At 42.9% G+C, this 144,179-nt stretch overlaps 6 protein-coding genes across 11 annotated transcripts in view; 5 read left to right on the top strand and 1 right to left on the bottom strand.

The window, feature by feature from the left end:
* The window catches only part of LOC135556022 (AP-2 complex subunit alpha-2-like), a 55,789-nt gene extending 34,682 nt beyond the window's left edge, over positions 1 to 21,107 (top strand). The window contains exons 9-22 of one of the 3 annotated variants that reach the window (XM_064988876.1): positions 3,171 to 3,353; positions 5,807 to 5,904; positions 6,210 to 6,441; positions 8,374 to 8,553; positions 10,449 to 10,603; positions 11,057 to 11,116; positions 11,675 to 11,746; positions 13,334 to 13,416; positions 14,076 to 14,166; positions 15,781 to 15,903; positions 16,059 to 16,175; positions 16,256 to 16,325; positions 16,426 to 16,560; positions 18,661 to 21,107. In XM_064988876.1, coding sequence (XP_064844948.1) covers positions 3,171 to 3,353; positions 5,807 to 5,904; positions 6,210 to 6,441; positions 8,374 to 8,553; positions 10,449 to 10,603; positions 11,057 to 11,116; positions 11,675 to 11,746; positions 13,334 to 13,416; positions 14,076 to 14,166; positions 15,781 to 15,903; positions 16,059 to 16,175; positions 16,256 to 16,325; positions 16,426 to 16,560; positions 18,661 to 18,738 — 1,677 coding nt within the window. In that variant the 3' untranslated portion in view covers positions 18,739 to 21,107. The remainder of the gene's footprint in view (positions 1 to 3,170; positions 3,354 to 5,806; positions 5,905 to 6,209; positions 6,442 to 8,373; positions 8,554 to 10,448; positions 10,604 to 11,056; positions 11,117 to 11,674; positions 11,747 to 13,333; positions 13,417 to 14,075; positions 14,167 to 15,780; positions 15,904 to 16,058; positions 16,176 to 16,255; positions 16,326 to 16,425; positions 16,561 to 18,660) is intronic. The other 2 variants (XM_064988877.1, XM_064988879.1) reach the window with 2 other exon arrangements.
* A 23,457-nt stretch (positions 21,108 to 44,564) lies between these two features.
* si:ch211-195b15.8 (uncharacterized) lies at positions 44,565 to 48,177 on the top strand. Its single transcript, XM_064988875.1, has 5 exons — positions 44,565 to 44,945; positions 45,268 to 45,384; positions 45,554 to 45,713; positions 46,269 to 46,392; positions 46,494 to 48,177. Exons 2-5 carry the CDS (start codon positions 45,283 to 45,285, stop codon positions 47,749 to 47,751), a joined length of 1,644 nt encoding a protein of 547 aa, XP_064844947.1. The 5' UTR covers positions 44,565 to 44,945; positions 45,268 to 45,282; the 3' UTR covers positions 47,752 to 48,177.
* Positions 48,178 to 49,010: 833 nt separating this feature from the next.
* LOC135556019 (ras-related protein R-Ras-like) lies at positions 49,011 to 66,541 on the top strand. Of its 4 annotated transcripts, none has more exons than XM_064988873.1 (7): positions 49,011 to 49,494; positions 49,785 to 49,903; positions 50,170 to 50,257; positions 61,392 to 61,494; positions 63,858 to 63,966; positions 64,245 to 64,363; positions 64,550 to 66,541. In XM_064988873.1, the coding sequence occupies exons 2-7, from the start codon at positions 49,817 to 49,819 to the stop codon at positions 64,635 to 64,637; spliced, it is 594 nt and encodes a 197-aa protein (XP_064844945.1). In that variant the 5' UTR covers positions 49,011 to 49,494; positions 49,785 to 49,816; the 3' UTR covers positions 64,638 to 66,541. The 4 variants fall into 4 exon arrangements, with proteins under 4 accessions (XP_064844945.1, XP_064844944.1, XP_064844946.1 ...); XM_064988872.1 differs by having other exon boundaries at positions 49,781 to 49,903; XM_064988874.1 differs by having other exon boundaries at positions 49,020 to 49,117; positions 49,781 to 49,903.
* Positions 66,542 to 68,619: 2,078 nt separating this feature from the next.
* prrg2 (proline rich Gla (G-carboxyglutamic acid) 2) lies at positions 68,620 to 75,945 on the top strand. Its single transcript, XM_064988870.1, has 7 exons — positions 68,620 to 68,861; positions 69,368 to 69,472; positions 71,770 to 71,933; positions 72,066 to 72,099; positions 72,283 to 72,409; positions 72,775 to 72,918; positions 75,002 to 75,945. The coding sequence occupies exons 2-7, from the start codon at positions 69,388 to 69,390 to the stop codon at positions 75,072 to 75,074; spliced, it is 627 nt and encodes a 208-aa protein (XP_064844942.1). The 5' UTR covers positions 68,620 to 68,861; positions 69,368 to 69,387; the 3' UTR covers positions 75,075 to 75,945.
* Positions 75,946 to 79,353: 3,408 nt separating this feature from the next.
* On the top strand, positions 79,354 to 111,832 carry LOC135556017 (proline-rich protein 12-like). The gene is given in 20 exon segments (XM_064988869.1): positions 79,354 to 79,593; positions 85,547 to 85,701; positions 87,223 to 87,384; positions 87,524 to 88,159; positions 88,162 to 89,178; positions 89,181 to 91,906; positions 93,108 to 93,308; positions 97,921 to 97,995; positions 102,198 to 102,993; positions 103,090 to 103,148; positions 103,150 to 103,447; positions 103,450 to 103,622; positions 103,886 to 104,002; positions 104,218 to 104,351; positions 104,519 to 105,471; positions 107,429 to 107,548; positions 107,846 to 107,943; positions 108,129 to 108,263; positions 108,971 to 109,066; positions 110,492 to 111,832. Coding segments are annotated over 20 exon segments (8,169 nt in total). The 5' UTR covers positions 79,354 to 79,510; the 3' UTR covers positions 110,627 to 111,832.
* A 3,032-nt stretch (positions 111,833 to 114,864) lies between these two features.
* On the bottom strand, positions 114,865 to 120,456 carry si:ch211-195b15.7 (synembryn-A). The gene is made up of 14 exons (XM_064990268.1): positions 120,361 to 120,456; positions 120,113 to 120,160; positions 118,733 to 118,831; positions 118,347 to 118,642; positions 117,900 to 118,145; positions 117,651 to 117,786; positions 117,302 to 117,490; positions 116,943 to 117,037; positions 116,545 to 116,695; positions 116,231 to 116,326; positions 115,846 to 115,990; positions 115,487 to 115,619; positions 115,134 to 115,268; positions 114,865 to 114,994 (listed from the first exon to the last, which is right to left on the bottom strand). Exons 1-14 carry the CDS (start codon positions 120,454 to 120,456, stop codon positions 114,865 to 114,867), a joined length of 1,995 nt encoding a protein of 664 aa, XP_064846340.1.
* Between the last annotated feature and the right edge of the window lie 23,723 nt (positions 120,457 to 144,179).

The following is a 144,179-nucleotide window of genomic DNA, read 5'->3' as shown; positions in this document are numbered from 1 at the left end:
ATGGTGTTTATACTTGAGTACTATTGTTTGTACAGAAGATCGTGGTACCTTCAGGCATTTGGAAATTGCTCCCAAGGATGAACCAGACTTGTGGAGGTCTACAATTTTCTTTCTGAAGTCTTGGCTGATTTATTTTGATTTTCCCATGATGTCAAGCAAAGAGGCACTGAGATTGAAGGTAGGCCTTGAAATACATTTTCAGGAATCTTCCAAGCTGTTTAAAGGCACAGTCAACTTAGCGTATGTAAACTTCTGACCCACTGGAATTGTGATACAGTGAATGATAAGTGAAATAATCTGTCTCTTAACAATTGTTTGAAAAATTCCTTGTGTCATGCACAAAGTAGATGTCCTAACTGAATTGCCAAAGTTATAGTTTGTTAACAAGAAATTGGTAGTGTTGTTGAAAAATGAGTTTTAGTGACTCCAACCTAAGTGTATGTAAACTTCTGACTTCAACTGTACCGTCGGCAATTGATATAATAAAAACAGTATATGGGCAGGCACAGAAACTCACATCAATTCCTTTGTCAGATAACACTGTTAAATTAAGAATTTATGCTATTGCTAGTAATCAAGAGGAAACTCTGACTGAACGACTCAAACTCCCAAGCTTATGCTTTCCAAATGGACTTTAGCTGTGAGGGCTGAGATGCCCATGCATTGACTTTTGTTCGCTATACATGTTGTGGGATGCTATTTACAAGGACTTATTTTTCTGTCGCAATTCCCAAGCATGAAACAGCATAGGGGATGTTCAGTGTGCTGCGTGGGTGGCTATTTTTACCAAAAACAAATTCCCTATGGGTTCGAGTGGTGGGCTTTTGCACAGATGGGGCTCTGTCTATCAGGGAACAGGGGGCAGGCCTCTGCACTCTAGTTAGTAATGCGTCTCCCTCTGCCTTTTTCTTTTTTTTTAAATTTTACCTTTATTTAACCAGGCAAGTCAGTTAAGAACAAATTCTTATTTTCAATGATGGCCTGGGAACAGTGGGTTAACTGCCTGTTCAGGGGCAGAACGACAGATTTGTACCTTGTCAGCTCGGGGGTTTGAACTCGCAACCTTCCGGTTACTAGTCCAACGCTCTAACCACTAGGCTACCCTGCCGCCCCTTATGGACACATTGTATGATACACTGAGCGCAAATGGCGGCAGAAGAGCTAAGCACAGATCTCTGAGATATTTTTTCATTTTTATTTTATTTCACCTTTATTTAACCAGGTAGGTAAGTTGAGAACGAGTTCTCATTTTCAATTGCGACCTGGCCAAGATAAAGCAAAGCAGTTCGACACGAACAACAGCACAGAGTTACACATTGAGTAAAACAAACATAGAGTCAATAATAGAAGAAAAATGAGTCTATATACAATGTGAGCAAATGAGGTGAGATAAAGGGAGGTAAAGGCAAAAAAAAGGCCATGGTGGCAAAGTAAATACAATATAGCAAGTTAAAAAAAGTTTTTTTTTTAAATACACTGGAATGGTAGATTTGCAGTGGAAGAATGTGCAAAGTAGAGAGAAATAATGGGGGTGCAACGGAGCAAAATAAATAAATAAATACAGTAGAGGGAGAGGTAGTTGTTTGGGCTAAATTATAGATGGACTATGTACAGGTGCAGTAATCTGTGAGCTGCTCTGACAGCCGGTGCTTAAAGCTAGTGAGGGGATAAGTGTTTCCAGTTTCAGATATTTTTGCAGTTCGTTCCAGTCATTGGCAGCAGAGAACTGGAAGGCGAGGAGGCCAAAGTAAGAATTGGTTTTGGGGGTGACCAGAGAGATATACCTGCTGGAGCGCGTGCTACAGGTGGGTGCTGCTATGGTGACCAGCGAGGTGAGATAAGGGGGGACTTTACCTAGCAAGGTCTTGTAGATGACCTGGAGCCAGTGGGTTTGGAGATGAGTATGAAGCGAGGGCCAGCCAACGAGAGCATTCAGGTCGCAGTGGTGGGTCGTATATGGGGCTTTGGTGACAAAACGGATGGCACTGTGATAGACTGCATCTAATTTATTGAGTAGGGTATTGGAGTCTTTTTTGTAAATGACGTCGCCGAAGTCTAGGATCTGTAGGATGGTCAGTTTTACAAGGGTATGTTTGGCAGCATGAGTGAAGGCTTTGTTGCGAAATAGGAAGCCAATTCTAGATTTAACTTTGGATTGGAGATGTTTGATGTGAGTCTGGAAGGAGAGTTTACAGTCTAACCAGACACCTAGGTATTTGTAGTTGTCCACATATTCTAAGACAGAACCATCCAGAGTAGTGATGTTGGACGGGCGGGCAGGTGCAGGCAGTGATCGGTTGAAGAGCATGCATTTAGTTTTACTTGTATTTAAGAGCCATTGGAGGCCACGGAAGGAGAGTTGTGTATGGCATTGAAGCTCGTCTGGAGGGTTGTTAACACAGAGTCCAAAGAAGGGCCAGAAGTATACAGAATGGTGTCGTCTGCGTAGAGGTGGATCAGAGACTCACCAGCAGCAAGAGTGACATCATTGATGTATACAGAGAAGAGAGTCGGTCCAAGAATTGAACCCTGTGGCACCCCCATAGAGATTGCCAGAGGCCCGGACAACAGGCCCTCCGATTTGACACTCTGAACTCACTGACATCATGATCCGAGTTCCCAGTTGTCTTGAAAGCACCATAAAACTCATGGTAGACAACCCTTCACCAGCTCATATCTGTGTGAAGCTGGATTGAGTTCTCTCGTCTGCATTAAAATCAAATATCGATCCAGGTTGGATGTGAAAGCAGAGATGAGGTGCGCACTGTCGACCACGCCCCTTGACTTTGAGAAGTTCCGACGCGACATGCAACACAGAGGGTGTTCTTTAATGGAAGCCAGCTAATGGGGATCCATGATAAATACAAGTAAGAACAAGCACACCCATCTCATTAGTGGTGGTGATACGAGATGCATTTTGTCAGACTAATTTGCAATTGACTGCTCTACATTGAAAGTATGTGATGGTGAGTTGAGAAGACCATCAAATACTGTTAGAATGTTTTTCAATTGATTGCCATAGTTCCAAATAAAAAGTAAACTTGGCTGTTAATAAAACATTTTAGAAATCACATGGGTGGGGCTGCGAGAATTTTCAGATATCAATATGGGGTCATGGGCCAAAAAAGTTTGAGAACCCCTGGTGTAACCTCTGCTCCCTTCTCTCCCAGGTGTTGAAGGTGGCCATCCTGGCAGAGAAGTATGCGGTGGACTACTCATGGTATGTTGACACCATCCTTAACCTCATCCGCATTGCCGGGGACTACGTCAGTGAGGAGGTGTGGTACCGCGTCATCCAGATTGTCATCAACCGCGACGATGTGCAGGGCTACGCCGCCAAGACCGTCTTCGAGGTAGGGGCTGCCCAAGCCGGATACGTCTGGATCCAATGTGCTCTATTTGTCTCAACTTGGAAATTCCTCAATCATATTCCCTGGTTGAGTACATTAGGGTGAAAACGTTTTTAAAACTATTGCAAAGGAAATCAAAACTTTTTTTAAATACACTGCTCAAAAAAATTAAGTGAACACTAAAATAACACATCCTAGATCTGAATGAATGAAATATTCTTATTAAATAATTTTTTCTTTATATAGTTGAATGTGCTGACAACAAAAGTCACACTCAAAATTAAAGTGCAAAACATCAGCCAGGAAGCATAGGAACTTAGAAGTGGTCTGTGGTCACCACCTGCAGAACCACTACTTTATTGGGGGTGTCTTGCTAATTGACTATAATTTCCACCTGTTGTCTATTCCATTTGCACAACAGCATGTGACATTTATTGTCAATCAGTGTTGCTTCCTAAGTGGACAGTTTGATTTCACAGAAGTGTGATTGACTTGGAGTTACATTGTGTTGTTTAAGTGTTCCCTTTATTTTTTTGAGCAGTGTGTATATGTATGTATGTGTATATGTCTGTGTATATCTATGTATATACAGTGCATTGCGAAAGTATTCGGCCCCCTTGAACTTTGCGACCTTTTGCCACATTTCAGGCTTCAAACATGAAGATATAAAACTGTATTTTTTTGTGAAGAATCAACAACAAGTGGGACACAATCATGAAGTGGAACGACATTTATTGGATATTTCAAAAAAAATTAACAAATCAAAAACTGAAAAATTGGGCGTGCTAAATTATTCAGCCCCCTTAAGTTAATACTTTGTAGCGCCACCTTTTGCTGCGATTACAGCTGTAAGTCGCTTGGGGTATGTCTCTATCAGTTTTGCACATCGAGAGACTGACATTTTTTCCCATTCCTCCTTGCAAAACAGCTCGAGCTCAGTGAGGTTGGATGGAGAGCATTTGTGAACAGCAGTTTTCAGTTCTTTCCACAGATTCTCGATTGGATTCAGGTCTGGACTTTGACTTGGCCATTCTAACACCTGGATATGTTTATTTTTGAACCATTCCATTGTAGATTTTGCTTTATGTTTTGGATCATTGTCTTGTTGGAAGACAAATCTCCGTCCCAGTCTCAGGTCTTTTGCAGACTCCATCATGTTTTCTTCCAGAATGGTCCTGTATTTGGCTCCATCCATCTTCCCATCAATTTTAACCATCTTCCCTGTCCCTGCTGAAGAAAAGTAGGCCCAAACCATGATGCTGCCACCACCATGTTTGACAGTGGGGATGGTGTGGTCAGGGTGATGCGCTGTGTTGCTTTTACGGCAAACATAACGTTTTGCATTGTTGCCAAAAAGTTCAATTTTGGTTTCATCTGACCAGAGCACCTTCTTCCACATGTTTGGTGTGTCTCCCAGGTGGCTTGTGGCAAACTTTAAACGGCACTTTTTATGGATATCTTTAAGAAATGGCTTTCTTCTTGCCACTCTTCCATAAAGGCCAGATTTGTGCAATATACAACTGATTGTTGTCCTATGGACAGAGTCTCCCACCTCAGCTGTAGATCTCTGCAGTTCATCCAGTGTGATCATGGGCCTCTTGGCTGCATCTCTGATCAGTCTTCTCCTTGTATGAGCTGAAAGTTTAGAGGGACGGCCAGGTCTTGGTAGATTTGCAGTGGTCTGATACTCCTTGCATTTCAATATTATCGCTTGCACAGTGCTCCTTGGGATGTTTAAAGCTTGGGAAATCTTTTTGTATCCAAATCCGGCTTTAAACTTCTTCACAACAGTATCTCGGACCTGCCTGGTGTGTTCCTTGTCCTTCATGATGCTCTCTGCGCTTTTAACGGACCTCTGAGACTATCACAGTGCAGGTGCATTTATACGGAGACTTGATTACACACAGATGGATTGTATTTAGTCATTTAGGTCAACATTGGATCATTCAGAGATCCTCACTGAACTTCTGGAGAGAGTTTGCTGCACTGAAAGTAAAGGGGCTGAATAATTTTGCACGCCCAATTTTTCAGTTTTTGATTTGTTAAAAAAAGTTTGAAATATCCAATAAATGTCGTTCCACTTCATGATTGTGTCCCACTTGTTGTTGATTCATCACAAAAAAATACAGTTTTATATCTTTATGTTTGAAGTCTGAAATGTGGCAAAAGGTCACAAAGTTCAAGGGGGCCTAATACTTTCGCAAGGCACTGTATGTGTGTGTGTGTATGTATATATGTGTATATGTATGTATAGATGTATATATACACGTTTGTGTGTGCGTGTATGTATAGATGTACATGTATGTATAGATGTACATGTATGTATACTGTGTGTGTGTGTGAAGTTCTCCCTGTTTGAGTAATTTGTTTTTGTTTGGTGCCTAATGAACACATTGCATTTGGCTATCATAAAATCTGTTCAATATACTTACGTCTTTAACTATCCCCCTCTCCAGGCTCTACAGGCCCCAGCCTGTCATGAGAACATGGTGAAGGTGGGGGGGTACATTCTGGGAGAGTTTGGAAACCTCATTGCTGGGGACCCCCGCTCCAGGTGAGTAGTGGCCTCTCCCACCAGTGACATCAACCTGAGACGCGCACAAATATACGGCTGCTATTATTTTCTGATGTATTAATTAGGTTTTTCCCTTTTCTTTTTATGGTTCTACCTTTTTGTCATCATTCTCTCTCCCTCCTCTACTCCATTCTCATCCTCTCTTCCCACTATCATTTTAACTCTTTACCACTCCTCTCACTTTCACTCTACCTCTCTCACTCTCACTCCTCCCTCTTTCTTATCCCTCTCTCCTCCCTCTTTCTTATCCCTCTCTCCTCCCTCTTTCTTATCCCTCTCTCCAGCCCTCTGGTCCAGTTCAACCTGCTCCACTCTAAGTTCCACCTGTGTTCGGTGCCCACGCGTGCCCTGCTGCTCTCCGCCTACATCAAGTTCATCAACCTGTTCCCCGAGACCAAGGCCACGATCCAGGAGGTGCTTCGCTCCGACAGCCAGATCAGGAACTCTGATGTGGAGCTGCAGCAGAGGGCCGTGGAGTACCTAAAGCTCTCCTCCATCGCCAGCACCGACGTCCTGGTGAGGACTGGGGATTTTGAGACAGGTTTATTGAGACAGTTTGGAAGGGGAGGCACAGGGATTGAACCCTGGCCTCCAGTGGAGAGAAGTATATGTGACTGTGCCAGGGAGTGTTACCACTGCACACGCAGCTCTTGCCTGGCTACCCCTCCATATCGCTCTGACCAACTGACGTTTATTTTCCAAAATGATCTGGATTTGCCACTCTCCCCGATTTCTAGAATGTGAACACGTTCTGATTGGTCCCAGAAACTGATCTGTTGGGTCAGAGCCGGTCTACAAGATGTTGTTATCAACTTAGATACTCTGATTGATTAGATTTGTTACACTATCCAATCGCTGAGAAATTAGTTTTGTACAACGGCCTTCATTTTAAAGTCATACAATCGACTTCTACAGTAGCAGTTTCAGACTCTCTGTAGCAAACAGAGCAGAGGAAGAATTTAGTGTGAGGCGTCAGGCTACCACAGCTCTGCATGTGTTTTTGTTATTTTACTGATCTCGTTCACTTTTTATTGTTTACTGCAAATTATGTTGGCATTTTAAAATGCACTTACTGTGCCTTCGGAAGGTATTCATATCCCTTCACTTATTCCGCATTTTGTTGTTACAGCCTGAATTCAAAATTGATTTTCTCACCCATTTACACACAATACCCCATAAGGACAATGTGGCATGTTTTTATATATATTTTCAAATTCACACCCCTGGGTCAATACATTTTAGAATCACCTTTGGCAGCGATTACAGCTGTGAGCCTTTCTGCGTATGTCTGTAAGATATTTGCACTCCTGGATTGTACAATATTTGCCCTTTAATTCTTTTCAAAATTCTTCAAGCTCTGTCAAATTGGTTGTTGATTATTGCTAGACAGCCATTTTCAAGTCTTGTCATAGATTTTCTAGCAGATTTAAGTCAAACTGTAACTCGGCCACTGTCTTCTTGGTAAGCAACTCTAGAGTAGATTTGGCCTTGTGTTTTAGGTTATTGTCCTGTCTGGTGGAACTGGAAAGCAGACTTAAACAGCTTTTCCTCTTGGATTTTGCCTGTGCTTAGCTCATTCCGTTTTTTTTTATCCTGAAAAACTCTGCAGTTCTTAATGATTACAAGCATACCCATGACATGATGCAGCCACTACTATCACTGAAAATATGGAGAGTGGTACTGCGTAATGTGTTGTATTGGATTTGCCCCACCCAAAAAAACACTTTGTGTTCTGTATAAAAAGTTTGTGGGTTTGCCACATTTTTTGCAGTATTATTTTAGTGCGTTGTTGCCAACAGAATGCAATTATTTAATGTCTGCATTTTAAAGATCTACCAATAGGTGCCCTTCTTTCTGAGGTATTGGAAATCCTCCCTGGTCTTTGTGGTTGAATCTGGGTTTGAAATCCACTGCTCGACTGAGGTACCTTGGAGATAATTGCATGAGTGGGTTACAGAGATGAGGTAGTCATTCAGAAAAATCATGTTAAACACAATTATTGCACACAGAGTGAGTCCTTGCAATTCATTATGTGACTTGTTAAGCACATTTTTACTCCTGAACTTAATTAGGCTTGCCATAACAAAAGGTATGAATACTTATTGGCTCAAGTTATTTCAGCTTTTCACTTTTAATTAATTTTGTAAGAATGTTGCTGTAACACAACAAAATGTGGAGAAAGTCAAAGGTTATGAATAATTTCTGAAGGCACTATAGAATACATTTCAGGCCACAGAGCAGCAACAATATAACCTTGCAGTGTTCAGCTGTGGTTGTGTTCCAAATGTAAACCATAACTGTGACTGGTTTAGTCACATTGTCATAACTGTAACCACATAACAACAGCTACCATTAGCCTTGTTTATTTACTTGTCTCGTCAAATAATCTTGTCTCTCCTTCCCCCTCTCTCCTTCCCCCTCTTCCTCTCCCTCCTTCCCCCTCTTCAGGCTACTGTGCTGGAGGAGATGCCTCCCTTCCCAGAGAGGGAGTCATCCATCTTGGCCAAGCTGAAGAAGAAGAAGGGTCCTGGTGCCGTGTCTGTAGAGCTGGAGGACGGCAAGGAGAGAGGAGAGCTCAACGGTGGAGGGGACAGGGGGGGTGACGCTGTCATCGCAGCCTCTAACGCTGTGAGCATCCAATTCAATATACTGTATCTACATCTACATCCCAAATGGCACATATTCTCTACAAAAAAAGTGCATTAACCCCCTAGAGTCGATGTCCAGGCACCCTTGGGAAATCTAATTAGCTTTTTATTTTAAACCCCCATCAAAATCCGTCTAAGTTCTTGCATGGGCTGCGTCTCAATCCACTGCAACCGCCAATGGCGGCCTTCTGCAGTGGAAGGTGGCCAAGCTACAGCGGTGTTTGTCAGACCATGAGACACCCCGAAAACGTCTGCAGAGTCCGAACCACTCTACGGAAAGATGAGACTTAAATATGGGTCAAAATAAATAAATACTAAATCCTGATCTTTCTTATACACTATCTATACAAAGGTATGTGGACACCCCTTCAAATTATTGGATTCGGCTATTTCAGCCACACCCATTGCTGACAGGTGTATAAAATCCAACACACTGCCATGCAATCGCCAAAGACACACATTGGCAGTAGAATGGCCTTACTGAAGAGCTCAGTGACTTTCAATGTGGCACTGGCATAGGATGCCATCTTTCCAAGTCAGTTCGTCCCCCAAAAATTCTAACAAATCGTCGGCACTCGGTTGCAACACTCAGTTACGGATTCCAAACTGCCTCTGGAAGCAACGTCAGCACAATAACTGTTTGTCAGGAGCTTCATGAAATGGGTTTCCATGGCCGAGCAACCTCACACAAACCTAAGATCATCATGTGCAATGCCATGCGTCTGCTGGAGTTGTGTAAAAATCTACGCCATTGGACTCTGGAGCGGTGGAAACACATTCTCTGGAGAGATGAACTATCTGGCATTCTGAAGGACTAATCTGGGTTTGGCGGATGCCAGTAGAATGCAACCTGCCGGACTGTATAGTGCCAACTGTAAAGTTTGTTGGAGGTGGAATATGGTCTGGGCTGTTTTTCATGGTTCAGACTCGGCCCCTTAGTTCCAATGAAGGGAAATCTTAATGCGATAGCATACATTAACATTTTAGATGATTCTGTGCTTCTAACTTTGTGGCAACAGTTTGGGCAAGTCCCTTTCCCGTTTCAGCATGACAGTACCCCCGTGCACAAAGCCAAGGTCCATACAGAAATGGTTTGTTGGGATTGGTGTGGAAGAACTTGACAGGCCTGCAGAGAGCCCTGACCTCAACCCCATCAAACACCTTTGGGATGAATTGGAACGCCAACTGCGAGCCAGGCCGAATCGCCCAACATCTGTGCCCGACCTCACTAATGCTTTTAGTGACTGAATGGAAGCAAGTCCTCGCAGCAATATTCCAACATCTTGTGGAAAGCCTTCCCAGAAGACTGGAGGCTGTAGCAAAGGGGGGACCAACTCCATATTAATGCTCATGATTTTGGAATGAGATGTTCGACAAGCAGGTGTCCACCTATCTCTCAGATACAAGACAGACACTTTTAAACAAATTTCCTTTTTGATTTTTTTTCCCCCATGCATTAATCTGTTATTCAATGTGTTTCTATGGGCTAATAGCAGTAAGGCCAAATTCAATGTTTCATAAAAAATAATTTTAAATAATAATTATACCTGCAGGGGTCCTAAAATTCAAAATCAAATAGCTCAATGATCTTTGGTTTGACAATCTTAATAGATAGCTTAGTAGACCCCTTCACCCTTGTCTTCTTTGTTGTTCTACGAAAGGAAAATTAGTTTGTAGCAATTGCAAAACGCAGCACAATGACATAAATCACTTGCGTTCAAAAAACTGGCACCAGTTGAAAGAGATGGTGATCGCTTTAGAAAAAAACAATCACTGTCATGGATTTAGTTTAATATTGAGCAATATTCTCAAAGCATTGCTATTATACAATTGTTTCTCTCGCTCTCTCTCTCCATCTTTCTCTTTGTCTTCCAGTCCACCCCATCCCCTTCAGCGGATTTGCTTGGCCTTCGTTCGGCCGCTCCCGTTAGTGGGGCCGCTCCCAGTGCAGGCAGCCTATTGGTTGATGTGTTTTCAGAGGCTGGGCCTGCTGCCGCCTCTGCCGGCGTGAACGACGACGGCTTCCTGAGGTGAATGTTCACCCTGTGACTAGAAGACTCCCATAGACTCCCCTCCATGGGGGAGAAATTCAAAACGGACCTTAGATTAGTGGCAACTTGATGTTTGTGGTGTGGTTATGTTTCTTAGTTATCCAGATGCACTGTGGTAGAATATGAAGCTACCTCTTGAAAATGAGCGTTGTTGTTTTATTCTTGTGGTGCTTGCAGTCTGTGATATGTGCGGGTCCTCTGTCTTGGTCTTTCTATCAGTCATTCTTCTTGTTTCTTCTGTGTCTTATATGTGTAATCTTGTCTGTTCTCTTTTTATCTTGCTGTGTATGTGACTGTCTTTCTCTTTTCTTACTTTCTCTCCTTCCCTTTTTCTATTTCCCACTCTGTGTTTTTGCGTGCGTGTGCGTGCGTGTGTGCGCGCTTGGTCCGGCAATGTGCGTGCTTGTGTGTCTCTTGATTGGACATTGGCAGCGCTCTTCACGCTCCCGAGGCCTCTGACTCCCCATTGGTGGAGGGTCCTGGTGACTCGGAGTAAGGGGCCAGTAATAAGATGGCTGAATGTCATGTTGCACCCAAACACACATGAACACTGTCGTTCTTATCTAAACTAAAGCTATTTAGGGAGGCTGCATGGACATCTCAACCTTAGACTAGTCACATGGACACACACACACACACCCTCTATTGCATGTGGGTTGTTGGATGATGTTATTGTAGCCTACCTATGCTGTGTGTTTATTCAAACATACATGTACCACACTTTTTTTACCAGCAAAATTCTTCTCATTGTTTATGTTAATGCTGTCAGTTTTGGTGAATTGGATCTAAGTTCTCATACTAACCCACATCTGCTTTTTCTCTTCTCCTTCTTCCTCCATTTTGTTTGTCATGCCTCACTGCTTTGGGTCTCCCTCGACACACTCCCCATCTCTCTCTTCCACCCTCTCTCTTTATTCCTTTTTCAATCTGTAATTCATTTTGTCCCCTTCAAACACATTTTACATTCTATCACACCCCCGTCTTTTCTGTTGGTGCTCTCATCCACCTTTCCTTATTCATCCTTTCTCCATCCCTCCTTACTCCTCTCAGCTCTGCTCCCTCTTCTGCGGCCTCTGAGGATCCTGCCCCTCCTCTGCCCGAGTCAGACGAGCTTCTCAACAAGTAAGAGCTTTCGCTCGCTCGCTCCTCCTCTCTCCCTATCTCTCTCTTTCCGGCGGGGCTACCTTGTTTTTGGTTCTATCACTCTTGAGCAAAGGTATCTTAACAACCTACTGGATTGACAAAAACATAAACTGTGTAGATGTCAATTACATTTATGTTAAGTCATTCACGTGTGGTAAGATACATCTACAGTTGAAGTCGGAAGTTTACATACACTTAGGTTGGAGTCAATTAAAACTCGTTTTTCAACCACTCCACAAATTTTTTGTTAACAAACTATAGTTTTGGCAAGTCGGTTAGGACATCTTCTTTGTGCATGACACAAGTCATTTTTCCCAAAATTGTTTACAGACAGATTATTTAACTTATAATTCACTGTATCACAATTCCAGTGGGTCAGAATTTTACATACACTAAGTTGACTGTGCCTTTAAACAGCTTGGAAAATTCCAGAAAATTATGTCATGGCTTTTGAAGCTTCTGATAAGCAGTGCCTCTTTGCTTGACATCATGGGAAAATCAAAAGAAATCAGCCAAGACCTCAGAAAGACAATTGTAGACCTCCATAAGTCTGGTTCATCCTTGGGAGCAATTTCCAAATGCCTGAAGGTACCACGTTCATCTGTACAAACAATAGTGCGCAAGTATAAACATACAAACAATAGTGCTCAGGAAGGAGACGCGTTCTGTCTCCTGGAGATGAACGTACTTTGGTGCGAGAAGTGCAAATCAATCCCAGAACAACAGCAAAGGAAGTTGTGAAAATGCTGGAGGAAACGGGTACAAAAGTATCTTTAGTATTGCAACTGCACATGGAGACAAAGAACGTACTTTTTGGAGAAATGTCCTCTGGTCTGATGAAACAAAAATAGAACTGTTTGGCTATAATGACCATCGTTGTGTTTGGAGGAAAAAGGGGGAGGCTTGCAAGCTGAAGAACACCATCCCAACCGTGAAGCACGGGGGTGGCAGCATCTGTGGGCAGAACTGAAAAAGCGTGTGCGAGCAAGGAGGCCTACAAACCTGACTCAGTTACACCAGCTCTGTCAGGAGGAATGGGCCAAAATTCACCCAACTTATTGTGGGAAGCTTGTGGAAGGCTACCCGAAATGTTTGACCCAAGTTAAACAATTTTACAGGCAATGCTACCAAATACTAATTGAGTCTATGTAAACTTCTGATCCGCTGGGAATGTGATGAAAGAAATAAAAGCTGAAATAAATAACTCTCTCCACTATTATTCTAACATTTCACATTCTTAAAATAGAGCGGTGATCCTAACTGACCTACAACAGGGAATTTTTACTAGGATTAAATGTCTGGAATTGTGAAAAACTGAGTTTATATGTATTTGGCAAAGGTGTATGTAAACTTCCGACTTCAACTGTATGTTTGTCTGCAAAGTGAATTGATATTGCGATAGCGTGGCATGACTGAAGAGTTACCGTAACTTATACATAGTGTATGTACATGATTGACATTTTATAAACAGCTAATGACACATGATGATAAATCCTAACACTTTCATTCTCCCTCCCTCACGCACGCACGCACACACTCACTTTCTCCCTCTCTCTCTCCTGTCAGATTTGTGTGTAAGAACAACGGTGTGTTGTTTGAGAACCAGCTGCTTCAGATCGGCATCAAGTCTGAGTACCGCCAGAACCTGGGTGAGTTTGGGCTACTAGACAATGCGGGGAGATGCTTGAAACCTAAGTCACATTTATGTGAGTTCTGGGAGATTGCATTATGTGTGGGTTTCAAGTTAGGATTCTTCCCCTGAAGTATTAACCCTTTTCATGCAGATCAGTCCCATGTGAAATACGTTAGCCTAAATGCTGTAACCTTATTGATCTGATGTCTGTTCTATTCTATAGCTTTGGTAGGTACGTCTGAGCGTGCACAGAATGTAATAGATGGCGTCATTTAGTATTTGTGTTCAGATCCTAGCTTTGTCATGTCCATTTTAGTATACAGAATGTTTTATTCAGTGGTAAGGTATGCTTCAGTTTCTATAATGCATTCAATGCTGGGTGAGTGAGCATAATGCATAACTTGGCTACTGTGTGTGTACAGTGCTTTTACTGATGGGATGGGTGAGTTACCGACCGTATCCATACATGTTGTACTGTAGGTATGAAGAATTTTGAATTATAATGCATTATAAACTGAATGAGTTGCTGTGTAAATGCTGCATTATAACCTGAATGAGGGAGTATACATAACGATACTTAATGTATTTTAACATGTATGTGTTATTTTGGAAATGTCACCTAAATGTGTCCACTTGACATAATATCTTCTAACGTGTGTGTTTTGCTTTTTCTAGGGAGGATGTATCTGTTCTATGGCAATAAGACCTCGGTGCAGTTTGTCAGCTTTAGCACCACAGTCAGCTGCCCAGGGGAGCTGCAGTCTCATATCCTTCAATGCATTCACTTACTGTTCTCACACACACACATATCTTGCACACTATGTGTTAATGTTGTCACGATAGCAGAATTTTGACTTAGATACTGATACCAGGTTTAGTATCACAATACGCGATACCATCACAATACTTGATACCAAAATGATACCACAGCTAAAAAAAGTAGTCTTATTAGCCAAAGTCACAAAATTTCAGTTGATCCAGACAGATTGAACAAAGCAGTAGCAGAGTTAGTACTTGGACACATTTTTAAGATCAATTTCATTACATTTGTATTTTTTTACTTTAACATTTTTCAGAGACAGACATGTATGCATTAAAGGGGAATGGAAACAATAGGCTTTAGAACACCAGCTAATTGTAACTGTAAATCGCCATATTGGCATCACACCATAACAGGTGTGCCTTGTAAAAAGTTAATTTGAGGAATTTCTTTCCTTAATGTGTTTGAGCCAATCAGTTGTGTTGTGACAAGGTAAGGGTGGGATACAGAAGATGGCCCTATTTGGTAAAATACCAAGTTCATATTATGGCAAGCTCAAATAAGCAAAGACAAATGACAGTCCATCATTACTTTAAGACATGAAGGTCAGTCAATCTGGAAAATGTAGAGGAATAAGTTCATTAGAATGAACAGCCTCTCTGAAATTACAGCCCAAATAAATGCTTCACAGAGTTCAAGTAACAGACACATCTCAACATCAACTGTTCAGAGGAGACTGCGTGAATCAGGCCTTCATGGTTGAATTGCTGCAAAAAAAACACTACTAAAGGACACAAACAAAATAAGAAGAGACCTGCTTGGGCCAAGAAACACGAGCAATGGACATTAGACCGGTGGAAATGTGTCCATTGGTCTGAGTCCAAATTTCTGATTTTTGGTGCTAAAGGTGTCAATTACCATGAGACCGGCAGTTCTTTGCTTGACAATCACCGTCTGACAAAATGTCATGACTGCCACAGCCCTAGGCCTACCCATACCTCTAATAAATATTGTTCAAGATCAAAATCCTAACAATAGAGATGTTTCCATGTTAAATGCAGATGTTTAGTGTTTTCATTCCCCTTTAATGAATCAATTAAACAATCATACATGAATGTGACATTGGTAAAAACAATCTAACTACATATCGGAGAAATGGCATTTATTTGAATGGTAAATCTCGATTGATAAACTGTGTAAATCATGATGTAGCCTATTCACAATACAGGGGACTGCGTATTCAAAATGAGTGTGTGCGTGCTTTGAGTTGTCGAGTTTGTTTTGGCTGATTTCACGAGGCTACAGATGATAAACAATCTGTTTCCCTTACATTTGGGACTTATTGTACTGATCAACAAAACTTGCATAGAAGTAGCGCATCTTTTTTTTAAATAGTCCCATGTCTCTTTAACCAGTAAAGTAACATATTCTAGTACTGAACCGTTTTTTCATGTTCTAGTATCAAAGTTTCCGTATACTGTGCAACACTACTATGTGTGTCCCTTGGGTTGCAGGCTATACTTGCATGTATTTAACACGCATAGCTATATTCAATATGCAGTCCCCCCTGTGTGGTCTCTAGTCCCAGCTCTGTTCCTCTCCTTGACTGTCTTTCCCACAGCTCAACGTGCAGACCAAAACAGTGGAACCCCTAGTGGAGGGAGGAGCACAGGTGCAGCAGGTCATCAACATCGAGTGTCTGACTGACTTTATTGATGCTCCGCTGCTCAACATCAAGTTCAGGTACACGCGCGCACCCAGATTATTATACAGGACATACAATACAAACACCTTGCAATCACGCACTCAAGATCAGTAGTATCCCAAACATACACACACACACACACACATTTTGTTTTGTCGTCTTCAGTTTATAAAGGTGTGTGTGTTCCACTCAGGTATGGGGGAGCCCTGCAGAACATTTCTCTCAAGCTGCCTGTCACCATCAACAAGTTCTTCCAACCCACAGAGATGGCCGCCGCAGACTTCTTCCAGCGCTGGAAACAACTCAGCCAGTGAGTGAGATTGTGTGTGAAGGGTGCGAGCATTTAAGGGGGTACTGTGTGTGTGTTTCTGACTTTTCTTCTCTTTTCAGGCCCCAGCAAGAAGCACAAAAAATCTTCAAGGCCAGCCATGGCATGGACACAGAAGTGCTCAAGGCCAAGGTAGACACACACTTGAGGCATATTCATTTAATTCCCTTTCTTGCTGAATGTCTACCACATCCTACTCCCTCCCATTCCCCCTCCCCTCTCTTGTCTCTAGTTGCTGGGCCTGGGGACAGCCCTGTTGGAGAATGTGGATCCTAACCCAGAAAACTATGTGTGTGCCGGAGTCATCCAGACCAAGGCCCAACAAGTCGGCTGCCTGCTGAGACTGGAACCCAATGCGCAGGCCCAGGTATGCACGCGCGCACGCGCACACACACAATACACACACACACACACACAAATGTACATGCATACACACACACACAAATGTACATGCATATACACACACAGAGTCCCTCTGTCCTTCTCTGTGCTGCTCTCATTGCATCACTCACTGCTGTCTGTGTCTTTCTGTGTGCTGCTGCAAATCAAGCCTGGCGAGCAGGTAACACACAACTGTCCCTGTTCTTTTTCGCTCTCTTTCTTTCTCCTCTTTCACACCCTTTACACTTTCTCATTCACTTTTCCCTCCACATTGATTCTTCTGCACTTTCTCACTGACACCCCAAAATTGAACATTTGAATCTCCACATTCTCTCTCTCTCTCTCTCTCTCTCTCTCTCTCTGTGTGTGTGCAGTGTTAGACTCCAGGTTTATAATGTGTCATCAGTGTAACTTCATTCTACCCTCGTCTCGTGTTAAACTTTTAGATGATCCAAAATATACAGTGCCTTCAGAAAGTATTCATACCCCTTGACTTATCCTACACGTTATTGTTACAGCTTGAATTCAAAATGGATTAAATATTATTATTTTTTACCCATATACACACACAATGCCCCATAAAATCATAAAGTGATTTTTTTATTTTTTTATACAGAAATATCTAATTTACATAAGTATTCACACCCCTGAGTCTATACTTTATAGGAGCACTTTTGGCAGTGATTACAGCTTTGAGTCGTCTTGGATATGTCATCAGCTTTGCACATCAGTATTTGGGGATTTTCTCCCATTCTTCCTTGTAGATTTTCCCAAGCTCTTAAATTAAATGGGAGCTGCGGTGAACAGCAATCTTCAAGTCTTTCCACAGCTTTTTAATGGGACTCAAGTCAAGGCTTTGGTTGGGGCACTCAAGGACTTTCACATTCTTGTTCTGAAGCCATTCCAGTGTTGCTTTCTCTGAATGCTTAGGGTCATTGTCCTGTTGGAACGTAAATCTTCGCCCCGATCTAAAATACTTTGCACTCTTGGAGCAGGTTCTCATCAAGGATTTTCCTGTATTTGGCGCCATTCATTGTTCCATCTATCCTTACCAGTCTGCCAGTCCATGCCGCTGAAATACATTCGCATAGCATGATGCTGCCTGGTTTTCTCCAGACATAACGCTTTCCATTCAGGCCAAAGAGATACATTTTTGTCTCATCAGAATCGTCTTTTGCCTCATGCTCTGAGTATTTCAAGTGCCTTTTTGCGGACTGCAGGTGTGCTGTCATGTGCCTTTTTCTTAGGAGTGGCTTCCTTCTGGCCACTCCTATAAAGCCCAGATTGGTGTAGTTTTGTAGAGACCGTTGTCCTTCTGTCAGGTTCTCCCATCTCAGTCAAGGAACTCTGTAGTTCTTTCAGATTGGTCATTGGGTTCTTGGTCACCTCCCTTGCCCAGTTGCTCAGTTTGGTCGGACAGCCAGCTCCAGGCAGAGCAGAGTCTGGGTAGTTCAATATTTATTTTTTTACATTTCCCAATGTTGGAGACCACTGCTCTTGCAAACTTTCAACACCCTAGAAATAGTTGCATACCCTTCCCCAGATATATACCTCATCACAGTCTCGGAGATCTACAGACAGTTCCTTGGACTTCATGGTATAGTTTCTGCTCTGACATGAGCTGTCAACTGTGGGACCTTGTATAGAGTGTTTCTTTCTAAATCATGTCCAAACTGAGTTGGCCACAGGTGGACTCCAACCAAGTTGTAGTGACATCAAGGATGATCAAAGGAAATTTAATACACCTGAGCTCAATTTGGAGTGTCCTAGCAAAGGGGTGTGAGAGCTTTCATTTTCTATCAATTTGCAAACATTTAAAACATTTATTTATTTATATATATTTATATATTTAAAAATTCATTATGGGGTATTGTGTTTGAAAAAACAATATTTAATACATTTTGAATTCAGGCTGTAACACAACAAAATGTGGAGTAAGTCAAGGGGTATGAATGCTTTCTGAAGGCACTATATATTTATTATGTGGTTTGAACTTTACTGACCCCCCTGTATGTTAATTCATGTTTAAGGGTGTATGTGTGTTTACATTTACCCATGTTAAATCTGTGTCTGCTCTCTCTGTCAGATGTACCGGCTGACTCTGCGCAGCAGTAAGGACACTGTCTCCCAGCGTGTCTGTGACCTCCTGGCAGAACAGTTCTAAAACCCTGAGTCTAGAATCCACCCAACGCGACCCAGGCCATCATCATCATCACGCTCAAGTAGACACCCAACACACCGAGACTAGCGTTTCAACTCCCCCCACCCACTTCACCCCCCCACTCCCCGATCCTGAGGTTGCCAAGAACAAAGAATCAACGGGAAGGAAAAATACCTACATAAGGGGGGGAAGCAGTCGTTGCCACTTACACGACTGCCCAATCATTGACGTTTATTATGATTGTCACGATTATAATTCCGATTCTTATTATTATTACTGTTTATTATCATCGGCGCTACAATACTTTTTTTCTTCTTCTGTGTTTACCTGTGAACGTAAGTGTATGACTGTGTGTGTTTCAGAATCGTGCTGGTGTGTGTGTCCTGTTTTTCTCCGTCCTGTCTATTTAAGCCCCGACTGCTCATGGACTTGTGATGACAGCTGGTGTGTGTCCGTGCGTGTGTGATGCATGGGGAAGGGTGGGAAATTCTGTGCATCGATTCCGCGACATTTCAACCTTAGACTATTCCTAGGAGTTGCATGGGAGGACCAGTTCTACATACACATACACACACACACGCATTCATGTGTAATACACACCCAGATACTCTCACATGTAGGCACATACATGCGTATATTTGTACATGCTTAAGTGTCTGTGTAAAGTATCTGAATAGGGTCCTCCTTTAGTGGGAGGGAGGGGTAAAACGAAATCACTAAAGAAATGGGACTCTTCTAAACCCCCACCTTCACCTTAACCCCATCTCTTCTCCACCTTCTGCTGTACCAGACCCCCACCGGTTATACATCCCAAGGGCCTCTCAGTATAATCCCTGAGATATAATATTCCATAAAATAATTCCGGCACATTCCCAAGTCTACAGTTCCCGCTTTATTCCAGTGGAAATGGCCAGTGCACTTTAGGTGGTTCCAAGAGACCTCAGTCCATCAATACCCCTCACACTTACCCCATCTTTCTGGCTTGTAACCATACTTTATATATAAACTCAAATGATTCTGTACCTGTTCGTGGAATATATATATATACTTTATATATATATATATATAGCTATATATCTATATATCTATATATATATATATAAGTGTAATGAATTACCCCTTTTTATCTTTCTTTTTTTGTCTCATCTTTCCTTTTATTAGTAGTAGAGTTATTGAAGTTTTTGTATGTTTCTTTAATGGTGTAATGTTGTGTTGCTTCTGTTTGTGTGTGTGTGTGTGTATGTATGTGAAAGGTAGTGTGAGAAAGTAGGGCCAGCAGTGTGTACCCTGAGAATAGGGTAGAGGGATCAGCTAAAAGGAGAGCGAGATGGAAGGAGAGTAGCAGAGTAGCTGGTCTTGTTTACAATGTTAATCAGACAGCGATGAGGTTGATACTTGACTTAAACTTGTCAAATCCTACTTACCACCACCGTCAGTATGACAAAAGATAAGGAATTATAAGATGACGTTAAAACTGTATTTCAGATTAGCAATGTTTTTTGACACTTGAGGCAGGGAACATTGGTTGAGAGCTGACATGGGGTGTTTTACGATGGCTTATGAAATGTTTATGTCGTGCATAAGTAAGCATTGAGCAAGCCCCATTGATGGGTAGTTAGAGGGCAGTGGGCCAGTCCGTGTTCACATGAAGAGTGAAGCGGCAGAGCAGAGGCCTAGTATTCGTTATTTTTTATTTTTCCGTGTTGAAAAGAGGGATGGGATTGGAGAGTAGAGTGCTGCTTGATACTGGGATTGACTGAAAAAAGAGGAGTACCTCAGAACTTGATCTCTAAACACGCACAGGCTTGTGCACACACACATCACAAATGCTTACCTTGTGGTATTACTTGGGAGAAGATTGCAATCTGCAGATAGATTGATTCTAATCTTTGAAAACACAACCAACAACAAAGACACTAGACAGCACTTATCTGTAAACTCACATTTCAGACACACGCACCCACATGTCCATTCTTAGAGATGAGAGGGAGGAGGAGAGAACTCAAAAGACCAACTGTCAATCACAACTACCGGGATCGAGTCATCAGGGGTGGGCATTGCGGGTGTGTGTGTTTGTTTGAGTGTGTCGGTGTGCCACGTTGTAAAAATATCCTAAATTATCTTTGAGACATGGTCATATTAGTTTCAGCAGGAGTCACTTATACGTCTAACCCATGCACCATTGGTGGAACAGTCTGATCATTGTAGTGGAAACTGTAGAATCATTGTGTGTGTGTGTGTGCACGTCTATGCAGTATCCGCTAGCTAATGCAGCCCCGTGTATCGGTGTTAAACCTGTGAGATACCTGTGTTAGATTTAAGATTTACTCTGTACTGAATAATGTGAAAGTAAAACTATGCCATATACTCTACCACTGGCTCTCTTTTTCTTGATGGGAAAGTGTGTGTCTGTGTGTGATGGTGATTATGATGTCCGTCAAGAGGAAATTCTTTCCAAAGCTCACCACAGTTCCACGTCCGCAACAAGAAACTGATATGTGTAAGTGCTGGGCTTGAACAAAAGCCTGTACACACAGCAGCTCTCCAGAACCGTAGCTGGATGTATCGCATAGTCCTATCAATAAGAACTCATCACATTGACCAAGTAGTAGATGTAATGTGAATAATTGAATAAACATTGAACATTTAAATAAAGATCCTGTTGTAGTTCAACTAGTACTTTAATTATATTTTCCAGTAGCTTGGTGGTAGTTGAATTAAATTCAAATCGAAGTAGTATTTTATCTTGTTTGCCATGCAGCGGTGTAGCTAACTACTGGAACTAGACACTTCTGATTTTGCAAAAATAAAATGTGGGTGAAGTAGGCAATAAGTTCCTTTTTCGGCATCAGACTAGCCTAACTTGAAACTGTTTGTTTAATTGGCTAAATAACACATTGTTAACATATGACCCCAAAGTGAACTGTTCTTGCGATTTGTAATTTGACATATTGGATTTACATTTGATGCTTTTTCATGATTTAGTTGGAATATAGTGAACTACTTATTCAAAGTAACTTTGGTCAAGCAAACTATATTTTTATTGAGGGTAGCATTAGTGTAGCTTAACTTCCAGTGTGAAGTAATTGGTAGCTTGGTAAACTAGATTTTCAGAGTAGCTTCCCAAAACACTGCATGTTACCAACCTGTAACAACTGTACTGCAGCGCCAGCTGTGCCACCAGAGACCCTGGGTTCGCGCCCAGGCTCTGTCGTAACCGACCGTGACTGGGAGGTCCGTGGGTTGACGCACAATTGGCCCAGCGTCGTCCGGGTTAGGGAGGGCTTAGCCAGTAGGGATATCCTTGTCTCATCGCGCACCAGCGAATCCTGTGGCGGGCCGGGCGCAGTGCACGCTAACCAAGGTTGCCAGGTGCACGGTGTTTCCTCCGACACATTGGTGCGGCTGGCTTCCGGGTTGGCTGCTCACTGTGTTAAGAAGCAGTGCGGCTTGTATTGGTTGTGTATCGGAGGACGCATGACTTTCAACCTTCGTCTCTCCCGAGTCCGTACGGGAGTTGTAACAATGAGACAAGATAGTAGCTACTAAAACAATTGGATACCATGAAATTGGGGAGAAAAAGGGGTAAAATTCACAAAAAATAAATATAAAGCCAAACCTTGACCCAGAAAATATTTTTAAAAACTATCGGCCTATATCGAATCTTCCATTCCTGTCAACTTTTAGAAAAGGCTGTTGCGTAGCAACTCACTGCCTTCCTGAAGACAAACAATGTATATGAAATGCTTCAGTCTGGTTTTAGACCCCATCATAGCACCAAGACTGCACTTGTGAAGGTGGTAAGTACCTTTTAATGGCATCAGACCGAGGCTCTGCATCTGTCCTCGTGCTCCTAGACCTTAGTGCTGCTTTTGATACCATCGATCACCACATTCTTTTGGAGAGATTGGAAACCCAAATTGGTCTACATGGACAAGTTCTAGCCTGGTTTAGATCTTATCTGTCGGAAAGATATCAGTTTGTCTCTGTGAATGGTTTGTCCTCTGACAAATCAACTGCATATTTCGGTGTTCCTCAAGGTTCCATTTTAGGACCACTATTATTTTCACTATATTTTACCTCTTGGGGATGTCATTCGAAAACAAAATGTTAACTTTCACTGCTATGTGGATGACACACAGCTGTACATTGCAATGAAACATGGTGAAGCCCAAAAATTGCCCTCGCTAGAAGCATGTGTTTCAGACATGAGGAAGTGGATGGCTGCAAACGTTGTACTTTTAAACTCGGACAAAACAGATGCTTTGTTCTAGGTCCCAAGAAACAAAGAGATCTTCTGTTGAATCGGACAATTAATCTTAGTGGTTGTACAGTCGTCTCAAATAAAACTGTGAAGGACCTCGGCGTTACTCTGGACCCTGATCTCTCTTTTGACGAACATATCAAGACTGTTTCAAGGGCAGCTTTTTTCCATCTACATAACATTGCAAAAATCAGAAACTTTCTGGCCAAAAATGATGCAGAAAAATGAATCCATGCTTTTGTTACTTCTAGGTTAGACTACTGCAATGCTCTACTTTCCGGCTACCTGGATAAAGCACTAAATGAACTATAGTTAGTGCTAAATACGGCTGCTAGAATCCTGACTAGAACCCCCAAAAATGATCATATTACTCCAGTGCTAGCCTCCCTACAGTGGCTTCCTGTCAAGGCAAGGGCTGATTTCAAGGTTTTACTGCTAACCTACAAAGCATTACATGGGCTTGCTCGTACCTATCTCTCTGATTTGGTCCTGCCGTACATACCTACACTTACATTACGGTCACAAGACGCAGGCCTCCTAATTGTCCCAAGAATTTCTAAGCAAACAGCTGGAGGCAGGGCTTTCTCCCTTAGAGCTCCATTTTTATGGAATGGAGCTCTATAGGAGCCAGTCTGTTATATCTGGAGTATTTCTCCTGTCTTATCCGGTGTCCTGTGTGAATTTAAGTATGCTCTCTCTGTCTCTTTCTTTCTCTCTCTCGGAGGACCTGAGCCCTAGGACCATGCCTCAGGACTACCTGGCCTGATTAATCCATGCTGCTGCTCCAGTTTCAACTGTTCTGCCTGCGGCTATGGAATCCTGACCTGTTCACCGGACGTGCTACCTGTCCCAGACCTGCTGTTTTCAACTCTCTAGAGACAGCAGGAGCGGTAGAGATGCTATGAAAACCCAACTGACATTTACTCCTGACGTGCTGACCTGTTGCACCCTCGACATCCACTGTGATTATTATTATTTGACCCTGCTGGTCACCTATGAACATTTGAACATCTTGGCCATGTTCTGTTATAATCTCCACCTGGCACAGCCAGAAGAGGACTGGCCACCCCTCATAGCTTGGTTCCTCTCTAGGTTTCTTCCTAGGTTCTGGCCTTTCTAGGGAATTTTTCCTAGCCACCGTGCTTCTACACCTGCATTGCTTGCTGTTTGGGGTTTTAGGCTGGGTTTCTGTACAGCACTTGGAAATATCAGCTGATGTAAGAAGGGCTTTATAAATTGATTTGATATTACGAGCTTCCGTCAAAGAAAGCGGCATTTTATCCCTCAATAATCAAAACAACAACAACAGACAAGTTCTAGAGTCATATTTCTATTTTCCTAATTCAACACCATGTTAAAATGGCCTTCAAGCACAGGTTTAGGATCAGCAAATCTTCCCCCAGTCATAAACCTGAACTTTTAACAGGGTTAATGCAGAACTGGATTGAGATTAGATTAATTATTTCTTATTCTTAATTTGACCCAAATGGGAATATAGGGCTTCAGGGAGAAGAGTAACTCATCCATTGCGCCAATGGAACGAACGAGGCCATCTCCTAGGCTACAGTGAACATTGCAAAGCAAAGATCAGCATTGATGCAGAAATAAAACATTAACTAAATATAAAATGTCCATGTACTTCCCATGTTAACCCATTTATCTTGAGTTGTGCAATATTATGTGAGTTTTCTCCCCTCTTTCAACTGTGGGTCACTAAATATAGGCTATGATTGAATGATTACATTATTTGTAATTGTATTTATTATGATCCCTATTAGCAGCTACCAAGGCAGTTATACACATTATTACATGACATTACATTTCATAACACTTTTCACAATACATTAAGTGTGTACCCTCAGGCAACTACTCTACCACATATCTACAATACAAAATCTATGTGTGTGTACAGTTGTGGTCAAAAGTTTTGAGAATGACCAAAAATTAATTTTCACAAAGTCTGCTGCCTCAGTTTGTATGATGGCAATTTGCATATACTTCAGAATGTTATGAAGAGTGATCAGATGAAGTCCCTCTTGGCATGCAAATTAACTGAATCCAAAAAACATTTCCACTGCATTTCAGCCCTGCCACAAAAGTACCTGACATCATGTCAATGATTCTTTTGTTAACACAGGTGTGTGTGTGACGAGGACAAGGCTGGAGATCACACTGTCATGCTGATTGAGTTTGAATAACAGACTGGAAGCTTCAAAAGGAGGGTGGTGCTTGGAATCATTGTTCTTCCCCTGTCAACCATGGTTACCTGCAAGGAAACCTGTGCCGTCATCATTGCTTTGCACAAAAAGGGCTTCACAGACAAGGATATTGCTGTTTGCACCTAAATCATCCATTTATCATCAAGAACTTCAAGGAGAGTGGTTCAATTGTTGTGAAGAAAGATTCAGGGCGCCCAAGAAAGTCCAGCAAGCCCCAGGACCGTCTCCTAAAGTTGATTCAGCTGCGGGATCAGGGCACCACCAGTACAGTGCTTGCTCAGGAATGGCAGCAGGCAGGTGTGAGTGCATCTGCACGCACAGTGAGGTGAAGATTTTTGGAGGATGGACTGGTGTCAAGAAGGGCAGCAAAGAACCAACTTCTCTCCAGGAAAAACATCAGGGACAGGCTGATATTCTGCAAAAGATACAGGGATTGGACTGGGGTAAAGTCATTTTCTCTGATGAATCCCTGTTTGGGGCATCCGGAAAAAATATTATCCGGAGAAGACAAGGTGAGCACTACCATCAGTCCTGTGTCATGCCAACAGTAAAGTATCCCGAAACCATTCATGTGTGGGGTTGCTTCTCAGCCAAGGGAGTTGGCTCACTCAGAATTTTTCCTGAGAACACGGCCATGAATAAAGAATGATATCAACACATCCTCCGAGAGCAACTAATCCCAAACATCCAGGAACAGTTTGGTGACAAACAATGCCTTTTCCAGCATGATGGAGCACCTTGTCATAAGGCAAAAGTAATAACTAAGTGGCTCGGGGACCAAAACATCGATATTTTGGGTCCACGGCCAGGAAATTCCCCAGACCTTAATCCCATTGAGAACTTGTGGTCAATCCTCAAGAGGCGGGTGGACAAACAAAAACCCACAAATTCTGACAAACTCCATTGAGTTTGTCAAGAATGGGCTGCCATCAGTCAGGATGTGGCCCAGAAGTTAATTGACAGCATGCTAGGGCATATTGCAGAGGTCTTGAAAAAGAAGAGTCAACACTGCAAATATTGACTCTTTACATCAACTTCATGTAATTGTCAATAAAAGCCTTTGACACTTATGAAATGCTTGTAATCTCCAATCTAAAATTAAATCTATTTCGCAACAAAGCATCCTTCACTCATGCTGCTATACATACCCTCGTAAAACTGATTATCCTACCGATCCTTGACTTTGGCGATGCCATTTACAAAATAGCCTCCAACACTCTACTCAGAAAATTGGATGCAATCTATCACAGTGCAATCCATTTTGGCACCAAAGCCCTATTTACAGCCCACCCCTGCGACCTGTATGCTCTCGTTGGCTGACCCTCGCTTCATAGTCGTCGCCAAACTCACTGGCTCCAGGTCATCTATAAGTCTTTGCTAGGTAAAGCCCCGCCTTATCTCAGCTCACTGGTCACCATAGCCCTCGCTCCAGAAGGTATATTTCAATATTAAGCCCCCAAAGCCAATTCCTCGTTTGGCCATCTTTCCTTACAGCTCTCTGCTGCCAATGACTGGAGCGAATGGCAAAAATCACTGTAGCTGGAGACTCATATCTCCCTCACTAACTTTAAGCATCAGCTATCAGAGCAGCTTACAGATCATTGCACCTGTACATAGCCCGTCTGTAAATAGCCCATCCAACTACCTCATCCCCGTATTGTTATTGATTTTATTTATATATATTTTTTTCTCCTCTGCACCCCAGTATCTCTACTTGCACATTCATCTTCTGCACATCTATCATTCCAGTGTTTATTTGCTAAATTGTAATTATTTCGCCACTATGGCCTACTTATTACCTTACCTGCCTAATCTTACTTAATTTGCACACACTGCATGTAGATTTTTCTATTGTGTTATTGACTATGTTTGTTTATTCCATGTGTAACAACTCTGTTGTTGTTTGTGGTGTTTGTGTCACACTGTGTTGCTTTATCTTATCAGGTTGCAGTTGTAAATGAGAACTTGTTCTCAACTGACTTACCTGAAATAATTTTTGTTAAAAAAAAGGTTCAATTTCGGACTCTGGCTGGGCTACTCAAGGACATCCAGAGACTTGTTCCGAAGCCACTCCTGCATTGTCTTGGCTGTGTGCTTAGGGTCGTTGTCCTGTTGGAAGGTGAACCTTCGCCCCAGTCTGAGGTCGTTGGCGCTCTGGATCAAATTTTCATCAAGGATCTCTCTGTACTTTGCTCTGTTCATCTTTCCCTCGAACCTGACAAGTCTCTCAGTCCCTGCCGCTGAAAGACATCCCCACAGTATGATGCTGCCACCACCATGCTTCACCATATGGATGGTGCCAGGTTTCCTCCATTTGTGACGTTCTTCTTTTTATTCAGTTTAGTCACATGATTTCTCAATTTGCAGTACATTTGCCAAACAGCCGAGCAGTCAGACTTATTTTCCATTCCTTTTGCCTCATCCATCTCCACCATATCATTTTTAAATTCCTCATTAATCCACAGGGATTTAGCAGTTATTTGTCATTTTCTGAATGGGTGCATGCTTATTAGTAACTGGAATAAGCAATTTCATATACAGTGCCTTCTGAAAATATTCAGAACCCTTGACTTTTTCGACATGTTGTTACGTTATAGCCTTGTTCTAAAATGGATTAAATAAATAAAAACCGTCAGCAATATACACACAATACCCCATAATGACAAAGTGAAAACAGGTTTTTAGAAATGTTTGCAAATGTATTAAAAAAAATACAGAACAACCTTATTTACATAAGTATTCAGACCCTTTGCTATGAGTCTCAAAAAGGAGTTCAGGTGCATCCTGTTTCCATTGATCATCCTTGAGATGTGCCTACAACTTGTTTGGAGTCCACCTGGGGTAAATTCAATTGATTGGACATGATTTGGAATGACACACACCTGTCTATATAAGGTCCCACAGTTGACAATGCATGTCAGAGCAAAAACCAGGCCATGAGGCCAAAGGAATTCTCAGTAGAGCTAAGATCTGGGGAAGGGTACCAAAACATTTCTGCAGCATTGAAGGTCCCCAAGAACACACTGGCCTCCATCATTCTTAAATGGAAGAAGTTTGGAACCACCAAGACTCTTCCTTGAGCTGGTCGCCCGGCCAAACTGAGCAATCGGGGGAGAAGGGCCTTTTCAGGAAGGTGACCGATGGTCACTCTGACTGCGCTCCAGAGTTCCTCTGTGGAGATGAGAGAAACTTCCAGAAGGACAACAGAGAGATTAAAGTAGACGGCACGCGTCAAAGTAATTGATTTATGACCCTACGTCATGATGACGCGTGCATGTCCAAATATGGGCCTCCGGCCCCGTCCAGCCTGTTCCTGTGGTCACGTGTTAGAGGGTGTGTGTTATTTTATATCTATATGGCATCCTTTGAAGTAGTCATGGTGATTGATGTCTAGGGGCCTGGTTGAACTGGGGGGGTTGAGTGTTTGAACTTTGGGAACGTGTATGTCCCCCACCCCCAGTTTTATTGCCCTTATGGTTGTTATCTGATGAAGCAGGAATGTCCTTGGGTATTGGTTGTGGCATATGCATTCTAAATATCCAGAACAAGGCCTGCGATTTTTTGAAATAAAGGCCAGAATATTAAACATAGAAAATATGTCTCCTAGGCCAATTCTCGGGGTGCTCTGCAGCTCATGTCATGAATCCAATGACAAAAGCCTGGAGGATGTTTTGCGTGAGGCTCCAGAATGTTTTAAAGGATTTTCGTGTATGAGTGAGGGGCATATTTCTTACCTATTCCGACCTGAGGAATCTACGGTTAAGATATTCACAGACAGCTTGTCCAAACCCTTTTATAGGGCAGAACCTGATAGTTTTTCTCCAGCGCTAAGGATGAGAGAATGGCTTAAAATAAGACTTGCGCTGTGTCAAATTGAACAGGCGCTGAGTGCTTCAAGTCTACCCGGATATGCGTTGGAAGAACAGGTCTGCGGACGAAATGATCTGATGGCCCTAAGAGTCGCTTCAATGGCGTATACCCCGAATCCCGAGTGACAATTTTAGCATGTGAACAATATGATAGTGCAAATGCGGCGAAAACTGTCAGTTCATATGTATCTTCCAAAGCATGCAAGGATGTAAACTTCTTTATACCAATGTTTAGTTTTAAATGGCGCGATTACCATATTTTCCTAACACTGATGAATAAGCTGGACAGTCTTTTCGAAAATCGTGAACAATTACGGCGATGGCCGGAGGTTATCGTTGAGACATACCCAGGACCCACAAGGCCGAAGGCGGATCTTTCCCTGGAGTGAAAACATCCAGAGCTTCGATGGAGCGGGCAAAAGACTTTGCGATGGGGAATTGGAAACGGATAATAGTCAGGGCTAACCGGACCCTTTATCTGTAAGAAATAGTAAAAAAATTCTGAATTATAACGTGTGTTAAAATGTATGTATTAAATATTCAGAATTAAATCATTGTTTTTGAAAAGGGCTCTCACCATTTAACGAAAGGGGAAGCGGTCTTTTCTCTCACGCTAGTGTCTGTCGCAGACAACTGTAATATCTGAAAAAACATGTATTATTTTATAGTCTTTTCCTACAATGGTATGTTATGAACATTACGGGTTATTAAAGTTTGTAATAATGTACAACTGCAGGCCTCCAAGGTTTTTTACATAAAACACTTGTGATGCATGTTTAAATATTATTCAAATATGTCAATTAATTCAAACGTTTCTTAAAGGTTGTACGAAATATTTTGGAATTCAATAAAAGGAATTTAAAAACTGTATCTCACCCCTTAACGATGGTAAAATGTATTTCACATCATCACCAAGCTCTGTCGCGAAGGAAAAAGACATGTAAAATCAGGGGGCGTGCATGAGTGTGCGTGTGACGGAGCAGCAGGAGTTTGTGTGTGTGTGCGTTACAGAAACAAAAGTGTGTGTGTTCAACAGGGGGCCCAAGCATGGAGCCCCATTCTATCTGTAGAGAATCGTTTGAAACCAAGGTTTGCACTATCAGGCATATGGCATGTCCAGATATCTGCCGACCGCCCGGGGTAAAACACTGATATCTAATCAACGCCCGGTACCCCACAAACCCTGTTGTAGACAGAATGGCTCTTTGAATTCACCGCCATGGTTCTCTAAACCAAACATACAGGGGGGTTGCATACAGGATATCTCCCGAAACTCATTCCGTACTTTCGCAAGTTAGGTACAGAACGTGGAGCATCTATTTTTAACACTGTTAGCACATCTTTAGTGCAAACCCACAGGCCCGAATATTTAACTGCCCGGACAGATTAAAAAATATATTCTGAATAAGAGAATCGCTCCTCATGGTTATTTCTGGAGGTGAGTAAGTGAAAAATATATTTTAAGATTTGTTTGAATATTATCGGGATATTATTGTAATATTAAACCATAGTTATTTGTGTATTTCAGGCCCAATGCCAATATATGTTAAAAAAAGTGTATATATAGCGTATAACGGTTAATATTGTCTAACGTTTGTTAGGATCCCAAACATTTACTCAGCTTTTACGCGGTTTAACGGATCTGGAACAATATGAGGGGGATTCTCAGTCTCAAAAACCCGGCAGTCAATCACCATCATCATTTTTTAGCTGTAAGTCCTTATAATTAAACACATACACAACAATATTTATATATTTAAATAAAAATAGTGTGTACTATTTTAAAAGCTATTTTATGTATTTACAGCCGACATACAGCCAAGAGTGATAAAGGATTCGTTATGGACATCGGACACATCGGGTGACTTGGACGCAATTCTCCCATTCTGTACGAACGTTTTTTCAAACTCCCCGCGAATCCCGGGAACCTCCACCCCCTCACGACATATTCCAGACCCCAACAGGCAACGAACAACTGTGGCCCAAGTACATTGCTCAGATTCAACGCCACCCGAAAAATACTGTCGGGCAGGGAACTTGCGGCTTCACGAGCAGGCGCTCCAGGGACACGGTATGAGACCATTATACATTTTGTTATTAGTTATACGTCTTTTTATTAGTTATACCTGCTTTGAATCGGGGGGAGAAGGTATTTGGCTCTTACCATGTAGATGGCTACACCCAGATTGACGGGGTTGAGACTGTGTATGAGTACAACGGTTGTTTCTTCCATGGTTGCAAATCTTGCTTTGTGCCCCAGACCATGTGTGTCCTAACCCAAAAGACTTTTGGGGAAATGTACCAAGAGTTTCAAGACAAATTGTATTCTTTACAGGCTACTTACGGTCTAAAAGTGGTGGTTTTGTGGGAGCACGAATGGACCGCCCTCAAAAAGTCTGATCCTCATGTTCAAGCCTTCCTTTCCAGCTATGACACCCCAGAACCCCTGGAACCCCGACAGGCCTTGTATGGCGGCCGTACGTATGCTTTGATATTGCGGTATGTAGCGCAACCCGACGAGACAATAGGCTATGTAGATTTTACATCCCTTTATCCTCATGTAATGAGTTCCTCATGCTATCCTATAGGGCATCCGGAAATTATTCATCGTGATTTTGACTTACCTCAAAACTATTTTGGTCTGATCAAAGCAACAGTCTACCCTCCTAGGGGTTTGTTTATACCAGTGTTGCCTTACAGGGGCCCTCAAGGAAAACTCTTCTTTCCCCTTTGTCGCACCTGCAGTGAAAACAAACAACAAACCCCATGTGATCACTCCGATCAAGAAAGGGCCCTGACCGGGGTGTGGGTCACAGTTGAATTCTCTAAGGCTTTAGAGATGGGGTATCGTGTGGCCAAAATCTTTGAAGTATGGAACTTTTCCAAGAAATCAGACACTCTTTTTAAAGAGTACATCAAGACCTTCTTGAGATGCAAGCAAATGGCTTCAGGCTATCCTGCATCGGTCACAGATCAAGAGAGCAAAGACAGGTACATTCAAGACTATCATGACAGAGAAGGCATCCTTCTTGACCCTGACAGAATAGAGGTCAACAAAACCAAACGAAATGTGTCGAAATTGTACTTAAATTCACTTTGGGGCAAATTAGCGCAGAGGTGTAATATGCTAACAACGTCAATTATTAAAGACCCTGAAGAATTTTTGGAATTTGTTTTTGGGTTTCTAAATGACATGAATAGTGACTTGGAGATTTTGGGCTCCTACAAAAAAGATTGTTAGGGATAAAAAAAGGGCTTCCATCTGAGGAAGGCCCCACTTACTAAAAGATTCAGGGGTGTCTATGACAAGAGACGGCTTTTGCCTGACTGGACCACATTGTCCCTTTGGCTACTGACTTATGCTACAAGCTACAGGGTGTCTTAAAGCTTAAGATATAATGACTGCTGTAGAAGGTTTTGACCCCCGGTTGCAACTACCATTTTCGGCCTTAATCGCAGGGCCGTCGAATAGTGGTAAAACTTGTTTAGTAAAAAGTATTTTAGAGAATTCTGAACATGTGCTATCTCAAAAGCCTGATAATGTTGTGTGGTGTTATTCTTGTTATCAACCTCTGTATGATGAATTGTTGAAGACAATAAAAATCAAGTTTGTTGAAGGAATACCTGATTCCCTGTCTGATGATGAACTTTTACCTCCTCATAAAAACAATCTGCTGGTTTTGGACGATATGCTATTTGCAGGTAGCGAACATCCCGAAATTGCCCGAGCGTTTACCCAATATACTCATCATAGAAACCTGTCCGTGCTTTACTTGGTGCAGAATGTGTTTCACCAAGGTAAAAATAGTCGCACCATCAGTTTGAACGCCAATTATATGGTTTTGTTCAAAAATCCTAGAGACAAACTACAAATTAACACTAGCTCAGCAGATGTACCCGGGAAGGAAATCCTACTTTATGGAAAGCTACGAGGACGCTACCAAAGCACCATTTTCTTATTTAATCGTGGATTTAAAAGCAAATACTCCAGAACACCTAAGGCTACGAACAGGTCTGTTCCCGTGGGAGTGGCCGGCTGCGCACATTCCTAAAAAGTAACCGCTATGTCTCTGCGTTTAAAAAGAAACATGCCCCTCTTGAGAAGCCTAGTTGGGGCTACATCTAATGAACGGAAGGCCATCTTGGGTCACTGTTCTTCAGATCTCATATTATCCCTATGTGAGATTGCTTTGAATCTTCTCAACATTTACATTTACATTTAAGTCATTTAGCAGACGCTCTTATCCAGAGCGACTTACAAATTGGTGAATTCACCTTCTGACATCCAGTGGAACAGCCACTTTACAATAGTGCATCTAAATCATTTAAGGGGGGTGAGAAGGATTACTTATCCTATCCTAGGTATTCCTTGAAGAGGTGGGGTTTCAGGTGTCTCCGGAAGGTGGTGATTGACTCCGCTGTCCTGGCGTCGTGAGGGAGTTTGTTCCACCATTGGGGGGCCAGAGCAGCGAACAGTTTTGACTGGGCTGAGCGGGAACTGTACTTCCTCAGTGGTAGGGAGGCGAGCAGGCCAGAGGTGGATGAACGCAGTGCCCTTGTTTGGGTGTAGGGCCTGATCAGAGCCTGGAGGTACTGCGGTGCCGTTCCCCTCACAGCTCCGTAGGCAAGCACCATGGTCTTGTAGCGGATGCGAGCTTCAACTGGAAGCCAGTGGAGAGAGCGGAGGAGCGGGGTGACGTGAGAGAACTTGGGAAGGTTGAACACCAGACGGGCTGCGGCGTTCTGGATGAGTTGTAGGGGTTTAATGGCACAGGCAGGGAGCCCAGCCAACAGCGAGTTGCAGTAATCCAGACGGGAGATGACAAGTGCCTGGATTAGGACCTGCGCCGCTTCCTGTGTGAGGCAGGGTCGTACTCTGCGGATGTTGTAGAGCATGAACCTACAGGAACGGGCGTCAAAGGACGCATTCCACTCACCCTGACACAATTGAAAAAATTAAAGAGACAAAAGACCACGATCAAACTCTTTGCCAATAAACGGGCCAGTCTTCAAAAGAAACGACATAGCATACAACAGTCTGGCGGTTTTATTCTACCTTTACTAAGTATAGCCGTGCCCTTCATCACCAGCCTTATTGCTGCCAGACGTGGGGGTTGAACACATAGGGTGATGGCCAATAAAATGTATCTGGTGCCATAACAAGAGTTGGATAGACTTAAAAAACAAGTGCAGGGTCCTGAAAATATCAGACAAACAGTGGAAAATGATTTGGATACGGCCATGAAGGATATTTTGAATCAAAAAGGATTGAACCCCTATGATAAGGTCCAAAAATACACAAACCTCTTGCAAAGGTATTTGTCCTTGGTGGAACAAGGGGAGAGAGCGACAGGCCATTTAACTATTTCCCTACAGGACCCTTTAAAAGATGACGAGCCGAGCGAGAGCCAAGCCCCTGTAATGCCTGTACCTGTGAGCTTACCGTCTGAAGATCAAATGCCTGTTGAAGATAAAGTTATGCATGACTTGTTAACCCATGTTCCGGCACGTAACAGGAAAAATGTTAGCTACATTATGAACAAGATAAAAGACTCAAATGGGGCAGCTACTTGGAACGACAAAGGAGAGTTTATCCTTCAGGGCTCTATTGTCAAGGGTTCACATATGCTTGACTTGCTTAAAAGTACCACATCTGCCCACAAGGTTGCTGATGACAGAAGACCTCCAGGGTGGCTTCAGTTTCTTAAGGCCCTGGCCATCCTCAACATTCCCCTCTCGGGTGTACCCAACTATAAGCTTCGTCAACAGATTCACTCTTTAAAACACAAACCTTCAACGAGATACAGCACCCCTAAAGATGCCCCAAAACCCCCGCATCCTTATGAAATGAATGACGATAACCCATCTACATCCCTGAACGCCTCCGGACCTTTCCCTAATCCCGATCTCTCTGGGTGGTTAGACTTTTGAATGACTTTTGATTGACTATGATTAAATTCAATACATTTTATTTGAAAAAATAAGCAATTTAACATTTGTGGCATTCTTGAAACATTTGGCGTGAGCATACGCCTTGATTACACGTTCTTAAAGGATACACATTTGAACACTTTTGATTTTTTCTAACAAAACAAGCTTCAGCATTATCATTACTTCTTAAATCATCCTTATAAAGAGACATAACATCTTCAAAAGGAACTCCCCGGGCTCTTTGGCTTAGGTAGAATACACAGTGTTGACCGCATGTAGTGGAAAGGTTATCTTGCACTTGTTTGATGTTGTAGTATATCTTTGAGCAGTTTTTGGTCAGAAATTCTTTAATAGATTTGGGGAAATGTGAAAAACCGGGGGGAAAACCACAGGAATCAAAAAAAGTTGAGATTTTTCTTCCTCCTTCCTCTTCTAATGTCACAGCTAGCCAATGTTCACCCGGGATGTGTTTAGGATGGGTATTGACAATAAACATGGCCGGCCGCCCCATCCATTTCTCCATAGGTAATTCATCACAAGCCAACACTCCACAAAATTGTTTTCCAATCAGTCGGCTCATGAGCCCTTCCAACTCTTGGGTATTCATGTCTTTGCTCAACGATCCTTAATAATAATCTACTAAAACCTGTCTTCGGCTATTCACCTCCAAGATTGAATCAGAGCATGCATAAACAATCATGCTAACGGTACAGGCTAAAGGTGTGCGGAAGCGCATTTCCAGCCTGAGGTTACCTTGGGACACCACCGAAAGATTTCCTGAGGTGTCATCATCAGGGGATAAATTGAAAGCATACATTGTGTAACCCTCTGCAAAATGATTTCTGTCAACAGGTAAAGAGAAATCTTTTAGATGCCTCCCGGTAGCCAGGAATAGATTGTAAAATTCTCGCACAGATATGTTGTTATTAAATTGCGGTTGGAAAGCCTTAGCAGGGACCTGACGTCCGTCCTGACACAGAGCTACATACTTTGCATTGAAGTGTTGAAAATTAAATGGGTTTTTATTTAAGCTGCCCGTATTGGAGGCGTGATCAACCAAACCTATAACCACGTATCTCGGTAAAGGGCCTAGAAATAGGTTTTCTTGACTGCAGATTCTGCTGCCCACAGGTATGCTAAAGGTTTTCATGGTAATTCTTTGGAGAGGGTAAAGGGCATTTCCTTTCATCAAAGCCTGTGAGTGACCCAGACGAACTGCCGGAGATGCAGACACTTTTTTAATAAAAAGCGTGTCACCCAACACTTTTAAACTAAAGTCTCCGTCCTGGGCAGACATTAGGCAAAACTCATCCTTGGCCCTGGTTAATTTTAGTCTTAAATCAACCGCATTTAAGAGTAAACGTTCTTGAAAGAAAATGTCAGAGTGTATAGGGCCTAGCAGATGAAACTCTCGAGATTCTGCACAGTAGCGAGCGCGTGCCTCCAGTCCTTTGTTTGCACCGGTGGATGGGTCTGTCAATTCCATAGAGCCTCCTGCAGTATCCTTGCTAAACAGCCCTGTGCTGAATTGGGTCTTGAGAGTGTCTTCAGAGTAGTTGAGTAAACACTCCATGATGGCCCGGTATGGGTATGTGGCACTGCTTTGACTGATTAGACGTTCCCCCAAAGTCACATCCACTTGGGAGAAGATGGTGGCCACTGGGTAATTAATGAGACACACTTTGGCATCGTTTGCAATATCAGTACCATCTCTTTTGGTCACTTTTAGACGCAAATGCACCAAGGTGTTGTTGAGGTCCAGATAGTTGTCACCGTGGCCTGGTATGAAAAACTCTATGGGATCGTTGTCTGTAATGGCAGAGAGGGGGGCTATCTCCACATAACTGGACCTCTCGACTGAATGTTGTGTTAAGGGGGCCGTGAAAAGATCGAGCTCTGTCTTTATAGCTTCAGAGGACATGCGGTGTAAAAGAGCCATGGTGCTTGTTCTTTTTAGAAAATACTCCCGAGTCTTCTTTTTACCGTTTTTGGTCCAGACCTCCTCATTTTACCCCGTCTTTGACTAACTGAGTTTCTTTTAACCGTTAACCTCCGTTTTTTAGGCGCAAGCCTGCGTCTTATACCCGGAGGTCTCTTTTTTGGTCTTCGAGACAACATCATCAACCCTGAGCCTTCTTGACGCTCGACATCTGGTGACGCCCTTCTGGTCATAGCATTGGCTACAACCACACTTACTATATTTTTTGCTGCTGATTTTAAATGCGGTTTTGGCTATGCTGAGGCCTCTCTTCATAAACGGTAAAACCATCCTAAAGAGGTTACGAAATATACCTCCTATCCCCGAACCATACATGGTGGGGGAACCATAATAGCCGGGTAACCCATTACCCACTTGATCAACATAGTATGAGACATACCGGTTAGGGTCGAGATGTCGGTGTTCCATAACCCTTTGTAATTTAGTATATAGTATGTATTATGTATATAAAATATATAATACTAATATTATATATGTAGAGAGGTTTTGGTGGGTCTAAAGTGGATTTTTACAATCGTTTTACCATAAGTAAATTTGATGTTTTCGTTCTGATCCGTTTTAAGCTCAACAAGAATGTTTTCAGTATATTTCTTGCTTACAGGTACGTAGTGTGGCTTGTCGTAGGTGACAGTGACTATGTCCCCATCCTTTCCGTCTATATGTACCGTTCTCAGGAGTGGCACACAGCTGTCTCCGACCCTTTGATAGGATATGATGTCGGTATACACAAATATGTTGTTAAATCCTGCATGTATATCCGCGGGGAATGAGAATAATTTATCTTTCACATACGTTCATTTATTGGGACCCATCCCCAACATGTATGCTAAATTACCGCCGGTCTTTATCCCCCCGGAAGCATCTCCTGAGATTTGTACACGTTTATGTATAGGGTTGTACATCAGGAATATTTCCATACTGTTCTGCGATAGGCGTTCATTCAGCTCGGAGACGATCCTGTCGACGGTTCTATAGAACCCTTTTTTAACCTTAATAAGTTTCGCAGGTTCCGATAACTTTTTGCAATAAAAATCACGGTCCTTATCTTTGATATTATACCAGCTATGGTGGTATGTAATCTCGCTGAGACCTACTTCCCAGGCCTCTGATAACTCTATAGGCTTTGGAAAATTGGTTGTATAATTTGAACTCTGATTATTACGATATATATGTGCGGACGCATTACTGGGGAGAGTCAGGTAGAAGCCGCTGTGTTCCATTATGCACTCTGGTGTACACACGAATGATGATGTATTTTATCATGCATGGGGGTTTAAATTAACCCCCGATGCCTCCACCACGTCCTGCTCTAATACCCAACTGTTGAACTTTTGTGGCCAGTTTTTCCATCGGACCAGCACCCATTTTTGACCCTTTTCTCTCTTTTGAGCTAGAATCTCCTCCACGTGGAAGACTTTGTCTTTACCCAACTGTACCTTCTGTAATTCCTTCTCATAAAAAGATCCCTCTAGAAGTTCCCCGTCATAATCTTTTAATGTGTAGACTGGGGGTATGTGCGGCAGACATTCTGTAACCGTGAATAGCTCATCACTGTATCCTTGCTGATATTTTTTGTCGAAAACACCCCTCAACTTGGATATACGAACCAAGTCCCCCACAATGAATTTAAAATGTATTTTTTTCTTACGGCGAAGGGGGAGCAAACCATACAGATTTTTAAAGACTTGAAAAGAGTTTTCAGAAGAGACCTCTGAGGGTTTCATCCTTATACACTTATGATAACTATTGTTATACCCAACTACTAAATCTTGAACAATATCGACATATCTATGCGTGTTGTGAGCTGTAAAATAGCACCTCATCCGCTCCTTCAGAGTTCTATTTAAAGCCTTCAACAACTGAAGCTTTCAAATCCGAGCCTGTAGCAAAATGTACTATATTGTGCTTCTTCATGAGTTTCTGAAAAGTATTATTAAAAAATTATTTTCCGCCATCATTCTGCACTTTCTTGGGGGCGCCTCCTTCCTTCAAGATAGAGTCAAAGGCCCGGGTCACCTCTGCCCCACTCTTATTTTTTAAGACCCTGACAAAAGCTATTTTAGAGAAAATATCTATAACCGTTAGCATGTAGCGATTTCCATCATTTTTATCTGCAAGGGCCTGCATGTCACATAGATCCGCCTGAAATTGGGACATTTGCTGGGTAGAAAAAACTCTGTTTCGGGGAAATTGGCTTATGTAGAGTGTGCGCATCCTGCTCTGATAGCCACTCATTCACTTTAGCATCGCTTAACTGGCTACCTGTTTCTTCGGCTATGCCTCTCTGTAAACGTTCCTTGCCCCCCATAAGACCCCGGATTAGAGGGATTATAATAAATGTTTTTCAACATCTGCTTTGCCATCCTTCTTGCCTCTCTGAGGTACAATAACGTTAATGAGCCACTTTCAAATAACGACAACATTTCATTTTCATTTTTGGGATTTTTATTTTCAAGAAAACATTATGTATTACGTATACAGACAATTCAGAATTCGTTGCAGGATACATGTCCCCGTTTTCTAAATGATCGCATCATGCAAAACCCTGTATATTTGGTTTAGATTAACAGGTTTGTTTCGCTGAATATTTACAACACACACATCTGCTATAAAAGTATATAAACAACACATATGATACATGTTACAATTAAATGGTGTTTCAAACAAATAAAGTAAAACAACAAGGTTGTTTCTAGTTCTTCAGAATCAACACCAAGCCGGGTTACCATTTGTGTCCATTGTAGACACTCGCCCGCATGTCGTACATGATTAATGATTTGATCCATTTTCAACACACGCTCTACATTAGTCCCGGAATTGTGGGTTGTGTAGAACGATACATTGTTCACTTTATTTTCAATAATTTGATGCATAACATTTGAAAGTTCTCTCAAAAGAAAAAATGTATTTATTCTCTCCAACATCGTATACACATAGTTACCCATTGCTTTACATCTAAATAACAAAAATGTCACTCGGTCTCTTGGGGTTTATTAAGCCAGAAAGTCATCACATCAGCCACCACAGCCTCCCTGTATTTGTCATCGTCCACCAGGGTGTGTCGGATTTCTTTGAGTTTCTCGTGGATGTAGATTGCCTCCTTCAGTTCATGTAGGAATGCCTCGGTTACCCCGTAAACTCTGGGGATAGACGGCACAAGGCCCATAGACTCCAGGGCTCTGACCAGCGATGGTATAAACCTGCCGGACCAAAGTCTTTTCATCAGCGCCTCAAAATTGTTGAAGAAGTAGTATCTTGGGGGGTCGTATAGGCATGGATGCCTGCGCTGGCTGGGGTGATTAATCTCACTACCGATGCATTTTTCTCGTATATATTCTCCAATCACCACGTCTACCTTCTTGGGGTTCCTTTGAATCATAATCCTCAGGATTCGTATATATTATACACTTCTTTAGCCAAACAATGCTCTGGCGCTGTTGGCTCTGTACAAACAGAGCGTCCAACAACTCCAACATTTTCAATTCCATTAATTCCCAACTTTTAAATGGGATAAGCATGCGCAGCCTAAAATCACCGACCAAACCGCCCTCCCGGATGTTTTGGTTGCGGATTTCCTCCGTGCTGATATAGAACTCCATGCAGCCGCAGGGAAGTCCATTTCTCTGTATTTTAACCCGGTGAAATACTCTTCCTGAGGAGTCAGGGGTACCTTCCCAACGGGTCTCGTAGCCTGTGAACAAGCTGTACCCCTTGGTGATACGTCCCAGTTCGGGACACAAAACCTGGCGAAAAACCGTCCAGTCTTCAACCCCATAGTCCACTCCTAATGTCTGGTCGGTATATTCTTCTCCTTCGGCTACCGTATAGAGTTTCACTCTACAGGCCAAGTAATCAAACAGATACCCCCAGTGCTGTCCATTAGACATCAGCACTTCATCTTTCAGCACCGTTGCGGGTGGTATCTGGGTTCTATACACACTTAGAAACCGCTTTTTGGGAGCATCGTATATTGCGGCAGTATACTTTGCCCTTTCTCTATGTTGCAGCCGCGGTCCTGCTTCCGTTGTTACAGTCATCACAGCTTTGCCACTGATCGCAAAATCCATGTTTAAAAAATTGTGTTTACTGTTCTGGATTCGCACGCTTTGTTCTGGACATTTATAGTGCGCATGCCCCAGCCAATACCCCCCGGACATTCCTGCTTCATCAGATAACAACCTTAAGGGCAGTAAAACTGGGGGGTGGGTGGGCCATACACGTTCCGGGCTATAAAACTGGGTGGGGCCATACACGTTCCTGGGTATACGCATTTGAAGCGACTCTTAGGGCCATCAGATCATTTCGTCCGCAGACCTGTTCTTCCAACGCATATCCGGGTAGACTTGAATCACTCAGCGCCTGTTGAAATTGACACAGCGCAAGTCTTATTTTAAGCCATTCTCTCATCCTTAGCGCTGGAGAAAAACTCTCGGGTTCTGCCCTAAAAAAGGGTTTGGACAAGCTACTTCAAAGGATGCCATATAGATATAAAATAACACACACCCTCTAACACGTGACCACAGGAACAGACTGGACGGGGCCGGAGGCCCATATTTGGACATGCACACGTCATCATGACGTAGGGTCATAAATCAATTACTTTGACGCGTGCAGTCTACTTTAATCTCTCTCTGACAACCATCTCTGCAGCACTCAACCAATCAGGCCTTTATGATAGAGTGTCCAGACGGAATCCACTCCTCAGTATAAGGCACATGAAGAGCCCGCATGGAGTTTGCCAAAAGGCACCTAAAGACTCTCAGACCATGAGAAACAAGATTCTCAAAGTACAGAGAGATCCTTGATGAAAACCTGCTCCAGAGTGCTCAGAACCTCAGACTGGGGCGAAGGCACACAGCCAAGACAATGCAGGACTGGCTTCAGGACAAGTCTCTGAATGTCCTTGAGTGGTCCAGCTAGAGCCCGGATTTGAACCCGATCAAACATCTCCTGAGAGACCTGAAAATAGCTGTACAGCAACGCTCCCCATCCAACCTGACAGAGCTTGAGAGGATCTACAGAGAAGAATTGGAGAAACTACCCAAATACAGCTGTGCCAAGCTTGTATCATCATACCCAAAAAGACTTGAGGCTGTAATCGCTGAAAAAGGTGCTTCAACAAAGTACTGGGTAAAGCATCTGAAACTTATGTAAATGTGATATTTTTTTTTTTACAAATTAGCAAAAATGTATAAAACCTGTTTTTTCTTTGTCTTTGTGGAGTATTGTGTGTAGATTGATGAGGGGGAAAAATAAATGAATACATTTTAGAATAAGGCTGTAACTTAACAAAATGTGGAAAAAGTCAAGGGATCTGAATACTTTCCAAATGCACTGTATGTGTCAAGTGCAGTGTCTGCTTGCTCCTCATTACACACCACAGACCATAAATATTCTTTATATCAACATAGCAATCACTACAAAACATATTGTAGGACCTCATATAAACTATATTAGGCCCAGCCTTTGGAACTTTGGTTATCCAACATATGGCTACTATATTGTGATCACTACATACAATGGATATGGATACAGCTTGAAAGCAGATTTCTGCAGTATTAGTAAATATATGATCAATACATTTTGACGATTTAATTCCTGTGCTGTTTGTAAATACCCTGGTAGGTTGACTGATAACCTGAACCAGATTACAGGCACTGGTTACAGTTTGAAGCTTTTTCTCGAGTGGGAAGCTTGATGGAAGCCAGTCAATATTAAGGTCACCCAGAAAATATACCTTTCTGTTGATATCACATACATTATCATGCATTTCGCACATACACTACATGACCAAAAGTATGTGGACACCTGCTCGTTGAACATCTCATTCCAAAATCATTGGCATTAATATGGAGTTGCTCCCCCCTATTTAACACACCTGATTCTACTAATTAGCTGCTCAACAAGACCTTAACTAGCTGAATCAGATATGTTAAATTAGGGTTGGACTGTAAACCTACAGGACAGTAGATCTCCAGGAAGAGGGTTGGGCAGCCCTGCACTAGATGTCGCAACATTTCTGCGGGACTTGCTTCTATTCAGCCATAAGAGCATTAGTGAGGTCGGCACTGATGTTGGGCGATTAGGCCTGACTCGCAGTCTGCATTCCAATTCATCCCAAAGATTTGATGGGGTTGAGGTCAGGGCTCTCTGCAGGCCAGTCAAGTTCTTCCACACTGATCTCGACAAATGATTTCTGTTTGGACTTTGCTTTTTGCACTGGGGGCATTGTCATGCTGACACAGGAAAGTACCTTCCCCAAACTGTTGCCACAAAGTTGGAAGCAGAGAATCGTCTAATGTCATTGCATGTTGTAGCATTAAGATTTTCCTTCACTGGAACTAAGGGGCCTAGCCCGAGCCATGAAAAACAGCCCAGACCATTATTCTTCCTCAAACTAGCTTTACAGTTGACACTATGCATTCAGGCAGGTAGCATTGTCCTGGCATCCGCCAGTTCTGTGAGCTTGAGCTTGTGTGGCCTACCACTTCGCGGCTGAGCCGTTGTTGCTCCTAGGCGTTTCCATTTCCCAATAACAGCACTTACAATTGACTGGGGCAGTTCTAAAAGCAGTGGCAATTTTAGCATGTAAGTCTTGGTGGGGCAAAAAAAAAGTGGGATACATGCCAACAAAGCCACAACACAACACAGCACAACACTAAACAATACATTAATTGCACTATAACGGTGACCACAAAGAAAGTAATACTAAGCGTATGTTGTGTCGTAAGCTGTTATTAGCTCATGTGCCTCACCCTAATAATTTGGTATATTTTCACCTCTTAATTTCACCTACTGTTCTGACTTGGTGGTGCACATGTAGCCTATAACCTGTTTTTGAGAAATGGAATCATTGAATATTGTAAGACCTTTCATTGTCTGCTTATGTGACCCCTTTATTTATCTCACGGTTCTGACTTGGTATACAGGGAGCACATTGTAAGATCGCCCATGTTCCGAATTATGTTGCTGTACATTTAGAAGTGCTGAACAAATAGTTATATTGACTGCCTCCATCCAAGCTCGTTCATTAAGGTCTTAGTCGAAATTACGGATTGCCTCTTATCTTCTTGTCGTCCCCTTATGCCATAGTTTGTACATCTCAATTGTCATTAGAAACTGCATTTATTTAAGCAAGTCAGCCATATCAGCTGTTTTTTTAAAGGAAGTAAATAAGGCTGAATTAACTGTTTCGCTACCAGACAAGGACGGCTCCGCTGGTGTAGCAGTGGACAGGTGTAGCAGTGAACATGTGTTGGGATTGCTGTTGGGACAGCTTTATGTAGGACCTAACAGTTTGTGTCACCGTAATGGTGCAATTAATGTATTGTTTAGTGTTGTGTAGTGGCTTTCCTGGCATGCATCCCACTTTTTTTTGCCACACCAAGATGTACATGCTAAAATCGCCACCGGATGAGATTATAGGATTTTGGACAAATAAATGCTTTTCGCACACGGGGTATTGGCAGCTGCGTGTTGTTTTTAAACGGCTCTGCAACAATAGCGTCAGAAAAGGTACGATTCATCACAATAAAAAGCCAAGGTCTTCAGGCGAATTGATGATGATGAACAAATGGAGCGCGTGCGCGCGCACACGTCAGAATCCGGCATGGGCGCTGATTGGTTGAAAATGACATCACATACAATTGTACTATTCTTAGCTTGTAGAAAACGCATTACCTCATCCTTTTCCCCTCGCGCAGGTATAGACATACAACAACAAATAATGTTACAGTCGCAGACAGGACGAGGACGAGATTAGAAGTCGAGAGAGAGCTGTACTCTACTGATTATTAGTTAAGCATAACATATCCTTTTGGATTCTTCATCTATTTGCTTTGAGGCCATTCGTTTGATTATATTATTTGGTGTGTAAGTTGATTTGTGCGACATTTCCAGTATCTTCGTTTGGATTGAAAATCGTCACTGTAAGTACAATGTAATATTTTTTTGCATTTTGCTTGCATCATTTATGTCTGATCTTATATTCTCTTATGATCATCTAATGTATGTGAACTTGCAAAATCCATGACGTAATGCAAAGACAACATCATTCTGCAGCGGCAATTGACCAAAGTAATGTTTTCTTAATTAACATTCATGGAAATAATAATGCTAATATATTTCATGCAACTGTTAAAATTATTTTCATGCATTCTTTTTTCGATTCCTATGTATTGTACCCTAATACATAATTGTAGTCCCTTGATATTGAAATGAGCAAAGTTTTCTCTCATGTTTCGGTTCCAGACACAAAGAACAGAGATGGTGTTCTACAGGGAGAGAGAGAACGGGACACGCGAACGTCCACCGCTGTCTCTCATCCTACCGCATCTTTACCTAGGTGCAGAGACGGACGTCACGCAGGTAATACTGTTTTCATTCAGTAGGTCAGTCTATAGAATTGATATCCGAGCTCTCGTCATTGGCCAAAGCTTTGTATTTTCACAATGCACCGAAAATGCAACTCTTCCAGAAGACTAGAATGTATTAAAATTGCCTGTCTTTTCCCTGTGCTATCCCTGCTCTGCTGCAGGATTGCCTCGGCGCTCGCGGGATCTCCTACGTGGTAAGCGTGAGCCGCTGCAGCCCGCAGCCTACTTTCCTTCCCCGTTCCCAGTACCTTCGCATCCCCATCGACGACTCTCTCCGAGATGACCTGCTGCCCCATATCCCGGAGGCACTGCGTTTTATCGGTGAGAATAGTGATGAGATTGGGTCAGTTATGTGTCAAATGGATGTCAACCTATTCCCCATATAGTACAACTGCACTATTTTCGACAAGACAGAGAGCTATTGCACTATAGAGCTAGTGCACTATAAGGGGAACATATAGGCGTCATTGGAGATTTTACCAGGGCAAATCCTACAGGTTAGGTGATGGGACATTCCTGCATGTCATCATTATGCCACAGTCTGCATCATCATGGATGCATTAGACACTGGCGACTGTCTGTCTGGAAGAAACGCAGATGACTCAGTTGAAGTGAAGAGCAGTTATTGATCAGGGTTTCATGCAGGCCAGTTATGCTCCTATGGTTTCAGAAATATTGAATGCTGTTACAGCCCATTCAGTATCACGGACAATTGATACAAGCCTACTGTTGCAGGAAGCCCATTCATGACAGTTGATATAAGCTGTGTGTCCTTTGCACAGTTTGCAGTCTGGCTTAATGATGTCATGCAATACAGTATGGATGATTTCAACAAAAACAAAAAAACGCCTTATCTATCTTTTCTCGCTCTCTCAGATGGGGCTATGTCATCAGGTGGATCTGTGATAGTTCATTGTGCTGCAGGAATCTCTCGCTCCCCTGCCCTGGCTGTAGCCTACATTATGTACAACCTGGGGATGGACCTTGACCATGCCTACAGGTGTGTTTGTCTGTGCTATATGTATTCATGCATTTTAATGATTGTGTGTGTATGCGTATATAAAGCATCCATATCTAATCTTGTATGTTCCTCACTTTCAGGTTTGTGAAAGAGCGCAGGCCTTCAATCTCCCCTAACTTCAATTTTCTGGGTCAGCTACAACACTTCCAGGGAACCCTCGCCCAGAAGGCCTCTAATGGCAACCCCACTATCCAGCCAATCAGATCACTGGACACATGCCTGCAGTCAGGCAATGAAAACATTAGCTGCGGTTCCTCTGTCCCCCTGTCAGCCAATCAGATCATGAGTATTCAGGACAATGGCTATGTTGCTAAGGACTTTTTAGGGGTTGCTAAAGTGCATAATATGTACAATGAGATTTCCACTTGTAACACAGAGAACATAGAGCAAAGGTGCTCATATTCATGTGAAACTCAGAGTCTATCAGAGAAGCCACAGCAAGACCAGAGGAGTGTGCCTTCACAACTGACGCTGTCTCTCTCCAGCAAACTCAGAACGCTCACTCTCAACCTGAACCATAACCACAACCAGAACCAGAGGGAGGCCCAGAACTCATGTGGAGCAATGACTCCAAGCCCCAACGAACCAGCGACACCAACACCAAAGCCCAACACACTACAAATCCCAACAGGCATTGCGTCTCTCTCTGAGAAGCGCAAGAGCCTCACCCTCACCCTGTCTCCCGTTGGTGCAATTCTCCCAGCCCCCCACCAGAATGAGCCACAAAGCAACAACAGGCACAGCATGAGCCACAAGCCAACACGCTCCAGCGCTTCCAACACCATCCACAAGAGGGAGTCAGAAGGCACCAGTGGTTCAAAAAGGCATGGTCGAAAGCCTTCGGCGCTGGCCCTTTCCTCCTCACAGACAGACGTACAACAGAGAGAGAGGAGCACATCCTGTGGCAAAGCAGCAGGTCGGCCCAATCACTGCTCCTCCCGAACCCAGGTGAAGGTAGAGAGAGCTGGAAGAGACCAGGGTAAAAGAGAGCCCAGCCGCTGTCAGAGCGTGGAGAAGGGGAGGCCTAACTCAACTCCAAAGACAGGGAAGGACCACCGCAAGGGAAGAGCAGAGAGGGAGACACTAACTGGGAGCCTGAGCAGCAGTTCTGTTTTGAATCAGCTCAGTATCATAGTTGACCAGCAGGTGTCGCCAGCAGCTAAACTGTCTGCATCTGCAGTGGAGGCTAAGGAAGGAGTGGATGCTGAACAGGGCCTCCTGTCTCCTCTCAACCTGACTGTCAACAAGCTGCTGGGCTGGGGGGAGAAGATGCTGTTGGGGGTTCTGCTTGGCCCCCGAATCAAAGTGGGACAGGCTGTTCTGCCCTATAGGTGCTGATGCGGTAAGAGACCACTGGTGAGGACAGAGAGAGGGCTGATAAATACCAGGAGATTGATTTGTGTGTGTGTGTGCGCGCGCGTGCGCATGCATGTGGGGAACTGAAGAACATAACTGCATGTAAAATATTTGTCTGCCCATACCATGTTCACAGAGCTCTGAGTGAATGCTTTGTCCTATAAATGCCAATTTATTGTTGACTTCCTTCAAAAGCACTATATATATTACATATAAGGAGCAGTTTATGCCTCCAACACAATGCTCATGGATTTAGGCTTGATTATGTTGATTTTTATTTATTGATTGACGTGAATAAAGTGATCAGTTTATTGTTGTTATTTATACAATGAATATTTTGAGGATGGTATTTTGGCACTGTTGTTTGTAATGTGATCATAGTGTTCATTAAAGTACATATTTTACTCATGTTCTCTCCTGGCTTTTCTATTCTGACTAATCTCCAATGAATTTCACCAGACATTTACAATAATTTAGGCCTATGAGGAAAACATCTGATTCACAATTCAGACTGATATGGTTATTCACTTATTTTATAAAATATTACAAGAATGCAGTCTTGAGTTAATAAGGAGGGGTTGTGGGTGAATGTGGGTGTGGTAAAAATGAGCAACATGCCCATGTAAATGAGTCACATCCGGTTGAGGGGATGGGCAAATCAGGAAGACAAGAATGCTTTACCTGTCATAAACTATTAGTATAAAATACTGTACGCTAGGAGTTTTCCCTCCAATATCTCCTCATATTCTCAACAGGTAGGCTAAAGTCGTTTGAGGGTAATCATACAATACACTCAAATGCATAAGCTAAAGTACTAAACGTGAAAAATAAATAAATAAAGGGGTTATAAAACATTCCATGTGCCAAGGATCAATACACCCCACAATACATTGCAAAATAATCTTTATAGGTCTACTCCCCTGCTCTAGCTATATGTACACCCCGCTGTAAAATTCCCCACTAAGCAAATGACTGACTAGACCTACATACAACTGGTTTCAATGGCCAAATAAGGTAGTACACAATGTGTGAATACTATGGTTCACTCATTTAAAATCTGGTTAAACCATATTGTTTCAGTTAAATGAATAAACGTGCAGTGTTGATTAAATACACATTTTAGAATGTATCTCATTCTAATAGAGCCTTTGTTAATTAATGAAAATAGGGAGAAGCGTGAAAATTGATACAATGAGGAAACAGTGTCGTTAAGACACGCCTGGTTTTACATACGCATGAGATTTTGAGAAACCCTTCTTGGTTGAGGAAAAAAACTTGCCTTGGAGCGATGAAAAAATAAGTCAGTGAAGACGAGGAAAAAAATGAAGACGTCGCCAAGAATAACCCAGTAACTTAGATATCAAAAAAGTTCTATAATGCTCCTGCAGAGATATGTAGATTAATCAATCTAGATATAATGAAAGATAGACAAGCGTGTTAAAGTTTGACGGGGTAGTTGATAATCAAGCTCATATTTTTTTTCTTCTGGAGTCAAAGTTGGCATCGATAGCCTAATTTACTTGAGGCGGGTGCGGAAGGCTTTTCACCCGACAAAAATTATGAGAGATAGTCCGATAAACCATTAGATTTTTTAACAATAATACTTTATTTCTATTTTACCGGGTTATGTAGCGACCATTAACATTTTAGGAGCAGTGGTACGAAACTCTATTGGGGTTAGACTACTTTTGAGGATAGTTTACAACACTGGGCCAGACTACAACCGTAAGCTTTTCAATGTTATGAAATAGTATCAGAAAACTAACTATACGTTTTTACATTTGAGATATTGTAAACTTATCGTAGGTAATTCAAGTTAAATATATTGCCGTAACACCGAGGTAAAACCAAACTCTGCTTCCTTCTCGGACTTTTCTTTGAGCTACTTTGATAAAAGTAGTTTGCTCAATCGTTGAAGTGGACTTTCATTTCCCCCCCTGTGCATTACAAAATTTCATGTCATAAATAGATCCTATCAGCTACTCAGTTTTATCATTTCATTTTTCAAAAGATAGACAACCGTTGAAAGTATTTTACGAAAATAATCATGTCTGCTGAGGAGGAGAGATTCAAACTGGTCGTCGTGGGCGGGGGCGGTGTGGGGAAAAGCGCCTTGACCATACAATTCATTCAGGTGAGAGAGAATCCCCCAACTGTTTGGACATTGTCAACTGTGTGTTGTTTGTCTTGAATTTGTCATATCTTCTGACATGACGAGTATGTTGTAGTGGTAATTGAATATGTGCATATTAACCCATATAGGCCAAATAGTGTAAACTATTCTGGCTGTGTAGGCTATTTTGTTAAAAACAGTTCTTTCCTCATAACCACCAAATTGCAAATTTTACCAGAAAACAAATACACACAGTATTCACCCATGCTCTCCTATCTCTTTCGCAGTCATACTTCGTATCGGATTATGACCCCACCATCGAGGACTCCTACACCAAAATATGCACAGTGGATGGGAAAGAGACACGATTAGACAGTAAGTCATACTGTATGTAGGTTTACTGACGTTCTTTGCTCCAAGAATAGAGGGAAAGCGTAAACTACTTGAGTCGGTGAGTGAGCAAGGCCAAATCTGTCTGTACGATTCACCAACATCTGCTCTGTTATAACTTGCAGTTGGCAGATGTTGATGCTCTAAGCCAAGGTGTAGTCTTTTCACTATGCCATAGAAAAAGTGTTTGTGTTCATATTCAAGGGATATAACAATATGTAAGTGTACTATGGCCTCTGTCGAGTCAGTTAACCCTGGGCATTTACATCTTTTTTTCTAAATGAAGACATATACACATTTAACTATTTTCCATCCTAAAAATAAGGAATAATCAAGGCTTTGATTTCTGGTCGAACAGATGGAAAAGGGGTCTTAAACAACATCTACCAGAATTTTTTTTTAATGTATTATTGATATATCAAAACCCAATAATGTTGACGTAAAGACCCCTGCTAACTAATATCAACACTTGTATTTAGTTCACAATAAATTATCTGCCTTGTCTTGTAATTCCGTTACCAGAAACCCACATATCTTTAAGATATTTTCTAAGGAGGATAATGAAAGTTCACATAAGTAACAAGCAAAGGTAGACCTAATAATTAGTTATAGGGGTTTTACTGCTATCAAGTTGGTTTATGAATTATTAAGTGATTCAAACTAGTAATTCTGTTACCAAATCCGAACAATCAGTAACGGAATTACTGCAATTGAATTGGCTAAAATGGGAAGTAATAGAAGTCACAAACCTTTTACATTTGAATCATTTAGCAGACATTCTTTATCCTTTCCCATACTGATCCCCCGTGAGAATCAAACCCACAATCCTGGAGTTGCAAGCACCATGCTCTACCAACTGAGCCACACGGGACATTTGGGTCCACATTTGGGTCACCTGCTATACTGTCCTCCCTTCCACTGGCATACTGTTATCTTCAGCTCATGTTTTAGTTCTCAACTGTTTTATTTCTCTTTCTGTTGTCTGGTGGTCAAAGCAAGACTGTGTAAACAGTCTGGACAACCCCTTTCTATCTTTCTGGCACACTCTTCTTTCTCTCTACAGTTAATGTCACCTCTCACAACTCTTACATGCTGACCAAACTGGGCTTGCGTGTACGTCCGCCATCGCACACATGTTGATTTTGTTCACCCACACCAGAAGCGATCTGGACACGCAGGTTGAAATATCAAAACAAGCTCTGAACTAAATTATATTAATTTGGGGACAGGTTGAAAAGCATTAATCATTTATGGCAATTTAGCTAGCTAGTTTGCTGTTGCTAGCTAATTTGTCCTGGGTTGGGTTATTCTTTTACCTGAAATGCACAAAGTCCCCTACTCCGACAATTAGTCCACAGATAAAACAGTAAACCAAATTCATTTCTCGTCATCTCTCTTCCTTCCTCAGGCATCTTCTTATTTTGGACTTATTATCGTGTTTGGCAACCAACTTTACAGCATTACTACAACCTACTGGAGTGTGGACCTAAGTTCATCTTTCAATCACCCACATGGGTATATGCTCTTAAAAACCTATGAGAAGATGGCATGTGGGTATATGCTTCTAAAACCCAATGAGGAGATGGGAGTGGCCGGACTTGCAGCACGTTGAGTGTCACAAATGGAACCAATTTCTATTTTGGAGCCTGGCCACCCAGCCGCTCTCTGACACCCGCGAGCAGTGTGGGTGCAATGATTGGATAACATGTATGTGTACATTTATTTTGCAATTGTCACACACGCGATGTGTCCGGTCTGGTCAGCATGTTACTGACACCTACCATGACACCTAACCACCTACCCTCTTTCCATATACTGTAACAAGCATCCTCAACCACTGAACACCAACTGATATCGGACCTTTGTGGATGTTGAAAAGTAATTGAAATTTGGTCAGTCCACCCTGGCCAGACCAAATCTGAACGAATTATAGACGTCTATGTTTCACAAGTTTTGACAGTACAGTATAGAAAAGTTAGTACAGCAGAGCACACTAGAGTACTGTATACTGTACTGAACATATCTACTGTGCTGTACCATAATGTCCAAACTTGAGAAAAATAGACGTCAATGATTGGTTCAGATTTGGTCTGGTCCGGACCAACCAAATCTGGTCTTGTTGAGGGGGTAGAGCTCATTAGAATAATACCCAGTGTGTAGGATAATACCCAACAATGCAAAATAAGGATATTGAATATTTCCACTTTTTGTGTACTGTGATCGGTTCAGTCGAGTTCCGATCTATGTGGTAGCGAGGGGTGGTGTAAATGGAGAAAGAGTTGGCTTTGTAAGTTGCAAAAATATAAATTATATATTTAATGTTCCCTGAATTACACTCGGCCGGTTCAAAATCCACTGTGTTGCGGCAGGATAGCGCGCATGCATTTCCGTGATGGACCCCGGGTCTGTGGATGATGGAGGGGTTGCAAGCTCAAGAACCATCTAGATACCCTACTGTTATTCTCTTTGTTTCTTGCCATCCAGGTGAGTGCACATGATCAGTCACGAGAGTGAATATTCTTCCCCACAGATAATATCTGAGGTAGGTGAGTGCCCATTTTATAGCCAGCCCTTCTCGGTCAACTGTGGCATATTTATTTTCCCTCTCTGGAAGCTTTAAGCTGATGTAGTCTGATGTGGGTGTTTGACCTTTCCCACTCCCTTGGAGAGCACCGCTCCGATGCCGACATCATAGGCATCCGTCTGGACAATGAAGTCCAAAGTCTGGTGCTCTTAGTCCTTGTTTTGCCAACAGGGCTTCTTTTAGCTTTTGGAAAGCTAGCTCTGCTGCTTGAGTCATCTCACCTGTGCGGGTAGGTCTTTCTTGGTCAGGTTGGACAATGGAGTGGCAATAAAGACGTAGTTGGGTATAAAGCGCCGATAGTAACTTGTGAGCCCTAAGAAGGAGCGCACCTACTTTTTACGCACCGGCTTTCGCCACTCCCGGATAACCGCCACTTTCTTTGTCTGGGGGTGAAAGACACCACTCCCAATAGTGTACCCAAGATATTCTTCCTCACTTAACCCGAATTTGCATTTCTTAGGGTTAGCTGTCAAGCCTGCTCTCCTTAGGCTCCCCAGCACGGCCCGTACCTGTTGTAGGTGCATCTCCCTTTCTTCACTATGGATCACAATGTCGTCGATGTAAGTGGCCACGTGGGCTCGGTGGGTCTGAGTAGCTGTTCCATTAACCTCTGTGACATGGCGGCCTCACCATGAAATCCGACGAGTAATTTAGTGTAATGGAAAAGTCCGTCTGGCGTAGAGCGCCTTTTTCTCCCTGTCTTCTGTGGCCAGGGCACCTGCTAATAGCCTTTCGTGAGATCTAGTATAGTTGTGTAGCTCGCCTTTCTCAATCGTTCAGCTCATCTATCCTGGGCATTGTGTTTGAATTTGGAGATGTCGTTCAGGCTTCGGAAGTCGTTACAGATTACAGAATTTCTGGCTTCAGAACGAGAACTAACAGACTTGACCAGGCACTGTGAGACGCCTCTAACTCCCCAACCCAGCATCTCTCTCACCACCTCTGACTATTGTTTGTCCCGCAGCATGGATTCTGTAAGGCCTTAAGTTCCCTCTTGCCTGGCTCTGTGTATATAGATGCTGGAGGAGATTTGTATTCCCTGTGAGGGAAGAGAATACTTCCCGGTGTCAGACCACAAGGGCCCGTAGGTCTTGCTGGTGCGTCAGCGACTTCACTACCTGCACCTCTAGCGGGGGTTGATCTTGTTGGGCTGCGGGTAGGGAGCAGACATCACATCTTAACTTGTCTCATGGTACTCTAGGTTGATGTGGTATGGCTGTTCAGGTTTTCTCCTACCTGGCTGCCTAACTGTAGTTTACAGGGAATACTCTTGCCATTACTTCGTATGGACCCCTCAAGTGCGCTAAGAGCCGATGTTCCGCTGTCGGAATTAAAAGGAGTACCTTATCTCCTGCATTAACTTTGGGTCTGGGCAGTCCTGTTGCAGGCTCTTTGTTGCGCTTGCTGCACGCTCTCCATGTGTTCCTCCACTATTGGCTACACCGCGGCCATCCGTTCTTGTATTAGGATGACATGCTCAATCAGTTCTGTGGGGACACGGCTGGGCATCCCACGCCTCCTTGGCGAGGTCCAGAATCCCTCAGCACGGCCTCCCATATAACAGTTTAAACAGGGAGAAGCGCGTTGGCAACTGGGGTACCTCGATAAGAGCAAACAAGTGAGGTAATAATTATGTCCCAGTTCCTCCCGTTCCACAACCTTCTTTATTACCGACTTTACAGTTTTATTCAAGCGTTCGCATAAACCATCTGTCTGAGGATGTGATATGCTTGTGTGTATCTATTTAACCTGGTACAAGGCACAAAAGTCTTTCATTATGCGGAACATAAACACAATCCCTGGTCGGTCAAAATAGAGGAGGGTATGCTGACTAGGGAAAACATCACAACTCTTTGGCAATACCTTTTTAGTAGACATTATTTAATTTTTTATTTAATTTTTTAAATGTTAAAACATTTAACCTTTTTATTTGACTAGGCAAGTCAGTTAGGAACAAATTCTTAATTACAATGACGGCCTACCGGGGAACAGTGGGTTAACTGCCTTGTTTAGGGGCAGAACAACATATTTTTTTTATCTTGTCAGCTCGTGGATTTGATCCAGCAACCTTTCGGTTACTGGCCCAACGCTCTAACTCTAGACGACTTGCAGACCCAAAGTTATGCAAAGCATATTATGCAGGGGTATGGCTTTGGGGTAGCATGTGGCAAAATCAATTACCACTAGTATTAGAAGTCGACCGACTGATTTTTCAACGCCGATACCGATTATTGGAGGACCAAAAAAAGCTGATACCGATTAATCGGACGATTTACATTTTTTTTTCTTTGTAATGATGACAATTACAACTACTGAATGAACACTTATTTTAACTTAATATAAGCTAACGTTTCAGTTCCTTGCTCAGAACATGAGAATATGTGAAAGCTGGTGGTTCCTTTTAACATGGGTCTTCAATTATTCCCAGGTAAGAAGTTTTAGGTTGTAGTTATTATAGGAATTATAGGACTATTTCCCTCTATACCATTTGTATTTCATTAACCTTTGACTATTGGATGTTCTTATAGGCACTTTAGTATTGCCAGTGTAACAGTATAGCTTCCGTCCCTCTCCTCGCTCCTCCCTGGGCTCGAACCAGCAACACAACGACAACAGCCACCATCGAAGCAGCGTTACCCATGCAGAGCAAGGGGAATAACTACTTGAAGACTCAGAGCGAGTGACATTTGAAACACTATTAGCGTGCACTAACTAGCTAGCCATTTCACTTCGGTTACATCAGCTTCAACCTGGTGAGTTGATAGGCTTGAAGTCAAACAGCGCAATGCTTGACTCACAACGAAGAGCTGCTGGCAAAACGCACGAGAGTGCTGTTTGAATGAATGTTTACGCGCCTGCTTCTGCCTACCACTGCTCAGTCAGATACTTAGATGCTTGTATGCTCAGTCAGATTATATGCGACGCAGGACACGCTAGATAATATATATATCTAGTAAAAATATATTATAGTATATAGTAGTATATATCATCAACCATTTGTAGTTAACTAGTGATTATGATTGATTGTTTTTTTATGATACGTTTAATGCTAGCTAGCAACTTACCTTGGCTTACTGCATTCACGTTACAGGCATTCTCCTTGTGGAGTGCAAGGAGAGAGAGAGAGGCAGGTCGTTATTGCGTTGGACTAGTTAACTGTAAGGTTGCAAGATTGGAACCCCCGAGCTGACAAGGTGAAAATCTGTTGTTCTGCCCCGGAACGAGGCTGTTAACCACCTGTTCCTAGGCCGTCATTGAAAATAAGAATGTGTTCTTAACTGACTTGCCTAGTTAAATAAAGGTATATAAAAAAAACAATTGGCAAATTGGCACCCAAAAATACCGATTTCCGATTTATGAAAACTTGAAATTGGCCCTAATTAATCGGCCATTCCGATTAATCGGTCGACCTCTAATAATAACACGCAGAAATACGAGCTTTAGGTCATTAATATGGTCAAATCCGGAAACTATCATCTCGAAAACAAGATGTTTATTCTTTCAGTGAAATACGGAACGTTTCCGTATTTTATCTGTGGCATCCATTAGTCTAAATATTGCTGTTACATTGCACAACCTTCAATGTTATGTCATAATTACGTAAAATTCTGGAAAATTAGGCATCCCAAACTGTTGCATATACACTGACTCTGCGTGCCATGAACGCAAGAGAAGTCACACAATTTCACCTGGTTAATATTGCCTGCTAACCTGAATTTCTTTTAGTTAAATATGTAGGTTTAAAAATATATACTTCTGTGTATTGATTTTAAGAAAGGCATTGATGTTCATGGTTAGGTACACATTGGAGCAACGATACACACCGCATCGATTCTATGCAATGCAGGACACGCTAGATAAACTAGTAACATCATCAACCATGTGTAGTTAACTAGTGATTATGATTGATTTTTTTTAATGATACGTTTAATGTTAGCTAGCAACTTACCTGGGCTTCTACTGCATTTGCGTAACAGGCAGTCTCCTCGTGGAGTGCAATGAGAGGCAGGTGGTTAGAGAGTTGGACTAGTTAACGGTAAGGTTGCAAGATTGAATCCTCCGAGCTGACAAGGTGAAAATCTGTCGTTTAACTGCCCTGAACGAGGCAGTTAACCCGCCGTTAATTAAACATAAGAATATGTTCTTAACTGACTTGCCTAGTTAAATAAAGGTTTATTTAAAAAAAAATGTTATGAAAACTTGAAATCTGCCCTAATTAATCGGCCTTTCCGATTAATCGGTCGACCTCTAACTAGTATATAATTGTGCCCCCAGGATATTTTCAAAATAGGACCTAACCAGATCCATGGCTATCCGCTCAAAGGGCGTTTCAATGATGGGGAGTGGGATGAGTGTGTTTCTGTAATTGGCTTTGGGGGCATTCTTTTGGCACTTGTCACATGACTTGCAGTATTTCTCTACATCACTTGTAATGCAGGGCCAGTAGAATCTACTCATAATGTGCTCTTTAGTTTTGTCTACTGCCAAGTGGCCTCTCAACACGTGAATGTGCCAGGTACAGTACCTTAGCTCTAGCACTTCACCCCTTCTCTTAACCACCAGTACAGTAAGCCCTCTAGTAATAAGGGGGATTGCTGTCCTCCATGTGCTCCCATCCGTCACCTTCACTCTGCGCTGTGCTGAGACAAGGTCCGGGTCCTGCAGCTGTGCGGTGCCAAACTGTCTTGTCAACTCATCAGGTAAATGAAAGAAATTGTCTGTCTATTCTTACCAGGGCCCGTGCAGGACCATGGTCTCCTCTGCTCTCCGTTGAGAGACCTGAGCATGTATCCTCTGTATTTTCTTGAAACAGCTGCCTGAGCCTCTGATTTTGAATTTCCTTTTCTTCCTCCCCTCCCCAGTGGGGCACGGCGGGTGTGCACCTTTTGGGGATGTGTTTTCTATGAGTGTGCCAGTGACTGCTTCGCATTGCTTATGCTTGCCGGTGTGGGCTCGGGGTGGTTCTGTTTAATCCGCAACGAACTCTCAAACAGATTCCCATAGCAGTACCGATACCAGTAAGTGATTCACCACCCACAACTTCATAGTCTACTTGCCTCGGCGTAACTAACTTAACCTGCTTCACTGTGTCCCCATGGATACAGGAGACTGACATCTGTTCCTGACACATCTCCCTCCTGTAACCGAGCTAGGGTAATCTTACTAACCGAGTCGAGCATTGCTTCTGCATCCTCTCCTTGGACTTTTATCGCCAGGGCTCCCTCTTTGGTCCAACTCTGCGGGGATAGATTACATGGATGTGCGCCCCTTGATCCGGAGTAAGGCTCGGTGGGCATGGGTTCTTCATTAAATGGACACTGCCATGATGTATGCCCAAGCTCCCAGCACCGGAAACACCGTCTCTCGCCAACCCTTGGTCAGCCGTGTTAGTTTGTACGTTTGGGCTATTGTTGATTTGTTGATATCGAAGGTCCATTCGTAGAAACGCTTGGCCTGTGGATTCAGACAGTACCCGGGATAAGACTTTGGCTTTTAGTTTCTTAGTCCTCTGCTTCTGCAGGATCCAGGTTGAAATACGCAGCCTGCGCACACCCGGACAGAAATGGGGCCAGCATTCCTGCCCACCGCTCCGGGACCCATAGTCCTCTTACTGCTGACCTCCTTGAATGAAAGCAGATAGGCCTCAATGTCATCATCCTACTCTTGTAGCCTAGGTATATGAGTCCCCACTCTGGGCTTACTCTCCTTCCCTGCCTGAGCCAGCATGGCCACTTAAATTCTCGATGTCTGTGCTTTCCTTTTGCGCAATGGTGCACATAGCCATCCATTTTAACAATTTGTCACCACTTCTGGTGCCCGCATTCTCCACCACTGTGATCGGTCCAGTGGGGTTCCGATGTATGCGGCAGCAAGGGGTGGTGTAAACAGAAGAAGAGTTGGCTTTTTAAATGGAAAAATCTTAAATTATATTTAATGTTCATCGAATGGCGCTCAGCCGCTTCAAGAAAGGGGAAACAATATCCAAGCCTGGTTCAGAGCACTACACTTACAAACCAAAGATCCTTTTGAAAATCGCCAAATTAGCTTTGGCTCACAGCTACAGGAATCACTCACGCAAGCAGTAGTGTAAAGTAATTAAGTAAAAATACTTGAAATTACTACTCCATTTTTGGTGGTATCTATACTTCACTATTTATATTTGACTACTTTTAAATAATGTACCTTTTACTCTACGTTTTTTCCTGACACCCAAAATTACTCGTTACATTTTAAATGCTTAGCAGGACAGGAAAAATGTTCAAATTCATGCACTTATCATGAACACCCCTGGTCATCCCTACTGCCTCTGATCTGGCGGATTCAGTAAACATGAATGCCTCGTTTGTAAATGATGTCGGTGTTGGAGAGAGCCAGGGGCACTCTATATGTTTATTTATTTTTTACATGAAAATTGTGCTGTTTGCTTAATATAAGGAATTTTAAATGATTTTTTACTTTTTATACTTGCTTATATTTGCATTTACTTTTGATACTTAAGTATATTTACAACCCAAATACCTTTACTTTACTTGAATAACTTTACTCAAGTAGTATTTTACTGGGTGACTCACTTTTACTTGAGGCATTTTCTATTAAGGTATCTTTACTTTTACTCAAGTATGTCAATTGGGTATTTTTTCCACCACTGCACGCAAGCTCTTCCTCTTTTGATCTGTTCTTTGTCGCTCTGTCCTCTTCTGTTGTTTTTATCCTCACTTTGTTCTATATTTGTTCCCCACACCACTGAATGGTTCAGGATACATCATTATGAAGGGAATGATATTTGTATCCATAATTATGTATTTCTGTATAGTACAGATCAGGGCTCCCAAGTGGTGCAGCGGTCTAAAGCACTGCATCTCAGTGCTAAAGTCGTCACTACAGACGCCCTGGTTCGATTCCAGGCTGTATCACAACCAGACATGATTGGGGGAGTCCTATAGGGTGGCGCACAATTGGCCCAGCGTCATCCGAGTTTGGCCGGTGTAGGCAGTCATTGTAAATAAGAACTTGTTCTTAACCGACTTGCCTAGTTAAGTAAAGGTTCATTTTAAAACATGTACATCCAATTCTACTGTAGTTCAATAACCTAAATATTTATTTTAAACTCAAGGTGTCATGTCATAACTTGACACCCTACTCTTTCAGCAGACATCTTTGAATCTTAATTGGGAGCAGATATTTAAGTTTTTTGAAAACGTGGTCGCATAATAAAACCGATTTACCAATTGTTTTAGAATATTTGCACCCGCACAGTTCTTTCAGTGAATGTGTTTTTATTAAATGTTCTGTGTAAATTGTGCATGGAGTTGTATTGTTTGAACTTTGAAATCAATGGCTGTTTGGCATACATTTTAAAGTGAAAATCTGAGTCAGTGTAATTTCTACTGGAACAAATATGTCACATTTACAGTGCATTCGGAAAGTATTCAAACCCCCTGACTTTTTCCACATGTTTAAAAAAACAAAAACGAAATACCTTAAATATTCAAACCCTTTGATATTAGACTCGAAATTGAGCTCTGGTGCATCCTGTTTCCATTGATCATCCTTGATGTTTCTTCAACTTGATTGGAGTCCACCTGTGGTAAATTCAATTGATTTGGTAAGAGGCACACCTGTCTATATAAGGTCCCACAGTTGACAGTGCATGTCAGAGTAAAAACCAAGCCATGAGGTCGAAGGAATTGTACGTAGAGCTCCGAGACGACAGGCTTGTGTCGAGGCACATATCTGGGGAAGAGTACCAAACAATCGCTGCAGCATTTGAATGTCCCCAAGAACGCAGTGGCCTCCATCATTCTTAAATGGGAGAAGTTTGGAACTACCAAAACTCTCCCTAGAGCTGGCCATCCGGCCAAACTGAGCAATCGGGGGAGAAGGGCCTTGGTCGGGGAGGTGACCAAGAACCCAATGGTCACTGACAGATGTCCAGAGTTCCTCTCTGGAGATGGGAGAACCTTCCAGAAGGACAACAATGCAGCACGCCACCAATCAGGTCTTTATGATAGAGTGGCCAGGCGGAAGCCACTCCTCAGTTAAAGGCACATTACAGCCTTTTTTTGAGTTTGTCAAAAGTTTGCCAAAAGGCACCTAAAGGACTCTGACCATGAGAAACAAGATTCTCTGGTCTGATGAAATCGAGATTGAACTCCTTGGCCTGAATGCCAAGCGTCACATCTGGAGGAAACCTGGCACTACGGTGAAGCATGGTGGTGGCAGCATCATGCTGTGGGGATGTTTTTCAGCAGCAGGGACTGTGAGACCTTGTCAGGATCAAGGGAGATGAATGGAGCAAAGTACTGAGATCCTAGATCAAAACCTGCTTTTGACCTCAGAATGGGGCAAAGGTTCACCATCCAACAGGACAACAACAAACTTGTTTTTGCTTTGTCATTATGGTGTATTGTGTGTAGATTGAGGAACACAAAATGTTGAAAAGGTCTGAATACTTTCCTAATGCACTGTTTTGTCACTATCCATATTAATCCCTGTGTATGTACATCTGAATCTCTTTGTGTGTGTGTCTGTCAGTCTTGGACACAGCAGGTCAGGAGGAGTTTGGGGCAATGAGGGAGCAGTACATGCGCTCAGGGGAAGGCTTCTTGCTGGTGTTCGCTCTGAATGACACTGGCAGGTAAGAATTTTGTGTGTGTCTGTTTGGGTGGATGCATGTACACAGTTTATCTCAAGTCACAGGCAAACTGTAGATTCAAACCAGTGTTCCCAACTACACAACATACTCTGAAGTCCTCAGAGCTCAAGCATTTGTCAGGGCTACAGTACTCAAGGTTTCAGGAAGGCAACGTCACTGTTTGTGATTAGGGATGCACATTTTGGTAAATTTAGCTGCCGACTAACTGACCCTCATTAACCGGTCAACGAACGGTTACATTTTTTCCAAACAGTAAAATGACGTGACCAACAAACTATCAGTATCTATGTATGTATGTAATGACGAGATGCGTATGTTTCTGTTTTAACAAGGGGAGTCGTCCCAAGCCAGGAAGGCAGGCGACAAGCTTAGGCCCAAAATAAGCCCATAGGAATGCATTGGACAGTATTTTGGACAGATTTTGGCGCTTCCCCTCTTCTGATAGCATACATGCATACCATACCCGGGCATTTTTCATTAAGAACTCATGGCGAATGGGAGGCTTTACAAGTTGAGATTGAGAAATAAAGAATATCTCCTTTCTAATCGTGGCCACAAGTTTTTAACACGCGGTTGCATTTAGAAATGTTATTTGTTGTGCATTGACTGGGCTCACAAAAGCAGGTTTCACACCAGTAGGCTTACAGGCTTTTTGAGGAGTTACTCTCGCGCTGTCTGGTAGGCTATTCCTCTCCTCAAAGTAGGCTCTCTGCTGTGCACTTGTAATGCGTGAAGACTAATGAAAATACACATGCACAATTTCAATGTAGAAAAATGACGCAAAGTAACCTAAACACCTAGGTTCCCAAACTGCCGGCCTGAATTTGGCCTGTGGGTGTTTTTATTTGCCCACCCCCAACTTTTCTGAGCAAAAAATACATCAAAAAAATAAAAAAAATAAATTTGCTGGACATGACTGTAAAAACACAAGGAAATCAGCTCCAAATGATTTTTAATTTTGGAAATCTGTTCTCTTGCATTATAGAGAGACATATGTTATCGTATTCAAATAATAATAATGACTAATAATTGATTGGATTTATATAGAACTTTTCTACCAACTGAGGTACTCAAAAATGCTTTTTATAGTAGGGGGGAACTCACCTCATCCACCTCAGTGATGCAAGGTGACCATTTTCTGTACAAGAACTCTCACTACACATCAGGTGATGAGTGATATATGCCAATTAGGAATGAAAGGGATGATTAGTTGGCCATGATGGAGTGTTGCCAGGTAGAACATTTTGCCATGACACCAGGGTGAACACCCATACTCTTACAATAAGCGCCAAAGGATTTTGAATTACCACAGAGACAGGATACGCGTTTAACTTCCCATCCAAAAGACGGCACCCTACGCAGGGCAATGTTCCCAAATGTAATCAAGGTTTGAAATTATTATTTTAGTCAAACATATCTGTTTTGGCTTCTTGTGATCAATTTGCAGTCTAACTTTTTAAATGTTTTATGTTCTATCCCCCCGACCATCCACTCAAGATGAAATTGGTGATCCCTGATAAGCATGACTTGTCAAATGAATTTTCGGCAGCTAACCGATATAACGGTTAATCGTTAACGTCCCTATTTGCGGTACACTCATGATCATTCATTCCTTCAAGTGTCGAGGCGTTCAAGCCATGGTCAGTAGTACACTAGTGTTTTCTGTGTGCTACCCTAATCACAGAGTGATGCTACAGTAACTAGGGGAAATGAGACTTGTTATAGGCATTCACCTCATAAGAGTTGCATTCGTGACACGGTGTCAAATACAGGCAGCATAATGAGCTGCTGTAGTAGTTTTCTATGAGTTGAAAGGTGGATTGGTGCAATTGCTCCTAAACAGAATTCACATTCTAAGAACATATGTAAACCATAGAGCATAGCCTAATATAACAATTATGCATGTTTATTTATGAACTGTAGCCTCCCAAGTCTTGACTCCTGACAGATTATACAGGATGCCTGGCTTGCTTTGGTAGGGCTCGATGGGTGTCCTTTGTGTCCTGGTAAGACCCAGTCTACCCCTCTCACTTCTATTGTTTGTTGTCATGTTTGAATGAATGTTTGTCACTGTGCTGTTGTCTTTTTACATTTTAAAATAAGAGTATACAATAAAACAACTCAGTAGTTGTGCCAATTTATGCCAATGAATATGCCCATTTGCTTTAAGGGGCATATACACTCGCAAAGTGTCTCTCCTGACAGTCCTCCACAAGGCTGCTTTTTTATTATTTTTTTTAACAGTAAATTGAACTAATGGATTGCACCTTTTTAAGGACATAAAGCACTTATGATCAGTTCCTAATGTGTTCTCTTTTCGGCCACTTTCCTTCCCTTTTTTTTAGTTACAATGAGATCCACAAGTTCCACACCCAGATACTGAGAGTGAAGGACCGGGATGACTTCCCCATGGTGCTGGTGGGGAACAAGGCTGACCTGGACCAGTCGAGAGCGGTACTGGCTTTCACTCTCACTCTCAGTCATGTTAAAGGAGATCTTCTGCTTGCTATAATAATGCCAATTTAGATCCTACTGGTTCAAATTCTCCGGCCTCAAATACCTTTGAGTTGCCAACAGGTGGCGAGTGGCTACAAGTGTTTCTTTGGCTAGATCAAATACCACCACCTTACTCTTAACTCAGTTTACCTGGAATAAGGAAATGAAACTGCTGCTGGCCTGGCAGGTGCTTTTTAACCTGAGTACATGTACCTCTCTCTCTGTACTGTCTGTAGATCTCCAGAGAGGAAGCCCAGGGCTTTGCCAGAGAGAACAGGATCCATTACATGGAGGCCTCGGCTAAGAACCGCTACAACGTAGACGAAGCCTTCCTGGAGGTGGTGCGAGCTATAAGGTAACGTTAACAGCTTGAAAGCTGTAAGCTACTTTATTATAGGTCATCATGTTTATAGCTAGATGATTAGAAGAGTTGGTGACCAGAGGCAGAGTTGAGGGACAGACATTTTAGTGTCCATTATAGCCTACTCCTGTGTCAAAGTATCCAATGCTCTCTCTCTTTCTCTCTCTTTTAAAAACACAGAAAGTTTCAGGAGACTGAGAGTCCCCCTCTACCTGCAAACCACACAGGAAAACGGAAGAGCGGTGGCTGCCCCTGCACCCTCCTTTAACTGCCCCCTCCCATGGCATAGCACTGTTGTCACAGAGACCAAAACCCCCTCACCTCACCACTGATACAAGTCTTGTCTGACTTACCTGGAGGGAAATGGGAGGATTTGGCAAGGGAGGGGAGAGATATACACTTGGAAATGCAAAAACTGTATGGTGAGGTTTGGGGAATTGGGCAGGGATGTTTACGGCAATGGTGGGCAAAGTGGTGGAGTGATATGTTTTCATTCACACTTATAAATTAGCATCTTAACTTTTTTTATATACTTTTTTTGTATTTGTGGTATTATTTCATTATTGTGCAAGGATGTAAAGGGAGAGGCCTTGGGCTAGATGAGAAGAGAGCGAGAGATGAGTCTACAGACTGAAGAAAGAAAGAGTAGGGATGGTAAAGAGTGAGATCTCACAGATACTGTGTTTTGGGTAGCTTCCTACATTGGGTCAACCTGATGGAAGTCACTGATTTGACATTGCTGGAAGGAATGGATAATTTAGGAACTAGATGGAGCTATCATTCATACCTACAACAGAAAATGAAAGGAGCCCAGTTAAACTGAATCGACAAATTAGATTTTTGAAAGACTGCATGGAAAAGAGAGAGCTGAAGCAAAATGAGAGTGAAACGATGTGTTTGAAAGACTGGTACTTTTCACAGTGTGGTATACATCACCACAGAATATATCATATTTTTTTGCACAACTTCAACATAGGCAAAAGTAGTTTGACACTAAAGTGCTATTGTTTATTTTAAAATGACTGGGTGGATGTTTAGGCATGTCCAGGTACTTTTGTCTATGCATACAGGTGTAGGCCTTTTTTTTAAGTCATTTTTATTGTTATGCTCTTTGCAAATGTTTAAATGTCACACCGCTACCAACCATGTACATCAATGAGTTCGTTTTTGAATGGTATTAAATGAATGAGTCAAAGCTAATGAAAATCTGTTGAAAAGCTTCAGACAAGGCATCAACTGTTGATGAAAAACAGAAAGTGACAGAACATGGGTAAGTTGACATATAAATACATCCCAAGATTTACGCCCATTGGTTGAGAGAGATGATGGTGATAATTGCAAGAGTGAGCCCATAGGCTGAACAGCAAGCACGAGGAATGGGCATTACTGTGCGGTGCTGATAGGCTATACGGTAAATGGGCGAATTACATTCCGGACGTGGCAAATAGGAAAGAAGACGCTATGCTGATAATACGTTCGTATTCATTCCCACTATGTCCATACAATAGGAAGCTAAGTAAGTTATGTTTTGCTTACATTAAGTTACCCGAGCAGTCAGACCAGCCTTCCTGATTTAGCTTCTGTAAACTACATGTGTCTGTCATGAAATAACTTGTTTTTTTATGGAGGATATGTAGCACTGGTCTTGCAAACCTTCATATAGATGTAATTAACATATGACAATCCCTTAGGCGATATTTCACACAAAGCAGGATAGCCATCTAACGTTCTGAAATATTCTGAATCTGCTCCACAAATTTGTGAGTTGAATCGGACTCAACTCTGACCCTAAAAATATTTGAGCTGTTTGATTAATAATTTGAGTTATTGATGATTGGTTCTCAACACTGGCTATCTTATTTTTGTGAACGAGAACCGTGTTGATGTTGGATCCACATTTGTCCCACATTGTTCTTTACCTAATTATAAAATAATGCATTGACTCAGTGCTATTAACGCAGTGTAATATACCACAAAAACGTATTGTACTTAAATCTGTTATGTAGTTATTTTTAACAGCAGAAAGCCGTTTGTATTCTTATACCAATGAATCTCAAACTATATCAAACTTGCACCCTGTAATCTATCAGTATCTGCCATGTGTAATTTGTACTGAAATAAACCAAATACCTTTTGTACACGTCACAATTTAAAAAAACATTATTACTCTAATCAAGTCTGGACACAACTTCTTTTTCTACTTTACTATTTCTCATCAACGGTATTGGTGAACGCTTGGTGATAGGAAAGTAGCGAGAGGAAAGCAATGAGAAAAAGGAGCATGTAAATGTACAGATCAATAAAAAGGACTGTTTGAATTGGGATGTTCATGCTCAAAAATATGATGTATGGTAGCCTGTGGGGTTCATGGGTTCGAATCCAGCCCACTGCCCTTTGATTCACCCTCTCCATCTTCCCTGTCTTTCCAACATTGTTCTATGCTTAAATAAAAGCTAAACAAATATATCAAATAGAATACCTTTTAACCCTTTTGTAGTGTTTGGGTCTGTGGGATGAATTTTTCAATGTTTACTAAAATATTTAATTGTATCATTTTCATTTTTTCAACCTGAGACTCATTGACCTTGGCTCATTTTCTATGAAGAGCATGCAAAATAAGACATTTTCATTGAGTGCACCCCCCTGCACATTTATATTACATATGTGGTGTTGGGGCCCACTGGACCCGAGGGCAATAAAAGTGTAGGTGAAAACAAGTAATACTTAAACAAGAAGGTTGTCTTCCTCCTCCTTGGGCCTGCTGTTTCAACATAGCACCAAGAACCTGTCTGTTTCTCGCACTCTGTACCCTTTGTGTGTGAAAATACACAACCTTATTACATTACATTATTTCGATACATTGTAAAAAATGCAGTATTTTCCCACACTCCATCCCAGCCAGGTGCAAATTGGGGGAGGGACCCAACAAATAAATGGCTTTGCATGTTTGGCTCCTTACCACAATCAATCAGCATGGCAAAAATAATCTCTGTTCAGAGGGCCTTAGAAATATTTTTTGCAGAGAGAGAGAGACTAGTGTGGAAAGAGCATCTTCCACTTGAAGATGAAGAATTTTCAGAAATATGAGGATATTGTCTCTGTCAATTTGGAGTCTGACAGTGAGTTGGAAGGAGAGGATGAGAATGACCCTCAGCCAGCCCTTCAGCAGCCAGCCCCAGGACCAGCCAGGACCAGCCCATCAGCAGCCTGCAGGGGGAGAAATATGGATGCCAGAAAATTGTGAAATTGAATGGTCTTCTTGCCCAAAGGAATGACCCACCCGCATGGCTGCCAATGTGATAATGATGCAACCTGGGCCGATGCGGATGGCGGTTACTCGTGTGCAGGACATAGTCTTCTTTTGAACTGTTCATCTCAGACACCATCCAGAAAATCATTCTGGAATGCACTAATTTGGAGGGAAGGCATGTTTTTGGAGAGAGATGGAAGGATATGGACCATTTACATGCATACTTTGGGGTTCTTATCCTTGCTGGTGTTTTCAGATCCAATGGGGAATCCACAGAAACCCTGTGGGATGCAGAAACTGGCAGAGAACTTTTCTGTGCAACAATGTCTCTGGAAAACTTCCCCATTCTTTCCAGGATCATCCGCTTCTATAACCGAGACACCAGACCAGCTCTGCAGCAAAGAGACAAGCTTGCTGCAATCAGGTCAGTGGGGGACAAGTGGGTTGCCCACCTTCCCCTGTTTTATAACGCTGGGCCCAACATTACTGTTGATGAGCAACTTATGCCATTTAGGGGCTGCTTTTATTGATAAATGTGATCAAGCCGAGGTAAATGTCAAATATTAACCATGTATGCTGTCTACATTGCTTGTAACTTATATAAGTCAACATCTAAGTATTAAGTATACAATACCAAAGTCCACTGCCCCAAGGATTATCTATTTTACCATCATACCCATGAATGGATGATAATGCTCCTGTTTTAATGACAGGGCCCAGGGGTCATACATTCCTCACCTTAGCCCCCTGCCTGTGGCTATATCATAGTATTGAATGTCTTTACAATAGTAAACATAACAAATCTGTAACGTTTTAATTTACAGAAAATTCTAGTTTTATCATAGGCTAAGGTGACATGATGGCAACTGTTTGCATGTGGGATATGTGTACCCAAGATCCTGGTTGATCGCTCTTCCTCTCTTTCACACACTGACGCGCGCACAATTTCAGGAAACTCCCCCTTTCTGCCCTCACACCCCCATGAGCATAAGGCATGTTGTAAAACGGGTTTGTCATGTCGTGTGACGTTTTGGCAGGGTGTTTGCCTGACAGGTACATTTGGGTAGATGTTTTACCTGTCGTAAATTAGCACAAAAAACTTTATAATAAACAATTGAATTAGCATATAATAGCTCATAGTAATTGTTTAAGTTAAGGAAAGCCTGTGTGAGCTAGTTGTAAATAGAGGATTAAATATTCAGTTTTTCACAAGTTTCGAGGCGGAAACACCAAAGACACAAGGTAAGGATAATATTTTCTTGTTTTAACGAATTAGGCTAAACGATCAATTATTTTCGACAAAAATTATTGGACTGGCATTACTGGCCATTTGTTTATTATCGACATGACTACAGCTATGCTAGTTAATTATTGTTAATTGTACTTTCTCTTTTCCCAATGCAGCCGAACAAATATTTTGTTAAAATAGAAAAATAAAATGTGATTTCTTTATATTTCTTATTATTAAGTAGGTCTACCTACTATAAGTAGGGCTACGATACGCTACAATGTAGGTTTTTGTTCCTATGTGATTCAATTTTGTTACATAGAAACGTTCTAAAAGTAGCCCTTGTTTCGTTTTAACCTGCGCCTCTAGAGGGCGACATAGTCAAACAAAATAGCTGATTTTCAGTATCACCTTTTTCTGGTGTGTGTGCGCCCTTTTTACATTAAAAAAATCACTGAATAATGTGTTGAGTATTGGATATTAATTTAGAGCAAAAATTAATAAATACATTTTGTTGCAGTTGTCGCTCCTGCTTGAGAAATGCCAGGCTTGGCAGAGATATGTATTGGCATGCTGTCGCTGCTCCCCCTGGCTTGGGCCAGAGTAGTCTACAGCCACAATGAAGGTAAACGCACATCTGTTCAGTAGCAGTGTGTGTATAAAATCACTGGGGAAGCCAAGCCAGAAAAAAATCCATATTACAACCTATGCGTTGTGATAATTGTGTTGTTTGCTGTATAACCTGTTAGTTCATATGCCTTGCCACCATGATACATAGGCTTAAGGCTGAGACAATAAGGAGACAGTGACAGAATAAATTCGACCACACCTTTTGTTTCATCACAAACCCGGAGAGTAACCTCTGTCTGATGAAGTCCACAAAGCATATTGCATGTAACAAACAGTTACATGACCTACAGCATCGTCAAGCAAGTTAATGTTTCTGACATTTTCTGACTACTAAACAACTATTGATTTAGAACCACGGACAGTTACTGCAAGTTGCAAAGAAACAGGAGCTGCCTCCACCTATTCCAGTGCCATTTCAGCTTCAACATCATCAAATCACCTATGCTTAGTCTAATTCAGTGACAACTAAAAGATAACAATGAACAACTTTGTTTAATCAACATAAGCTAAATATGATGTGGCTGGCCATGGTTCTGATTTCTGTGTGTGTCTGTGTCTGTGTGTCTGTGTGTGTGTGTGTAAGTAGAAAAAACATGTTGACTCACCCTACTTGTAGAGAAATGCCATCCTCCTCTCTTTGATGTTGATGATATTGTCTATGACTCTGTCATACACTACACATTTTTAGTTTTTGTTCTAGGCTACCTTGCGAAAATGCTTGCTCGCTAACTTCATGGGCAACAATGAGCCAGCTAGTTAACATTAGCCTACTACATCTAGCTACATATTGAACTTTCATCCTCTCGGACCAGGGGCACAATGTATGAATTTATAGTTGGATCAGAATCTCTGTTATAATCATTGGCCAGTACGGAGAATGAAGTAAAACCACAAGTCCAAATCCCTTTCTCCATCCATGGGTAAGTTAGGAAAGGGACAATTTTAGCTAGCTGGCCAATGGAGGACAACGACAACTATTCACATTTTTCTGTCAGTGATTGGTGTGAAGCCAAATCCAAACTGGCTTCCCTTGACACTTTTTTGTTGTTGTGCCAGGACCAATCACAGTTGATCTCACTCAGTTTAGCTTAGCGCTGATTTGCTATTGTTTTATACATCATTTTTTTTCAAGGGAGGACAAATGTCCTACACTTTTTGACCAGACAGCATCAAATAGATGGGCATCACATACAGAGACAAAGGGGCACTGTTTCTGATGCTTTCTCCGGTGATGTACATTCAGCCTCTTCTTGCAAATTGAAAGAAAATTATGAAACACAGAGAGACTAAAGGTGAATTATTTAATGTTTATTTTTTTTGTCAATTTTTTGGGGGGGATTGCCTGGTTTCCCTTGGCATCCATGAATACATGCCACTGAGTCTGTTTGTCCTTAACACTCTCAAGTGTGCACACTAGTACTGAGAGGGAGAGAATGTGTCTGTCCAAATGTGCATTCAGTTTTTAAACTATTTTGGAGGCAAGTTTATCCCCTTTCACCTTATTTTCATGTAGGGTCATATTAGGCTAGTGGTTCCCAAGCTGTGAGGCATTAAGGAACTATGTTGGGCTTTCAACTTACTCTTGAAAATTGTAATGGTAGAATGCAATTTTGTGATTGGATAGTGAATCAACAATTTTCCTATTGTCATTGCAAACCTTTAGAGAGCTATTTATAACTTGTCAGAAACCAAAAAAATTAGCCCATTGATTTTGTTATAATGTTTGTCACTCAGTTATCACATGAACACATACAAGACATGGCAAAATGTGTAGATTTGCAAGAAACTTGCTTTAAAACTCATAAATGTTTTCTCCACCACATGGCAAAATGTGTAGAATGTGCTTTAAAATGTCCAAAAAGTCACCACCCCATGTAATAATGTGTAGAATTGCAGGAAATAAGTTTAAAATGTGCAAAATTCTCTCAAACAAGAGGGGTGTGACCAGTTTGTGTCATGGACAGTGTAGGGGAGGAGGTGTTCCCCAATGATGAAAAAGTTTGGGAACTACTGTGTTAGGCAATTGTTCTTTTGCTTCACTCTTTCTATTTCTATCTGGTTGTGAGGTTATCCATTCAATACTGACTTTTCTCTTGTCTGTCGAAGTCAGACTTGTGATAAATGATTGCTAGTGTGTGTGTGAGAGAAAGAGGCTCTATCTCTGACACCATTGCGATTATATCAACCTCAATCTCATTCTCATGAATATCCTCTCTCTCTCTCGGTCTGTCTTATTCCCTCTCTGTCTCTCGCACGATGTCTCTCTCTTTTTCTCTCTCTTTCTGGGTCCAGTGTTCCTGGGACAACAGTCTGCGTCCTCGTACCTGTCTCGCTCGCTGCTCTGGAACAAATGGGACCTAGAGCTGGTGACGCCAGACAGCCTTGAGAGGGAGTGCATAGAGGAGGTGTGCACCTACGAGGAGGCCAGGGAGGTGTTTGAGGACACACCCCAAACGGTGAGGGAAGGGGGCAGTGAATGTGTTGGTACCTTTCATGAAAGTCTGTTGGAAATTGTTTTATTTACGCACATTAAGAATACTGTAAGCTTGTTCAGTTAATTGACTAATTGAATTTTCTATTTTCCCAAGAATGTATTTTGGAACACATATTCCAGCAGTCACAGTAAGATATTTTTTTTGGGGGGTCCTTTATAAACCTATACGAAGTCAATGTTGACATTTACATTCTCACTACTGTCCTCGTGTTTTTCTATGGATGATGATAGCATTGATGATTTATCATCACACAGGCTATAATATTAATATAATGTACATTGCAAATGTATTTATTGTGTTGGTTCTTTAGATACAGCTCCCAGAGTGGATGTGTCGGGTCTAGTGGCAGGAATCTTGGCTATTCTAGTGTCTGCTGTCATAGCCACGGTGCTGGGCTGCTACTGTTACAAGAACAAAGTTGGTAGGACGGCAGGCAGGTACGATTGAGTGTGTGTGTTGTGTCTATGTATGTTAGTGCGTCGATCTTAGAGTCTAAGTCTGTATAGTATAGCCTCCCTAACCTAAGGCATCTATTGCCTGGTTGCCCTACCTGTCAGCAAATTTCATATGTAATCCCTGGTAGCACTACATTGTAGCAACATATATGATAAAGTACATTGTATGTAAGGTAGTAGCAACATGATAAAATAGGCCTATGTAATCCTGAATAGCCCTACATAGCAGAAACAATATTTCAGAAATGAACAATGGACCCTGAGTCTTCCCATTATTTGGTGTGTGTGTGTGGACAAAATTACTTGTGTGTAGCCTAACCTAGTATGACTTTTATGTAATGTTTCAGTGCTCCAGTGAGGATGGTTGTGGATGGCCAGCCTGCCCCAGAGACAGTGCCTCTTGCTGGGATCATCGCTCCAGGACTGCCCTCCTACGGCGAAGCCCTGACACGCAGTGGGCAGCATGACGCGCCCCCGCCACCTTACTCTGGGTAGGTCTGTGTGTGTGCGTATCACAGGAGGTTGGTGGCACCATAATTAGGGAGGCCGGGCTCATGGTAATGGCTGGAGCAGAAAGAGTTAAAATGGTATCAAACACATGGTTTCTATGTGTTTGATGCCATTCCATTTACTCCGTTCCAGCCATTATTGAGCCATCCTCCCCTCAGCAGCCTCCACTGGTGTGTATATACAGTGGGGCAAAAAAGTATTTAGTCAGCCACAAATTGTGCAAGTTTTCCCACTTAAGATGAGAGAGGCCTGTAATTTTCATCTTAGGTACACTTCAACTATGACAGACAAAATGAGAAAAAAAATCCAGAAAATCACATGGTAGGATTTTTAATGAATTTATTTGTAAATTATGGTGGAAAATAAGTATTTGGTCACCTACAAACAAGCAAGATTTCTGGCTCTCACAGACCTGTAACTTCTTCTTTAAGAGGCTCCTCTGTCCTCCACTCGTTACCTGTATTAATGGCACTTTAATGACTCAAATCCTGCAGTGCCAGATGTGTCTCCCTGCTTAAGCCAGTACATGTCCAGGCCCGTCTGAAGTTTGCTAGAGAGCATTTGGATGATCCAGAAGAAGATTGGGAGAATGTCATATGGTCAGATGAAACCAAAATATAACTTTTTGGTAAAAACTCAACTCATCGTGTTTGGAGGACAAAGAATGCTGAGTTGCATCCAAAGATCACCATACCTACTGTGAAGCATGGGGGTGGAAACATCATGCTTTGGGGCTGTTTTTCTGCAAAGGGACCAGGACGACTGATCCGTGTAAAGGAAAGAATGAATGGGGCCATGTATCGTGAGATTTTGAGTGAAAACCTCCTTCCATCAGCAAGGGCATTGAAGATGAAACGTGGCTGGGTCTTTCAGCATGACAATGATCCCAAACACACCGCCCGGGCAACAAAGGAGTGGCTTCGTAAGAAGCATTTCAAGATCCTGGAGTGGCCTAGCCAGTCTCCAGATCTCAACCCCATAGAAAATCTTTGGAGGGAGTTGAAAGTCCGTTTTGCCCAGCAACAGCCCCAAAACATCACTGCTCTAGAGGAGATCTGCATGGAGGAATGGGCCAAAATACCAGCAACAGTGTGTTAAAACCTTGTGAAGACTTACAAAAAACGTTTGACCTCTGTCATTGCCAACAAAAGGGTATATAACAAAGTATTGAGATAAACTTTTGTTATTGACCAAATATTTATTTTCCACCATCATTTGCAAATAAATTCATTAAAAATCCTACAATGTGATTTTCTGGATTTTTTTTCTCATTTTGTCTGTCATAGTTGAAGTGTACCTAAGAAGAAAATTACAGGCCTCTCTCATCTTTTTAAGTGGGAGAACTTGCACAATTGGTGGCTGACTAAATACTTTTTTGCCCCACTGTATGTGCCACAGTTTAAGAATGTGTACTGTGCGTGAATGTATTCCAGCTTTGTGTAATATGCATGTCTGTCAACTGGGTGTCTGTCTCAGTGGTGGAAAAAGTATCCAATTGACATACTTGAGTAAAAGTAAAGATACCTTAATAGAAATTGACTCAAGTAAAAGTCACCCAGTAAAATACTAATTGAGTCTGAAAGTATTTAGTTTTAAATATACTTAAGTATCAAAAGTAAATTAAATTGATAAAATTTACTTAAGTATCAAAAGTAAAAATAATTTCAAATTCCTTATATTAAGCAAACCAGACTGCACAATTTAAAAATGTTTTATTGATGGATAGCCAGGGGCACACTGCAACACTCAGATATAATTTACAAACAAAGCATTTGTGTTTAGTGAGTCTGCCAGGTCAGAGGCAGTAGGGATGACCAGGGATGTTCACTCGTGTGAATTGGACGATTTTCCTATCAAAATGTAACAAGTACTTTTGGGTGTCAGGGAAAATGTATGGAGTAAAAAGTACATTTATTTTCTTTAGGAATGTAGTGAAGTAAAAGTTGCCAAAAATATTAATAGTAAAGTACAGATACCCCCCCAAAATCTAATTAAGGGGTACTTTAGATCACTGGTCTGTCTGCATCTTTCATTCATGTCACAACCTATCTCTTTTTTCCACAGGGGGGCGCCATCAGTACCTCCTGACCCAGCTGACAATACTGAGATTACTGCAAATACTGAGGACACTGAGTGAAAAGGAGGAAGGGACATTTTAAAAAGGGCCATTCATGAAGAGTGTGTGTGTGTGTGTGTGTGTTACAAGCATCAATTGGAGTTCTGGACAGTTATAAGTGAGCACAGCTGTGAACATTTCAACTCCTGTGAGTTGTTGAAATAGAATGTCCATATAATAGGAGAGCATTTCATATTTTTTTTTATTTTTTTTGGGGGGGGGGGGTTCATAGGGGGGCAAGGCTGAAGGATGTTAGAGAAATTAAGGGAATGGGATGAAGACTTGTTAAGAGGTTACCTGTGAGAAAGAGAAGCAGTCCCTTGATTGCGAAATGCATCATCTGGGGATGATTCCTGTATTTTGAAAGTTACATATCTTGACAACTTGATTGATGACAAGCAAAACATTTTGGGACTATTTCAACAATGGGCTAATGGAATTTCCTTTGATATGTATAAACTAGCAGATGGTATAGAATTTAGGTCAACATGTTGGCTAATGTTTGTTTTATCTCGGTTGTTTCTATCTGTATTGGTACATGACAGACCGCTCTGAAATTAAGTTTGTATTTATACACATTTCTTATTCAAAACATGTGAATAAAATGTTTTGCACTTAGCCCACTGGTCAATCAGACAGTCATCTAGATTCCATAGAGTTGCACGTTTCTTCCCCCCCCCCCCTCTGCTCAGGGTCTGTTTATTTCTCCCGATTCAGAAATGAGTAATCCAAAATGTTACGGTACTGATTACTTTATTTTTTATTTAACCTTAATCAGTAACGGTTACATTTTTCAAGTAATCCGCACAACCCTGCATATATCGGCACTCTTTAATCGAAATGTATCTTGCATTGCTCCCAAATATACCCTTTTGGCCTCTGCTACACTGTATTCTGTCTGAGAATGTTCTTTGTGTATATGACTAAAGGCTGGTCAGTCTGAGGTAGCCGTATAGCATTTATTACGATGCTGCCTCCGCAGACATCAGGGCCTTCATACTTCTTGTGCTTAGCTGAGCCGAGCTATTGTGAAGGAATTTGTCAAGGAAGTGAGTTCGTGTTTATACTGGACCTCCGGCTCCCACCTACCCTCAACCAATCATGTCAATGCGGACCTATACAGAGCCCTTCGCTTTGTTACAAAATTTGAGAGGCGCACGGCGATGCGGTACAGCGCACGATTTGGCCTGTGCATTCCTCTGGTGGCTCCGCAATTGCGTCACACCCGTCATACGAAGTCTCTGACCACATTTCGGATCAAACATAAATTGGCTTTTAGAAAGAGTTGGATTAGCAGACACTGCGTATGTGTGTGTGTGCGCGCATTGGAGAGGGAGAGAAAGCGAGTGAGTGGTGAGAGGGAGGGAGTGTGCTAACATGCGATCCAACCAGCCGCTCTAAAAAAAATGGCGTCTTAAGAAGAAAATGACGTGTAACCCTCACATCAAGATTCTAGTATGGCCGCGAAACCTCTCTTCAATTCTCTCAGGTCTATTTATAATTGGTTTTTACAAAAGAACGCAAGGAACAATAAAATATATGTTGATGCGCGGTACGAATATTATAGTCGTTGCCAAAGTCAGAAGGCCCGCCTACCTGACCAATCAGACGAGGGAGTGGATCACGCGTATGCTGACCAGTTTGCAGGGGCAGACGAGAGACATGCATTTATGCTGCGTTCAAATGGTAGTCGGACTTAGGATACTGACATTTCTGGCTTGCTAAACGGTTGTAGTTATGCACGTGCCGCGTTCAACGAATCATCATGTCGGAAATTCTAGTTCCGACTAGTAAGTGAACGCGGCACCATTTTTATCACAATGATTTCTTTATTTATTAGCGATAATAAAACCAACCGTTCTAAATGTAAAGTGGTAATCGGATGTCTTTTTCAAACTCAGCTTGAAAGTTTATCATTATGTTTTCCCTTACTCAGTTACTTGTTTTAACCCAAAATAGGTTTACTCCAATGTCAGCATTGTTTTTAAAATGTAAGACAGACAAATTGACACACCTTGAAAACGTACACAGTTTCACATAAATGCTTATTTTAATTTTAAATGTGTTTATTTCTGCCTGATTTAAGATAAACGTCAACCCTTTTACTTTATTTGGCACCAAGGAACTTACTATAGTCATTTATTTAAATTGACAGTACACCTTTTTGGTATTTTGTACCAGTTTTTGTCTCAGTACAAAGGCATGGTCTTCAAACATTTAATAATTATTATGATTAATTGGACTTACATGGCACTTTAGACACCCAAAGCTCTTTACAGTGTCAGGGGAAACTCACCACCCTAACCCCACTTGGTGCCTTCAGAAAGTATTAATACCCCTTGACTTATTCCACATTTTGTTGTGCTTTTTTTAATACCCATCTACTAACAGGTGCCCTTCTTTGCGAGGCTTTGGAAAACCTCCCTGGTCTTTGCGGTTGAATCTGTGTTTGAAATTCACTGCTCGACTGAGTGACCTTACATATAATTGTATATATGGTGTACAGAGAAGAGGTAGTCAATCAAAAATCAAATTAAACACTATTATTGCATTCAGAGTGAGTCCATGCAACTTATTATGTGACTTGTTAGGCACATGTTTACTACTGGGCTTATTTGGGCTTGCCATAATCAAGGGGTTGTATACTTATTGACTCGACATTTCAGCTTTTCATTTTTTATTAATTTGTAAAAAAAAAAATATATATATATATATATATATATATGATAATTCCACTTTTGACATTATGAGGTATTGTGTGTAGGCCAGTGACACAATCTACATTTAAACCATTTTAAATTCAGTCTGAAGCGTGGAAAACGTCAAGGGGTGTGAATATTGTCTAAAGGCCCTGTACATACTCTTTATTTGTATTTATTTTATTGGCCCATCCACTCCCCTCTTTGGATGACAAAGGTAACCTTGGTTTTTATTTTTAATTGTACTTTAATTGTACAGATATTCTTTCATATACTGTACATTATTCATAAAATTTATATACATGGTCATTTTATACACAGTTTTATATACACATTACACATAAAATGGTACTCATCATTACATAAAGCCCCATCTTACATTTTATTGAGGTACACTCCATTGTTGGTTTGTTGGTACTTTAATATTATTAAAATTAAATTAATGTAAAAGTGTATGGTATAAATTACAGTGATCGGTCTTTGAACTTACTGCCTTCATGTTCATTTCAGCAGCATATTTATATTTGGCTTTTGTTTGTCTGTCTTTTTCATGGTGGCATTAATATGTCTTTGTGCTCACAACTTCAAGTTGGGAGACTTTTACTCTCCCAACTGAGTTTTTTTCCCCCCTGCCAAAGGCTGTGCATCTGTTGGAGCTCAAGAATATTAGAATGAAAGGCTTGTAGGGAAACTAGCAATGTTGCTCCATCAAATAGAATAACTTCTATGTGCTTGGAATGGAATCCCATATGCCTGCTAGCTAGCTCATTTTACATGAGCGTAACAAAAGTTAGCTACTAGTTATCTTAAAAAAGAAAAGCCAATTTACCCTTTTGCCCAAAACTTTTGTCCTTTCTCAATGTTATGCACTTGAGTGACGTTGTGTATTTGGTTATCACCCTCCTTCATCTGATTGGTCGTGTAGGCGGGCTTTCTGAGCCGGTTAGAGATGATCCAATCGCTGATTACCTTTTGTCCATCAAGCCTGACAGTCTCACACTGAAGTATGCTGCGAACAGAGACCAGTCAAATAATTCCGTTTGATTCGTCAGGCACGCACGGTGTATACGAGTGTATTACGGTCTGGGAACATAAATTCTACACAATAGTGCAGATCTAGCGCCCACTATCGGCTGCCTATGCTACCAATATTAGGGAGGGGGTGTGTGTAAATGTATTTTGGAGAGGGAACTGGCATGCCAAAATATAAACAATAGACACTGTCGCTATAATAGATCGCCACATTTTATATATATATATTCCAAATAAATTTAGAAATGCAATACTTCAACAACGTAGAGGACAGGGGATTGTAAGAGAGCGTACATCATTCTAGAGTGAAACATGGGCACCAAATATTTTGCTTTGCACAGACTGGTTTAGGCTACGCGCTAGCATCAGCTGAATCGCTGGTGGTGCCGAGAAGGACAATAGACATTGAAATATATAGCGAGTTGAAGAGGGGAGGGAAGGAAGAAACCGGATTTTTGTGGTGGTGGTTGGTGTGACCCCCCACCCACCCCCTCCTTCCCTCTGTATCCTCCATATCCCCCTCCTCCTTCTCCTCCCCTCCATTCCTCTCCCCCTCCGTGCTGGTCTCAGTCTTGAGGACTTGCTAGTGAATCGGGAGAAATAAACAGACACTGAGCAGAGGGGGAAAAAGGACACAGGGAGTGATAGCGTGCGAGAATTTAAGACATCTCCTCCCTCCCCTACCCCCTCACTATCTCTCCATCTTCATCTCTCGTCTTTTCTTTAATGGAAAGAAATTATCCTGGTACAGGGTTCGGTGATTTGGGCGCTGGTACGGGATGGAGTTACGAGAGATCGGCCAAGGCAAGGTAAGCATTTGTACCCGTACATGTGCGCCCTCATACATTGGATGCATAAATATGCTTAGCTTGCTGTAACAATGCCCATGCCGATAGAGGCAATGCAATCTGTGCTCCCTCTATCGCTCCGATTATATATATAGATTACATTGTTTGCAAGCGCCAGGTAGGCTATAGCAAGGCTATCAGTATTGTCATTAGCAAGATTGGGGGGGGGGGGGGGGGGGTCTTGAAGATGCAAGGAACGCGATTGAGAGTTAATACGCGATACGGAAGGTAGACCGAGACAGAAAAAAAGAGGGGGGGAGAGGGGCGAAAAGAGGGGGGATGGGTTGTACTTGGGAGGATACAGCTAGCTTTTGCTGGCTAGTGAATAATCAGAAATGAAGAAAAATAATAATGTAATGATATTTGAAAAGAACTTTTGCATTTTTCACAATATTCCATAATTATATGAATGCATACGGGGTTGTCTTTACTAATGCATTGATTGCGTAATACGTTTACAAAGCAATGTTTGGTGCTAATTAGCTATACAAACCAAATGTATTTGACGATGCAAAATGCAATGTTTGTAGCTAGACTACTGTCGGCAGATTACTGTAGCTAGCACACTGTCTACAAATGAAATTGCCTTTATGCTAGAAATGGTGGTGCTGCAGGGTTGCTTTTTCATCGTCTCGCATTCTCGCAAATACACTGTAGGATGAGTGTAGGCTAAATCAAATCAAGATATGCAGCTATCATCAAACAATTAAGAGTAAACACTTTCCATAACTTAAGGTAATAACAGTGACAATTTAGTGACAGCTAGCTAGTGAATTGTAAGGTATTTTAATTAACTCACTCTGCAAGCACGAGTACATTAAATCCCATTATTAAAGCAGCAGCAGTTGCAGCATGGATGTTAGTGCAAATGTTTTTCTTTATTGGGATAATAACTCCTAGATAGCTTTAAGCCTAGAAATTGTATTGATGGAAACTTGAATAAATTGGTAACGGTACACCGTGTGTAATACAGTAACTGTCTAACTTCACTCTCAAGTTTAGGTGTATTATTAACAGGTGCAATGATAGGTGTATTACTTTTTCGTGTGCACCAACTGCATTTTCATTCATGCGAGAAAAACCTCTACTAGCTATAGCCATTTTGGGGTAAAGTTAGCTAGGTTACAGGTAACTGTTGTCCTTGCTAGCTAACGTTAGTTGTTCTGTTCAAGTTAAATTATTCTGCATTGACTCAATGCTGCAGGTCTTTGGCTACAAAGTAAAATGTATAAGAATCGATCATAAACACCAACGAATGCCATTAGCTAAAACGATGGCTTGTGTGATGTTTGCCAGAACTCACTACCCAGGGAGCTAACTCATGTTATGCGGTATTGAGGGACAGTTGCTTAACCGAACGTTAGCCAGCTAACATTACGCGTTAGCTACTGGTAAAATATCTCAAATCATCTCTAATTTCCGTTAACGCATGAATTAAAACGGGAATGATATATCATGTAAGAACGTTATTAATGTAACGAAATGTTACCATGTTTGACATTGTGTGTCTTAAAATGCCCCGTCTCCTGTGTTTTTAATGAATTGGGGCCTACTTACATTTCAAAGGCTACGCACATTACCAGTCGTCGCCGGGACAACCAAATCAATCTTGCTACAGAGTACGTTTACATGTAGCAACAGTGTAGCTCGCAGTAAACACCAGTTTATTTGGATAATTTGTTTTTAAAACGCAGGTACTCTGAAATTCCCGATTGGCGATAAGATTTAATATGAGCAAAATACCATTGCATAATGGTTGTAAGGGACTCTCAATACTCTCAAGTATTAGTCCCACAGGCAAATAAATGTTGCATTCTGACTGAGCGTGTGCATGGAGCAATTGCATAAAGCCCTAACCGTGCCCTCTATTACAGTGTCATTCACTGGTAGTGCCACTTATTATATTGTTCTTATAAAGTCTTACCATATTGTCTATTTTGGGCCTGAATACTCATTGGTTCCACAAAGATGCAAATGATCAAATCACTGCAAAAACTATTTCAAAGCTATAGTAATTGCTTACGCAGAATAGGCTATTGTACATAACCTTGGTAACTAACAGTTTTGAGGTACATACAATGTTTTATGTAGTCTACTACTGTATTTTATCTTTGAACGAAGGAGTATTTAGGCCCCAAAATAATATATATATATATATATATATATATATATATATATATATATATATATATATACACACACACACACACACACACACACACACACACACACACACACATATGTTCTTTTGCGGGTCAGCTGATCTAGCCTAGCCAGCAGTTTTTTTTTTTGATGGCTGAATCCCAGAGTCAAGGGCATCTCCAAGCCCACAGGCAGATTGATGTAGTCCTGGTGTTCTTATGATGACCTCATGCTCCCTAATGTGGGATTGTCTGGCTGCCTTTATTGAAAAAGGTAAAGGAACAGAAACTACTACTACTTTACTGTTCTACTACTGTTCTAGGTTAATGAACCTAACCAACATTGGATGACAGTTACAACATATTTTATCTTCAGCCATATTAATTGAAGTGAATACGTTTATAGAAACCTTTTCTTTTAATGTGCAATTAATGAACATATTCCAATATGTATGAGTCATTTAATCAGTTGTATGATTATATGAGACTGGATAGTGGTTACATCTATTTTCGTATCATACCTGTACATGCTTGCAGGTAGTCTTGACAACATTTTGGTAGTCTTGCCCATTTATAGTCTGAATCATATTGTATTGTAAATACAGCGGAGTTCCAAAAAATGCCCTCTGCTGCACTCAAACTAACCATAGCAATAATACCAGTAGAATACATTTGTTTAGCTCAGAATCTCCATACCAAGCTCTTACCAGCGCTTACTAGTACCAGGCATGTCTGTAGAAGACAAATGTCTAGTGTATTAAACTACTGAGCCTATTATCATCATACACCTGCCTGGACGGAACGGCAGGGTGAAATGAACAGTGGTTGATTGCGAAAGCAGTCTTAATGAAGGATTAATAGCTCCCCCTCCTTTATTCATCCCCTCTTTCACAATCTTGAGGACTGCAGCTCACTCCATCATGGTTATATGGCCCGACAGAGAGTTGGAGAGGAGGGGAGGGGGTGGGAGAAGAGATGTAGAGGAGAGAAGAAAAGGAGGAAGGAATGGTTGAATTTGGAGGAGAGGAGATGTGGAGAGGAGAGAAGATGACAGGTTGAAGGAGGAGAGGAGGTGATGGAGAGAGAACAGGATGGGGAGAGGTGGAGAGGTGGTGCGCTCATTTGAAAATTGCATCTGAGCAGTACAAGAGATTAGCACTCAACTAAATACATACTATTGACTCATTTGCTTAGCCCATTGAATTCTCAATGTACATATATTCTGGGAAAGTGGAAGTACTGGACCTGACTGGGTCTGGTTCTAGAATATAGTGTCTAGTTCCAGAACCATTCATTTCAATGGAACCAATTTCTTAAACATAGAAATCAACATTTAGGGATTATGGTTTAGTTTGCTATTTTAGCATTTAGCCATAAATATTTATATTGTTAACATATTATAAAGATTTCAGTAGAATATATGGATGTGTCAAACTCAAGAATGCTGAACACGCTGACGTGTCATATTCAGAGAAAATTACCCCTGATTCCTGAGTCAGATAGTGGCGTATGCTAACCGGGCCGTGGCTAAACTTAGCACGGCTGCAGAGGAGGAGGAGGAGTCAGCAACCGATACACTCAGACAGTCACCACGCTTTTATCAATGAAACCACTATGGGTCTCGCCTCATCTCGCCTTTGTTGTCCAGTCATAACCGCTCGCCTCTGCTGCTAGCCTTCTATGCATGACTGGGGAACAGCAATTCCAATCAGCTAAGGTGGCTAGTCACAGTCACATGATTGGTTGAATGGTGACAGAGTGGTGGCCAATCAACATCACATTACACTGAAGATAACCAAAGGGTGATATGCCGGTTTTCTCGTTGGAGCAAAAAAGACTGTCCTCTCTCCTCCGTGACCCGGAAACCGATGAGTGGTCGAAGAGTGTGTAAATTCGTTAGCAAGCAAACAGAATACAGTCCTCCCCTCCTTGATGTTCTCCTTTTGGCAAGGAAGCTCACGTGTATCCTACCTGAGTCCTTCATGGAAATGTTTTGAAATCTGCCAAACCCCCTTTAAGAAAAAGCATGCAAACATTTAAAAAAAATAATATGATACTTATCCTTTTATTGATAAAAGGTTGTGCACTAGCTTAATCGTTTTGGTCAGTTTATACATTTGATTTGGGATTCCGGATTCCAACCTGTAAACTTGATTTGCCTGATGACGTGCGATTGGAGAAGGAGAGTCTCATTTCATTACAAGCCATTTTCGTCGACTTTCCATCTCCTTGCCGCCTCTCCTCAATTACCTTTGGCGAGAGAGGACAGAGGAGAGAGGACGAAGGAGACGAGCACATCTAATTGATAAAAGACCATGGTTATCGGGCAGTTCAACAATAGAATCACAGGACTTCATAAGTAAACAGTTAATAATAACTGTCTTTATGCATAATAGTTTTGAGTGTATTCCACATTAATGAATGAAGGAAATAATATAATTTAAATGTAGAGACTACACTGTAGTGTGGTGACTTCATGAAAATGCCCAACCTTTGATTTCTTGACTCTATGGAGATTTTCTGTTCTCCGAGACTGTAAAGGTACCCTACTGGTACCTAAAAGGTACCCTACTGCATCCCAAATGGCACCCTATTCCTACATAGTGCCCTACTTTTGACCAGGCCATTTGGGACACTGTCTCTATTTGGGTGTTGTTTTTCCCCTCTGTGCAAGTAAGTGATTAGAAGTGGGAGTGATTGTTGAAAATCTTTCTTTTCATTCATACTTTCATGGGAATGTTGCTCCCAGTTCTATTTAGCGGCTGATATTGATGAGCAATACCTTATTTTGAGTGTTAGGTTACCCTGTGTAAAGTGTAAGATGTGTAAGATATTTTATGGTGTGGGCTGGAAAGGGCGATATTGACCTTATACAGTATGGAGTATACCCAAGTAAACAACTCTACAAGAGAGTATAGGTAGATTAGAAAGGTAATCCATCACTAAAGCCTGGGAGACACTGTCAACCGGACTAGAATGCATTGTTGTTGTTTAGGCTTTGTGGTTAGAACAGGATTTTATCGATGCAGAAAGCCTTGCATTTGCTGATTCCCTCACACTACTACCATTTTGTTGGATGTTTACAGTTGTTTTGTTTGGGAAATTAACTATTTCTTTGTTATTTGATAACAGGATGTGTTATGTAAAATTCTGTAGGCTTTCAAGAAAATAGCCTTATCTAGGCCTAATTGACGATGATGGGTTATCAGTAATATCCTGTATGCACAATGCTTCTCTAGCCTCACTATTCGTATACAACCCGCAAATTCAAATCTTGACCTCAGTCAGTTTTACTGCTTTTTTTGTTGTTGTTCTTCTCCTAGTAATCAGGGACTGATTTAGACCTGGGACATCAGGTCGGTGCAATCAGGTAGACAATAAAACCAGCAGTACTCTGGACTTCGTAGAGTAAGATTTGAACACCCCTGGTATACAACATGAGCATCCCAATTCGGATGTATCAAGTCTGCAGCACTTCTGGTTTTCATAATTGATTGATTGAATGACTATTTGACGATTGAAAATAAATATAAAGTCAATGCTGCCTGAGACAAAATGACATACATTCACCCTATAATCAGAGACTGATTCCGACCGAAGTGAGTGGACTCTCTGGCCAATCAATTAGGCTACATTAATCAATCAATTATCTACCAAAGAGAAAAGAAAAACAGCTGTACTGCAGATCTCGATTTAGATATCCCCAATATAGAAGAATAATCCAACCTTTCATTAATTAATGATTTCTCACCCCTTTCTCCCTTTTTTCTCAGCCTGGTGTATGGGAGTTCTAGGTCCTCCCATCCGGACTCAGAGCTGCTCCATCGCCAGGCTTATGGCACCCCCCACCCTCTGCAGGGCTACGCAACCAATCACCACCCTGGCAGCTCTGGACAGGGCGGGGCATGGGGGGCTGGGCGGAGTCTAGGTAAGGGGCCGGGCTAATATGAACCTTGATTCAAATGTGAAATTGAGGTCTCTGCATGATGCCAAAAGGTTGTCATATAGAATGTTAGAATACCTGTTATCACAGTACAATATTGTCTTAACCTATACACACAGTCAGGGATAGAGGTCAACCGATTATGATTTTTCAACGCCGATACCGATTATTGGAGGACCAAAAAATCCGATACCGATTAATCGGCCGATTTAAAAAAAAAATACATAAAAATGTATTTGTAATAATGACAAATACAACAATACTGAATGAATACTTATTTTAAATGCAAAAACAAAGTGTTGGAGAAGAAAGTAAAAGTGCAATATGTGCTAACGTTTCAGTTCCTTGCTCAGAACATGAGAACATATGAAAGCTGGTGCTTCCTTTTAACATGGGTCTTCAATATTCCCAGGTAAGAAGTTTTAGGTTGTAGTTATTATAGGAATTATAGGACTATTTCCCTCTATACCATTTGTATTTCATTAACGTTTGACTATTGGATGTACTTATAGGCACTTTAGTATTGCCAAGTGTAGCAGTATAGCTTTCGTCCCTCTCCTCACTCCTCCCTGGGCTCGAACCAGCAACACAACAACAACAGCCATCATCAAAGCAGCGTTACCCATGCAGAGCAAGGGGAACAAATACTAGAAGGCTCAGAGCGAGTGACGTTTGAAACGCTATTAGCGCGTGCTAACTAGCTAGCCATTTCACTTCGGTTACACCAGCCTCATCTCGGGAGTTGATAGGCTTGAAGTCATAAACAGCGCAATGCTTGACGCACAACGAAGAGCTGCTGGCAAAACGCATGAAAGTGCTGTTTGAATGAATGTTTACGCGCCTGATTCTGCCTACCACCGCTCAGTCAGATACTTAGATACTTGTACGCTTTTATGCTCAGTCAGATTATATGCAACGCAGGACACGCTAGATAATATCTAGTAATATCATCAACCATGTGTAGTTAGCTAGTGATTATGATTGATTGTTTTTTATAATATAAGTTTAATGCTAGCTAGCAACTTACCTTGGCTTACTGCACTCGCGTAACATGCAGTCTCCTTGTGGAGTGCAACGAGAAAAAGGCAGGTCGTTATTGCGTTGGACTAGTTAACTGTAAGGTTGCAAGATTGGAACCCCCGAGCTGACAAGGTGAAAATCTGTCGTTCTGCCCCTGAACAAGGCAGTTAACCCACCGTTCCTAGGCCGTCATTGAAAATAAGAATGTGTTCTTAACTGACTTGCCTAGTTAAATAAAGGTATAAAAAAACATTTAAAAATCGGCAAATCGGCGCCCAAAAATGCCGATTTCCAATTGTTATGAAAACTTGAAATCAGCCCTAATTAATCGGCCATTCCGATTAATCGGTCGACCTCTAGTCAGGGAGCATGTACATTTTTCTCTCTATCAAAGTGTTTTTGTTTAGACCAGACTGTTTAGATGAGTCACTATAAACAGAAAAATGTGTGTGGTTGAGTAAATGCTTTTGTGTCTATGTCCTCCAGGCTTATCTGGGCTGTTTGATACTGGGCTACACCATGCCAGTCCCTCTGGTCCAGACCCATCTGTCATGAACCTGATTTCAGCACTGGAGTCCCAGGGTCGGCAGCCACCCCCCTCAGCCTCCTCCCTCCTCTCCCAGTTCCGAACACCCTCCTGGCAGACTGGTGAGTGCAGGAGCCAGTCTTGAGTCATGTTCAAGTACAACTGAGTCGTGTTCATCATTTTCTAAGTGCTATGAAGGACAGCAGCACATTTATAATAATATCTGTTATTTGTCTTTCTCTCTATCTCCATTTCCCATAGCGATGCACACTCAGCCAGAGCTCTTTATCGGGTCTGGCTCCTTCCCCTCCTCCTCCCTCTCGGCCTACCAGCACCCAGCCTCTTTCTCTGGGCGGTCCTTCCCTGGCGCCTCGCTCTCCCTCCAGGACTCCCCCACCTTCAGCCCCACGTCCAACGGCCTCCTGTCCCCCCACGACCCCCTGCTGCACATCAAGACGCCCTCACAGTCTAGCCTGGGCTTCGACCGCTTACTCTCCTCACAGGGCGCCGCCTACCGAGGGTCGCAGGACCCCACAGGCCCGCCGCAAACCTCCTCCTCCTCAGGCCGCCACTTACCCCCTCCCCAGTTTAACCTGCTGTCCTCCCAGCTCCAGGACCAGTCCTCCCAGTTGTACAATGCCTCTGTGTTCTCATCGGCACCCGCCCCCCCCCCGCCCCAGCCACCCCAGGAAAGGGCCATCCCACGGCAGGACAGCGTGATCAAGCACTACCAGCGTTCTTCTCCGGCTCAGTCCCAGCTCTCCTCCTCAGCCCCCCACCCCCTGCAGCACTACCTCAGCTGTGGGGCATCGGGTTACCAGCAGATCTCCCACCACCGGCATGGAGGGGTGTCCTGCAGTCCGCTGGGAGAGCAGAGCCCTTCAGCAGACCCCAAACCCTCCCCCGGTCAGACCAAGTGTACCGCCCCATCATCCAGACCCCGTACACCTCCTCAGCCGCCTCCTCATCAGCATCAGGTGGAGGTCTAGGGAAGGGGGCTAAGAACTCCAGCTCCAGTAGCGGCTACTCCTCCTCGGGCTCCTCGTCTTCCCGAACCCCCCACACCCCACCCTCAGCCTCCTCGTCCTCCTCAAACTCCAACCCTAACCCTTCCTCCAGCTCCTCGTCAGCCCCATCCAGACAGCAGCCCCCAACTCAGTCTGCGCCCCCTCCCCCACCTCCCCCTCCAGTCTCCTCCGCCGTGGCCCAGCAGCCTCCTCCTAAACCCTGCCTGTCAGCATACGGGTCCCCTGTGGCCCCCGCCAAGCCCACCGCAGGCCTCCCTGGACAGACACCTCCCCAGCAGCAGTCCTACTCCCCCAGCCAGCCCCCTCCCTCACACCTCCCCTCTCACCAGCCCTATGGGGGCTTCAGCTCACCCCAGGCCCAGGACCTGACCCCTGGCCCTGGGAGTTCTGGGAAAGGGTATGGAGGACTAGGGCCAGGAGGCCGCTCCTTCTCTGCAGAGGTGGTCTACGGGACGGACTCAGGATACAGCTCGCTGCCGACCTCCCTCGGGGGAGCAGGCAGTCCCTCGTTGGGGTACGGTGGCCCAAGGCATTCCCCTGCCCTCCTGGGGTCTGGGGGGGTTGGAGGGTCTGCCGGCAGCGGGGCAGGGTCCGGGGCTGGTGGAGGTGGTTCAGGAGGTGGGGGTGCAGGATCAGGTGGTAGCAGTGGAGCTGGAGGAGGCAGCTCATACCACCTCCCTGACTCCAGTCCCTCTCCCTCAAGCAACTCTGGCATCATTCGACCTGGGCTGCACTCTCCTGCTCCCGCCCGCCCTGCCCAGTCCCCCGGGGGAGCCGGGGGGAACAAATACCTATCCTCCGTCCTCTCCCCTGCCTTCCTGTCCTCTCCGCAGGGCTACCCCGACACCCGAGGCCCCCAGCCTCAGTCTTACCACCCCACGCCCCCAAGCCCAAGCCAGACACCGACATGCTGGGAGTGGAGCGCTCTCAAGACGAGGAGGATGACGATGACGATGACTTCCTGATCCAGCACTTGCTGCATGCCCAGAGCCCTGCGCCTCACCCGTCCCAGCACCACCCCCAGCAGCAGCCGCCACAGTCCATCCCTCAGGCCAGGGATGGGGGCAAAGGTCTGGCCTACGACCTGAGTAAGGCCTCTGAGGAGCGCTACCACCTGCAGAGTGTCATCCGCACCAACAGCGCCACCAACAGCTCGGTCCCCGGTACTGCAGGTAACGTCAGTGGAGGTGGCCTGGAGAGCCAGTTGGAGATGTCGCTGAAGAAACAGCAGCAGCAGGCCAAGAACGAACGTGGGCTGTCTGGAGCAGGAGCCAGTGGAGGAAGGGGGGGGGCAGACTCCCTCTCCCACCCCAACCCGCACGTCCCCTATCCGCAGCAACACGACTCCCTCGGCTCAGTGGTGCACTACGGCAGGAGCGACCCTTACTCCCAACACCCTCACTCCCAGCACCCCCACCATCCCTCGCAGGCCCCTTCACACCCCCAACACACCCAGCACTCCCGACACGCCCACCCCCACTCCCATGGCCACCCTCACATGGAGCTCAAAAAGCCTCCCGACTCGTCCGAGCTGCCATACCTGCGGAAGACACCAGAACTGCAGCAGCAGGCCCGACAGTCCCAGCCCTCCCTTTCCCTCATGGACTCCCCTCCAAACCAGCCCCAGCAGCCTCCCTCTGCCCACATGCTCCAGTCTGTTCTGTCCCACACTACCCGCAACAAGATGGACACCCAGCAAGCTGCTTCTCAGCAGCAGCAGCACTCCATGAGTCAGCAGGCCATGATGGGGGCAGGTGGAGAGGCAGAGCCTGGGGGAGAAGTGGGGGTGGATCCCCAGCCCCAGGCTCAATCCCAGCTGCAGCTCCAACTCCAGTCCCAGGCTATGGAGGCCCATTACGGCCAGGCCAGCCAGAACTCGGTTTCTCCGCTGGACATGCTGGAGCGCACCCTGTCTCGTGCCAACAGCAGAGACAGTGGAGGGGCCGTGGAGAGAAGTGGGGTGGGGGGAGGAGATGGGGGCAGTGGTGACGGACACAGGCAACAACAGCAGCAGCACAGGCTGCCGTCTCATCACCACTCCCAACAAACTGCCTCCAAGCTTCACGACTTCCTCTCTGAGCCAGACCTGGGAATAACCACGCCTTCCCACCTGCACCACCTCAACCCACACCACCCCCACGTCCATCACCAACAGCAGACCCACCCGCACCACCCCCTCCCGCACACCCATGCCCACCCCCACTCCCACCACCTGGCAACCAACTCAGGGCAGCAGCAGCCTCCACGCCATCAGAGGGACCAGGAGCCCCAGCTCTGTCAATCCCAGTTGGACCAGCTCAAAGAGCACCAGTTTGACACTGTGAGCCCTGTGGGGAAAGCGGGCCAGATCCAAGGCCAGCAGCAAAGGTTTGTGCCTCTGACCTCCATTTGTTTCCCAGACTCCCTCTTACAGGATGAGGATCGCTCCTTCTTTCCCGGCATGGAGGATATGTTCTGCTCTGACGACTACTCCAAGTCGAGCTGCGCCGGGGTTCCTGGGGCAGGCCAAGGGGTGCAGGAAGGTATGTCTGAGGCACGTGTACAGGGACCAGACAGCATGGAGGACGTCAAGACCAGTGATGGAGGAGGTGGCTATGACATGATGGGTCACCATGGCGACCAGGGGTATGGGTACTGCCACAGCCTCACGGAAACAGAAAACAGCACCATGCATCTGGACCTGGACTCTCTGAAAACCCATGAGCTCCCGTCCACTGTGAACACAGAGCAGCTCGGCCTCATCCAGTCCCAGACCCCAGGCCTTGGCTTGGGGGTTCCAGGGGGCGTTCCTGGGGACGGCTCCGCCAACAAGATGATTGGGGGTACGGGCGTGGGTGGAGGTTCTGGTCTGGCCGGGCTGACGTCGCCCATCTTCTGCTCCTCCCGACCCAAGAAGCTGCTGAAGACCAGCTCCTTCCACCTGCTGAAGCAGCGCCGCGACCCGCAGCCGCTGGCCAAGAAGAACTACGCCCAGGAGTATGAGTTCGAGGATGACGAGGACAAGGCTGATGTTCCCGCTGACATCCGCCTGAACAGCCGGCGGCTACCTGACCTCCTCCCCGACCTGGTGTCCAGCTGCAGGAAGGCTGGAGGAGGAGGGGCCTCAGGGGTGGGCTCCCTCAGCCCTCTGATGGGTGACCTGGACTTCTGCCACCCGTCTGGCTACCCCTCCCTTGGCCCCCCTCCCCAGCTCCTACCCCACGACGGGCCCAAGAAGAGGGGCAGGAAACCGACCAAACCCAAACGTGAAGGGCCGCCTCGGCCCAGAGGGCGCCCTCGCATCCGCCCGCTCCCGGAGCCGCCCTACTGTAGGGGGCTGATGGGAAATGTAGGCGGGGAGACCCGCAGGGGTCGTGGGCGGGGTAGGGGGCGTGGCAGGAAAGAGGAAGGGATGATAGAGATGCACCGAGAAATGAACAAAGTACCCGACCTCCAATATCAACAACAACAACAACAACAACAGCAGCAGTTCCACCAACAACAGCACTTTCAACAACAGCAGCACCAACACCATCACCTCCAACAGCAGCAAAATATACAACCTCAACAACAGCAGCACCTACAACACCTTCATCAACAGCATCCACAGCACCAGAAACCTTTCAAGCCTATCAAGGTAAGGGAGACATGAGCAGAGTGATATCATGTTTAGATAGCAAGTTGTATGGACTCCATAAGTGCCTTCAGAAAGTATTCATACCCCTTGACTTATTCCTTATTTTGTGTTACAGCCTGAATTATACACACAATACCCCATAATGACGAAGTGAAAACATGTTTTTAGAAATCTTAGCAAATGTATTGAAAATGAAAAACAGACACATCTAATTTACATAACTATTCACACCGCTGAGTCAATACATGTTAGAACCACATTTGGCAAGGTTTACATCTGAGTCTTTTGGGGAATATCTCTAAGAGCTTTGCACATCTGGATTGTACAATATTTGCACATTATAATTTTTTTAAATTCTTCAAGCTCTGTCAAATTGGTTTATAATTACTAGACAGCCATTTCGAAGTCTTGCCATAGATTTTCACGTCGATTTAAGTCAACTGTAACTAGGCCACTCAGGAACATTCAATGTCTTTTTGGTAAGTAACTCCAGGAAATATTTAGCCTTGTGTTTTAGGTTATTGTCCTGCTGAAAGGTGGATTTGTCTCCCAATGTCTGTTGGAAAGCAGACCAAACCAGGTTTTCCTCTGTGCTTAGCACTATTCCGTTTATTTTAACCCTCAAAAAACTCCAAGTGCTTGTCGATGACAAACATACCCATAACATGATGCAGCCACCACCATGCTTGAAAATAGGAAGAGTGGTACTCAGTGATGTGTTGTGTCCATGCAACTTATTGTGTGACTTGTTAAGCACATTTTTACCCTTGAACTAATTTAGGCTTGCCTTAACAAAGGGGTTGAATATTTATTGACTCAAGACATTTCAGCTTTTCATTTTTTCTTAATATGTAAATATGTCTAAAGACACAAATCCACTTGGACTTTATGGGGTATTGTCTGTAGGCCAGCGACACAACACCTTAATTTAATCAATTTTAAGTTCAGCCTTTAACACAACAACATTTTAAAAGGTCAAGGGGTGTGAATACTTTCTGAAGGCACTGTAAGTAATCAGTTGTGTTATTTCCTCTCTTACCCCACTAACACTATACCCCCCCTCTACTATCCCTATACCCCTCACTTCAACTATCCCATTCTTTTTCCCTCACCATTTCCTAATACCCTCATTCCTCCTTCTCTCTTTTCCTCTTTTCCCTACACCCATCACTCTCCTCCATCCCCTCTTTACATCTCTCAGATCAAGCTGCCTATCCCCTCTATGTCTCCCTCGGACTCCTTGCTAAGGACAGACTCCCTGTCCAGCACCGACCCGGTTCTCTCTGACGGGTCGGTGGGCTCGGCTCCCTCCCTGGGCCTGAGTCCTGGACCCACTGCTGGGATGGACATGAACATCACCAGGAGCCAGGAGAAGATGAAGCAGAAAGCTCAAGCCCAGGAGGTGAGTGCATCTGCTTTTGTCTTTTTTGGGTTCTACCTGCTGTTTTTTATTTGGTAAATCGTACTGTTGTGTCTTTGGCTATGCCGGATTAATTGCTATAACATGCTATTCTATAAAATAATTTCTCCGTAATTAATATCACCTGATTGAGCTAATCATGTAAATGTAATTAACTAGAGAGTCGGGCACCACGAAATAATATTTATAGAGCTGTTATCTTCTGAATAAACTCTTAAAGATTTAGTAATATTTTTACATCAATAGCAGTCAACATTAATCGTCATCTTACTTCAGTCTCATAATCTGAAAGTTGTAAATTCTTGGTTAACTTCAAGAACCCTGGCTAACAATTTGAATCAGCAATACAAAATTGGGTTTAATTATTTATTTACTAAATACCTAACTAATCACTCAGAATTACATATACAAAGAATGAATTATACCTAGATAATTCTTTACGTCATAGGAAAACGTCCCTAGCGGGCGGAACAGATATGACAGCTTGTTACACAAAGGAAAAGGGGCAGGGTTTAAGTGAAAGAGCGGGAGACTGGGGAACAAAGGGAAGAAGTTGTGCTATCGTAAATACAGTATCTTATGCATTCTAAATTACCGCCCATTTGGAAAAGGAAAATGCAATAAATATTTACTCTGAGCTGCGCTTCAGTAGGTTGGTGGTAGATGGAAGACCGTGTTGCCAAACCGAGTCCTCTGTCCTTTGAAGAATGTCTCTGGTGGTCACTTGGATAAGTTGTAGTAACGTCGTTGTGTGGTAGATGGAATACTCTGTCTGTTCCTTCCTAACCTGCGTTTGCAGCTGCGGTCGCTAACTCAACGGCTAGGAGGTGTCACTTCTGTCGTGAATAAGAGTTCAAAGTTCATACCATTCGCAACCAAAGCTCATGCTTTGGCTTCGTTCTGTAGTTTTATCTGAACCATTCTGACATAGGATCGTCATCCTACCTCATTGGAACAGGTAGTTATGTTGTCGTCAAGAGCTTATATAGGAAGGAAGAGGAGGGTGTGTTTGAAAAGTTTTATTACCTCTGTCTCTTCACGTGGGCGGGCCACTGAGTGAGCAGCCCTAACTTAATGAAACCCCACATCTCACATTTTAGAAGCTAAAATCACATTTCATCCCATCACAAATAATTTCATATTCAAACATTTAAATTGAACAACAATTCCATGTGACTCTGATAACTCTGATGTGTAGACTTTCCACTGTAGAGTTTATGTCATCTTATCATTGATGAGAATGTCTCAGATGACAACCGAACTGACATCATATTCATTAAGTACCACTGCATATGTTCAATTGTTCAGATTATCAGAATATAGTTCATTTTCCCCCCACATTCTGACATTCCCAGAATCTCTATGTTAACCAAGGGGTTTTGCAAATGTAACCTTAGTAGGGTAGAGAGAGCAAAAAGGGGGGAAGAGATATGTATGACTGTCATAAACCAACCCCCAGGCCAACGCCATGACAGTACCTATTGCGTTATTGTTTGCTTTAATGTTTACGTCACTCACCATCTGTCATTTTGACCAGTGTTCAGCTTTATCAAAACTTATTTACCACTACATGTACATCATTGGGCAAGGGTGATAGGTAGGCCTCTCTCTATAAGACACTAAGGGCTAGTTTCAGAGAATTAGTAGTGATGCATTGCTTTGATTTAAAAAAAATAAAGATGTTTTTTAAATATATTTCATCAGCAATGATGTTTATTTTTCTACTGAACTCCCTGGTCAGTACTTCACTGTTGATTTGTTGTTATGCACTGTAGCTACAGTATCTGAGGTTTCGAAAGAGATTCCTTCTCATTAGTGGGTGTACCTGATATCTTTTTAAATTATTCATGTTCGGCAGAGCTTCTCACTTCAAAGTGGTGAATTTGGGATTCGTCTCTGAGAATGACAAAGGTATTTGAAGTGTGTTTTGGGGGATTGACGCTCTGTGGTGTGTGACTAAACCTGAGAGTTTTCTCCTCTTTCCTGTCACATTATACACACCAGCTTGGGAGGGAGGGATCACTTGTCTCTCTTTCAGAGGGGAAATTAAAACTGACAAACATTTTGCAAAGAAAACTGAAATATTTCTGATATGAACAACTAGGCCCAAAAAAATAACTTGGACATCTGCCAGATGTGATAATGAGTATGTTTTTAATCTACATCTGACTTTATATAATTTAAATTCAGCATATATAGTATTCAATATTTACAGTGCCTTCAGAGAATATTAATGCCCCTTATTCCACATTTTGTTGTGTTACAGCCTGAATTCAGAATGGATTAAATATTTGTTTAAATCTCACCCATATACACAAAATATCCCATAATGACAAAGTGTAAACATGTTTTTAGAAATGTTGGCACATCTATTGAAAATGAAATGCAGAAATATCTAATTTATATTAGGTATTCATACCTCTGAGTCAATATATGTTAGAATCACCTTTGGCAACTATCACAGCTGTGGGTCTTTCTGGGAAAGACAGCCATTTTCAAGAAAGCGCCATATTTTCAAGACGATTTAAGTCGGAACTGTAACTCGGCCACTCAGGAACATTGTGTCTTCTTGGTAAGCAGCCCCAGTGTAGATTTGACCTTGTGTTTTAGGTTATTCTCCTGCTGAGAGGTTAATTTGTCTCCCAGTGTCTGTTGGAAAGCAGACTGAACCATGTCATCCTCTAGGATTTTGCCTGTATTTAGCTCTATTCCGTTTATTTTTATCCCAAAGTAATCTCTAGCCGATGACAAGCATACCCATAACATAATGCAGCCACCACTATGCTTGAAAATATGAAGAGTGGTACTCGGTGATGTGTTGGATTTGCCCCAACATAACGCTTTGTATTCAGGACATAAAGTTAATTTCTTTGCCACATTTTTTGCAGTTTTACTTTAATTTACTTTAACTTTTATTGCAAACAGGATGCATGTTTTGGAATATTTTTATTATGTACATGCTTCCTGTTTTTCACTCTGTCATTTAGGTTAGTATTGTGGAGTATCTACAATGTTGTTGATCCATCCTCAGTTTTTTCCTATCACAGCCACTAAACTCTGTAACTGTTTTAAAGTCACCATTGGCCTCATGGTGAAATCCCTGAGCGGTTTCCTTCCTCTCTGGCAACTGAGTTAGGAATGATGCCTGTATCTTTTTAGTGACTGGGTGTATTGATACACCATCCAAAGTGGAATTAATAACTTCACTATGCTCAAAGGGATATTCAATGTCTGCTTTCTTTTTATTTTATTTTGACCCATCTACCAATAGGTGCCCTCCTTTGCGAGGTATTGGAAAACCTCCCTGGTCTTTGTGGTTGAATCTGTGTTTGAAATGTACTGCTAGGGACCTTACAGATAATGTGTGGGGTACAGAGATGAGGTAGTCATTCCAAATCATGTTAAACACTATTATTTCACAGAGTGAGTACATGTAACTTCTTATGTGACCTTTAGAGCACATTTGTAGTCCTGAACTTGCAATATTTAGGCTTGACATAACAAAGAGTTTAAATACTTATTGACTATTAATTTGTAAACACTTCGAAAAAACACAATTCCACTTTGACATTATGGGTTATTGTTGGTAAGCCAGTGACACAACATCTCAATTGAATCAATTTTAAATGCATACTGTAACACAAGAAAATGTCAAGGGGTGTGAATACTTTCTGAAGGCACTGTATATTTATATTCGTTATTTTGTATAATAATGGTCGGATCTCATAGGAAGTCATTAAGATTGTACACGGCCCATTTCCAGGTGCTCAAAGCACTTAGTCACCTCATCCTCTATCAATATGTGATTGTAGTCTGAGCGTTAGTGTAACAGCTGCCAGCCATGTATGGTATTGGGGGGGGGGGGCTTTTGAATGTATTTCTTATGTTGGGCTAGATATAGATAAGATGGAGTCTTTTTGTGTGAGTTTGATTTTCTGGATTCCATCTGTTGATGTCTGCTGGTTGGTCATGGTAAAAGTAAAATGGCGGCTGTTGCCTCAGCAACAGGGAGAGTGTGGACACAGGAAAGTGGCCAATGAAATGAACAGTGTAGATTTCTGTGCGATTTGCAGGGGTAGGGGGGTGAGGAGCAGAATCCCCCATCTAATTCAATCCCTCCCTAACTCTCATCACTTGCCTTTTACTCATTGTAAAGTGGTTGTAATTACAAATATATACTGGTATCAATTGACTGTAATGCCTTTTTAACATAATGCAGTAAGTTTAATTGACGAGAGAGAACATTTTCACAGGGGTGCAACAGAGACTGTTGTTTTGTCTTATTCAAGTGTGTTCAGATGTCCATATTGATGTTGAACAGCCGAAACGGTGGCGACCGGTTTCCTCACATCACTCTATAGAACAGGGAATATAACCTCAACTAAACAACAATGCAAAGTCAATCAATCAATCAATTCATCAGTCATCAATTGAATCATTCGTTAAAACCTCTCTTGTAGCACACAGCAGTGCCGATATGCCAGAAATGTAAATGTTACCCCATGAAACAAGCGGGCCGGACACTGCTGTTAATTGAATATGGGGTTTTGATTTTGAACATGTGATTAATGTCTTTGCTTTGTGGCCGCCACAGATGACGTGGGAAAGGGACATGGATGAGCAGCTGACCCCAGAGGCCTGGGCTGCCATGCAGAAGCTCTCCAACACGGTGAGAAACCTCAATCCGTTCCTACCTACGCCTCCGAATAACTCACAGTATCATCTATAATTCATTACTCATATTTCACAAGTCATATAACTCAGAGATCCCTTCAGCGCTGGGTAACTCGTCAGGCAAGAAGGCTTCAGGGTAACTCGTCAGGCAAGAAGGCTTCAGGGTAACTCGTCAGGCAAGAAGGCCTTCAGGGTAACTCGTCAGGCAAGAAGGCCTTCAGGGTAACTCGTCAGGCAAGAAGACTTCAGGGTAACTCGTCACGCAAGAAGGTTTCAGGGTAACTCGTCAGGCAAGAAGACTTCAGGGTAACTCGTCAGGCAAGAAGGCTTCAGGGTAACTCGTCACGCAAGAAGGCTTCAGGGTAACTCGTCAGGCAAGAAGACTTCAGGGTAACTCGTCACGCAAGAAGGCTTCAGGGTAACTCGTCAGGCAAGAAGGCTTCAGGGTAACTCGTCAGGCAAGAAGGCTTCAGGGTAACTCGTCAGGCAAGAAGACTTCAGGGTAACTCGTCACGCAAGAAGGCTTCAGGGTAACTCGTCAGGCAAGAAGACTTCAGGGTAACTCGTCAGGCAAGAAGGCTTCAGGGTAACTCGTCAGGCAAGAAGGCTTCAGGGTAACTCGTCAGGCAAGAAGGCTTCAGGATAACTCGTCAGGCAAGAAGGCTTCAGGGTAACTCGTCAGGCAAGAAGGCTTCAGGGTAACTCGTCAGGCAAGAAGGCTTCAGGGTAACTCGTCAGGCAAGAAGGCTTCAGGGTAACTCGTCAGGCAAGAAGGCTTCAGGGTAGGCTCTACCTCAGTCAGAACAGTGGTAGGCTAACGTTGACTGGAACACGAACATCCAGAGGAGAGCTTATGTGTGTAGTTAAAGTTTGTGGTTAGCAGGGCGAATAAGATAGAGGGGCATAAGGCTCCACAAGTGATGTTTCAAGTTGGGGATAGACAAAAGAGAATACGTTGGCGTGTGTTTAGTTTTATTTTCAACATTTTGGTGCAATTTTCACAAGTATGTGGGGCATTTTCACAACTCTAGGCATTCACAAAGTCACTTGTTCACTGCACCAAATCAGTCTTTCAATTTGGACATATTCAATCTAAGTATCTGGTTTTCAAAATGCAATGTTCACTTGCCTTTAGATAATGATTTTCTTGTCATTTTTTAACAATACAACTCACTTAATCGAAGTGTTCCAAACATAACTACTGAACCAAAAGATTGCTTACTGTAATGTATATAGTTTGAAAACTTCTGAGCACTACATTTCTATATTTTCCCCTCCATAAATCTATCAAATTTGACATAAATTTATGTTGGAAGGTAAAACCGAATCATATATATGGATGTGGCTGTAAATACTACATCCTCATATTCCATCAGCCAGTGTGCTTCAATAGGACAAAGTAGAAAGAGTCACTCTGTTGTACCATTTGGAATTATAGTGTAGTGTACAATGCACTGCTGAAATACCTGAGTTGTATATAACAATATACAGTGAGCTCCAAAGCTATTTGGACAGTTACACACGTTTTTTTTGTGTTTGTTTTTTTTGACTCTGTACTCCAGTACTTTGGATTTGAAATGATACAATGAATATGAGACTATGAAGTGCAGACAATCAGCTTTAATTTGAGGGTATTCATCCATATCGGGTGAACCATTTGGAATTTACAGCACTTGTTGTACATCGGCCCCCCTTTAGGGGACTACAAGTATTGGGACAGATTCACTTATGTGTGTTAAAGTAGTCAAAAGATGAGTATTTGGTCCCATAGTCCTAGCACGCAATGTGTACATCAAGCTTGGGACTCTAGAAACTTGTTGGATGCATTTGCTGTTTGTTTTTTGTTGTTTCAGATTATTTTGTATTATTATGGTAAATAATGCACTGTCGTTTTGGAGTCACTTTAATTGTAAATACAAGTAAGAGTATAATATGTTTCTAAACAATCCTACGTTAATATGGATGCTGCTATTATTACGGAGAGTGCTGAATGAATTGCGAGTAATGATAAGTGAGAAAGTTACAGACGCACAAATATTATACCCCCAAGACATGCTAACCTCTCACCATTACAATAACAAGGGAGGTTAGTATTTTTTTTTTGGGGGGGGGGGTATGATATTTGTGAGTTTTACTTTCTCACTCATCATTATTCATTCAGGACTATCCGTAGTCATGGTAGCATCGACATTAATGTAGAAGTGTGTAGAAACATATTCTAATTTACAATAAAAGTGACTCCAAAATGGCAGAATTACATTCTTTACCATTTCTTTCTATTGGGCACAAAATAGAAATGAAACAAAATACCCTCAAATTAAAGCTGACAGTCTGCACTTTAACCTCGTAGTCAATGTATCATTTCAAATCCAAAGTGCTGGAGTACAGAGCCGAAACATATGTACTGTGTAAGGATAATGGGACTGTAAGACTAATGAAACTGTGAGACATCGATGAATGAACAATCAAATGTTCTGAACATAAGATACAAGTGTTATCAGTTTAGTTTTGTACTTAAGAGTTTTGAAAATATCCCACTGGGTACAAACTGGTTGAATCAACGTTGTTTCAGCGTCATTTGTCAACGTATTGTGATGTGGAATCTACGTGGAAAATACATTGGATATGAAAAAGGTTCACAACTATTGTTCTGAGGTTATCAACCACAGGATTATGTCATCATGGTAACCACATTTCAACATAGACAAACCTTATGTTGAATTTGCAACTTTTAAACAACGTCAGATTTTCACTGTTAAATCCACTGTCAGAAGAAACAAAACAATAGACTGGGCAGCACCTCCTACTGGAGAATTGCTCTAGCTACATTTACCCTCCCATCCAAAGTTTTAACAAAGCCCAGCTATTATATTTGTCACGGACTATTAACAATGTGCTATTGTGAGTGATTGTTGAGAGATCTCTGCTTAAAAACGAAATAGTCAGCGTTGCTATCATTCCATCCATGGCCTCATTTTGAGGTTAACTATACATTTCTTCTTATGTAGTCATATAAAGTGTGCATGTTTAAGATGGCATGCATAGGTCATTGCAGGTCCGTGGGGATTGCTGTAATAATCTCAGCAGAATCTCAAACGGCATTGAGCACTTGCACCATGTACTTTTAATGTAATCCCAACTGCAATCTAAGTCATTTGGTTCTGCCATTAGACGAAGCACAGTGATGTCACAATTGTATAAATAAACAAAATATCTGACTTTGTAGTCCCATTTGAACTTTGCTGTGCCGTTTATAAGGTTGAAAGCGCGGTGATGGGTATTTGGGTGACGACTAAACCAAAAATCAGACACAGTTTTTTATTTTGGAATTTGGTTGTGCTTTTAGATGGTTGAAAGCATAGTGATAACACATTGGAAATTCAACAAACTTTTTTTTGTTTTTGTTTGAGTGGGTGAATAGAGGTTGTAATCTCATTGATCAACGTCTCAACCAAATATTAGCCAATTATCCACGTTGAAATGACGCAGTGTGCCCAGAGGGATACCGATTACATCTGAAAAATGTCCCAAAGTGATTTAAAAAAAAAAAATGTCAGGACAGCCAAAACAGATGACCTCTCCATTTGGCTTTGCTTTGAAGATGCATTAGAGCTGTGTGTATGTGAGGCTGTGTGTGTGTATCAACATAGAGCTGTGTTTGCGAGGCTGTGTAATGCTGTGTGTGTGTGTGTGCGCATATCGGCAGCCTATAGAGGGCGGAGCGGAGACGCGAGTCTGAGGTGATTGACAGCCAGCCTCTGACTGACAATAAAACAGAGAGAAAGGGAGAGAGGAGAGAGAAGGCAGTTGCCAGGGTAGCTGTTGCTATGGTTACCCAATTATATTTTCTTACCACCCTCAGACCCCCCCTGCTGTTGGTAAGGTGAACTACCTCTATTCAGAGGAAGAGAAAGGTTTCTAAAGGTACACCCCAACACGAAGCATGGAAAAATACAGTTATATAGCATTTAGGGAGATTTTACCATTGGTTTCTGTCCAAGCTTTATTATAATATATACAAATCACCCTCCTATATACCCTTTGTTTTCACTTTTCCCATTCACACCCTTTTCTCATTTCTCCTGCTATTAATTTTCTTATTTCTTTCCTCCCCGGTCTTATCTGCACCTCACCTTTCCTCTCCCCTCTTTTTTCTCCTCTCCTTATCTCCTCTCTTCCCCCCCTCCTCCCTCTTAGACGGAGGACAAGCCCCCGGAGCTGAAGTCTAATTTCATGGCCTCCTTCCTGGACTTCCTCAAGACGGGGAAGAAGCAGCCTGAATCTGGACCTGGTGGACCACAAGACCTTGGAGGGCCAGTGGAAGGAGCTGAAACCACAGACTCTTCCTCCCTGAAGGGCAGGATCCTGTCCCCGCCTCCCCCTCCACCGCCCCCTCCTCCACCCCCTCCGTTTGGGGACAGTAGCGAGGGCGAGGACGGGCTGAGCCCCTGTAAGCGTCTGGACGATGAGCTGAAGAGGAACCTGGAGACGCTGCCGTCCTTCTCCTCCGACGAGGAGGAGGACTCTGTCAGTAAGAACCAGGACCTGCAGAAGAGCATCTCCTCGGCCATATCTGCCCTTTACGACACGCCCCATACGCTGGCTGCAGCCGTGGCTCTGCCCCCACCCAGCCCATCTCCGCCCCAGAGCCCATCGCTGCCACCAACGCCGCCGCCCGTGGCCCAAATGCAGGAGGACGTAGCCGATCTGGAGGAGCAGGACAATGACGTAGAGACAAACATGCAACTTCACAATACACAGGCCAATGCACAGGCAAATACACCGCCCCCAGAACAAGAAGGACTGGAAGGGATGGACGGAGAGGACGAACGACAAGAGGAGATGGAGAAAGAGAAGGAGATGGAGAAAGAAGAGAGGGTAAAGGAAGACCTGAATGTAGAGTGCAGGGGTGTGGAGAAAGAGGTAGAGGAGAGGGAAGAGGAGGAGGAGAGAGAGCCTGAGTTTGAGATGCTGGATGCTCCCAAAGTGGAAGGTGAGTAGCCTACAATCCCAGATGTTCTGAAATGGTCTGACAAACAGTTGTTCATTTCCAAAGATGTAATATACTCTGAACTCCCCCCCCCCCCAGATTCTCCATCCGGGCCTCCCCTCGCCCCCGTACCCCCTCACCCCCATCCCTCTCCCCGTCCCCTCTCACTTCTTCCTCCCCCTCCCCCTATCTCCCCCACCCCTCTCCCCACCCTCCCCTCTGCCCTTCCAGCATGAGGATGATGAAGAGGAGCAGCAGGAGCCGTCCCCCCAACAAACCCACCACCCCTCCGCCTCTCCCCCCCCAGCTCCTCTCCCCCTGCCCTGCCCTCTCCACCCTCCCCTTCCCCTGCAATGCCCCCCTCCACTACCCCCTCCCTCCTCCTCCCCTCCCCTTTCGGATGCTCCAGAGTTGGCCCAGCCTTCCTCCTCACCCTCCTCTTCCCCACCCTCACCCCCACCCCTGAGGATGCGCCAGCCCCCAAGATCACCTCTCTGCACCTGGCCAAAAAGCAGGACAATGCAGCCATTGCTGGAGAGAGTGAGGAGGAGGACAACGAGAGTGGCGGCGAGGGCATCTTCCGGGAGAGAGATGAGTTTGTGGTGCGGACTGAGGACATTGGCACGCTCAAGGTGAGGGCTTCTGGCATTTACTGTGGGAGGTGGTATGTCTTGTCTTCTCAAAAAGAAAAGAGGGAAGCCTGTACAGAATATAAATATTCCACAACATGCATCCTGTTTGCAGTAAGGCACGAAAGTAATACTGCAAATAATGTGGCAAAGAAATTTAAGTTAATATCCTGAATATTCAGTCTGTAACACAACAAAATGTGGAGTAAATCAAGGGGTATGAATACTTTCTGAAGGCCCTGTGCATACTCTCTTTGTCTCTCAAGATGGCCCTGCAGACCGGCCGTGAGCCACCACCCATCTGGAGAGTGCAGAAAGCCCTGCTGCAGAAGTTCAGCCCCGAGATCAAAGACGGACAGAGGCAGTTCTGTGCCACCAGTAATGTGAGTTACTCACATCCCATTTCAGACAGGAGACTCTCTCCTTCTCTTTAATCTTAAAGTACAATCCAGCAATGGATGCAAGGATTTTACAATCCAGCATGAGATCGTCATGATAGTTGTACACATTTTGAAGATACACATTGTTTGTTTATAATGACTCAAATTATTATGTCTTTATAAATATTTCTCTCCCTTTCTCTCTCTCTCTCTCACAGTACCTGGGCTACTTTGGCGATGCCAAGATGCGGTACCAACGTCTCTATGTCAAGTTCCTGGAGAATTTCAATAAAAAGGATTATGTCCGTGTGTGCTCACGTAAACCCTGGCACAGACCTGGACTCATGTTGAGGTAGGTTTGTCCCTGCGTGTTTGCCGTACTCCTCTGGGTCTTGATTCATACGTGCCCAACCCCATGTAGAACTGAAGCCCCTACGCCCATGCACTTGTGTAGATCGGAAATATTAACTGTAAGCAATAACCTGCAAAATTACAACAACAAAAATTGTACCTTGACAGGCGTCAATCACTCCCATCGCTCCCCAAGCCACCTCCCCCTGCCATCAGTCAAACTCCACCACGATTGGAGCGAGATGAGAGGGAGCGGAAGGAGAAAGAAAAGGAGCAGAAAGAGAAGGAGCAGAAAGAGAAGTTGCAGAAAGAGAAGTTGCAAAAGGAAAAAGAGAAGGAGCAGAAAGAGAGGAAGCAAAAGGAAAAAGAGAAGGAGCAGAAAGAGAGGAAGCAAAAGGAAAAAGAGAAGGAGCAGAAAGAGAGAGAGCAAAAGGAAAAGGAGCAAAAAGAGAAAGAGAGGGAACAAAAGGAGAAAGATGGGGAGAAAGAGAGGAAACAAAAGGAAAAAGTGAGGGAGCAAAAAGAGAAAGCGAGAGAGCAAAAGGAGAAAGCGAGAGAGCAGAAAGAACGAGAGCAAAAGGACAAAGCAAGAGAGCAGAAAGAGAGAGAACAAAAGGACAAAGCAAGAGAGCAGAAAGAGAGAGAGCAAAAGGACAAAGCAAGAGAGCAGAAAGAGAAAGAGCAAAAGGAGAAAGCGAGAGAGCAAAAGGACAAAGAGAAGGAGCAAAAGGACAAAGTGAGAGAGCAGAAAGAGAGGGAGAAAGCGAAAGAGAAGGAGAGGGAGCAGAAGGAGCGAGAGAGGAGGGAAAAAGAAAAGGAGCGAGAGAGGGAGAGGGAAAAAGAGATACAGCGAGAGAGGGAGAGAGAGGAGGAGAAGGAGAGAGAAGAAAAAGAGAAGACGCATCCACCACCTCAGGAGAAGGTGGAGAGAAGGAGCAGTGAAGAGGACCGAAAGAGACTGAGGGAGGAGAAGAGAGGAGGAGGAGGAGAGAAGAAGACAGAGCGCCCTTCGAGGGCGAGGCCAGTGAAGGCAGAGCCTCCACCCAAGAAGAGGAAGAAGTGGCAGAAGGAAGTCCCCTCTGACTCAGACTCCTCCGCTGATGGGCCCAGTGAGGACCAAGGTGAGGGACTGTGTGTGTGTGTGTGTGTGTGTGTGTGTGTGTGTGTGTGTGTGTGTGTGTGTGTGTGTGTGTGTGTGTGTGTGTGTGTGTGTGTGTGTGAGTGTGTGTGTGTGTGTGTGTGTGTGTGTGTGTGTGTGTGTGTGTGTGTGTGTGTGTGTGTGTGTGTGTGTGTGTGTGTGTGTGTGTGTGTGTGTGAGTGTGTGTGTAACTGTGTGTTAATACAATTTTGGTATGTACAGTGGGGCAAAAAAGTATTTAGTCAGCCACCAATTGTGCTAGTTCTCCCACTTAAAAAGATGAGAGAGGCCTGTAATTCTTCATAGGTACACTTCAACCATGACAGACAAAATGAGAGAGAAAAAAATCCAGAAAATCACATTGTTGGATTTTTAATGAATTTATTTGCAAATTATGGTGGAAAATAAGTATTTGGTCAATAACAAAAGTTTATCTCAATACTTTGTAATATACCCTTTGTTGGCAATGACAGAGGTCAAACATTTTCTGTAAGTCTTCACAAGGTTTTCACACACTGTTGCTGGAATTTTGGCCCATTCCTCCATACAGATCTCCTCTAGAGCAGTGATGTTTTGGGGCTGTTGCTGGGCAACATGGACTTTCAACTCCCTCCAAAGATTTTCTATGGGGTTGAGATCTGGAGACTGGCTAGGCCACTCCAGCACCTTGAAATGCTTCTTACGAAGCCACTCCTTCATTGCCCGGGCATTGTGTTTGGGATCATTGTCATGCTGAAAGACCCAGCCACGTTTCATCTTCAATGCCCTTGCTGATGGAAGGAGGTTTTCACTCAAAATTTCACAATACATGGCCCCATTCATTCTTTCCTTTATACGGATCAGTCGTCCTGGTCCCATTGCAGAAAAACAGCCCCAAAGCATGATGTTTCCACACCCATGCTTCACAGTAGGTATGGTGTTCTTTGGATGCAACTCAGCATTCTTTGTCCTCCAAACACGACGAGTTGAGTTTTTACCAAAAAGTTAAATTTTGGTTTCATCTGACATTCTCCCAATCTTCTTCTGGATCATCCAAATGCTCTCTAGAAAACTTCAGACGGGCCTGGACATGTACTGGCTTAAGCAGGGGGACACGTCTGGCACTGCAGGATTTGAGTCCCTGGCGGCGTAGTGTGTTACTGATGGTAGGCTTTGTTACTTTGGTCCCAGCTCTCTGCAGGTCATTCACTAAGCCCCCCCGTGTGGTTCTGGGATTTTTGCTCACCGTTCTTATGATCATTTTGACCCCGTGGGGTGAGATCTTGCGTGGAGATTATCAGTGGTCTTGTATGTCTTCCATTTCCTAATAATTGCCTCCACAGTTGATTTCTTCAAACCAAGCTGCTTACCTATTGCAGATTCAGTCTTCCCAGCCTGGTGCAGATCTACAATTTTGTTTCTGGTGTCCTTTGACAGCTCTTTGGTCTTGGCCATAGTGGAGTTTGGAGTGTGACTGTTTGTGTTTGTGGTCAGGTGTCTTTTATACTGATAACAAGTTCAAACAGGTGCCATTAATACAGGTAACGAGTGGAGGACAGAGGAGCCTCTTAAAGAAGAAGTTACAGGTCTGTGAGAGCCAGAAATCTTGCTTGTTTGTAGGTGACCAAATACCTATTTTCCACCATAATTTGCAAATAAATTCATAAAAAATCCTACAATGTGATTTTCTGGATTTTTTCCTTCTAATTTTGTCTGTCATAGTTGAAGTGTACCTATGATGAAAATTACAGGCCTCTCATCTTTTTAAGTGGGAGAACTTGCACAATTGGTGGCTGACTAAATACTTTTTTGCCCCACTGTATATTTATATGCAATGCCTTGGTTCTAGGTTCAAACCCACTCAGTGTCATATTCTATGTCTCTCTCTCTCTCTCTCTCTCTCTCTCTCTCTCTCTCTCTCTCTCTTTCTCTCTCTCTCTCTCTGTGTCTCTCCCCTGTAGCCCCGGTGAGAGGGGGGTTGAACAGTCGAGCCATGAGGGAGATGTTCAGGAGTTACATAGAGATGCTGGTCAGTACAGCACTTGACCCCGACATGATTCAAGCCCTGGAGGACACAGACGGTGAGAGGGATGGGGTCGTGGTGTAAGCAAATGAGTGGGTGATGATTTGGTCAGGTTTGGGGTCAATTCAGTCATTTCAAGAAGTAAAATAAAAAAATCAATCAATCGCTATGCTTCTCTATGATAATTTGGAATTAGAATTTCAGTTTACTTTGTGAATTGACTGAATTCCGAGGGAATTGACCCCAGCCCTGGGAGTGAGAGAAAGAGAGTATTGATTTGAGAATAAGATTGAGGAAGAACGATGTCATGAGATGAGTCATACGGACTCTATGTCCCTCCCACTCTGGCCCCCAGACGAGTTGTACCTCCCGCCCATGAGGAAGATTGACAGCCTCCTCAACGAACAAAAGAGGAGACTGTTAAGGAGAGTCAACATGAGTGGCCAACACCAGGTGCGTCTGTCTGTCTGTTTAGTTGTAAAAATGCTGAAAAGTACCTGATGTGTTTGGAATTGGAGATATTGTACAATTCCAATCTTCATCCAACTTTCTCACTATCATATTGACAAGTGAAAACTTTAAAACAGTCAAAATGACTACTTCTCCCTCCCTCCATCTTCTACATGTTTCTTCTTTAGGAGACTCTGCATACGTTCCCCAAAATGACGGCGGACCCCCTGGACTCTGGCGCGGTCAAATTGCACCTCGGCGGCGAGTGCTACAACCGTAAAACCCTCAACCGCGTCAAGAAGAGCACCGCGCCCAAACAGCAGGTGAGTGACCCACACCCAGTCATGAAACTCCTTGACTTAAGTTTCCCGCCGCTGACGCCAATGTATCCAATCAGCTGCACCGTGGCTCACCCTGGCCTCAAAGAATTGTGTCTAGGTGTTGTAGAAGCCGAGTAGAAGAGACCATTCTGTCTCACCAGAACTGGAGTAATAAAGTCCGGAGCTGTTTGTCACTATGCTTTGTACATAAACGTGTATCTCGGTGGGTTGAACTCGGCCCGGGTGGTGTTTGCCCATGTACAAACAAAGCTAAACCATGACACCGTCCTTATTTACTCTTGAGTTATTTACCCTTATTTACCCTCCCCCCCACGTGCCCGTTGAAGGAGTGCTGTGTGTTAAGCCCTGCCCAAGCAATGCATTCGATCGGTTTGACGTGTTGCAAGGCGCCACTGATTTACACCGGGGTCTTCACCCGTATTTAGCCCCTTTCGGCCATAGACTTAACCAGGCTTTCCGATCAGGGAAACCGGATTTTCGACGAGGCTATGTTTCTTCTTTTAGCGTTGTTCAAGTGCATTTGTATTTTTAGTGGTCCTCTGAAAGTATGTGAAGTTGTGAATACATAGTAGACTGGGCCTCTTCCCTGTTCCACCTTAGCCAAAGACAACCGGGGAGATTCCCTAATAAATGATTTCCTCTCTCTCCTTTCCCTCCATCCCTTTTCCCCGTCTCTCTGCGACTCTCAGGACCTCAAGCTGTCCACAGAGACGTGTCGTGTCTATAGCCTTTATCATTCTCTCCATCACTACAAGTATCACACCTTCCTGAACTGCAAGAAGGAGGTAAGACTCAGTAGCACAATCGCTTCTCACAAAACTGACCTTCCAACACCCCTCTTTCCTCTACGGCATTGTTGTTCTTCTCTACTTTCTTTCTGTTTCTCTTTCTCCCCCCCCCCTCTCTGTTTCCATTGTGGTCAGAATAATTCATATGGAGCACTGTGTATTCAGTCCTTTTGTTGTGGAAGGTTGGCTGTCATGTCTATACTCTGGCCTTGAAGACGGAGTACATCTATTTACAGCTTTAGAGAAATAGAATTGAGAATAAAGGTTTTGTACTATGGTAAAATACACTACATGACCAAAATTATGTGGACACTTGCTCGTCTAACATCTCATTCCAAAATCCTGGGTATTAAGATGGAGTTGGTCCCTCCTTTGCTGCTATAACAGCCTCCACTCTTCTGGGAAGGCTTTACACTAGATGTTGGAACATAACTGTGAGGACTTGCTTCCTTTCAAGAGCATTAGTGAGGTTGGGCACTGATGTTGGGCGATTAGGCCTGGCTTGCAGTCGGCGTTCCAATTCATCCCAAAGGTGTTCGATGGGGTTGAGGTCAGGGCTCTGCAAGCCAGTCAAGTTCTTTCACACCCATCCTGACAAACCATTTCTCTATGGACCTCGCTTTGTGCGTGGTGGCATTGTCATGTTGAAACATGAAAGGGCCTTCCCCAAACTGTTGCCACAAAGTTGGAAGCACAGAATGTCATTGTGTGCTGTAGCGTTAAGATTTCCCTTCACTGGAATTAAGGGGCCGAGCCCGAACCATAAAAAACAGCCCCAGACCATTATTCCTCCTCCATCAAACTTTACAGTTGACCCTATACATTGGGGCAGGTAGCGTTCTGTTGGCATCCGCCAAACCCAGATTTGTCAGTCGGACTGCCAAATGGTGAAACGTGATTCATCACTCCAGAGAACGCGTTTCCACTGCTCTTGAGTACAAAGGCGACGAGCTTTACACCACTCCAGCCGACGCTTGGCATTGCGCATGGTGATCTTGAAGCTCCCGACGAAGAGTTCTTGTGCTGACGTTGGTTCCAGAGGCAGTTTGGAACCGAGGACTGATGATGTGGTCCCGTTCTGTGAGCTTGTGTGACCTACCACTTCGCGGCTGAGCTGTTGTTGTCCTAGACGTTTCCACTTCACAATAACAGCACTTGGAGTTGACCGGGGCAGCTCTAGCAGGGCAGAAATTTGACAAACTTACTTGTTGGAAAGGTGGCATCCTATGACGGTGCCACGTTGAAAGTCACTGAGCTCTTTAGTAAGGCCATTCTACTGCCAATGTTTGTCTATGGAGATTGCCTGCCTGTGTGCTCGATTTTATACACCTGTCAGCAACGGGTGGGGCTGTATATATACTGTAAATAAGCAAGTGAATTTCAATAGAAAAATAATCTGTCCTCTTTCTCTATTCCCTCCAGACGGACAGTATAGAGCAGGCAGCGGAGGACCCTGGTCAGGAGGAGGTGGTGCAGCAGTGTATGGCCAACCAGGGCTGGCTGGAGACCCTCTTCAACTCCTTCATCGACCTGCTGACCCTCAGCACCAAAGCCTGATGAGGGAGGAGGGGGCACAGTCCGAAATAGTGCACTACAATTGGCCTAAGCCATAGGGCCTATATGGAGAATAGGGTGCCATTTGGAAAGCAGAATGTGGGTTGAAGAAGGGAGGGGTGGGGCGGGAGGAGGTATACAGTATTTGGGAGACATAGCAAGAGAGTTGGAGTGGAGAACACTGGACTGTACCAAGATGGAGAGGGGGGGTGGATTCAGACCCTACCACTCTAGTTCTTGCCCAGCGAGAAAGACCGAACAGTCAATGTTCAGTCTGTGAGTACGGTTGAGTTTTAACTTAAAATGGATGCTACAATGAACTGTTTTTAGCGCTTTTGTTTAGTTTTTCTCTCACAAAGTATCTCTTGACTAAAGAAAAGAGACGGATGGAGGAGAGCGGAGGAGGCGGATTGAAAATAGTGAATGTGTGAAAGGGTACGACGTCTGCCACTTGACCTGAACAGGGAAAGCAGGGGACCACGGTGAATCAGTCAGCACTACAGAAAAGATTGCGATCTACATCCAAACATGCACGGGCACACACACACACCAACATACAAACACTATATATATATATACGTATATGTATTAATAATTATGATTTGTATTATTTATACAAGGAAATGACCCTCCCTAGCTGGGATTGTTTGCTGTTGTTATTTTAAATAATAATGTTTTGTTAGGGTATACATGAAATGGCCTGCCCAAAATCCTTTGCTCAGTCCCCCTTTTACTGCTGAAGGTAAAAAAAGAGTGGAGGGGAGAAAAACTGAGGTGAAGGGAGGGAGGGAGGGAGGTTAGAGGAGTGTGTGATGTTCCCTTTTTTCTGTCTGCCTAAATAAATTGTGAGGGGGAAAAATGTATTTAAAACCTAAGCAAACTGTTCTTTATGTTTGTTCTTCAAAAGACAATGAGAGCAGAGTTTACACCTGAAGTTAATAAATTAAAATAAATATCTGTTCGCTTTCTAAAAGAAAGCGCTGTGGTTTTAGGGAGGTGTAACTGTTAAAAAGCGTATAAAATCTGTGTTGACTGTTTTTATTTGATCTGTTTGTTGTTTATGATAATTATTATTTTGGAGGTTTACCTATTTGTTCAAGCTCTCTTATCTGTAAATATTGTACAGTTACTTGAGTCTCTAAAGCCCAGTTCCTCTTCTGTACATGCTATTCCTGTATTTGACAAAAGCAAATAAAAATTTGAAAATGACAGCGAAAATTTTCGTTCTTCTTCCTACAACTTTATAAGAGAATGCATTATAGTAAAGGTGTGGTTGACCACATATCGGGGTTGGGGTCAAATCCATTTCGATTCCAGTCAATTAAAATTGTACACTGAAATTGCAATTCCAATGAGGGACATTTGGTGTCCTTTTGATTTGGCTGGAAATAGGATTTTCCCAACCCTGGACAACATGTACTATTGTTAGTTAAGTACACTATATATACAAAAGTATGTGGACACCACTTCAAATTAGTGGCTTCGTCTATTTCAGCCACACCTGTTGCTGACAGGTGTATAAAATCAAGCACACAGCAATCTACATAGACAAACATTGGCAGTAGAATGGCCTTACTAAAGAGCTCAGTGACTTTCAACGTGGCACCGTCATAGGATGCCAACTTTCCAACAAGTCCGTTTGTCAAATGTCTGCCCTGCTAGAGGTGCCACAGTTAACTGTAAGTACTGTTATTGTGATGCGGAAATGTCTCGGACAGCAACGTCTCAGCCACAAAGTGTTAGGTCACCTAAGCTCACAGAACAGGACCGCCAAGTGCTGAAGCGCGTAAAAAAGTGTCTGTCCTCGGTTGCAACACTCACTACAGAGCTCCAAACCATACAGAAATGGTTTGTTGAGATCGGTGTGGAAGAACTTGACTGACCTGCACAGAGCCCTGACCTCAACCCCATCGAACACCTTTGAGATGAACTGGAACGCCGACTGCGAGCCAGGCCTAATCGCCCAACATCAGTGCCCGACCTCACTAATGCTCCTGTGGCTGAGTTGAAGCAAGTCCCCGCAGCAATGTTCCAACATCTCCAGTGCAAAGCCTTCCCAGAAGAGTGGAGGCTGTTGTAACAGTAAAGGGGGAACCAACTCTATTAATGCCCATGATCTTGGCATGGGCATGAGATGTTTGACGTGTCCACATACTTTTGGTCATGTAGTGTATGTTGACTTGAAATTGTCTGAAAAAATACAGAGGAATGAAACAGCTCAGATTGGGCAGGAGGGGATATAAGAAAATGGGTAGGAGTTCAGAGGTACATACTGACCCAAGAGAAAGGAATATAAAGACAGAAGAAAAGAAACACATATGTAAAAGGAGCTGCTGTGTATTAGTGAGTCCTCAGCAAACCACAATTGGTTATTTGAAAGTTCCCAGAACATTCGTTATATTGAGGCAAATGTTCTCATATCAGAAACTGTCCAGTTGTGGGGATGATTATACAATGTTTGTCTAAAACATTCGCCTGATGTCGCATGAACGTTCCATTTCACATTCAGTTGCGGCAGTATGTTCTAAAGATATAACTGCTACATTGTGTTATTACATGAACTGGAAACCTAAATGGGAATGTTTGGTGGTAGTGATTACAGATTGCTGTGCACAACATTTTAGTGAATGAGAACATTCCAAGGATATTTCATTTAAAACATTTAAAGGAAGACAAAGATTATTTGCTATCAAAAACATTATTTGAATGCTTTTGGTATGTTATCATCCTAATGTTAGGTCAAATCTTAACTAGAACTTAATGGGAATCTTAGCTAATGTTCCGGCAATGTTCCCGGTTACGTCAGTTAAAAGTCTGTGCCTGTGAAGTTTCTGATCCAATCAAGTTAATATTATATTCTGCGTGAAAATGCTGACAAAACATATTCTCTCTGACAACCGCAGAAGAGTTTCAGAGGATTTTAACCCTATTGATTATTTTTCCTATCCAAGGCAGACACGGTGACAGTGCAGTACAGCAGGAATGGTTTATTTATATTACAACGTGAGAAACCATATGCATTTTACACTACAGCAAATGTTGGAGGGGAAAGGAAGTCTATACGCAGAGGAATGAATGACAACATGTTGGACGAGGAAAAAGCATGTTACTCAAAAGTAGTGATACCCTTTCAACACCACATGACAGGGACAGGCACCTGCACAATAACTGCTCCCACATCATTGATTACAATCACCATGGACCTGTTATTCCCTCTCCAGTCCAATTGTGATATCTGAACATAAGTGTGGGTATCTCCAGGACAGGAACCAGAGTGGGAAAATATAGGATATGGAAACTAAACAACACTACGATTGCCAAGGAATCTGAGGACTCTATTCTCTGCTTCTTGTCCTTTTTCTAGTGTTTTTTAAACTTACATTTCCTTCTCAGGGAATGTACCTGGCTAAACAGTGATTCTAAGAGTGGTGTTTTGGTGGGTGATGCTACCGTATGCAGTACGTTCAGACTAGCGCTACACATAGTGACAGATGAGGTGGGGTACAGACACACGCTCCAAAGTAAAGTGCTTTCAGGTAAATGGAGGAAAGGTGCTATATCAGTGGTGTAAAGTAACTAAGCAACAAATACTTTGAAGTACTACTTAAGTATTTTTTTTTTGGGGGGGGGGGTATCGGTACTTTATTCTTGATATTTTGTACAACTTCTACTTTTACTCCACCACATTCCTAAATAAAATATGTAGTTTTTGACTCCCATACATTTTCCCTGACACCCAAAAGTACTAGTTACATTTCGAATGCTAATTCAATTCACACACTTATCAAGAAAACACGTGGTCATTCCTACAGCTTCGGATCTGGTGGACTCATTAAACACAAATGCTTCGTTTGTGAATTATGTCTGACTGTTGGAGTGTGTCCCTGGCTATCCATAAATAAATACAAATCAATTGTTCAGTCTGGTTTGCTTAATTTAAGGAATTTGAAAGGATTTATAACATTTACCTTTAATTTGGATACTTAAGTGTATTTTTAGCATTGTATTTTACTTTTGATACTTGATAAACCAGATACTTTTTACTGGGTGACTTTTACTTAATCCATTTTCAAGGTATCTTCACTTTTACTCAAGTATGACAATTGGGTACTTTTTCCACAACTGTGCAATATAAATACAAACCAACCTCTATCTCTCTTACTCTTTCTGTCTCTTCACCATCCTATGCTGTAAATTCTTGTAATCACCCTCCCATCTCTCACTTTTATTTTCTAACCTCCCTACTTTTCCCTCTCTTCCTCACTCTCTCCCTCGGATTCCACCTCTTCCACAGTGCTCCCCCTCATCTGACCACACAGGGGCTCCAGTCCCCCCCCTGTCATCACTCCCACGGGTTGGATGATCTTGTCCCTGAGAGAGACAGAGGGAGAAAGAGAGAAATTGGAAACATCCATCTATTTCACACACTTGGATAGTCACTAGCTGAAACAGATATGTACTCACAGACACACACACACACACACACACACACACACACAAATACACACACCGTGAGAGCCTGTTGAACAGGCTGATGAGTCTTAGTGCCTCCTGCTCTTTCTCCTGCTCCGTCATTCCCTCCATGGGGTCTGGCTGCTCCTCCTCCACCCTCCCCGTCACTGGGTTGATGCGCCTCTTAGCTTCCCTGTGGAACACAGTTACAAACACCTCCATTGTAAATACTGTCCACTCCTAACAATCTAAAATTGCTTCTGTTGTACGCTCCGATTTATGCCGTTTTGATAGTTCCAAGTCCAATCTATCAGTCAGAGTAATGCAACACAAGCCTGAAGATGCATTGTGTCCCTATACAGTATTACAAAGTGTTGTGTTTGTGACATTATCAATGGTTGTTTTACACACCTGTATTCCTCTGTGTCAGAGTCTGAGTCGCTAGAGTACTGGGCGTGGGTCACCTGACCTCCACTCAGCAAGCCCCTTGCTGCCAGCAAACCTGCTGCGTTACCGTAGCCTGTGTACTTCACAAAACGACTCACTGAGAGACAGACAGAGAGGGAGAGACATAAGATGGCAACATCCATCTATTTCACACACTTGGATGGTCACTAACTGAAACGGAGATGAGGGGGGGGGGGTATATATAAGTTACTACATGTGCTATTAGGGCTAAGTATGCTGTGATACGAGTGGGTTCTTCCAACCAAGTTACTTTGAAATGAGGAGCTAGTAAGTGTGACAGGTGTGTGATATGATGTGGGCACCGTTCTCTTTGCAGAGCACAAAGAGGAGCTCGGCAGCACAGTGCTTGATGTCCGTGTCCATGTGGGTCATCAGGCGCACCAGACGTCCCCTCACTGTGGCCCCCTGCTCCGGCCTCAAGGCCACGTCCCTCAGAGGGGGGAGGATCTGTAGCGGTGGACAGGCAGAGGCAAGTGTTAGTGCTGGGTGGGAGCAGAAACCTGCTCAACCAGTTAGCTGCTATCCAGAACCCATGTAGGGAGGGGACAGACACAGGCCCCAATATCACAAGTCGAAGCAGGCTTCTCCAACACAACAATGTAAACCGAACATCAGACTAACATTATCATACTGTATTAAAGCCACAATAATCAGTTGGAGTTTCAGCCCAACAGTTGAGAACAGTACCTGTTGTCTGAGGTAGTGGCGTGTCTCGCGGTGCGCGCGGGAGCTCTCAGTCAACAGATTCAGGACTGGAGTCAGTTTCTCCTTCAACTTCTGACCCTTCATAACAAATTCATAGGTGATTTTGTCAGCTTATGACCCTTTATACACACCCGGTATGCTTCCATAGCTATGCTCTATTGAGATGCAACCCTCCACTGTACACCATGGGGAAGCAAACAGCATCCTCATATGAGATAGGTGCCTCCTTTCCTCCCTCATTTCCTCCCCACTTTCCGCTCTCTCTCATTCCATTCCTCCCTCTTCCTCTGCCTCACCCTGTCCAGGCGTCTCTCCATGAAGGTGAGTAGGGTGTGGACAGTGTCCATGTTGACCCCTTCCCACTCCTGTGAACCCTCCGTCAGACGCACAGACAGCAGCACGTCCAGACATTGTAGGGGTAGGGCAGAGAGCACATTCACTGTGTGCCTATGGAGGGTTATAAGGTTAAACGTCAAGGGTTAAGGGTCAGGGATCAGAGGTAAGGAGACATGGGGCAAACCTGAAATGGCACCCATTTCAAAATGATTCAGAACATATCTTTTCTACTTCTCCATGAAAAAGTAAACATTTTGACATCACCTAGAATGGCCACCATTACTTTCAAAATAAAGATGCAAATACAAATGCATGGATATACAAGAGAAGAGGGGACAGCAGAAGCCCTCGTGCATACCCCTGTATCTCCTCAGTGAGTTCTTCTCCGTCACAGGTCAGCAGCAGGCAGTGACGTAGCACTGCAGCCAGGCGGCGATAGAGAGCTGCATCCTCCTGAGAGGGACACAAAGAAAAGAGGTGACTTTAAAAAGGCCTCCTGACCACAGATCTAGGATCAGTTTAAACTAACCCCCAGTCTTAGCTTAAAAAGTACTGGATTAGTATTTTGAGATAGCTCCTAGCTACCTACTCTTACCTACTCACAAACTAAAAGCCAAGGGTGCCCAATAGAAGACGGACAAGGTACAGATATTGGAATGGATCATGCTATTTGGGACAAAGCCACATTTTAATTCTATGGGACTCTCCTCCACACACCTCGTCTGGCTCCTGTCTGTGGAAGCTGTATGTGATGTTGAACAGGGTCTTGAGGATCTCCACAGCTCGCTGTGACACCTCCTTAGAGACAGGGGGTGCACTGTGGTCACTCAGCACCTCGTACTCTTCCCCCCACCGCGCAGACAGACACTGCTCCAGAGCTGCAGTCAGCATGGACACCCCTCGCTCCTGACAAAGAGAGACAGAGGGATATGGAGAGAGAGAGATAAAAGAAAGAGAGATGGAGAGATGGCAGGAGAGAGGGGCATATAGTAGACCTACCCATCCCAAATCATACGCCTAACCATTAGCAGGGAAACCACAACTCCATCCTCCTCTAGGCTGTTACCTGCTGCAGTTGCACCCTGAGCTCTGGTCTCAGAGCCGTCAGCAGGAAGAGCAGCCGTAGTTCATAAAACTGACCACTGGGAAGAGCTTTGGCACTGATCCCCTGCTTCAGCTTGTCAGATAGACCAGAGAGCAGTCTGAGAGCGAGAGAGAGAGAGAGAGAGAGGGAGCGAGAGAGTGAGAGAGATGAGGGAAATGATGCCATACTAGATATAGTTTTTGCTGTACTCCAACAGTTGCTCTCCCTCACCTCAGAGCGCTGACCCTCTCTTGCGCCCTCTGACTGTTGTAGATTATATTACAAAGGGCTTTCAGGGCCTCCCTCCTTCCCACCTGGTCATCTTCCTCTTTATCTCCTTTGTCCTCCTCTTCATCCATCTCTTCCCGGGCATCCTTCTTTCCGCGCACCAGAGCTCCATGACCCGGAGAGCAGTGGTGCTCGGCAGTGCAGGTTTCCGTGGAGACAGAGCGCAGGTTGTCATGGCAGGTTTCTGTACTGAGGGTGCAGCAGGGGTCCCTGGTCACTGATGGCGATGTCGTTGCTCCACCTTGGCTGTTGTTGGCTGTATCCAGGGCTGGACAGGTCTGAGTGGAAGCCTGGGCCAAGGAGTGCTGGGTCGGGCTAGCACCGACTACGTTAGCATCCACATTGCTAACTGCTAACAAGCTAGCATTAGCATTAGTGCCCCTACTGCACTCACTGGCCTCTGTGTCGCTCTGTTTACAGGCATCCGAACTGACGTCACCGAGGACATAGCCGTAATCTTCTCTCTCGGCATAATGACCTTCCTCCTCGTCTTCCTCCTGGCCTTCGGGGATGGGCAGGGAGGTTATGCCGCCCAGGTGGGCTAGGGTGAGGAGGGCGGTGTCAGTCACCAGGGGCGCCAGAGCCTGCCGGTCGCGGGACAGTATACGTAGCGTACGCAGGGTCACTCTCAGAACCCCCGGCTGGAGCTGGGTACGGATAAACCAGACCAGGGCTGCAGCCAGCCTCTGGGGAGAGGAGAAGAGGATTCAGTTTAACTGAAAAGAGCAACAGGTAGAAATAGAGAAATCCATGCACACACACACACCCTGACTCACCCGTCTGAGAAGGAGATCCTGGTCCTCAGCGTCATCTGAGTCTGAGTTGAAATCAGAGTCCGAGTCGGGAACAAAGTCCCTCATTTTGTTCTTCCTGAACTGGTGAGGGTTAATGGGGGGAGTAGGTTGAGTCATTACACGCAATTAGCTTTGGAGTACACACAAATACACACACACACTTGCGTAGGCCACACACACACACACACACACACACACACACACACACACACACACACACACACACACACACACACACACACACACACACACACACACACACACACACACACACACACACACACACACGCGCGCGCGCGCACTTACACACACCCACCCAAATACACCCACTAATGAAACACTGCGCTGAATGGAGATTAGTGTAATGTAGAGTAAGGACCTGTCAGCTCAGCTTCGCCCTCCCTCTCTCTTCCCTTTTCTCTCTATTCTTTTCTCTCGGTCTCTCTCTCCCCCCTATATTCCTATCTCTCTATCTTTCTGATGGTGTAATGAGTTTGTCTTTTTTACCTCATCCAGCTCTTTTTGCTGCAGTCATTTGCACAGCCATTATAGTAGAGCCATTATAGGTGGAAGAAAGAAGACATAGAAATGATGAATAATGACATCATTAACATTATGAAGAGATACGACAGAGAGAGAAGAGAGGAGCTGAAGGGGATGACAGAAGAGAGGGAAAGAAGGGGATGATAGGGAGAAGATTACTATAGGGGAGGGAGGTGGAAAAGAACCATCCCACTGGACAAAAACTGGTTGAATCAACATTGTTTCTACTTCATTAAAAAATTTTTTTTAAATGTGATAACGTTCAATCAACATGGAAAACTGATTGGATTTTCAAGAAGTCATCAACATAAGGGAATTTTGTATTTTCTTTTACCCAACTCAATGACATGGTGATCTTTTTTGTTGATGTCACATTCAATTCACGTTATTTGACAACACAACCAAATGTAAATCAAAACTGGAAATTGAAATGATGTCTGTGCCCAGTTGGAAGTGAGAAAGAGAGTGAAAGAAAGAAGGAAAGAAAAAAAAAGGACATGCGATAGATAGGACAGCGAGACAGGGAGGGGAGGAGGAGGACAGGGATGGAGTATGAGCGAAAGAGAGAGATAAAGATGAGTGGCGGGGGATGAGCAGGATTTTGTCTAATTACATGGTTAATCTGAGCCTCTGGTGGCCTGACACTGAGAGGGCAGGGACAGGCCAGGGGAATAGACAGAGAGAGAGATGGGAAAGGACAGAGGGCGAAAGAAATAGAAATTAAGGGATGATGGAAGAATGAAATAGAGAGGCAACGGAGAAACGATGCAAAGGAATGACAGAAATAAAGAGTAGTTCAAGTCTTTTCCTCATCCTCACCTTTCTTCTTTCCCTCTCCTCAATATTGAAGAAGAAGCATTCAGCATACTGTGGAGAAGATATGTGGGAGGGAGGGAGGGAGAAAGAGAATTGGAAAGAGAAAGAGAAAGAGAAGGAGTCAAGGATACATGGTGCAGTCATGGAGAATTGTAGTCATGGAAACAGACAGCCAGACGGTGTGGTAGTCATGGTTACAGACAGTTGTTTACAGTAGTGTGGTAGTCATAGTAACACAGGCAGTGTCGTACCTGAGTGTTGTAGTGGTCCAGGTGTATCTGGACACTGTCCTGGTCTCCTTGTTTGATGCACTGAATGATCCTCTCCAAGTCCATATCCATATCCATGCTTTCACACACACACACACACACACACACACACACACACACACACACACACACACACACACACACACACACACACACACACACACACACACACACACACACACACACACACACACACACACACACACACAATTACAATGCAGAGTGATCAAGCATTACTTTTCATCCTAACGTACAATTTTCAATAATAACACCTTCAGTCATGCAATAGCAGCACACATTCTACCTACATCTACACCCCACAAACCTGGTGTCCCTACAATGGCAGGATACAGACAGCAACCCTGGTCTTGTCTCTTTGTCTCCCTGTGTTTCTCTGTGCAGTTTCTGTCTCCTAAACCCTGTATGTAATCTAATCTAATCTCCCTCACCTCTTTCTCTCTCTCTCCCCCTCTCTCTCTTTTCACAGTGCAATGGGCCATGGCTTATATTGTGTACAGTGACTAGTAAATGGACAGAGATAGACAGCAAAATAAGGAATGTTTCAAAGATTAGAAATAGGAACAATACAGAGAGGATAGCCTGGTAGTGAAAGGAAAGCAAAAACATGAGGAAATGAAGAGATGCTTCACAAATGAGAATGTTTGAATATTTTATCTTCCTCATAGACAGGCAGACAGACAAACAGACAGACATGCAATGAGAGACAGGCAGGCAGACTTTTGGGAGAGTAAGTGGTCACCATCAAAGAGATAGAGGAAGACAGAGAAAAAGAGAAAAGACAATAAAAAAAATGAGAGGAGTGCATGTTGACAAGGTACTGATGTTTGTCATACCTGTTAAAGAATGGTGAAAATGAAAAGAGAGTTGTGGAAAGAGGGAGTTGGAGAGATGAAAGCCTGTGAGCCTATTTACTAATAAGGGTAATTAAAAAATGCATGGATAGGTGGAGGGAGGGATGAGGGGAAATATAAATGCTCTTAGTGAAAAGGACAGATCTTAGTGATCTGTCCTTTTCAGCCATCTATTTCCTGTGTTTGAGTGGCGCAAAATCCACTTGTCACTTAAACCTTGATAGATCGCTTGCTTTCATTTTAGTCCTGAGAGTCTTGATACTCTTGCATGTGCCTGTCGTTTTTTTTCTGTTAACTAATACGACCGTGGAAATCTTTCCGTTGCATCCAAGAACGCTAATGCTTCATTGAGGATTTAACACATCTTCTTGAGGCTTACATTACACGAAAGAGAAGAACGTATGTAGGTAAAGTGCATTTTACCATGACAAAAGTATGTGTAGAGGTGCAAACAGCGATTTGCAAGGAAGGAGGGAGAGAGAGAGAAAAATGTCCCTTTTCTTTTGGAACGTTTGTGAGTGAAATGTTTATTTTTTTATTGATTATTTTGTTTATTAATCATTTCACTTGCTTGGGCAATGTAAAAATACGATTCCCATGCCAATAAAACCCTTTGCTTTGCATTTCATTTCATTGAGAGCAGGAGCTCTTGGAAGTGGAACCTGTGTCTTCTAACCAATCAGATTAGGTTTTAATAGACCAGTTTGGCTACTCTAATCTGGTTGGTTACAGCTCACATGGGCGTGTAGTCTGGCGCAACCACCTGTCAATCGAGACGTGCGTTACCAGGTTACCACTTGCGCAATGTCCACCAAAGTGCAGCTGTTACTTGTCATGGCGGTAAGTTTAAATGTCTTTCTTAAATGGCTAGCTAGCCAGCTTTTTTGCCCTTTGTAAAAGTTTTTTTGGAAGCTATTGTCCAAGTCTCCCTCTCCTTGCTTGCACAACTCTGTTTGCCCAAAAATAAATATTTTTCTCATGGTAGAGCGCAAAGCACTGCGTTGCTCGCAAATATTGGCCTTGTTCAAGAGGATCAAAACCGCATTATAAATGGGTGGTTCCAGCCCTGAAAGCTGACAGCTGTGGTATATCAGACTATATACCACGTATGACAAAACATTTATTTGTACTGCTCTACGTTGGTAACCAGTTTATAATAGCAATAAACCTTGGGGGGTTGTGATATATGGCCAATATGCCACTGCTAGGGGCTGTATCCAGGCACTCCGCGTTGTGTTGTACGTAAGAACAGTCCTTAGCTGTTGTATATTTAATTATTATTTTATTTTTTATTGAACCTTTATATAACTAAACAAGTCAGTTAAGAACAAATTATTATTTACAATGACGGCCTACCCCGGCCAAACCCGGGCGACCCTGAGCCAATCGCGGCCGGATGTGATGCAGCCTGGATTCGAACCAGGGACTGCAGTGACTCCTCTTGCACTTAGACCGCTGTGACTTAGACCGCTGCGACACTTGGGAGAAGAAAAAATATATATAATAACAAAAAATAATATTGGCGATGTACCACAACCCCTCTTGCCTTATTGCTTAATTATACAATGGGGGGTTCTAATCCTGAATGCTGATTGGTTACCACAGGCTAAATCTATGATGCTAAAATGCCTATTTTAGAATTTTTTGCAAATGTTTTAAAAATAACAAAGTGAAGTACCTTATTTACATAAGTATTCAGACCCTTTGCTATGAGACTCAAAATTGAGTTCAGGTGCATCCTGTTTCCATTGATCATCCTTGAGATGTTTATACAACTTGATTGGAGTCCACAAGTGGTACATTTAATTAATTGGACATGATTTGGAAAGGACACAGCTGTCTATATAAGGTCCCACAGCTGACAGTAGCTATGGAGCTCCGAGACAGGATTGTGTCGAGGCACAAATCTGGGGAAGGGTACCAAAAACATTCGGCAGCGTTGAAGGTCCCCAAGAACATCATGTAATAAGTTTGGAACCACCAAGACTCTTCCAAGAGCTGGCCTGCCTGGCCAAACTGAGCATTCAGGAGAGAAGAGCCTTGGTTAGGGAGGTGACCAAGAACCCGATAGTCACTCTGACAGAGCTCCAGAGTTCCTCTGTGGAGATGGGAGAAGGACAACCATCTCTGCAGCAGTCCATCAATCGGTCTGTTATGGTAGATTGGCCAGACGGCTTGGAGGTTGCCAAAGGTCACCTAAAGGACTCTCATGATTAACAAGATTCTCTAGTCTGATGAAACAAAGATTGAACTCTTTGGCCTGAATGCCAAGTGTCACGTCTGGAGGAAACCAGGCACCAATCCTTAAGGTGAAGCATGGTGGCTGCAGCATCACGCTGTGGGGATGTTGTTCAGCGTCAAAGACTGGGAGACTAGTCAGGATCGAGGGAAAGATGAACGGAGCAAAGAACAAATGTGGAAAAGGCATAATGGGGAGGATACTACATGAATTGCTACAACAATTGGCCTACTTTTCTGAAATGTATACCTACCACCTTTCAGAGTGGCTGAAAATCAATGATATGGAGAAAGTCTTATTCAACAATTTTAGATGAACTAGTGTGGAAAAAGGACTGGTGAGGTGAAACAAAAAAAAAGTGGGATGCATGCCAACAAAGCCACTACACAACACTAAACAATACATTAATTGCACTATAACGGTGACAAACGGTGCCCACAAACTGTAATGGCCTAAATAAAGCTGTCCCAACAGCAGTGTCACAATAGAAGTCCCAACACCTTACCACCACTACACCTTGGTATCAGCGGAGCCTTGTCTGGCAGTGAAACAGTTAATTCAGCCTTATTTACTGCCTTTTAAAAACAGCTGATGTGGCTGACTTGCTTAAACAACTGTGATTTCTACTGACATTTGAGATGTACAAATTATGGCATAAGGGGACGACGAGCGGATGAGTCAATCCGTAATTTCGATTAGGCATAAATGAGTGAGCTAGGATGAACATAGTCAATATAACTATTTGTTCAGCACTTTTGAAATGTACATCAACAGAATTCAGAACTCTGAATTCCTACAGTGTTCTCCCTGTACACCAAGTCAGAACCGTTCGTAGGATAAATAAAGGGGGCATATAAGCAGACCATGAAAGCTCTTACAATATTCGATGATTACATTTCTCAAAAACAGGAAGGCGACATGTGCACCACCAAGTCAGAACAGTAGGTGAAATTAAGAGGTGAAAATAGACCAGATTATTAGGGTGAGGCACAAGGGCTACTAACAGCTTACTACACAACATGCACTTAGTATTATTTGCTTTGCTACAGTATACATATCTCCCTGGCATATTTCATCATTTATGCAGCAGCATACAAGACATTTTTGGACTCACCTTGAACAGGAAAGTGGTGCGGTGGTCTTTCGTGGACAAATTTTGTCATCCAACTTTGTCATCATTCTCTGGATTGATGGTGCTTTCAAGACAACTGGGAACTCTGGGGGAAAAAAAGTAGAATCGTGATGCCGTCAGTGATCTTCAGTGATAGTTCTAGAAAGAAGCCCGAGTTCCAAATGTACAATTCAAAGTTGGATGAAAGTTCAACAAACGTATTTTCCCAGTTCCCAGTTGTTTTGAACTCACCAAAGTCAGATTTTGCAGTTCCGAGTTAACAGTTGTCTTGAGTGCGGCACAAATCATGCTTCATTGACAGCATGGCCAATGTTTGTCACGGATCCCCCCGGCGCTGCTGCTCATGCTGTTCACCAGTTCAGGAGGTCTACGTCACCGGCTTTCCAGGCTTCACTGAACGGGATTCAATATCATCAACCCTGGACTGTCTTCTCTAATAATTTCCCCTGATTATCATGTTATATATGTGCCCTCTGTTCCCTCTGTCTTTGTCGGTTATTGTTCCCATGTCTATTGGTCGTGTGAGTACCTATGCATTGGTGAAGGTCTTATGCTGTGTGCTTTATATATTGTGTATTACGGGTATCGTCCTGTGTCATTCAACAAGGTTTACCCTCGTTCTTTTGTTTTTGTACAGCCCAGTGTTTTTGTATATGTGTTTGTTTTGGGTGTATTAAAAACCCCTATTGTGTATTCCTGCGCCTGTCTCCGAATCCTTTATACCAGCGTGACCATGTGTATCATTTTAAACTAGGAAAAGAGACCCTTAATCTTAGACTTGGGACCACATAGGCACTTTCTGGATGCCAAGAGTGCGCAAAGCTGTCATCAAGGCAAAGGGTGGCTATTTGAACAATCTCAAATATAAAATATATTTTGATTTGTTTAACACTTTTTTGGTTACTACATGATTCCATATGTGTTATTTCATAGTTTTTATGTCTTCACTATTATTCTGCAATGTAGAAAATAGTGAAAATAAAGAAAAAACCCTGCAATGAGTAGGGCAGAGGGTCCACCATTAACCCAATGGGTGGTCGGTTCTGGGGGAAGCCCTGGCGGTGATGAACGATCTCCTACCTTGACATTTTTAGAAACAATTTTTTCCGTTGTTAATGTTTCTTAAAGTTAAGGTTTCTGAAAGGTAAGTACAAAATAGGCTACAGTTTTACAGCTACATTAGAATTCAAAATGTGTTTGACAGTAGTCAATATGTTCCATTATAGGCCATATCAAGATGCATTGTCACAGCTCAGTAATATCACTCGCAGATATGTGTAGGTCGACCAGTGCCCTTGTTTTTTCCCATTGAGTTTAGAAACAAAATTACATACATCATTTGGTTCTGGCTTCTTAGCTCTAAGAAGCTCTGACTTCTTAGACTTACTCATGTATGTGTCTAATAAACCCTTATTCCGTTTCATGGTGGACAAATCAGGTTAATAGAAAGCATAAAAGCTTTGAAACATTGTCAGGTGGTGAGGGTAGGCAACATCACCTCCACAACACTGACCCTTAACACAGGGGTGTGTGCTTAGTCCCCTCTTGTACTCCCTGTTCACCCACGACTGTGTAGCAACGCATGAGTGATATCAAGTTTGCTGATAACACGACGGTGGTTGGCCTGACCACCGGCAACAATGAGTCACCCAGGCCTCCCAGGTGGCGCAGTGATTAAGGGCGCTGTACTGCAGCACCAGCTGTGCCACAAGAGACTCTGGGTTCGCGCCCAGGCTCTGTCGTAACTGGCTGTGACCGGGAGGTCCGTGGGGCAACGCACAATTAGCCTAGCGTCATCTGGGTTTGGCCGGTAGGGAAATCCTTGTCTCATCGGGTACCAGTGACTCCTGTGGCGGGCCGGGTGCAGTGCACGCTAACCAAGGTTGCCAAGTGCACGGTGTTTCCTCTGACTCATTGGTGCAGTTGGCTTCCGGGTTGGATTGCGCTGTGTTAAGAAGCAGTGCGGCTTGGTTGGGTTGTGTATCGGAGGACGCATGACTTCAAGTTCCTTGGACAGTCCAGTACATTACTGGGGCCGAGCTCCCTGCCATCCAGGACCTCAATATCAGGCTGTGTGCAAAGAAGGTCTGGATAATTGTCAAAGACCCCAACCAGCCAAGCCATAGACTGTCTATGCTGCCGCATGGCAAGAGGTATAGGTGCATCAAGTTTGACACCAACAGGCTCTTGAACAGCTTCTATTTAGCAATACGACTGATAAATAGCTAACAAAATAGCTACATGGACCGAGTTTACCTTATCTTTATTGGCCTTTTATTTCATTATTTGCACTGTCTCTATGCACACTCACAGGGCCCTACACACTTGTACACACTGTCACTCCAACACACACACAAACACTCATTTTCTCACTCACACATAATATGAGTGCATAATATACATTTATACTGAATTTACACACCCGCCCACCCACTCACATGCAAGCTGCTGCTACTCTTTTTTTATTATATTCTGTTGCCTAGTCACCTTACCATTATACTGATCTACCTCCGTCACTCCAGTATCCCTGCACAGTTACAGTTAGTATTGGAACTGACTTTTACTTTATTGTGTATTTCTTATTTATTTTCCCCCCCTATTTTTTTCTAGTAACACATAGTTTTTGGTTATTGCATTGTTGGGTTTTGAGTTTGCAAGGAAGACATTTCACTACATGTGCATGTGACGTTAACAATGTCAAACTTGAAACTACACAAATTTACTGGCTAACTACAGTGACTTGGATGAAGCTACATCTCCAGTAGTCTTTCACTCTCTCTCAGCTTTGTTTGACAGTACAGTCTGTCACCACTATAGGCCATATCAAGATGTATTGTCACAGCATTGATATCACTCAAAGATAAGTGTAGAATGGCCTTAATCTCCTGCACCTTGCTCTCTGTCCCTACTCATTTGGGCTGCTCAGTTATGCCACCTGCTGTATCATAAAATTACTGCTGCTGTAATTCATTTCATTAACACTCTTACGGTCATACTGTTGATCACAACCATCAAAGCAACATTGTAATTCAAATTAAGGGAATTTCATTCATTTTGATATTTGCTCAGTACTTGAAGGATGTAATTTCTTGGAAGGTGAGTATTGAGCCAATATCTTCTCTGTATCTATCTGCAGATCCAGAGGCATCAGGCAGTCAGTCCTCTGTTATCCTGGTCAAATTATTTGTTGTAGTAAATTCCCATGACATTCTGATTCATAATTTAGCTTTATTGGGGCAATGGAATGTTTGGGCCAGCATAGTGCCCACTATAATTCTAATGATAAAACACCATATGAGAGCTTTTGTAACTAAGCCCTAATTTTGTGTTGTACACTTTTGTAATTACTATATCCTATGGGAGCAGCCAGAGCAATTTGGATACTGAAGTTGAAAATAGGTCTTAAAATATAACTGAGTTTCCAGACCAGGGGCACAAATGAGCGAGATTTACAAAAAAATACCAGATATTGGTACACGTTGTTGAAATTAGGACGGGAAACCAACTGGAAAATGGGCTTTATGCTTCAAGTTACCCTTTGAAATGTCATACTCCATACAAGTGTCATCTGTCAACCTTCAGTAAAAAAGCACACTTGAAGCGAATGTAAACACGCAATATAACCGATTTAATTCAAGAAAAGTTGAACAAGAGTCAGTAAAGTTTAGGATGAGGGGGATAAAGTCGTTGATGTCGTCTGACAGCCATGGATTGGTGCCAACAGCAAAGTAACATACTCTAGTATATCCTGGAGAGAAAGAGAGAGAGAGAGAGAGAGAGAGAACGTGGCAGTGAAGGGATCATTCAAATTATGTGAAAGGGACACAGCATTCTAACACACAGGTAACAAGTAAATAACCTGATGTGGACAACCAAATCAGAGGCAAACTACACTATACATTGTATACTAAACTATTCAGACCCCTTCCCTTTTTCCACATTTTGTTACATTACAGCCTTATTCTAAAATGGATGAAATAAATGTTTTTCCTCATCAATCTACACACAAAGCAAAGCAAAAACAGATTTTTGAAAATGTTGCAAATGTATTACAAATTTAAAACATTGAAATAATACCTGTGGTAAATTCAATAGATTGTACATAATTTGGAAAGGCACACACCTGTCTATATAAGGTCATACAGTTGACAGTGCATGTCAGAGCAAAAACTAAGCCATGAGGTTGAAGGAATTGTCTGTAGAGCTCCGAGACAGGATTATGTCGAGGCACAGACCCGAGGAAGGGTATCAAAAAATGTCTGCATCGTTGAAGGTGCCCAAGAACACAGTGGCCTCCATCATTCTTAAATGGAAGAAGTTTGGAACCACCAAGACTCTTCCTAGAGCTGGTTGCCTGGCGAAACTGAGCAATCGGGGGAGAAGAGCCTTGGTCAGGGTGGTGACCAGGAACCCGATGGTGACTGACCAAGCTCCAGAGTTCCTCTGTGGAGATAGAAAAACCTCCCAAAAGGACAACCATCTCTGCAGCACTCCACCAATCAGGCCTTTATGGTAGAGTGGCCTCAGTAAAAGACACATGGAACGCCGACTGCAAGCCAGGCCTAATCGCCCAACATCAGTGCCCGACCTCACTAATGCTCTTGTGGCTGAATGGAAGCAAGTCCCCGCAGTTATGTTCCAAAATCTAGTTGAAAGCTGTCCCAGAAGAGTGGAGGCTGTTATAGGAGCAAAGAGGGGACCAACTCCATGATTTTGGAATGAGATGTTCGACGAGCAGGTTTCCATATACAGTTGGAGTCGGAAGTTTACATACACTTAGGTTGGAGTCATGAAAACTCGTTTTTCAACCACTCCACAAATTTCTTGTTAACAAACTATAGTTTTGGCAAGTCGGTTAGGACATCTACTTTGTGCATGACACAAGTCAATTTTTTCAACAATTGTTTACAGACAGATTATTTCACTTATAATTCACTATCACAATTCCAGTGGGTCAAAAGTTTACATACACTAAATTGACGGTGCCTTTAAACAGCTTGGAAAATTCCAGAAAAAGATGTCATGGCTTTAGAAGCTTCTGATAGGCTAATTGACATAATTTGAGTCAATTGGAGGTGTACCTGTGGATGTATTTCAAGGCCTACCTTCAAACTTGGTGCCTCTTTGCTTGACATCATGGGAAAATCAAAAGAAATCAGCCAAGACCGCAGATAAATTATTATAGACCTTCACAAGTCTGGTTCATTCTTGTGAGTAATTTCCAAATGCCTGAAGGTACCACATTCATCTGTACAAACAATAGTACGCATGTATAAACACCATGGGACCACGTACCGTCATAGCGATCAGGGAGGAGACGCGTTCTGTCTCCTTGAGATGAACGGATTTTGGTTCGAAAAGTGCAAATCAATCCCAGTACAACAGCAAAGGACCTTGAGAAAATGCTGGAGGAAACAGGTACAAAAGTATCTATATCCACAGTAAAACAAGTCTTATATTGACATAACCTGAAAGGACGCTCGGCAAGGAAGAAGCCATAAAATAGCCAGACTACGGTTTGCAACTGCACACGGGGTCTGATGAAACAAAAATAGAACAGTTTGGCCATAATGACCATTGTTATGTTTGGAGGAAAAAGGGGGAGGCTTGTAAACCGAATAACACCATCCCAACCGTGAAGCACGGGGGTAGCAGCATCATGTTGTGGGGGTTCTTTGCTGCAGGAGGGACTGGTGCACTTCACAAAATTGATGCAACACGAGGAAGGAAAATTATGTGGATCTTGAAGCATCATCTCAAGACATCAGTCAGGAAGTTCAAGCTTGGTTGCAAATGGGTCTTCCCAATGGACAATGACCACAAGAATACTTCCACAGTTGAGACAAAATGGCTTAAGGACAACAAAGTCAAGGTATTGGATTGGCCATCACAAAACCCTGACCTCAATCCTATAGAAAATTTGTGGGCAGAACTGAAAGAGTGTGCGAGCAAGGAGACCTACAAACCTGACTCAGTTACACCAGCTCTGTCAGGAGGAATGGGCCAAAATTCACCCAACTTATTGTGGGAAGCTTGTGGAAGGCTACCCAACATCTTTGACCCAAATTAAACAATTTGGAGGCAATGCTACCAAATACTAATTGAGCGTATGTAAACTTCTGACCCACTGGGAATGTGATGAAAGAAATAAAAGCTGAAATATATCACTCTCTACTATTATTCTGACCTTTCAAATTCTTAAAATAAAGTGGTGATCCTAACTGACCTAAGACAGGGAATTTTTACTAGGATTAAATGTCAGGAATTGTGAAAAACTGAGATGAAATGTATTTGGCCAAGGTGTTTGTAAACGTCCGACTTCAACTGTACTTTTGGTTACGTAGTGTATGTGAAAGTGTCTAGGAGTCATCTATAGGTAATACCACACAGCATGAGAAAGAGACACACATTGAGAGCATCATGCCAATCAGGAAGCATAAAGAAGTGGCTTTCCTTGAAAGAAGGAAAAGGAGAGGAGGATCTCAGCTGAGGTCCAAGAATTATGGTATGTTCTGTCCAGCTGTCATTCAAACTGGCTTGTAGGTGCCATCAACTCGCAGAGAGAGAGCGAGAGAAAGCAAGAGAGATCAATTATCACTGTTAAGCATTCAATTTAAAAATAGTGTAATACTGTTCTGGAGTCAGATTGTCTCAGCAAAGTAGGGTACAGCAGAGTTAGCGAGATATGCAAACTTACAGTCTTTTACAGGCTTTTTTCTTCTCATCCGTGTGTTATAGGAGGTCAATTAATATTTCCTATTACATAACCAGATAAAAACGAGTAAAAGGTCATTCCTTGTTTATTTGAACTGTTTTGAGTTTTTATTGTCCAAAGGAAATATTAAATAATTACAAACGGAATAATTATTTGATTATTCAAATGTTGTGATTTTAATGATTGGTTCTGGTTCAACCCTTGCACCTTACGTTTTGGCAAATTAATATCCTGACAACACATAAAATGATAAATGTTTCATTCCTCATGTTTTTGATTTGCATATGTAATCGAATAAACAGAAACATTATTTATTGATATGTTTTGTTTCTCATTCCAATGATTTGATGATGGACACTCACTGTAGTGGGTCATGTCCTGAATTAAAAATTCTCCTATGTCAGTTATACAGTCACTTCCACCACTTTTCCCACCAAGAGCACTAAACTATAGCCTACGTAATTGTGGATAGGTTCAAGAACTTGCCACCAATTACCACAAGTTTCAGTTCCTACTAGTTTAGAGCATGGGCAGGTAGCCGATTAGACAACAACCATATGGGCAGGCAGCCGCGGTCCGGTGAAATTCCCAAGTCATGCCCCAAGGAGAACGGTTTGAAATTTTTACTATGTCAGGATCTGGCCATTTGTGATAAGCCTATATGCTACATCAAATAATAACATATGATATAGAAACTGAGCTCTGTTTACAGTCCTATAGCGCAGGAAATGTCATTTGAAACTATCTGATGCGCAACCATGCGTAAAGACCAGAGCACGGTTCCCCATCCTATGGTTCTAAAATGAACTTAGCCTAGATGCTTTTGGGAAACCGGGCCCTAGGCCTCGTTTTCCAGAGCCTTAGTAGTGTTAAGATTATCGTTAGAATGGTCTTACGATGGATCTTTAGTAGGCCGAGGTGTTTCCCAGTCTTCGTTAGTAACGTGGCTCATAAATACTGATGGTTTTCAGAAACAGCTGAGATTTAATGATGCTCCTACGAAGGTTCTAAACAGTTTAGATTTAATGATGCTCCTACGAAGGTTCTAAACAGCTGAGATTTAATGATGCTCCTACGAAGGTTCTAATGGTGAACTACGCCTTAAGATGATTTTGGGAAACCTGGCCCTTTTTCTGTTTTGTATATAATGTTTCCATGTCTAGATGTTCACATATGTATATGTTTTAGGGACTATAGATGGAAATTAGCTGTCAGCTAAATGTGGTATAACACATGCTTTCTTAGTGCTCTTTGACTTAGCCTATATTTTTGTTGTGCATTGTATCTGCCAAATAAACTACAAATAAAATCAATATCTGTCTCAGATAGTGTATATATTTGTGACCTGAAAGGAAACTAACTAACCCTCTACTGCACACATTGGTTTTTTCATTTAAAAAAAATACAAATCTGAATGCGTGTCCAGCCCCAAGGACCTGGAAGAAGCTGCACCTCAGCACCCAGCGTAAAGTTGCAAGGGGTCGCCTGGCTGATTGAGGAGGACAAGGTCAAGCGGTCTGAGTATCTCCTCTCGCGAGATCCTGTATTTTAGAAGGATAGTACCATCACTGTGAGTCTGCAAGGGGCTCAGGTTGTTGTGAATATGCAACATTATAGAATATGCAACCGTCTGCGCGGCGGATGCTGCCCAGTGATGTTGGTGAGATACAATATGCTGAATAAGCAGCTGTTTTATTGTTATACTTCCGACGTCTGACAATGGCTTTGTATTTATATTGTTCCAGGAGTTTCCAATTTTTTTACCAGATAAGATTCAGCTTGGGACAAAACGAATCTTGACAAAATTGTTACAAAGGCTACATATTTCAAATATTACATAAAATTCTATACATTACACAAATGAAACATTTATCATCGTATGATCATACCCATTCACACAAAACACATATATTGTTTTAGAATCATTGTGAGGTAAGGCAGAAAGTAAGCCTAACGATGCACTTTGGCTGCTCTACGAGTGGTCTGTGTTTCAGTATGATATGTAGGATAAAGGAATAAAGACAGACACCAATATCAAGTTTAACAGCCTTGTTCAAGCATTGTACAAAATCTCTACAGCAGAGTTCGGGGAACAGTTTGGCTAGTCGATTACCTATCAACTAGACTCTGTAACAGTCTGGAATAGATATGCGAAGGCTATTAACGTTGCACTTGAAAACACTTGTAATCTAACGTCTGCCTCACATGCTGACTACACCGCTCGCGTTGCGTGCGTGAGCATTGCAAAATAAATTTAGAAATCTATATTATTCAATTATTGCACCCACACTGCTCGCACGCGCCAACGGGCGTCTGCGTTGCCAAGGGCTAAAATAGAAGTCAGTTCTATTTGTGACGCAGATCATGCTGCAAGTCCTGCCTCTCCGATCTCCTCATTTGTTTATAGAAGCAGGTACCCATATGCCATCTCCTCATTGTTTATACCCACGTGGGTGACTGAAAGATGAACGAGGTCAGTGGCGGTAATGCACATAATTTATGAAACTTGCCAATCGCAATATAAAGTCAAGAGAAGAAGAAGCCTAGAAGGAGGAGAGATGACTAGAAACGATTCGGTTGACCGTTTTATGTGTGGATTAATTGTCGGAGTAGAGGACTTTGTGCATTTCAGGTAAAATAACAACTTAATGTTTATATCCCAGGACAAATGAGCTAGTAACAGCAAGCTAGCTAAATAGGACAAATTAGCTAGCAAGTGCAAGCTAGCTAGTTAAATTGCCATAAATGCTTAATGCTTTTCGACCTGTCCTCAAAGTAATGTAATTGATTCAGAGTTTGTTTTGATATTTTAACCTGCGTGTTATGATCGCGTTTGTTGTGGGGGGACAAAATACATTTATGCACGATGGCGCACGCACACAGCCGGTTTGGGTTCCGTGTCCAACCACTCGTAGAACAGCTTAGTACGTAGTTAGATGCTTTTTTGACCCCCCCTCATCACTTTTTTTTCCAGAAGATCTCCACTATACATAGAATCACATGGTTTATCCGTTTCTCTGTGACCATGATAACTTCAGAACAAAGTTGAACACAAATACAAAGTTGCCATTTCCTTTGCATTTGATACAAACAAGCAACGTATATAAAATGCTTCAAATGAAAACCGAGATGACTGCATTAACATATAAACAGTAGGCTATGCATGCCTATTTAAATCATGTAGAAATACATTTCATGTTCAATCAATTGAGTTCTATGTTGCTACTTGTAGACTACTGTCTCTAATTTGTCTCGATATATTTCCTAATGTGTAGCCTAAAATGTGATCAATGAACGTTCCAAAATGGTGATTTAGTGCATTTTTATTGGGTAAGCATTACAATAAACCACCTCAATATTCCAGCTATAGGTGATAATGTCTCTCCAGGAGCTGATTTCTCAATATTGTGAGATAATTATAATGTCAAGGAAAGATTTGAATGAAGAAAGCGTATCCAAGAGCAGCACTCCCTTTCTTTTGATCCTATCAGTATCGGCATGCTTCAACAACCCACTTAACCACCGTTTTCTCTGCATGGTGTTTTGGGAAACCCATGTTAGCCTACATCTTCGGCCTTGGTAGGAAAGTTCCATCGGTATGGGGAAACCAGGCCCAAGTCAAAACATTGTGGTGCAGTGTGATGAGCACTATGGAGGAAAGATAACCAGGATTCAAATCTTGAAATTACTTAACATTACATGGCAAAAGTGTTTCATTTGTAGATTATGGTGTTATTTGTTTTTCGTCATAAAAACGATTGCTGCGAAATGTATAGGCCTAGCCTACCTTTTTACGTGAAATGTGGGCTATTAGTGGTGTTTGCATATGATGCAAGAGGCATTGATTTAAGCACCAGGGAATTGGACAGTCCCCACCAACGAGATCACGTAAAAAACAAACATGCAGCCATTAAATGCAAGTAAAACTAAATGTATGCTATTCAACCAATCGCTGCCTGCACCTGCCCGCCCGTCCAGCATCACTACTGACTTAGAATATGTGGACAACTACAAATACCTAGGTGTCTGGTTAGACTGTAAACTCTCCTTCCAGACTCACATTAAGCATCTCCAATCCAAAATTAAATCCAGAATCGGCTTCCTATTTTGCAACAAAGCATCCTTCACTCATGCTGCCAAACATACCCTCGTAAAACTGACCATCCTACCGATCCTCGTCTTTGGCAATGTAATTCCAACACCACTCAACAAATTAGATGCAGTCTATCACAGTGCCATCCATTTTGTCACCAAAGCCCCATATACTACCCACCACTGCGACCTGTACGCTCTCGTTGGCTGGCCCTCGCTTCATACTCGCCGCCAAACCCACTGGCTCCAGGTCATCTACAAGTCTCTGCTAGGTAAAGCCCCACCTTATCTCAACTCACTGGTCACCATAGCAGCACCCACCCGTAGCACACGCTCCAGCAGGTATATCTCACAAAGCCAATTCTTCCTTTGGCCGCCTCTCCTTCCAGTTCTCTGCTGCCACTGACTGGAATGAACTGCAAAAATCACTGAAGCTGGAGACTTACCTCCCTCACTAGCTTTAAGCACCAGCTGTTAGGGCAGCTCACAGATCACTGTACCTGTAAATAGCCCATCCAACTACCTCATCCACATACTGTATTTATTTATTTATCTAGCTCCTTTGCACCCCAGTATCTTCTGCACATCTACCATTCCAGTGTTTAATTGCTATATTGTAAATACTTCGCCACCATGGCCTATTTATTGCCTTACCTCCCTTATCTCACCTCATTTGCATACACTATATATGGATTTTTTTTCTACTGTATTATTGACTGTATGTTTTATTATTCCATGTGTAACTCTGTGTTGTTGTATGTGTCGAACTGCTTTGCTTTATCTTGGCCAGGTCGCAGTTGTAAATGAGAACTTGTTCTCAATTTGCCTACCTGGTTAAATAAAGGTGAAATAAAAATACATTTAAAAAAAAGTAAAGTAAAAAAATATATATATTTACATGCAAGGACTTGTTCAACTACAAATCTTTGTCTATTTATTGTGGCTACCAGACAGCCCTTTTCATTATTTCGCTACACTCGCATTAACATCTGCTAACCATGTGTATGTGACAAATAAAATTGGATTGGATTTGATTTGATTTGATTATCATGTCTACAACACATTTGGATTATGTAATTATAAAATGGGGACCTTGTAGCGGTCATAAGGCATGAACTCAGCAGAAGGCAGGTTGATGTACTCAAGAGTAGATTTATTTACAGATCTTGGTGATCTAATGGTTACAGCACCATATCATACAAAATATACAAGTAGATTTACCAAATATACAAGGGCAACAGCCCAAAAGAATTAGCCTCTGGATCAGGCTTAACCTATCTAAACATACATACATAGAGGGCAAGACTGCACAGCCTTCCCTTGAGAAACCAAATCTAATCTGTCTAATAGAAGCTCAAACAGGTATATAATATAAGCACTTGGCCCCCAGGACCATACAATTACCCAATTGGCAATCACAACCAATAAACTGGTTCTACAATGTAAAATGCCATTTCCATTTTTACATTGGTACATTAGTCTTAATATGCCTAATGATTGTTAATTATATTTCAACAACATGCATACCTAGAACAATAATTTTCTCTTATTCCACGTTCTGACTCCAAAACATGGAGCGCAGGCCACGTAACCTATTTCTATGTGCACTGAGGCGTGCTCGCTCCCAACACGCATAACAAAAATGACAGAGACATAGGATACAGACACACGAAACTGACATGTCCCAGGAAATATGAACAAAGGAAACCATGCATTTAATTAAATAAACAGAACTAATACCTGATGAATCTTGCGAACGTTCATGTGTACAATAAACCTCCCTCCCACTCAGAGCAAGGTAAGTAATGGTTGGCTAAATGAAAATGTATCGTGGGCATATCAAACATAAAACAGAAATGTCTAAGTGTTGCAATACATGTTACAGGGATGGAATGATGAAATGTTCGAAATGATTGTAGTATTAGATGGAATATAGATTTACTACATATGCATTTAAACGTGTGAAAGCAACAGCAAACATTCAAACAAGAGAAAAAAAGCACTCTCCACTGGCGGGGGTTTGGACAGTGCAAGTGGAGAGCCGCGCCTATGGTGTGTTTTCGCCACAGTAATAATTAACAAAAAAATCAAAAGGCAAGCCTTATAAGTAAATTATAAATTGAAAGCAATTTTGACATACCAAAAGACCAGTAGGCCTATGCTAGTAATTGTTGCTTGATTCCCCATTGCTGGTAAACTTTCAAAGTAAACAGTTAATATTCTTGGATTCTTGGATATTTTTGGAGCTGCATATTTATTATGGCAATCCTCTCTCCCTACAATTGGACGTTAGCACAGAACGCAATCCTATAGCTGTAAGCCTACAGAAAATCATCAATCTGTTCGCTAGCTCAGCCGATCTGTGTTGATTGATAGTTTGCTGGTCAAATTAGAGGGCAGAGTGTGTGTTTCTCTAGCCAATCTGTTCCAGGTTTTTTGGGGCAATGCTGCAGCTACTGTCTTTTGCTGCATGTAGAGTAATCCACGTAGACTGTGCCACAAAATGAGACACAACTTTACAAAACCTGGCCAGATAATTTGAAGATAAGTCTCAAGTCAACGTAGTGAGTCTTGAGGCTCCAAGTCAAATTATTTTATTTTCTATGAAGTTGAGTCTCAAGTCATTAAATTTGTGACTGGAGTCAGACCCGAGTCCAAGTCATGTGACTCAAATCCACAACTCTTCTTTCCTCTGCATCTCTCTGTGCTGCTCTTTCACTGACAACCAGCGCTGTTTTCTAAAAATCCACACTTGTGAAGCTCTGAGAGGAGTGTTGTCATGATCAAACTACTATTCAGCTCCTCATGAGTCATTTGCTTGAAATCCAGAATAATGTCTAATCCCTCGAAAGGGATGCAGTTCACAGGATACAGTTCTGCTACAATGACACACGCAGGCAAACTAATTATCTTTCTGTATCTATAATCCACTCCAAGAAGAATCCCAGGCACCACACAGTATTGTCTGTAAGACAAAAAAACGATTGTACAGTTTGAACTGTTCCACTATAACATCAATATTAGGGTAGACAAGTATAACATGCATACATGTGCACAGGCACAGATATTACATTTATGACAAAATCTAGCTTAATAGAAAAAAATGCATAACCCTCAACCTTTGCACAGTGACCAGACCGTACAAATGATCCTAGGTAGGTAGGCAGACATTATCTACTGTACCTACAACTATGTCTATCAGGCATGCTTAGGCAAATATTTTTTTATGGTAAAACCAGCTTGAGTTTTAGAGATTTACAAATTCGTTGGCGAATGGGTAACCCGCCTCGAACATCCGTCCTGTTTGCCAACGTACAATCGTTGGAGAATAAACTGGATGAGCTCTGTTCGAGACTGTCCTTCCAACGGGACATTAAAAACTGTAATATCTTATGTTTCACCGAGTCGTGGCTGAACAACAACATGGATAATATACAGTTGACTGGGTTTTCTGTGCATTGGCAAGACAGAACAGCTACCTCCGGTAAGATGAGGGGTGGTGGTCTGTGTCTACTTGTCAATAAGAGCTGGTGCGCGAAATGTAATATGAAAGAAGTTTCAAGGTTTTGCTCGGCTGCGGTATGGGGTACCTCATGATAAGCTGATGACCACACTATAATGCGCACGGTGGAGACCTGGTCTGGACTTTCCACCGTAGTAGCACCAATGGAAACCCCCAAACACCTCCCGAGCACTCTCGCTACCACCCCGTGAGAGCCCTCCATTGCAATAAAACAGTGGGGTCATGACAGGCTAACCAGGGAAGGCTGAGCACCACGGAAAATGCAGGAGAATCAATAAGGAAGAGACTGATTCTCTCCCTGTGACCCCCTGCGTCACCATGACCAAAGGAGTGACCTTTGGTCAAAGCCGGACCCTAATGGTCGACTGTCCAACGCGTCAACTGGAAAGGGCCTAACCACTGGAACAATGGGGATCCTTAAACTATGGGCAACTGCTCTGTCGATAAAATTCCTAGCCGCGCCTGAATCGACGAGCGCCTTCAGCTGGGAATGTAGGGAAAACTCAGGAAAGTTGGCTTGCAAAACAGGTGGGCAACAGAGGGCTCTGGGTGAGAATGGTACAAGCTCACCTGGGATGACGCCAGAGCGCTCTGCCTGCTGCCTTCGACCCCCCCGACAACCAACCCGACACCGACCGGCAGCGTGACCTCTGCGGCCACAGATGGTGCACGTCCCTCCGGCCTCCCTGAGCGCAGCACCCCCCAGCTCCATAGGCACCAGAGCAGTGGTGCTGGGAGATGGAACCGACAGAGCCGCGTCTGAACGTCCGCGGGTGACCAGCAGGTTATCCAGCCGGATGGACAGGTCCACCAGATGGTCAAAGGTGAGGGTGGTGTCCCTGCAGGCCAACTCCCGATGGACGTCCTCACGCAAGCTGCAGCGATAGTGGTTGATTAGGGCCCTGTCGTTCCATCCCGCTCTGGCTGCCAGGGTCCGGAAGTCAAGGGCGACCTCCTGGGTGCTCCTTGTCCCCTACCTCAGGTGGAAGAGACGTTCACCCGCCGCTCTACCCTGCGGGCGGATGGTCGAAGACTGCCCGGAAGCGGTGGGTGAACTCCTCGAAGTGGTCCAGTGCCGCATCTCCTTCTTCCCACACGGCGTTAGCCCACTCCAGGGCTTTCCCCGAGAGGCACGAGACGAGGGCAGACACCCTCTCACGTCCTGAAGGAGCTGGGTTGACGGTCCCCAGATACAGGTCCAGCTGCAGCAGGAACCCCTGGTAGCGTGCCGCCGTCCCATCAAACTCCCTGGGAAGGGTGAGACTAATCCCACTGAGACCGAGAGCAGGGGAGTCGAGTAGTGGAAACCCCTGTTGTGCTGGTGGGGGCACTGGTGGGACTCCCTGTGTCTCCCAGCTGTCCATAGTCTGGACGATACGGTCCATGACAGCGCCGAGATGGTGAAGCATCCGGACGTGCTCCTCTACCCCCGCTCCTGCTGACTCCATTGATAGGTGTGGAATTCTGTAACGGGATGAGTGAATGGTTGCCGGGAAGTCAGGCGCGGGAGAGCAGAGATGGGTGATAACAGGAGAACTTTAATATACACCCTGGCCCGAAGGCACAGGCTAGGCAGCACAAAGCACAACCATGGTAACATGAACCGGATTAAACAAAACAAACAAACCTAGGTTTGAAACAAATGTATATAATATTTATGTGTTAACACTTTTTTCGTTACTACATGATTCCATGTGTTATTTCATTGTTTTGATGTCTACACTATTATTCTACAATTTAGAAAATAGTAAAAATAAAGAAAAAGTAGGGGTATCCAAACTTTTGACTGGTACTTTATTGCCTTTTTTTTTTTTAACATCAGCAGTTGTCACAAAGTGCTTATACAGTAACCCGGCCTACACTAGAGGAACCCGGAACATACAGGGCACCACTGCTTCTGCCATCACTTTCTCCCTGTGTAATGTCACATCCTGTTCCTGTTTAGGCACCTGGACACCTGAGTGCAGGTGGGCTCTCCCATCAACATATGGCTCCTGCTGCTCCTGTCGAAAGTACACACAGGTACACAGACACACTATTAGGAATGTTCACCTATTTACATGTTTGTTGTGTGTCAGAGTTTAGGGATGATAAGCTAGTGTTTGAGAAGAGGCGTCTGGTGTGGGAGGAGGACATGCAGTTCCTGGACAGAAAGGTGACATATCAGTATTTCCCTTCACCCTACCATTTGTCCATACTCTCACCTAGCACCTTACTCTTAAACCACTATTCCCTAAGTTTCCAACATTGATATGGTCTATAAGCAACAGTCACAATACCAGAGCTAGTGTTATGTCTTGTAAAATCCCAACAGGAAACAGTACTGAGAGGAGCATGTTTTTCCATACAGGCATTTGTCTATGGGAATAGCCTTCCATTGTAGATCAAGCAAATAAAAAGTAAAAATAGCTTTAAAAAACAGGCCAAGGTTTTCATTTGGACAAGGTTGTTTCGGTAAGGGAAACCACTCTACTTGTGCCCCCTACTGCTGGTCAGGTGTATTTATTTGAAGGATCGGTATGATGTGCGATTAATAGATTGTTTTAAGGTTAGGGAGAAGTGCAGTGAAAAGTGGCACTTTTTAGGGTGTCAATATAAATGAATGTATTTATGGTTGTTTGTAATTTTGTCTGGTCTTTTATTCATTATGTGTTATTGTTTTTACCATCGAGGACCACTTTGGAATAAGTGTTTTAATTAATACTTTCAAGTGATATCCTCTGTCCACATTGTACTTTTTGTTGTATATGTCTGTTGCTCAAAATTAATTAAATTCAATAAAAAATAAATAATAATCTCATGAGTGTTATGTTGCACGTTTGATTTCATAACCGAAAGAGCCTACATTTCTCACTGTCCCTCTTACTCTTTAGGGGTCTGAGCAAGAGAACAAATATATTAGAGTGTCTAGTTTGAGAAACAGATGCCTCACAAGTCCGGAACTGGCAGCTTCATTAAATAGAACCCGCAAAACAAACGTCTCAACATCAACAGTGAAGAGGCGACTCCGGGGTGCTGGCCATATTGGTAGAGTTGCAAAGAAAAAGCCATATTTCAGACTGGCCAATAAAAAGAAAGATTAATATGGGCAAAAGACACTGACAAGAGTAACTCTGCCTAGAAGGCCAGCATCCCGGAGTCGCCTCTTCACTGTTGACGTTGAGACTGGTGTTTTGAGGATACTATTTAATGAAGATTCCAGTTGAGGACTTGTGAGGCGTCTGTTTCTCAAACTAGACACTATAATGTACTTGTACTCTCGCTCAGTTGTGCACTGGGGACTCCCACTCTTGTTTCTATTCTGGTTTGAGCCAGTTTGCACTGTTTTGTGAAGGGAGTTGTACACAGCGTTGTACGAGATCTTCAGTTTCTTGGCAATTTCTCGCCTGGAATAGCCTTCATGTCTCAGAACAATAATTGACTGACGAGTTTCAGAAGAAAGTTCTTTGTTTCTGGACATTTTGAGCCTGTAATCGAACCCACAAATGCTGATGCTCCAGATACTCAACTATTCTAAAGAAGGCCAGCTTCTTTAATCAGCACAACGGTTTTTAGCTGTGCAAACATAATTGCAAAAGGGCTTTCTACGGATCAATTAGCCTTTTAAAAGTATAAACTTGGATTAGCTAACGCAACGCGCCATTGGAACGCAGGAGGGATGGTTGCTGATAATGGGCCTCTGTACGCCTATGTAGATATTCCATTAAAAATCAGCTGTTTCCAGCTACAATAGTCATTTCCAACATTAACAATGTCTACACTGTATTTCTGATCAATCTGAAATAAATGTGCTTTTCTTTCAAAAACAAGGACATTTCTAAGTGACCCAAGCTTTTGAACGGAAGTGTATATTTGAGATAACTGATAGAATGCACTCATATATACAATTATATTATAATTATACAATTTGTTGTTGAAATCTTACAATAAATTGAAAACCCAAATCAGGGTGTGGGTCAATTCCCTTTCAATTCCAGTCAATTCAGGAAGTACACAGCAATTCCAATTATCTTCAATGCTTTGAAATGAGGAACATTTTTAAAAAATGTGATAGATTAAAAAAAGAAAAAAATGTTTGTAGTATCTTCATCCATTGTCCAACTGTTTCATTTATTATAATTATTTTTAAAACCTTTTTAAAATGTTGATGATTGTTGCTCAAGGACTGTTTGTAATTATGAACGCTCTTAGTGATGATTAATTGAAGGCCTCTGGTATTTGGTCTCTGATGGACCCGGACATTGGTCAGACAACATGATGCATTAGTTAATGTACAGTAGATGGAGAGAAAGGAAGTGTGTGGGTGTGTGTGTGTGTTTGTCAAATCAAATCAAACTGTATTTGTCACATGCTTTGTAAACATCAGCTGTAGACTAACAGGGAAATACTTACTTTCTGGTTATTTCCTGACAATGCAGAGTTAATTATAAAAAAATATATAGAAATGTGTGTCTGTGTGTTAGTGTGTGTGAGAGAGAGGGCGAGAGAATATCGAAATAAAAAGCCCTAACAGCCAGTCAACAGGGTAAGTTAACTCTACTTTAAAACTACTTAAAGCTCTACTTGCATTTCCGTCTTTGCCTTCACATCAACTTTTTTCTTCATAGCATTTGTCACACACCCTCAATCTCATCTCTTTTTCTCTCTTTCTGCCTTTCTGTGTCAGGTTACTTATTGTTCTACTCTTTCTTTCTTAATCTTTTTTTCTGTCACTTCTTGCTAACAAATTGTTCCTCTCCATCTTTTCCTCTCTTGTTCTTACATCTATCTAGCTAGTCCTTTGTCTTTCTTTCTTTCTCTCTCTCTCTCTCTCACAAACTGTCTCCCCACCGTGTAGCTCCTCTCTACTCTGTACTCCTCCTCTGTAGCAGAAGGATGCACCTTCTTGGTCTCCCTGTCCTGGCCCTGCTCCCTGTGCCATCCCTGTGTGAGCGTTTGAGATCCGCAGTCCGTGTGGCATCCAGCTGGTCGAAGCTCTGCTGTTGGTCTGTGGAGAGAATGGGTCAGAGAGACGGGTCAGAGAGGAGAACATAGGCCTGCGTATTTTGTGTGTGCCTATAGGTGCCTGTTTCTGTGTAACGGTACCCTGTTTTCAACCCAAACAGGTATCATCCAGTGGCGGCTGGTGGGAGGAGCTATAGGAGTATGGGGTCATTGTAATGGCTGGAATGGAATTCATGGAACAGTATCAAACACATCAAACACATAGAAATCACATGTTTGACTCC

The sequence above is a fragment of the Oncorhynchus masou genome, chromosome 15 (assembly GCF_036934945.1).
Source record: "Oncorhynchus masou masou isolate Uvic2021 chromosome 15, UVic_Omas_1.1, whole genome shotgun sequence".
In the NCBI taxonomy this organism is placed as follows: Eukaryota; Metazoa; Chordata; class Actinopteri; order Salmoniformes; family Salmonidae; genus Oncorhynchus; species Oncorhynchus masou.
This window is presented reverse-complemented; position numbering and strand designations above follow the sequence as displayed.

Bases quoted from the DNA above. Each gene is read 5' to 3' on its own strand.
- si:ch211-195b15.8 (XM_064988875.1), top strand. From the start codon at position 45,283: ATGGTGTTCTACAGGGAGAGAGAGAACGGGACACGCGAACGTCCACCG. The intron at 45,385-45,553 runs GTAATACTGTTT...GCTCTGCTGCAG, and splicing joins CAGAGACGGACGTCACGCAG to GATTGCCTCGGCGCTCGCGG. The intron at 45,714-46,268 runs GTGAGAATAGTG...TCGCTCTCTCAG, and splicing joins GGAGGCACTGCGTTTTATCG to ATGGGGCTATGTCATCAGGT.
- LOC135556019 (XM_064988871.1), top strand. From the start codon at position 57,364: ATGTGCCAGGTACAGTACCTTAGCTCTAGCACTTCACCCCTTCTCTTA. The intron at 61,495-63,857 runs GTAAGAATTTTG...CCTTTTTTTTAG, and splicing joins GCTCTGAATGACACTGGCAG to TTACAATGAGATCCACAAGT. The intron at 64,364-64,549 runs GTAACGTTAACA...TTAAAAACACAG, and splicing joins GAGGTGGTGCGAGCTATAAG to AAAGTTTCAGGAGACTGAGA.
- prrg2 (XM_064988870.1), top strand. From the start codon at position 69,388: ATGCCAGGCTTGGCAGAGATATGTATTGGCATGCTGTCGCTGCTCCCC. The intron at 69,473-71,769 runs GTAAACGCACAT...TTCTGGGTCCAG, and splicing joins AGTCTACAGCCACAATGAAG to TGTTCCTGGGACAACAGTCT. The intron at 72,919-75,001 runs GTAGGTCTGTGT...TTTTTTCCACAG, and splicing joins CCCCCGCCACCTTACTCTGG to GGGGGCGCCATCAGTACCTC.
- si:ch211-195b15.7 (XM_064990268.1), bottom strand. From the start codon at position 120,456: ATGGATATGGATATGGACTTGGAGAGGATCATTCAGTGCATCAAACAA. The intron at 118,146-118,346 runs GTGCAGTAGGGG...CTGCACCCTCAG, and splicing joins AGCGACACAGAGGCCAGTGA to TACAGAAACCTGCCATGACA. The intron at 116,327-116,544 runs GTGAGGCAGAGG...TTTGTTATGAAG, and splicing joins TGGAGAGACGCCTGGACAGG to GGTCAGAAGTTGAAGGAGAA.